At 35.8% G+C, this 109,503-nt stretch overlaps 4 protein-coding genes and 4 pseudogenes across 4 annotated transcripts; 2 read left to right on the forward strand and 6 right to left on the reverse strand.

Moving 5' to 3' along the window:
- The first annotated feature begins 6,137 nt into the window (after window positions 1-6,137).
- On the forward strand, window positions 6,138-7,114 carry LOC139040612 (olfactory receptor 5M5-like; annotated as a pseudogene).
- Window positions 7,115-13,344: 6,230 nt separating this feature from the next.
- Window positions 13,345-14,251, reverse strand: LOC106832567 (olfactory receptor 5M1-like; annotated as a pseudogene).
- A 6,688-nt stretch (window positions 14,252-20,939) lies between these two features.
- LOC139040613 (olfactory receptor 5M11-like) lies at window positions 20,940-31,044 on the reverse strand. The gene is made up of 2 exons (XM_070487361.1): window positions 31,010-31,044; window positions 20,940-21,840 (listed from the first exon to the last, which is right to left on the reverse strand). Exons 1-2 carry the CDS (start codon window positions 31,042-31,044, stop codon window positions 20,940-20,942), a joined length of 936 nt encoding a protein of 311 aa, XP_070343462.1.
- Window positions 31,045-33,364: 2,320 nt separating this feature from the next.
- On the reverse strand, window positions 33,365-34,303 carry LOC139040614 (olfactory receptor 5M5-like). Its single transcript, XM_070487362.1, has one exon. It carries the CDS (start codon window positions 34,301-34,303, stop codon window positions 33,365-33,367), a length of 939 nt encoding a protein of 312 aa, XP_070343463.1.
- An 8,189-nt stretch (window positions 34,304-42,492) lies between these two features.
- Window positions 42,493-43,440, reverse strand: LOC139040712 (olfactory receptor 5M10-like). Its single transcript, XM_070487472.1, has one exon. The coding sequence runs from the start codon at window positions 43,438-43,440 to the stop codon at window positions 42,493-42,495; it is 948 nt and encodes a 315-aa protein (XP_070343573.1).
- A 10,572-nt stretch (window positions 43,441-54,012) lies between these two features.
- Window positions 54,013-54,951, reverse strand: LOC139040615 (olfactory receptor 5AP2-like). Its single transcript, XM_070487363.1, has one exon. The coding sequence runs from the start codon at window positions 54,949-54,951 to the stop codon at window positions 54,013-54,015; it is 939 nt and encodes a 312-aa protein (XP_070343464.1).
- Window positions 54,952-60,527: 5,576 nt separating this feature from the next.
- On the reverse strand, window positions 60,528-77,667 carry LOC139040616 (olfactory receptor 5AP2-like; annotated as a pseudogene).
- A 284-nt stretch (window positions 77,668-77,951) lies between these two features.
- LOC139040617 (olfactory receptor 5AR1-like) lies at window positions 77,952-78,920 on the forward strand (annotated as a pseudogene).
- Window positions 78,921-109,503: the final 30,583 nt, after the last annotated feature.

Here is a 109,503-nt window from a genome sequence, read left to right on the forward strand (position 1 = left end):
GAAAAACCAGAAATAATTTCAATTACTATAGGCACGTATACAGAGTTTATAATGTTGAAGTTGATTGTAAAAATATTTTCAAGGTAATCAACAATGGGTCAATTATCATAGATTTGGTAAGAAAATTTCTATAATAAACATAATTTATCTTTAGGTGAGGAAACACAATTTTTTAACATATTTCTTCTAAGTAACATATTCAATGAAGGATTTGACAATAGCATGGCTTTAGGACAAAGTGTTATGAAATATGAGATAAATTTTCATAGTAGATCTTTTACCCATCTCAATAAACCAACTAAATGGACATTTTTTTCAGAACAACAAAATAAACATTGCCTTTAAGTTTTTGGTTTTTTTTTTTTTAACTAGCAAGATTTTTGTTGACCTGACAAATGCTTTCATTTATTCTTTGCATATTCATGGCAACTAGTAATAAATATTGTCATGTTTCTCTTCTATCTTTTCAGAAAAATAAATGTAGTGAAAAAAAATCTTTAATTATCATATTGCCTGGGTCCTTATGTCAAGACGTAATTATATATCACATGGATTTCTGAAGTGTGGCTTTCTTTTAAAGAGTAGCTTTGAACATAGAATAGTCAATAATTTAAAGTAAACTCTTTTGGTTGACCTTTCGCTTTAGGTACATATTCAGTCCTTCACATTTTAATCCCTTTTCTCCTTTTACAACTTAATGAGGTCTCCCGTTGCTGGGGAAGGGAGGCTTTAGTCTGCATCCATAATCTTTATGCCTCTCTCTAGTCTTTCTTCGCCTCTGATATGGATGGTTATTGTTTGCTCTGCTGCCATCCACCATGACAAGTGCATCTTGGAGTTATTACTCTCTCTTGGCTGGACACAGCCTGCTTAAGATTAAACATAATCTTCCCTGCTGACCCAGCTGCACTTTGGTTCTTGTGGGAACTACAGACTCTCTGATGTCTGCCCCTCCTGTTCATTCAGAAATGGCCTGGGAAATCTGCTGTGTAGTACTTAGCTTCACCGATGCACCACATCCCAGTCAACAAATTTTAGCTATTTTCATACTCCCTCATTAGGGATATGATGGAAACTTGGAAATTTGGGTATTATCAATGCCCCATAAAAACTAAAGAAACGGTGGGAGTATTAAATCATGTCCAAGTGGGAATGCTTTAGTAAGGCCATCTCAAAGTTTACTTTGCTTTTCCTACCCAATAAATTGAATCAGACCTAAGCCTACATCAAGGAGATTGGTGCAGCCTGTCTCATAGAGATCTCCAAAGGCCTTAAATATTTTGCTTTTTTCTATTCACTCATTAGTATGCCAAAGGGTGAGGCTTTGGGTTCTTTACTTTCTCTCTGTCATAATCTACATTTTTTTTACGTCAAACATTATTGGGTGGATGGAGTTCAGGAGAGGAAGATTGGCTTAATCCTATGGAAGGTATAACAGTACTATATAATTTTGATGTTATTTATAATAGTGTTATTATGAACCTGGCACAAACGTACTAGGACTCTACTCTGATTTCAAATCCTAATGTAGATAGGATCCAAATAGGAAGTATCATAATATATAATATACATCAAGAATCATAAACTAAACATATCTTTGTATAAATCGTCCATGCTAATAAGTTTACTTAAACCAATTTCATTTAAACTAACATTTCAATTAGATTTGAAAGTCTTAAAACTTATTCCCTGCAACTTGCAATTTAACTCATGAGAAGTGATCTTAGAGGACTGGTGAAAATGAGATAAATTACTGTTTACATGAAAGATCACTAATTCACAACCCTCTGCCTAGCGTCGCTGTTCAGTTATTCATTCAATAATATTGAATTCTGTATTCACTAAATATTGCCTGTGCACCCAAAATTTTGTACAGATCTCTGCAGGGCATATCAAATTAAATCAACACTAATTCTGTCCTCAGAGCACTTACCATCCTGTAAAAGAAATGGAAAATTTATAAAAGGAGTCAAGTACCACAAGTCAGGCAAAGAAAACTATCATGGGCATTCAGAAGAGGGAAAGACTATTCCAGCTCAGCATATGATGAGCAGAGTCATGGCAAAGATCTTTCTACTATGAAGAATGGAATACCTTTGTACCTGCCCTAGGATTAATCCCAATTAATCAAAACCAAAAACTAATTCCAATTAGTCAAAACCAGTACTATGTGTATTTTTCATTTACTAAGAAACAGTGTGTACACCTAATGATAAACCTAATGATTAACCTGTGAATTAGGGTTCCATCCATTAATGTGCGACTATTAAAATAACCCAGAGTGAGTTGTAATGATGTCCCACAGGTGATTTCTTGATGAATGCTTCAGGGATGAGTCTCCCATAGCTATCCATTCAGGTACAAATTCTTCTACTGTGGAGATTTTTGAGGAGGCTAAGAAATCACTATCCCTCCACAGGTAAGTCTGATAGTCCTGAAAATCAATAACTCTTAAGAAATATTCCTTGATATCCTATTACTTCCCCTTCTGAACATAAAATGGAATTGCTAGTGGACCTAAGAATTGTCATATTAAGACAAAATCGTAGGCTGACTCCAGACTCTTTCTGACACAGGTGGAAGGTGACTTGTGATATATTGGAAGGCCAGGTGGGCTTTGCATCATACTATCCCTGACCTGAGTTACAGACCCGTTTCACAACACATCTAAGATTTGGAGTAGGCTTACATGTTGAACTTTAGCCAACTGTTGGAATTCAGAAAGTCCATACATCATACTTCCATTGTAACTTATATTTCTCCTCCAAATCTAGAGCCTTAGAATTTGGAACAAAAATGTATACTCCCACTCCATATACTTTTAATAACTTCATACAGTTATTATTAAGTGAAAAGTTTAAAGGGGTTTTGCTAAATGAGTGTAAAGTTAAAGGTGAAAAGGAAAAAATAAATGTGAATATCATTCCTTCCTCATCTGAAGGGCTTTTCTTAAGCTTTCCCAGTTAAGTTTTGCACTGAAATATGATGGCATTGCTGTATCCAGGATGACCAAAACAAGTTTATATTGTTTTAGTCAAGAGGAATACACTTTTCTCTACTGTGTTTGTGTCTTTTCCCAACATTTCTATGGATTTTATTGACTTTTCAGCTTAGCCATCCCATCTGGCCTAAGTTTTCAGAAAACATTTCATAGGGCTTAAAGATTTTTGGTTTTCTTTCCCCTGCATTGAATATAGATCTTTAATTCTTACTTACACTAAGCATAATTGTGACTGTTTTAAAAAATTCTATTATTTGATTTGTAATGATTTTATACATTTAATTAAAATCTTCTTTTGGAATATCTTTATTTCTTCCATTTATTCACTCACTTTCTGCTTGAAATGAGAGAGAAGGGCTGAGTGAAGAAGACGGTCTCAACAATTTGGAAAGCATCCATCTAGTGGAAGTTCATGTCGTTGTAGGCTATGCCACATGAAATAAGACTTAAAAAGTCTCAGACATCATTAAACACAAATGATCTGTACTGCCGTTTTTAAAACTCTGAATGTTTTAGTGAGAATGATGACACACAAGTTGTTCTCCACGCCCTCACTTCAGCTTATAACTTGAAATATAACTATACTAAATCTACTTTCACAACTGGAGTTTCTTTTTTTGAATCCCAGAAATTAAACCCTGGACTCTGTGTAATAAATAACAGAATATGTGACCTTTAATAAGAAAGTTTACTTTCTTTTCCTTCTATTTCTTTAGTGCAAGAAGACTTGAGATATGATCTTGAAGATTCCCAGAAAGATTCTCTCTTTTCCAGCTTCCTAAAATCAACAGAGTACTATAAGAGCCAAAGTCAGAGGCTGGGGTATTTCCTTCTTCAAACTAATGGAGAAAAACTTTGTGTACATTAGTGACAGCAAGTTCTACACTTAGAGGGTCTTTGTGGCAATATCTCAGGATCCACTGTAAGGGGAATGTATAATCTATCAGAGGGTAGAACCAAGTGATAAAAACTCTTTTATTTGGTTTAAACATATTTCAATTATCTCATTCAGTGCTTCAATCCTGGCTGTGTATTAAAATTATGTAGAAAGATTGTTAAAATATACCAATATGTGTACCCCACCTGAATTGAGCTGGGACCCAAATATCAGTGATTTAAAAAATTCCTCACATGAACTTAATGTGAAGCTAGAATTGATAACCACCGATGAAAGTGTGAGATTTGTTAATATATGATTTAATAAAGCAATAGAGTTATTTTTGAAAGGTATTAGCTTTCTTTGTCTTCCAAGCCTTTCAAAATTTGCTGTATTGATTAAAGGTGATTCATTTCTTCAGTCCTCAGTTAATTTTCCTCCTGTTTCCATCAGTCTAACGTGCAAATTTTAAATGTCAATTTTCAAGGTTTTAGGTCAGGCACCATTTTCATTAGTTTGTGTTCTTAAAACAGACCCCTGATTGTGCTCCTCCTGTACATTGTTTACATGCCAGCTAGAGTTTATTGTATTAACTCAGTCTCTACTAGTAACATCAGGGAGGTAAGAAATCTACATTCGGTGAAAAGTCAACTGATGTGAGTTGGCAAATTTACTTCCTTGATTTATTTATTCAACTAATGGATACTGTGGATTGAGTATGATTCAAGCATTTGCCCAAGGTCTGGGAATATGGCTCAAATAAACTTGCTGCCCTGTGTGTCTAACATTCTAATAGAGGGGACAGAAAAAAATATGTAAATAAAAATTATTCATATAAATAATAATTTTAGAAGTGATAAATGATACTAGAAAAACTAGAAAACTAGAAAACTTGTCATGGTTAACAAGGTATTTGGAATGAAGCTAATTTATACAAATGGTCAGGCAATGCCTTTCAAAGGAAATGCTATTAGAAAAGAGATCTAAATAAAGTGACAAAATGGATCACTCAAAGGTCTGAGGGGAGAACATTCTAAGTAGAGGGACCAGTATGTGCAAAGGCCTCCAGGTAGGAATATGCTTAGCATGTTTAAGAAACAGTTATAAGGTTAATGTGGCAGGAGAAGAAGGACTGAAGACAAAGTGGTCAAAGGGTTTGTAGAGGTAGATAGGAAGGCATCACGTAAGTCCTTGAAGGCACTGTGATGTTTCTTAATAAATTTAGATTTTAGCCCAAGTGTGGTGGAAAATCTTGGACTATTTCACCAAGTCAGTAACATGATGTGATTTATGTTTATAAAGACCACTGCCTTGCATTGGGTGACAGAAGATTTCAAGTGTGGAAGAAGGAAGATCACTATAGTAGCTGAGGCAAGAGATAATTTTGTCTCAGATATGACTGGTAGCAGAGGAAATGCTGACAAGATGTTTTCTGAGGCAATGTGTAATATTTTAAAGGTAGAGAAAAGAAGACATCCTGGTAGTTTAGATTAAAGATGTTAAGTCAAGGGTATGAGATAAATTGAAATAAGAGTATGAAATATGTATGAAAGATAAAATAATTTGGGACATTGTGCAATACAAAGAGATTAATGAGATAAAAGGGCATATTAAGTGAAGAAACAACCCAGACTACCAGGTGGTTATTTGAAACAAAGGAGATGGGATGGACAGAACTCCAAGGGACCAGGAGAGGTTCATTGCTATTGGAAAGTAAGTAAGAAATGAGGTAGAAACTGAACCCAAATAAACATACAATGGGCTCTCAATAATTATGTGTTACTCCAATTACAGAATTTTTGGCTCACCTGACAGTGATAGAACAAGTCTACAGAGAGTCATTCATTCTCTTCATTCCCTGGTCAAACATTTATGCCATGATCCACTACAGTGGTAGCCATGTTTGAGGATGAGGAGTTTTGATTCCATAGCCTGTTTAGAGACATCAGTGAGCTAAGTCAAATTCCATTGTGCTAGCCAAGTTAAGGTGGGGGTTGCAAAGCAGCCAGCAAAGTGCAGTGCATAAGCTTCAAAATATGTTTTCCAATACAATGTCCACTTTAATCAGCATGACTAACCACCTGAAGGAATTCATTGAAACTCTTCCATCTCTGAGGGAAATGGCAACTGATTTAAACCACTCTTTTCAAAACCAGTTTCTTTAAGTGCAGATTTATTTTGTCTATTCATGCATTGCATGTAATTTATTTCTCTCTTTATATCTGAACATTTACTCTTCTCTTATTAGAGAAAATGAAGATGGAGAATGTTCCCCAACACAATGGCACTGAGGCAACAGAGTTCATTCTACTGGGATTGACCAGTCAATGAGAGCTGCAGCCCATCCTTTTCCGGGTCTTTCTCCTGATTTACCTCATCACTATGATCAGGAACTTTGGATTGATTTTATTAATCAGAATTAATCCCAGGCTGCAAACCCCCATGTACTTTTTCCTCACCCATTTAGCATGCGTGGATTTTTTTATTCTACAAACATCTCTCCTCAGATGCTTGTTAATTTCTTATCTGAGAAGAAAACTATTTCCTACACGGGGTGTTTGATCCAATGTTTTGTTTTTGTGACTCTGCTCCTTACTGAATATTACATGCTTGGTGCCATGGCCTATGACAGGTACATGGCAATCTGCAATCCCCTGCATTACAACAGCAGAATGTCCAGGCCACTTAGTATCTGCCTGGTCACTTTTCCCTGTTTCTGGGGTTCCATGGTCGGCACAATGCAGGTAATATTGACCTCGCGTTTGTCCTTTTGTGGACCCAACACTATCAATCATTTCTACTGTGCTGACCCACCCCTCTTAATGTTGACATGTTCTGACACTTACATAAAGCAAACTGCCCTGTTTGTATCTGCAGGGATTAACCTCACCGGTTCCCTACTCATCATCATCATCTCTTATGTTTTCATTTTCCTCACCATTATGAGGATTCGTTCCAGTGAAGGGCAGTGTAAAGCCTTCTCCACCTGTGGCTCTCACCTGACAGCTGTCACTATGTTCTATGGGTCCCTATTCTGCATGTATCTGAGACCAGCAAATGAGCAGTCTATTGAACAAGGGAAAATTGTGGCCGTGTTTTGCATTTTTGTCAGCCCCATGCTGAATCCATTTATCTATAGTCTGAGGAACAAGGATGTGAAAGAGGCTTTGAGAAGAGTGTTTATGAGAAACCTTAGGATAAAGGAGAAAAGTTCCATTTTGACAGTCTCCCAATGAAAAATAGAAAAAAGAATCTCAAAAACAATCAAGGGTATCTCTTGTTGGTGGTGCTTGAATGCCAATCTCTGGAATAACAATAATATGTTTTATGTATGCATAGCTTGGGATCAAGTGAGGATATAGTGGAAACAATGAATGGAAAACTTGTTTGGAAATGATGATTGATAGGAAACAAGAACAGATATCAGCTGTTTATGATTAAGCAGGGTTATGTTTTTAGTCTTATTCAAGAACTCATTTCTACTTGATTAGTTAGCAGATAAATTCTTCCTTTCACTTCCTAGGTCATCAGTATTGAGAATCACTGAGTCATCCTATCAGTAAAGAAAATGCTTTACATCATATTTCCTCAATAGGAAAATGATTTACTTTCATACAATATATTACATAGTTTCCTGTAATGAAAGCTGATTATCTTCCAAAAAGAATCTCATATCTCTAATTTCAGATGTTTGTTCTCAATACCCTTTTGGTGCATTTTTGTGTCTACTTCTCTTGAATATAAAAACATATCTGTTTCCACATGTGTGGTGATGGATTATAACTAGTCTTTGTGGGGGTGAACATGATGTGATCTACACAGAATTAGAAATATATTATGATGTACATCTGAAAGTTATATAATGTTATAATCCAATGTTATTATTATAAAACAAAAATTAAAAATAAGAAACTCAAAAGAAAATAAAAACATAAGCGTTTAATTTTTTCAACAAAAACCCTGATATTTTACATTTTAATAACCCAAAAGATGTGTTTCATTAGTTTCCTTTAATAAAAACAGACACTCTTATTAATTGGAGAAAACCATTCCTGATTCATTTCTTACATACGAAGTTCATATCATTGTGTCCCTACGATATTAAAATTAGTTGTCCTGTAATTTCATGTATTACCTTTGGTTTTGTGTCTACTCACAAACTATTTAAAAATAACCACTACTCTAATATGCATGAAAATTTGGTTTCAGTGTTTTACAACTAAATAGTAGCATAAGCATATTCTAGATTGTTTGATACTATTTGAAACTGGTCTTTATTTAAGAGCATGGCATAACATTGATATGAAACATTTTACTACATCATTACCCTAATATTCAGGGAGTTTTTATTTTTCCCTCTTTAGGAAAATCTTTATACATGTAAGTCATTTTTTCTGATCAGCTATTGTATTAAGACAGATCTCCACAGTTTTATTTTTACTTCTTTTTATATTTCTTTCTTTTTGGATGCAGTGATGTGTGAAATCACCACCAGCAAACAAGTATACTAGTTTCCCTGCATACTCAAAAGCCCTAGGAGAGTTCACTTTATTGTGTTTATGTGTGAATGTAGTAGATATAAATTCAATAAAGACAATATTCATGTGTCAGATACAATTTATTGGTATTCAACATTAATTGATTTTACTTTATCTAAATTTCATAGTATACTAGTTACTATGTTGGTGATGTTTAAGTTTAAGAAGAAGATGAAAAAACCCTTTTTATTTTTTTGAGGAAGATTAACTCTGAGCTAACTGCTTCCAATCCTCCTCATTTTGCTGAGGAAGACTGGCCCTGAGCTAACATCCATGCCCATCTTCCTCTACTTTATATGTGAGACGCCTACCACAGCATGGCTTGCCAAGCGGTGCCATGTCCGCACCCGAGATCCAACCCTGCTAACCCTGAGCTGCTGAAGTGGAATGTGTGCATTTAGTCGCTGTGCCACCAGGCTGGCCCCAGACAAAAACCCTTTATTTGAAGGAGATTTCCCTTGAGAAGGAAACTTCTTGAGTAAAAGAAGACTTTAGCATCTAGATCAAAACAGAGTAGATAGAGATGTTGATATTCACTTGCACTATCCCTCCTTACTAACAAACAGTGAAGAATAGCTTTGTTTACCAGTGAAGACAGCAACCTACTCAGAAGCACAATATTTTTAAGGAGAAAAATAACAGAAGCTTGATTTAGAAGAAAGCTGGATGACCATCCTGTTAACCACTGTTGTAGAACAGGTTTTGAATCCCTGCTTTTTCCCACTTTCAAATTCCAATTCCAACATTGGTAAATAAAGGTCTTTTAATTTCGTATCTTGGGATCTGGTTGATATTGAAAATATGCACTTTTTTGTTTGTTTCTTGCTTATGAAAGCAGTAAATATTTGTCATGGAAGATTGTTACATGGATATAAAGAATAAGCTTTACTTTTCCTTAATCCTGGTATTTTACCAAGTTATCATAATATATATATTGTTGTATCCTTTCTTTCTCATAAAAAGCTGTACAAAATGATTTGCCCTTTCTTTAACTGAGAACTCCTTCATTTTAACGTCTGTATAACATGCTAATGCAAAAAATCTGTCATGCGATAGTCACACTCTCCTTATGGTCACAGCCCATACACCCTTCAGGGAATCTAGTTACTTACAGCCAGCATATTGCCTGTGCCTAACCAGTTATTTAAATGCAGGAAGTCCGCACTTTGCACAGTGCTGTGGTAACTGGGAGCCATGCAAAGCAAGATCACATTTCCCCAGTCTGTACAGGTTCCAGATTACCAGTACCATGCAAAATGAGGGCTGCTTGTGTTAATATATCACTTGTTTCCCTTTTCTCAATTATAAAATAAATCTTACTACGAAAATTTTCTCCAAAATTTCGTATTATGCCTTCAGCACATTCTTAAATTTGGAATTGCTGAATAAAAGTGCATATTTTATACTCTTAAAAGCACAAAGTGAAAATAATTTCCAGAGAAACTGTGTATTTTTATTTTTCTAACATCAACGTATAAAAGTGTCAGTCTTTTTTGAACTCTCTTAAATATAGATACTACAAAAAGTATCAATTCATATTTTTGATTACTAAAATTTTTATTCATCAATTTTAGCATTTTTACATTTTTATTAATTTTCAGTTCATAACCTTTGAAATGTATTTATATGTTGGTGTTTAACGCTTGAAGTGATTTCTATAAACTTACCGTACCTTAATACTATCATTTTATTTGTGTGGCAATATCTTTGTCAGATTGTTAGGTGCTGCTTAATTTTAAATTATTTTATGGTCAAAATGAAGTAACTTTTCTATTTTGAATTTCTCCCTCTGCTATTAAGCTCAGAGACATTTTCTTCTGATTATTGAAATATTTAATATTCATTTTAATTCGATCAACAGAATTGTTTTCATGATTGAATGACTCACAGTTGAGGGATTATGTGTGGGCATATCACTTCTTTTGGGGGATAGCTGTTGGCAAAAAAAAAAAAATCCAGTTAGGGATAAGATACTGTATTTAGATATCTTGGTTGAAAAATATTGCATATAGACATACTGGTATTGTGTAAAAATAAATGTTTGTGTAAAACCGTTAATAAAGAAACAACACTAATGTGCCAAAGTTGTGTGCTTCTCTTCTCATTTATAAGCCACCAACACCTCTTTGTCTTTCTAGTAAAACAATTAACTCATCTATAAACTTTCATCCCTAAACAGTGCTCTCTATGGCCTCCACGTCACACAGCTCCTTGCTGGATCTGGGAACCAAGCTATAACAATATGATTATTGCTAAAATATCATTCCATATTTTTCAAATAATTTACTATGGCTATGTATTGTGTGTAGGTAAATTTGATATTTTTATACTTGTGTATATACTTCATAAATTGAACTATTGTGTGCATAATTTCTAGGTTGAAAATAGTGGATAGCTAGAAGCATCTGATTTGCATTCTCCTAAGATAAATTCAAAAGGGAAAAATAATGAAGATGGAATTTCTCTGGTAGAAATTGAAATATTTAAAATCTACATTAATTATAAGAATTTGGCTTAAAATACATATATAGCTGGGCCAAAGAAAACAACAGAAATTGATGCATTTAGTGTACAATGAAGATGATATCACAAAGTAATGAAAAGTAAAGGGCTACTTAATAAGTAATAGAAGGAAATGGGTTGAATTGTGAGGGAAAACGTAATATACAGCACTACAACATACAACAAAATTGTATCTAGAATAACTCAAGATATCCCTATAGTATATGGACATGAAAAATCAATAACATAATATACATGCTTGTTTATTTAATTTTAATATGGACAAAAGCCACAAAACAAAACAAAAAGAGAGAATAATTTTCCGAATAAAAATGTAAATCTTCTTCATGTGAAGAATTATCAGAAACAACATGAACAGCAATCATCAAGCTTGTGTGTATCCTTCGTTAGATACATATTTCAATTCTTTTTCTGTTCAAATTAAAATAGAAACCTTTCCTAAGAATTTCAGTTGAGACAACAAAGAAGCAAATAATCTTAAATGATATTTCTTAATGTTTACAAAAGTACAGTGTAATGGTTACTTTCAAATGCTCTTTATCATAAGTGTAAATGGTTCATGCTTTCTGGAGAAAAATTTACTGTTAGAAAAATTTAGCAAGGGCTTTAAAAAATATTCAAAGCACTTAAGTCAGCAATTCCATGTTTAGGAATCTATCCCAGAGAAATGACCAGAATGATACGTACATAGAGATTTGAGTCAATCATAACAACGATAGGATACATCGATATGATGGAATGATGGTCTGCAAGATAAAGTAAGCAGAAAAAAATAAACCAAATGCAAAGAGTAACTCTCTTTTAATAGGAGATTGCAAGTAAATTTTACTTTTATTTCAAAATTGAAACTGTATTTAATTCCAAAAGTTAAAAATCTTTCAGTGTTTTTCAACTTGTTTTTCTACAATTGATAACGTAATATGTTTGTAATTAAATTCAAGTATGATTTAATTTCATGTATTATACTACATTAAAAATAACGTTCACTAAAAATTTTTTGTCTATATGAAAATACAAAGATTATACTCCCAAGTGAAAAATCAATGTTCATACTTGAATATGGCAAATGATTCCAATTTTGCTTTAGGAATTATAAGAATATAAATGTTTACCAATTTATTCAGGAAAAATATAACAAAATTCAAACAGAAGTTTCTGTTGGCTTAGGACATATCACTGATAAATGTTACTTATCAGAACTGTCTATATTTTTAGTTGTTTATAGTGAACATGTTGTATAGAATCAGCCTTACTCAATCACCTGAGACTTAAGAATGGAGTCTAATTTTCTAAAACTGCAGGTCATCTAAGCGACTTTCTGGAACATGATATGAATGCGTTAGAGTAAATATAGCAGTTGCTTTCATATGAACATTTATTGTTGTGTTAAATGTTAAAATCAAAGTGCTCAATGTTAGTTCACCAAACATTTAAGACAGTTTAAAGAAAGTTGACTAATAATGCATCAAGTAGTGTGGATGAATTATGTATCTCTTTGTATAACATTCTTTACTGATGATTTTCTCAACAGAACTTTTGAGAACTACCAGAACAGACTTCTCTGGAGAATAACGAATTGAGTGTTCTCCTCCAGAAAGATATGTAAGCACCTACTTATTGGTATACTGTTTCAGGGCATACTTGGGCCCCCAGAAGCCTCTTGATAGACTCTATTAACTCAATAAATTAGACCTAAGTCAGTGCTACTACATAAAAAATATATCTAGAATCCTTTATACTACACTGTGATTGAATTGGATCTATATTCCTGGAAACTCATAAGCAGACATTGAGGGTTTATTTTCAAAATTGAGGAGCATGACCAGTATTTACAAATGGACAAAAAATTTTCAGGATGTGTATGATTTGAGTTGGGGAAACATTTACAGAAAATTTAACCTATGTGTGATTTATATATTTAAAATTTCCCTAAGGCGATTCTAGCAATTAGTCAGGCACCAGAGCCATTGTTCTATACCACACAGTAAAGAAGAAATAATTTCATAAGTTAAAAAAAGTGTAAAAATAACTATCCTATTTTGAACCTCTCTTTGGCACTGTAGACCATATAATTCAGAAAAGATGGATTTCCAGTGTTCCTGTTAGAATTAAATGCAATGTTTACCCTCAAGTAAGTAAAGATATTAAAGTATCATATGGAATTATTGGATACTGCCCAATTTATTTTTAGAGGTTCTCTGCTAAAGAAAATATTTCTTGATTACAACATTTCAGTGTGTATTAAAACAAGCTGTCTTGAAGATATTAATTTTGAGGAGAATTTAGCTAATGTCATTGACAGCTCATGAAGATAAATAAATCATGACTACAGAGTAGTAGGTTTGTCCTGTGAAGGGAGTCACTTTGACATCACAGACACTTAGTAATTACAAATGAACAGATGCTTAAAATGCAATTTTATGAAAGAGATTTCCCTTAATCATTTACTGCATGACCTGGATCACGTCCTTGTTCCTTAGGCTGTAGATCCATGGGTTTAGCATCGGGCTCAAAAAAGCATAAAACACTGTAACTATTTTGGACTCCTCTACAGACTTCTCAGATGGTGACTGTTGTCAGATGGGAACCACAAGTAGAAAAGTCTTTGTTTCTGCCTTCAGCTGAATGGATTCTCAGGATGGATGCAATGATGAAAACATAGGACAGACGAATGATGAAGAGGGAGCTTAAGAGAGTAAAGCCAGCAACTATAAACATTGCCATGTTTTTGACATAAGTGTCAGAGCAGGCCGACATTAAAAGAGAAGGGTCAGTACAGTAGAAACGATTGATTTCAAGGGAGCCACAGAAAGATAAGTGAAAAGTCAGCAGTGTCTGAGAGAGTCCATTGAGGAAACCAAAAGTGTAAGGGACTGTGACTAGACACACACAAATGTTCTTGGACATTCTGGTACTGCAATGTAAAGGGCTGCAAATGGTTACATAGCGATCCAATGCCATCGAAGCAAGGATATAAAACTCAGTGATAACCAAGGCAATGAAGAGAAGACACTGCGTGAAGCATCCAGCATAAGAGATGGTCTTCTGGTCTGAGAGGAAATTGTACAGCATGTTTGGAGTAATGTTGGAGGAATAACAAATGTCTACAAAGAAGAGGTGGCTAAGGAAGAAATACATGGGAGTTTGGAGGTGGGAATTAATCTTGATCAGCACAATCATGCACAGATTCCCTGCCAGCATGATTAGGTAGATCACCAGAAACACCACAAACAGGACTTTCTCTAGCATTGGATCATCTGTGAGTCCCAGGAGAATGAATTCCATCACTACAGTGTGGTTTTGAGAAGACATTTTCTTATCCCTTGAAAATTAAAAGTGACAAAGTAAGGAATTCTTTCCGTTCCAGATTCTGCTTTTATTATTTTATTCCAACGGTTTTATCACTTATACATTGATCTATTCATGTATGAGGAAATTGCTATTCTCCTATCAACAAACACATCAGGATGTCTATGTAAATATATTCACCCAATATCTCTGTTGTTTCTCTCTATATATATCTCTCAAATGTGCACACACACTCTCTCTCTCATATATTTATAACTATGTATTTATATATAATTTTATTTATATTAATTAATTTAAAGTATACAATAATATTGCATATTATATGTATACATATTCACACGTTTATACTGTCTTATTAGGAAGCTTCATATTTGATATTTTGTTCAAAAGTTTTGGGAAAAAAAGCCAAAACAGTGCAAGTCTCATATGAAAAGCAGCAAGTCGTCAGCATCATTCAAATGGACAAGTGAAGGAAGTTGGGTTTCTAGGGTCCCTTCAGCTGTGATATCCTATTGTTTCAGGTATAAAATAAAAGATAAATGTTCTGTACAGTATTTTCACTGGAAACCCATAGTAGCCTGACTTAATTTCATAAAGAGGTCATTGGATTAGTGAAATTTAGCTCTTAATATATGGCTCAGAAGGTACAGAATGAAAAATTGTTCTCTCTGGTTTGTAAATTTCCCCACTCATTTTTTCATGCAAACTTCAAAGTTCAATATTTTTCCATTCTAGGGCTACAGCAGTGAACAAATTCCCCATCCTCATGGAGCACGTATGGTAGGAGGAGGAACGGATACTAAACACATAGGTAAAGATGTATAATATAATGTCAGTTAGAAGCAAGTATTAGGAAGAAAGTAAAGCTAGGATGCTTTAGAGGCAATTTTCCCCAACATTTAGGGCATACTAATCTACACACAAAAGAACAAAACATATTTTTGTGAAGAAATGTAGAAAATGACCTACCTGTAAAAGCTGACTTACCATACTTTATAAAAACACAGTGGGGGGCTCGCCTGGTGGGGCAGTGGGTAAGTTCACACATTCTGTTTCTGCGGCTTGGGGTTTGCTGGTTTGGATCCCTGGTGTGGACCTACACACAGCTTGTCAAGCCATGCTGTGGCAGGCGTCCCACATATAAAGTAGAGGAAGATGGGCACGGATGTTAGCTCAGGGCCAGTCTTCCTCAGCAAAAAGAGGAGGATTGGAAGCAGATGTTAGCTCAGGGCTAATCTTCCTCAAAAAAATGAATAAATAAAAACACAGTGGGAAGATTTATAATGTGTTTAAGTATATTCTCTGGAGTATTTTTTAAATAATTCTAAAAAAAAACCAATTAAATACTCCTTGCTCCTCAGGGGCATAAACTTAATTTGATGCTTTGGGAACTAGATTCTCCTTTGAGGCCAATGTCCCTACCTAACTTCTCTATAAACAGCTTGGTACTGTTTATGAGATCTTCAGCACATATAAAGAATTTAACCATCAGTTTTAACACCATGGAAGGAGGAAAATATGTGTATATAAGTTTTATAATTTTAATATAGTAAAGAGCAATTGAAATTCCAATCAGAAAGCTTACATTTTTCTCTATAACCACTGAAATGAAGTCATCTAATGAAAGTGAGGAGTAAGAAGGTACAATAGATGAGAGATTTGAGGAGCAGAAAGACTAGGAAAGCCATAGACTAGGAAAAATGATGCTCACATTCCATAATTCTGACAAGGACTTGTATTCAGAATACATGAAGATTCTCAACAATAAACTGGTCAAAATATAACCATCCTAACTAAAAAAAAAAGTATAAGAGGTGAACAGAAAGTTCATAAAATAAGTGAATAGTCAATAACCACATGAAAAGAATGTCAACATCTATAATTGTCAAGAAAATGGAAATTATAACTACAACAAAGATAATGCTTTATATTCACATTAATGGTGATAATTGCAAAGATTAACAAGAAAAATATAGATAATGACAATGTGAAGTAATTGTAACTTTCATAATATATCACTTGATGGGGTATAAAATAATTCAACTACTTTGGAAAACTGGTTGTTCCTTATAAAATTTCTTATAAAGTTAAGAGCCTTATAAAACTATGGCACAGCAAGTATTACATATTTATCCAAGAGAAAAGAAGACCTACATCCATAAAGAAACTCAAATATCTATCAGCAGATGCATATATAAACAAATTGTGATAGACCCAGATAATGGAATACGAGTCAGTGATAAAATTGAACAAACTACTAACACAACTTAAATGAATCTCAAAAACATCATATACAGAGAGCGAGATTAACTTCCTGAAGGGCAGAGTGATGATCTCCCCAAACCAGTTCCTCCATAAAAGCAACAAGAACACTGGCAAAAGTTGTCACAATCAACTCTTGAGAACTCTGGATATTTACCAAAGGCTTGCAACAATTCTAGGAAAATTGATTCCATTTATTCAAGTAAAAAAGCCAGAATCTTGTTAAAGAGTGAGCTTTGTGGCATTTTTGTATGCCTTATTCCTACCTCTCCCTCCACCTACATAGTCCCCTTGAAAACTAGAATTATGATTGCATGGCTGTGCATATTAGTCAAAGTGTATTAGAATTTTTACATTTTATTGTAAGTAAATTTTCTTTATAAATTTGGATTAAAGGTAAGTTTTACTTTCCTCAGAGTCAACTTGATCAAATTATTCACTAGATGTTTGATAATAAGGTGCTAATAAAAAATGACAACAGAGGTACGATATCAGGCCTCTTCCCATACTTAAATTAAAGCAGGTCAAAAGCAAAGCATTGGAACCTAATTCTTCAAACCGTTTCTTCACCTAGAAAATTTTTAACAATTACATCAATGGTGGAATCCAGACAGAAACCTGATTAATCTCTTCTCCTTTTTTTGTTTCCACTATCAAGGAAGCTTGGACAAAAAAAAAAAAAAAAAAAAGATGAAGAAGAAAATGAATGCTCAAAGCAGCAGAAGGAGGAGAAGTAGTTGGATGAAGAGATTTAAGTAGTAAATAGGAGTGGACAAGGGAATACTTGCAAGTTTTCTCAGTGAGTCTTCATGAGTCTGTTCTTGGTGAATATTACATGCACGGTGCCATGGCCTATGAACGGTACGTGGAAATCTGCAATCCCTTGCATTGCAACAGCAAAATGTCCAGGCCACATTGCATCTGCCTGGTCTCTTTCCTCTACTTCTGAGGTTCTACAGTGGGCACAATGCAGGTAATATTGACCTCTCACTTGTCCTTTTATGGACCCAACACCAACAATCATTTCTACTGTTCTTGCCTATCTCTCTAAATGTTGACAATTTATGACACTTTCATGAAGCAAACTGCCCTCTTTGTGTCTACAAAGATTCAACTCAAAAGTTCCCTACTTATCATTCTCATCTGCTACATTTTCATTTACATCACACTTATGAAGACATATTGCAGTGAATGGCAATACAAAGACTTCACCTGTAGCCCCCCCGATGGCCTTCATTGTGTTTTGTGCTGCATGTAAATGAGACCAGCAAATGAGCAGACTGTTGAACAAGGAAAATTGTGCACATGTTTTGTATTTTTGTGAGTTCCACCCTGAATCCATTTATCTACAGCCTGGGGAACAACGATGTGAAACAGGCTTTGAGAAGAGTGTTTATGAGAAACCTTAGTTCAATGGAAAAAAGTTCTATTTTGACAGTCTCCCAATGATAAAAAACATAAAAGCCTCATAAACAATAAAAAGTATCCCTTGTTGGTGTTACATGAATGCAATTCTTTGGGATAACAATATTTTTTTACATATGTGCGTAACTAGGGATTAATTGAGAGTCTAATGAAAAAAATGAATGGAAAAGCTGTGTGGAAATGATGGTTGATAGGAAATACAACAGAAGATAGCTGTTTATCATTATGCAATGTCATGTTTTTAGTCCTACTCAAGAACTCATTTCCACTTGATTAATTAGAAGATGTTCTTCCTTTCACTTCCTAGGTCATCAATATTGAGCATTGCTTAGCTACTCTTACCAGCAAAGTGAAGTGCTTTAAAATATATTTCCTCAATATGAAAATGATTTACTTTAATTCAATATATTACACAGTTTCCTTTAATGAAAAAGAAACTCACATCTCTAATTTCAAAGATTTTCTCACTGCACATTGGTGTATATTTTATTCTACTTCTCTTGACTATAAAAGCATATGTGCTCTTTTTTCAAGAAAGAACTTAATACTTTACATGTTTTAATTACTCTATGACTTGTTTCATTAGCTTCCTTTAATCAAAACATTATCTCTTCTTAATAGAGAATACTCACTTCTGGTTTAGTATACTCTTGTTACAGAAGAGTTTTATATCATTTTCCCTACTACATAATTAATGATTGTTATATACTTTTACATATTACCTTTCAGTTCTTGTCTGCCCACAAACAATTTTACATAACAGCTCCTCAAGTATGCATGAATATTAGGTTTTAGTGTTTTAAAACTGAATAGTATTATAAGAATATTCCAAATTGGTTAACACTCTTTGAAATTGGCTTCTTTTTAATTGCACAATATAACTTAATGTTGATATTTTAGTATTTCGCTTCCTTTTAATAGTCAGTTTTTACTTTTATCTTTCTTTGGGAAGGAACAAAAAGACTAATACTGTGGGGCTGGCCCCGTGGCCGAGTGGTTAAGTTCGCGCGCTCCGCTGCAGGCAGCCCAGTGTTTCGTTGGTTCGAATCCTGGGCGCGGACATGGCACTGCTCATCAGACCACGCTGAGGCAGCGTCCCACATGCCACAACTAGAAGAACCCACAACGAAGAATATACAACTGTGTACCGGGGGTCTTTGGGGAGAAAAAGGAAATAATAAAATCTTTAAAAAAAAAAATGACTAATACTGTATGATATCACTTTTATGTGGACTCTAAAAAGCTGAACTTGATGAATCAGATTATAGAATGATGATAGGTAGGGGCTAGGAAAATGGGGAAATGTTCATCAAAGGGTATAAACTTCCAATTATAATATGAATAATTTCTGCAGGTCTAATTTACCACATGGTGATTATAGTTAAAATACTTTTGTGCTCTAACAAGTGATAAGCGAGTGGATCTTAAATAAGTTGGCGACTTCTAAGAGAATGAAAAACTGTTATTATGTGAGATGATAGATTTGTTAACTAACGTTATTGTGATAATCATTTCACAATATATAGATGTATGAAATCATCATGTTGTACACCTTAAAGCTACACAATCCTATATGTCAATTATATCTCAATGAACCTTGAAAAAAACTAGTCAATATAATTTCAAGGTTAAAATCATAAGTCTGTGTTCTCTTACAATAAAAATAAACTACAAATACGTAACAGTGAAATAAGTTTTTAAAGGTCAAATATAAGGTAATGAAGGACTCTCTGCTAAACAACCCAGAAGTTAAGAAGTCATTAGGAAAATAGAAAAACATTGCAGACTGAATGAGAAAAAATAGAAAAATTAGTGGCTTTCAGCTTAAGCAGTGTTTTGGTGAAATGTATAAACATATATGAGAAAATAAATAATACTGAAATCATTAATCCAAATATTCATTTGAAAATGAGAAGACAAGGGGCCGGCCCCATGGTGCAGTGGTTAAGATTGCTCATTCTACTTCGACAGCCCAGGGTTCACCAGTTTGGATCCTGGGTGCTGACATGGCACCGCTTGGTAAGCCATGCTGTGGTAGGCATCCCACATATAAGGTAGAGGAAGATGGGCACACATGTTAGCTCAGGGCCAGTCTTCCTCAGCAAAAAGAGGAGGATTGGCAGGAGATGTTAGCTCAGGGCTAATCTTCCTCAAATAAATAAATAAATAAATAAATAAATAAATAAATAAAATGAGAAGACAAGATAAAAGATAATTCCAAGTAAATTCTAAATTTTGGAGAACAGAAAGCATTCATTCTTTTCCTAGACCTGAGTTTGTGGATCGAGGCTTGCAAGTCATAGGTAAGAAGTAGATCCCCATAGCTCAGAGGCCACAAACTGGACCCACAAACTAAGTCTAGGAAAAGAAAGATCATTCTATTCCTCTCTCTTCCTGTTCTCATATTGACCAGTATACGTGGACATTCACAAGAAACAGGAAACCACTCTCATGACCCATAGTTTCTAGCTTTACTTAGTAAGTCAAAAGAGAAGTACAGAAGGGCATTTCTTAAAAAGTTCTATCCCCTAAAGATAGATAGTAAGAAGAATGGAATAAATTCAAGGAACTGAGGTGAGAGCATGTTTATTCTGTTTACCATTATAAACAAGAGCACACTGGGGTTCCAGGGCATATGCGTTGGGAATTTTCACTTAGAGCAGTGCTCCTCAAAATCTAATGTGTTCACAAATCACCTAGAATTTGGTTAAAACAGAGACTTGAATATAGTAGATGTGAAGTGCAGAACGTGGTTCTACATTTCTAACAACCTCCAAGGTAACACTTTTCCTGCCAGTCCATGGATCACACATTGAGTAACAAGGGCCTAGACTAATAAATTCAGTTCATTTCTTCCCAGACTCAAGATTTTCAGCTGAGATATTTGAGACATATCCAGAGAGAACACCGAAACTCATCATGAAAATGCAAAGACATCTGAGCTAAAGATTTACAATTAGGATTTTTTGGAAATTGGAGGCGGTGCCATCTTATCGACCATATTTCATCTGAGGACATTCTTCAAGGCCTGCTTTACATCTCTGTTCCACAGACTGTAGATGAACGGCTTAAGCACTGGGCTTACAAAAGTGTAGAAGACAGCTATTATTTTGGATTCCTCAATAGTCTTATATGTTGGTGATCTTACATACATGCAGAAGAGTGTTCCATAAAATAGTGTAACAGCCAATATGTGGGAACGACAGGTAGAGAATGCCTTGTGCCTTCCATCTGCTGATTTGATTCGGAGGACAGCAGCAAAAATGAAGGCATAAGATACCAGGATGATGGTGAGGGAGTTGGAGAGGTTGAAGCCAGCTGATATGAGCATGGCATGCTCTTTGAAATAAGTATCAGAGCAAGAAAGCTTGATGAGTGGCAGGTCAGCACAATAGAAGTGGTTGATGACATTGGATCTGCAGAAGGTCAAGCGGAAGGTCAGGATGGCCTGGAACAGCCCATCTGAGAAGCCATAGACATAAGGAAATGTGGCCCAGCAGATGCAGACACGCCGGGACATTTTCACACTATAGCACAGAGGGTTGCATATGGCCACGTAGCGGTCATAGACCATTGCTGACAGCATGTAAAACTCAGTGAGGAGAAGTGCGATGAAAATATAACACTGTATAAAGCAGCCAGCAAAGGTGATGGTCTTCTTCTCTGATAAGAAATTAGTCAACATCTGTGGTGTTGCATTTGAGATGTAGCACAAGTCTACAAAGGCTAAATTAGCGAGGAAGAAGTACATGGGCGTGTAAAGAGGAGAGTCCTGTCTGATTAACACCATCGTCCTCAGGTTGCCTAAGAGGGTGACAAGGTACACAACCAGAAACAGCACAAAGAAGGGAGCCTGGAGTTCCGGACTATCCGTGAGCCCCAGGAGAATGAATTCTGTTACTGTACTGTCATTTTTTTTTTTTTAAAGATTTTATTTTTTCCTTTTTCTCCCCAAAGCCCCCCGGTACACAGTTGTATATTCTTCGTTGTGGGTCCTTCTAGTTGTGGTATGTGGGATGCTGCCTCAGCGTGGCTTGACGAGCAGTGCCATGTCCGCGCCCAGGATTCGAACCAACGAAACACTGGGCCGCCTGCAGCGGAGCGCGCAAACTTAACCACTCGGCCACGGGGCCAGCCCCATGTACTGTCATTTTTGATGGACATTTTCTGAGAGCCTGTGCCTGCACTTGAAATAAATGAAAATAAAGCAGACATGAAGGTACAAATAACATTACTGACTATTGAAATGATTTTTCTCCCTCGTCATTCAGATGAAAACTATCATAACCCCAACTTTGTACCTTTACTAAGCCATTACATTGAATTGTGTTTATACATCTGTCTCTATGCCTACAGTTTTACCTCTAGCTGTACCTATACATAACCATACTTATACCTATTACCATATCCATATATACAACTATGGCACATATTCTCTTTTGCCTCTCAACTCTACTCAGTCTGTAATGCCTAGTTTAAAGGCCAGTTCTTTGTGAAACATCTCACTTCACTCCCATCATTCATGAGGTTGAATTAATCCCTTTCTGCTTTTTGCTTTAGTGCACTCTATAAACCTCTAATTTATTCACAAGCACATTACATCACCATAGTGAATCTACTTTCTACTCATATGTTAGTTCTTCAGCGTCAGGCACAAAGTCCAGTTCATCATTATCTTGTGACTTCTAAGCATATATTTATATATTGATTTTAAAAAAGAAAAGAAAAAGCGTAAGCATGAAAGATTAATTACTTGCAATGTTTTACTCATATCTGTGTCTCCACAGAGCTTTTCATGACATAATATCCTTAGGAGAATTAGTGCTTTGGAACTTCAGTGTACAAAGCAGTTGCTTGGGAAGCTTGTTAATCAAGAAAATTCACAGATCGTTTGTTTCAGAAAGTTTTATGTGGGATTCTGGGAACTTCATATTCAACAAGTACCCAGAAAATTTCAATGCAGATGTTCCCAGAATCACACTTTAAAAAGGCACAGTCACAGTAGTCCCATAAACATGTCAAATAAATGAACAAATGCATATTAAATCAAATAAAATCTTACACAGTTTTTGAGGACGATCTATGGCAATGATGTAATGTGTTGATAAAGAAAAGAAATAAATTTTGCATAGTCTGTATTTGTTATTAATCACAACTTGTGTCTATTAGAGCTATTCCAATCCCTATGGCTTTTCATCCCCTTCATTTCAGAGCTAGAGCTGAATCCCCTCTTCTTTGTCTTGAGATGCTTTTATTTTTTTCTCTCACACTTCACATTCTCTCACACTTCATTTTCTTTAAAACCTCCACAATTCTTGTCTCATTTCAATAATGTGTCACTAGAACTTACTTTAGTATAAATTTTAGAAAGACAGTGACAAACACTCTTGACACCTATATCTTCTTTGCCCAGAACTGTAAGTTCTTAATGAATAATGGTTGAATACACACTAATAATAGCTATTGATGACATACAATGATCTCTAACTGTGAATCACCACTTTTTCCCATTTGTAAGTAGGATTAACAATATTAGTACTGCCCCCCTCTCAAGTCAGGCTGACATAAAACTAGATATTCATAAACAAGTGTTTACTGATGCTCAGTGTATCATGTGATTAGGCACTACTGATGCAGAAAGGAACAAAACCTTCAAACCCCCTGCCTTTCTGGCATTCACATTGTAGTGGACAGATTCAGCTAGTAATGTAAGCAGGTAAATGGTATTTCAAATGGCACTATTATAGAGAAAAATAAAGAAGATGGAGTTTGGAGGAAAGGGTGTTCAAATTTTAAATAGTAACATCAAGGAAGAACTCACGAAGAGGTGAATTTTTAGCAACAAATTGAAGGAGGATGAGAACAAGCAATAAGCCTGTTTTAAGAAGGATGCTCTAGGAAGTATAAAGATCAGATGCAGAGATGTCATATGTGATCTTTCTGTGGAAGTGGTAATGATACACGTGTGTAAAGAGTTCATGCAGAGAAGTGCAGAAAATCCAACTGAGATATTCCCTAAAATATGAATGTTTCACTTGATTGAAAGTCTGTTTCATCTCTACCTAAGACTTTCCTTCCAAGAATATCAGTGTCCTTCCCTGGAGAAGAGGAGTCAGGGGTTAGGTGCAGTCCTTTCAAGAAGTGTGTAGCAGGAAGTACTCCGCAACCAGGATATTTATTTATATGACAGCAGCAAAGTGACTTAGGACATATTTTCATGTTCTTCTACACCTCGAAAACCCCACGGAGAGAATTGGTAATGCTTACCACAACTGAGAAAAATGGAATGAAAAATCTTAGGATTTGGCAATTTCAGATCTACAAAAACAGGGCAAGAAATTCGACTTCAGGGTTTCATTTGCAGAAGGACTCATTTGTTGCATGTCACTAACAACTACCTCTGCTTTCTGAAATGGTCGTGATGCAAAAGCTCAGTAACCTGTGTGAGATCCATCAAAACCCAACTGAAGTAGAACATTGGTACTGGTAACAGCAGAGTCAAAAAGGAATGAAAATTTTGTGTTTACAGAGAAAGAAAACCGTAGCCAATCTGACTGTCTGAGTCCGGCCAGAGAAAAAGGTGAACATCTTCTGAACAAGACGCTTGTGAGTTTATTAGTTCACAAGCAGAGAGAGCCTCTACCTCCTGGAGAAAGAACTCACAGTGGAGTAGCTCAAGGATGGTAAAAAGCCACAAATTGTGAAACCTGCAACTAGGAGAACTATGTAATACGCAGAGTCTAGGACAAATAAAAATGTAAGTGATCCTTGTTCAAAAATTGTTAAGAATTTCAAGACTCTGACACCAGAGCATTAAACCAACCTAGAGGGAGTTCTGAAAACAGAGCCCTGCCAACTGCATAAGTTGCATGTCCATGAAGCCAGCTTTTCCTGGAACACAGAGGGTATCAGAGCTGACAGTTGGGATATGAAAGGAGAAGCATAGTGTCTTAACCCCTGCTAAAGTAAAGAATAGAAGGAGAAGAAGGAAGCAGGGGAGGGTGATGTGGAGGGAGAGGAGCAGGGAAGAAGAAGTAGGAGGAGGAGGAGGAATATAGGAGAAGGGGAGAAAGAAGAAGAGGAAGAAGGAAAAGAGAAAGAAGCCTCAAAGCAAGGATTTAGCCCTGGTGAGATCCTCTAGATGGTAACCCAGCTCCACAGGCTAGTTTTTTTGTTGTTGTTGGCCATTCAATTACAAGTGAATGAGAAAAGACTTTGTTTAAGACAAAAAGCAAGTAGAGCTATGGAAAAACTTTAACCTTAATTCACTGTAAGAATGGTCCTTAAACATTGTTTTTTAATCTTTTACATGAATCCCTTGAAAACTCTAATGAAACTATGGATCTTCAACTAAGATAAAAGCACATACTCAAAATTTTATCCCCCCTTGAAAAAAAATATATTAAGGGTCTCATAGATAAGCTGGCTCTAACTATACGATCTCTTGTTTTGGGGTAAGCTCTGTCCTGTTGCTGAAAATGTCCTTACATTTGTGTGCAGTGACCAGAATGTTTTCCTTTTTAGTTCTTTTGCACGAGTGACAGGTCTATAACATATTGCACAGGAAGATCGACTGAAATTGCAATAAGCCTATTGTCAAGAAAATTAGTTGTGGTTCAAGCTTTGCTAGAGAAAACAGAAAGGATTGCCTCAAAGTATTTTGAAGAAACAGGGTGCACTAATGCTAAAATTATCCTAGAGGTCTACAGAGGAAAATATGATTTTGTCCATTTATGCATGTGAAGGTGAAGATAAGGGATATGTTTGAAATGAGCAGTATAAGCATAATAACTCGTCACTTTTTAAGAACCAACCCTCCAGGTGACTTAAAATCTTGGGAAATAGAAGTGCCTTATTTAATTGGAAATAAGGAGATGCAGAAAAAAAACCCGACTGAAATATGTTTTCATGTTGTCCTTAGGGACATAAAGAGCTCTATGCCATTGAGAACTACAGATAAAGACAAGCTGACTACTTCTTATCTGTTTTCAGGGTGACTTTCTCTTTGCAGTAGGGAGAGTAAATGGGACTACCTCTGTCTCCTCACTGCCCTCTCCTCCTTCTCCCTACAACGGTAACTTAGGAATTTTCCAACAGATAATTAAGAGGAGGAGAGCCTTGAAATTAAATTTATAAGGTGCTTAGAGGCAGGCATCAGAAAACAATATCAATTCATGAGAGCATCTGCAAGGAAGGAAAGTGTGCACAACTGGAGTTCCACAGTGAGAGATGAGTCTAAAGCCCAGCAGAGTGTCTTGTGTGAACTTGACATTTGCAGCCTGAAGTGAGATCAACCCTAGTTATAGGTATACACTAATGCCTAACTCATCAGCAGGTAAGTCCATATGATCAGATGCACATGCAGAGGGGAGCACTAAGCTATTCATTGAGCTTTTTCTCTGTGTTTAAGGAAAAATTCTATCAAGCAAAGGTTCTGGATGGGTCTGGAACCTATACTCAGCTCCATAGCCAACTTACTCACGAGTGAACTTGGATAACATCTAGCCTTGTTGCAGCTTTTTCAAAATAAATAAATCAAATTAGATTATGTAGGGTCTGCTCTAACATACTGAATATCAAGGAGTCAATACTTTAGTATCTAGAAAGTCAGAACTTTATGAATCTAATTCCACTTAGTAACCTGTTCTGATTCTGGCTCCACCGATTATGAATTCAATCATAGTGGCAAATTATTTAACCTGTCCTACCTTAATTTTACCAGCTGTAGAAGGGGAAATGCAATTGTCCTGAGGAATAAAATAGCTAATTCAAAGCTTAGAAAAATGTTTTGTGTAAAGTAGGGATGCTATGTGTGCTGCAAGAAATAGAGTTAAGACTTTTCAGAGCTGACCTCACTAAGTCTCTGCCAACAACCACTGAGAGAAGGGCATGTTCTCTTTCAGAGATAAAACTCTAGATTCCTGAGCACCATTGATTTGCAAAGTCAGAGACAATATGATTTTTAAGGATGGAAAATCCTTATAATTTGTAAATGTCACTTTGAGACTTTAATAAAATCTCTTCTTGACTAAAAATAAAGAAAGTAAAAACACAAAGACTTACTTATGATTCTGATAAGCACCTGTTTTCCTAACCTCTGATTAAGGAAGCTTCTTGATGTCTCTCTAAGCTGTAAAATGTACTCATATTTATACCAGGGTGTTGGCGGTAGGGACCTACTCTAACAGAAAGTCTCAGAAGGATTTGAGAGTAGCAGTGATGAGTGTTACATCACAAATCACCACTCTTGGGTTTAATTGGAACTCTCTAGGGTCAGAAAGCTAATCATATGCCTGTCATATTTTCCAAAATTTCAAATTTATTGTTTGTCCTAAAATCTCTGTGGAAGGCACACAAAGATGTTCTTCTTGAGATTTTCATGAGGGTCTGATTTTTATGTTTTCTTTTTCTTTTCTACTGAAACTGTCTCCTCTCCTTAAATGCAGAGTTCTTAGCAATGTCCTCTCTGATGAACATTGATGTCTCAAGCAGGGTCAGCCATGAACAAGAGTGGGAAACAGACAGGGCTGTTGGCAAATACCTTTGTAAGCACTTCCTACCTAAGGACAACTTTCACATAAGTAATTTAATTGATTCCTCAAAGTAACCCTCAGAGGTTGGCACTCCATCCTGACCTTTCAGCTAAAGAAATAGAGGCCCAATAAAAGAATAGGGATGGACTAACCCATCCAGTGTCAGGAAGCTGTTCTGTGGCTGGGTAGGATTTGAATTCCTGTCTTATACACTTTTTTCAATTGTAGGTAGCTGCCATTTCTCAATCTAAAGTCACAGTTTGTCCTTACTTCCCTCATCATTTTTTAAATATTTCCTTAGCTTCCCTCCAGTCAGTGCCTTACTTATTCTCAACAGATTCAAGTTGGTCCTGGCACTAGGAACAGTTCAAAATGAAGTCTTCTCACAAGATGCTTTCTCTACCTCCACAGAACTGGGTTCGACCTCCAACCTCCATGCTCTCTTGTCACTCTGCCCCATCATTGTCTAACCTAGTCTGTTTTAATTACCTACTAATATTTCTATTTCCACCATTAGACTACAAACCCTTATGGGTAAAGACTGTGATCAACTGTCACGGGCCCTGGGAGATATTAGTCAATCAACAAATACTTGCTGAATAATTTATGGAGTGTGCAATGTGTGCCTAATACTCTGAATATACAACAAATGTTGGTTATTCTCTCCCAGGTGATATTGCGCTTTATGGAGCACATTTCCTTATCTTTAAAAAATGAAACTCTGTAGGGAGATGAAATGGGATGAGTGGCTAATTTCTTTAAGAAACCACAGGAAAGAAAAGAGAATGTGGGGTAATCTTTATGGGTAACAAGAATCAAATACTTAAGATGTGCCAAGAATTAGCTTAGCACTTTATAAACATTATCTCAGCTAATCCCCAGAAAACGCATGGGTCATACTATTTTTATCTTCATTTTACAGATGGGAAAGAAGCAAAGGGAGGTTAGGTAACTTTCCCTGGTGTATACAACTAATAAGTTTTAAAGATGGGCTTCAAACAGGCCAATTGACAATCCTTGAAATTACATTGTTGATAGTTCAGCAAAGAAATACGAAAGCTCACACAATACTAAACATTCTCCAGGTATAGTGACATTCATTCACTCACTCACTCATTCATTCATTCATCTATTAAGTTAAAAAATGTTCAGAGAAAACCTTCTATTTGGCACTGTATTGTTAATGTAGAAATCATAACAGAAAGTCAAAAGATGGTTTGTGTCCCTGACAAGTTTATGCTTTACTGTGGGAGGGTGAAGGACACACACTTAAAGTTTCACAATCAGGTTTTAAATTATCTATAAGCTCATGAAGATCATGTTAGAAAGTGATAGAAGGTGGAGTTTGCACCCAAATAATCGTAATGCAAAGGGCATAGTGATAGTTTGTTAACTCAATAGATATTTACTGAGAACCGTCTCTATTCTAGGTTTTGGGATAAATCCTGGCTTTAAAATCGTGAGCAATAGCAGACACAGACCTTGTCCTCATGGACCAGACATTTGGGGAACGATGCAACCATGAATCAATCACACATATAATTTTAAATTATCATTATAAAATATCCTTTAAATTAAAGGTACGTGAGACTGTGAGAACATACACAAAGAGGGTATGACTTACAAAGATCAGCCAAGGAGGCCGTGAAAGTGGAAAAGGGTAAATACAACTTAATCCCCACAAAGAAAAAACTGAAACTGAAAATTTCAAAACTTAAAAAAAAGAAAATATTTTCCTTACAGAGAAATAAAAAATCTAGTAGTACCATCATCTGTACAACAAAACTAACAGGAGCCAGAGTATGAAATATTTTCCAAGCACTGAAAGGAAAACTGCCTATCTAGATTCATACCCAAATGAATTCTTCTTTGACAATTAAAATTAAAACAAGACATTTCCATACAAATAAAAGCAGAGAGCATTTATCTCCCATAAACTCTCAGGGAAAAAAGCTAATTAATGGTATATATCACACAAAGGAAAACTAAATCCAGAAGAGTAGGATGCAAACAGAACAGTGAGAAAGTCATTGAAAAAAGCAGCTAAATTTAAAGGAACGTTGATAATAAACAAAAAAGTAATATAATTATAATGTAATCATATATAAAATATAAACTATATTTCAACAGTCTATTATAAAACAAGAATTTATTATCAATGATTTATTTTATACTTCCACACAATAGCATGTAAGATAGAAGCCAAAGGTAACTGGAATTAAAATATTCTATGTTCCTTTTATTATTCAAAAAAAATACACTTACTGAGTAATAAAGACTTAGTTAAGTATATGTATCAAAATTTAATGGAATTTACTAAAAACAGAAAATAGAATGTATATTAATCAAACAAGAAGTAGAAAAAAAGAGGAACTTAGAAAACACAACTTAATCCATGGTAAGAAAATGGGGGAAAAGCACAGGGAAAATTTTTTAAAAGCACAAAATAAGCTGTTAGAAAATATTAATAAGTCTCAATATTCACAATAAAATAAGAAAGTCAGTAATTAGAAGGACTCAAGGCCTGAAAGTCAAAGGACAGAAATACACATAGTAGGCATCAACTAAACAAAAAGGTTGAAAAATAGTGCTAAACATATATGAATATCAGGGAGAAATAGACTTTCAGATTTTCATCATCAAAGATGGGATAGAAATTATAAAATGATAAAAGGAATAATACTAATTCATTACTTGACATGCTCTAATAATACAGCCTCAACATTTAAAGGAAAAATTTACAAAAAGAAATAGACAAATCCACAAACATCTCTCTGAGTTTTTATATGAAACAATCAAACATTTGTAGGAATACTGAAGATCTGAAAAAAAAAATCAACCAGATTGACCTAATAGGACCTGCTCTGCTCTGCTCTCAATTCTTGAGAATTTTCTGCCACCATTGTCTTCCATAATTTGCATGTTCCAAGAAGAAAAAACAACGGTAAGAAGTCGGGTGCCATGACATGGATGGGTGTGTAAATTACCCAACAAGAAATGTACTGCCTTTAATGGCTAAAGAGTAAAATAAAATGACTGCCTTGGCTCTTTTCCTTGTGAACTCTTAAATTAGGTCATGGCAGCTTCCACTGTGGGTATTGGCCCAGGTGAGTAGGAAAGATATAATGATTAAGGCATGCAGAACTGATGACACCTTGAAAATATGATAAGCCATAACTAAAGAATATTTGTGATGTTAAATACCAAAATAAGAGGGTAGATACAAGACTAAATATAGTCTATAAATTACCTTTTTTTCTTTCTCATTCTCTTAACCACCACTACTGGATCAATGAAGTTGGTTTCATGCCCCTTCTGAGGAAATGATGGACATGGACTCTGAAGAGGCTATAGGTATTTGTATACATTTTAATGCCAGCTCTGGTGGTCTAGTGGTTAAGATTTGATATTCCAACCTCCAGTCTCCTCTCTTTGTCAGGGAACAACACCACCCACATGTCTGTTGTCAGACTGTGGTAGCTGTACGTTGCTTTGATGCTGAAAGCTACGCCACTAGTATTTCAAATACCAGCAGGGTCACCCATGGTGGACAGGTTTCAGCAGAGCTTCCGCCATGTCCTTCTTCTTAGTCTGTCTTAGTCTAAGACAGACTAGGAAGAAGGACATGGCCACTGACTTCTGAAAAAATCAGCTTGAAAACCCTGTGAATAGCAGTGGAGCTGTTTGTGATATAGTGTTGGAAGGAGAGAGGATGGTGCAAAAAGACCAGGCTAAGTTCTACTCTGCCGTACCCAGGGAGACTAGGAGTCAGAATTGACTTGACAGCACTGACAACAATGAATACATTTTAATGGTATATTCTGTCAGAGGTCCTTTAAGAAAATAATGTTTCAATTTTTCAGATAAGGGGCAGTAAAGGCAATTTTTGTAAAAATAGTTTGTATTGATGAAGGATTGACAGATTGGTCCTAGAATAAAGAATCTAGAAACAGATTGATACATATGAAATCTTGATATAAGACAGAGTTTACACTAAAACTTTAGTTTTCAGAAATGTATGGAGTATTAGAAAAATGGAGATTTTTTTCATTAAAAAATAGGATTAGAGTCTGTTTTGCAACATTTAATACACCAGGCAAAATAAAGATTTACATGTGCAAAACCAAAACTGTAAAACATTGAAAGAGAAGATAAGTGAATATCCTAATAACAGGAAAGAATTATTTAGACAAGACATACAAAGCACAACCATAAAGAGATTAATAAATTTGAACTATGTTAAAGTGAAAAACTTCTGCTTCACCAAATATATCATGCACAGAAATGAAATACAAGCTACAAACAGGTTGAAGATATTTGCGTTTCATATATCATTAAAAAATTATTACTTCGTTCAGATACACAAGAAGCTATTACAAATGCAGGAAATAAAGAAAATAACTTGCTGAAAAGTAGGCAAAGAATATGGACATACAACTGAACAAAAGAGAAATCTTCAATTAGCATCAAAGCATTTAAAAACACTTCACTTGTAGTGATGATTCTAAAACTTAAACAAGGAGTGAGAAACCTTTTTGCACCCATCAGATTGGAAAACATTTTGAAGGTCTGACAACGTATTGTGTTGACAAAAATGTATAGTAAAAGGCACTCTCATACTGTGTTGACAAGTGTGTAAGTTGCTAGAGCAATTTGGCGACATCTACAAATTAAAGATGTTCATATTTTATGACCCAGACGTTACCATCTTAGGTCTATCCATGAGAGGAACTTCTGAACTGCTACACATCCCAAATTCCACAAGAAAATGTATTGCTGGATTTTCATATTATCAGGAACTGGAAAAATGTAATTGTTGATCTGTAGAAGAATGAATGTAAATATTGTGGTTTGTTTATACATTGCCATAGAATTATCAATCAAAAGTGCTGCTAAATGAACCAGAATGGATAAATCTAACAATATTTATTGAAAAGTGAATTGCAGAAGGATGCAAAAGTGATTTCATTTATATAGTTTTAAATCTTCATTTATAACTAAATCAATGTAATATTATATAAAAATAATATGCAATTCTGTTAATGCATAAAGACCCAGAAAAGTTAAAACTCTATGGAGTGATAAGAAACATTAATTCATATCAGAGTTTGCTGCAGGAAATTAGGAGAGAAAGAGAGACAAGGAGGATTCAATTTGAGAATATGTGAGTATCTGAAATATCTGGAACAGAAGTGGCATTGTGTGAAAACTTAACAATGGTTAGTTAAGCTTCCATAACTAGTCTTTATATTGTTTTCCATTTTTGGCTGTGTGTTGGAAATGGTTCATAATAAAAAATCAAGTGAAATCACAAAATCAGTTTTACAATGGGAATGAATATTAGTAAAAAAAAAAAAAAAAGAAAAAGAAGAAAACCCTTCTGAAGGAAATTTGGTATTTCCAGCTTAGAGCAATAATCTGAGATGCCCAAAGATCTTCATTGCTATATAATTTGTATAATTTGTATAGGAGAAAAGAAATAAAAACTCATCTGCTATAGTTGATGAGTTTCTGGAAAATAGTTTGGAATTTATTAAGCACTATAAAAATCTAACAAGTTATCATTGGCATAGAATCATTTGATAATTCTATCTTTTAGAACTTTGTACCTCTGTGAGTAATGTAGGTAATTTCCTCTGTTCTTTATTGATTTTATAGAGCAATAACAATGCCTTTTAGTCTTGTCTCTGAATTTCTATGTGGTATTTTCTTTTTGATTCTCTGAGATAACACTGTAAACTCTAGCAAATAATTTGACACATGCTTCTAAGTCCCACATGAGAATTACAAAAGATAAAAATTACTTAATGACAAAAAGTGATGGGTTAATTTAAAATGCTCATTAACTGGTCAGATAATATGGATATGTTATATATCTGTGACCAAAACGTCTATCTTATTTAGTAAAGAATTTCTTTCGGATCACTTTCCTCATTGCTCTTTTAACATCTTTGTTCCGAAGACTATAGATCAAAGGGTTTAGCAAAGGACTCACAAAGATATAAAAAATAGCTACAATTTTCCCTTGTCCTACAGAGGCCTTAGAAGGGGGCCTCAGATGCATGCAGAACAGTGTCCCATAAAAGATGGTGACAGCTGTCAGATGGGACCCACAGGTGGAGAAAGCCTTGTGCCTCCCCTCAGCAGAGTGGATACGAAGAATGGCCGTGAAAATGAAAATGTAAGAGATGAGGATGATGGTGAGAGAACAAGTCAGGTTGAAACCAGCTACCACAAACATTGCAGTTTCTTTGACATAAGTATCTGAACAGGCAAGAACTAAGAGAGGAGGGTCCGCACAGTAAAAGTGGTTGATTTCATTGGGTCCACAGAAGGAGAGACGAAGCATCAGGATGGTCTGTGCCAGACCATTTGCAAAGCCATAAATATAAGGAGTAGCAACGAGAGAGTGGCAAACAGATCTGGACATTTTGCTACCATACAACAAGGGTTTGCAGATGGCCATGTAGCGGTCATAAGCCATCACTGTGAGCATATAATATTCTGTGATCACCAGGGCAATAAAAAAGTGGAATTGCATACAGCAACCAATGAAAGAAATGGTTTTTCTCTTGGATAAGAAATTAACCAGCATCTGAGGAGTGACATTGCTCACGTAACAGAGATCTAGAAAGGAGAGGTGACCAAGGAAGAAGTACATTGGAGTGTGAAGTTTTGGGTCACTTCTGATTAACAAAATCATGCTCACGTTGCCAATTACTGTGATAAGGTAGATGACTAGAAAAATCACAAAAAGGACAGGCTGCAACTCTGCTCGATCAGTCAGTCCCAGGAGAATAAACTCAGTCACTGCTGAATAGTTTTTCTTTGACATTGTGTTTGCTGGCTTCAAATGAGGTCTAAAGTAAAGAAAATAAAAAATGTATTTGTCTTTTGTCGTTTCTGCATTACCCTCAACATGTCATCCGATTCCTCTTCCCCTTCGCTTAAACTTGTAAATACATGTTACATAAGTAAGCATGTGATTGATGTATTACATGTCTAAATCAATATAGAGGTCTTTTATATAAAAGCTGTCATATTTAAATGAATTTCTGCAAATCTTTTCTTGTTTGAAAAATCATTCTGTTACTGCAAGTATTTGTTGTTTTTGTTCAATTACAATTTCCTTAAACATTGTTTCTTTGAATTTGTAATCCTTTGTTTTTCAATATACCTGTTGATGTAGTATCCAAAGCATCAGTCATCGACACTTATCTGTTTTTCAGAGCTGAATGGACTTAGAGATGTGGAAATGATATATGGCATATATTCTTGTAAAACCAGGATCTAACTGTCCATTTAAACTCAATGTTATTTCCAAGCTGTTCCCTCTCCCTGAAAGTCTGTCCATTTTCCCCACTCCAGTCCACTTCAGGAGGCCATGATTTCCCCAAATTTTACTTAAATTTTAAGACTCAGCTCAAAGCTTCTCCTTTGTTTTGTATATTATTGCCAATCATTGAGATCAAAAATTGGTTCACGGAGCACAAAAGTAAGTGTTTTTGTTTAAAAACAGATGTATATAACGTACGTAAATAATATGTGTGTGTGTTGCTATACACATGCACATATATTGGTGGCATAAATATTCTTTGGGGAGTGGTAAAATAACGTATTAAAAGTCTCACTGGTCGGGGGCTAAATCATGAAGAAAAGATCGACAAAAATATCCTTACATCATAACAATTTTCTTGTAACTTTACCTTATTTTAACTCTTGCAAAAAGCAAGAGAAAAACTCTATTGCATGAATCAATTTAAGTATTTTAAAACAGTTACATGGTCATTTTGAAATAATAATCATGTTACCTATACATTGAGACGGCATGCAAGATATCATAAAGTGCATCTCCCAAAATTTGTGCAAGATAAAAGTGACCATGAAGACCATCATGGAAAAATCTACATTTTCTTTCAATAACATGCTTCCAGGTATGCCGATATTATTCTGACTCTTTTTGATAGCTGAAACAGCAAAGATGGACACAGGTTACTTTGTAAGGCACTTTGTGAATGTACCACTCCAGCATTCTTTCCCATTGCATTATTCCATTCTGCACATGAAGACTTTGGGCTTATTGACCAGGGTAATAAAATGTAAGGCAAGTCTCCTAAATCAATATATCATAAGAATTTTGTGGTTTTTCTTCTTTAAGTTCAAAGATCATAGTAATTTTCATACTAGAAAAACTCACTTTGGTGCTGTGATGGTACATTATTAAGTCTCTATATTTTAAACATTAATTAGGAGCCAAAATAATTATTAGCTCCATTCAAATCTTTACTGTGTGGAAATGAGCAATGCGAGCAATGAACATTCCAAATAGTTTAACTAAGTGCTTTATGGTAATAACCTTCCTTTAAAGAAACAGAACACAACATCCTACATGAGTTGAGCAAGGTGACTTCAGAGAGAAGTATTTGCAAGTGGACAGAAGTGGCTCAGGGGACACTTGAGGCTTTACACTCATGACATCCACCCTCACATGGAGGCTCTCTCATGTAGATGCTTGCTGCCACTACCCAGGTTTCCTCATGAAATGCATTTTGGATTAACTTTGAATAATTAATACAGGTTATAAATCTGAAAGTGGCCCATTCTCCATGAAGGGGCTCTAGACCATTATATGATACAATGCCTATAATTATAAAGAGTAACATTGTCAACTCGGAAGGAATCGGAGAGATTATTTAATACTATCCCCTTATTCTTCTTCATGAAACAAGAGAGAGCAAGCACGGTTAGCTCTTGAGAGTCAGCAAATTGTTACAGTTACTCGGGTCTGCAGTCAGAGTTTCTGCCTGGATAACCCATATCCTCTGATTCCTAGCTGTGGGGCTTGGGCAAGATTCATCTCCATTCTCCATTTACAAATGCTTATACTCTGAAAGACTAGTAAAATTTAATTCAAGACATTTACTACTCCATCAGAATATGTTTCAGCCCATAATTTTATTTTTTGATTAAAATACTTATTTGAGATATTTCGACAATACCTAATCTCACCTGTGAATGAAGGGTGATTTCCCAATGATAGCATGCATATGAAGAAGTGAAGAGTTTATAATGGAATTGTTATAAAGGGACCGAATCCCTAGGGTTTAATTATTTCCAGCAGAAAATCATTCAAAATATGAACAACCACTTTCTCTTTTACTCTTTTGTAAATCATAATCATATTGAGAACATGATTTTTACCCACTCCCCAATATCATCAGGGAATCAAATCTCCTGAGAATTATGAACCAGTGGGATTCATTATTTATTTTAATTTATGCCTTAATGTCTTAATACTTTTTGACATGGGGAAATATTAAGTTCTCTTATTTATGACATGTAAGATAGAATAATACATGGTTTAGGGAGAAAGTTTCTGTTTTTGGAATACCATTGGGAGATGAATTAAATTTTGTTAAACTTGGACTAGCTGTTTATTAATCTGAGCCTTGTGCTTTATTTTTCAGTAGGAATAACACGTAGCTAGGGAACATTGTGGATATGTAGATAATATAGATGTGCTGGTGATTCTCCCTTTGTCACCCTAGCCCACCCAAAGCTATTGCCTTTTCTTCTCCACTTGCTCTGTCTACCTGGAGTTTTACCCTTAGGGAGCACACCAATGGAGCTCCTTTGGTAACTAGTTTCCAGGTGAATTTGGCCAATGGAAGAAACCAACAGGATGTCAGAGTTGAGAGGAAGAAAATAGAGCTCAGTTTCTTTTTCAATCTCTTCCAGATTCACAATGAAGGTGCTAGAGTGGCTGTAGCCTTCCAAGGAAAACTTTGGTGGAGCTGTGTGTTGAGGAAGAAGATGACCAGGGACTTTCTTCCTCATTCTAGCTCTCAATGGGCTCTAATGACAAGAGCCACTGGCTGGCCATTTCAGGACTAGGGGTGTAACTTTAACATAAATAGAGTCATATAAACAAATAATCATTTCTGAAGTGATAAATGGTATGAGGAAAAATAGACCATGGTTCATGATTAAAGAGCTATTTGAAATGGGTTAACTTAGACAAGTGGCCAGGCAATCCCTTTCAGAGGAGGTGTTATTAGAATAGAGATCTAAATGAAGTGATGAAATGAGTCACCCAGAGGTCTGATGGGAGAACATTGTAAACAGAGGGAACAGTATGTACAAAGGCCCTGAGGTAAGAATATGCTTGGCATATTCAAGAAACAGTTAGAAATTCAATGTGGCAAGGGCAGGAGGACTGAGGAGAAAGGGGTCAAAAAATTTAGAGAGGTGTATAGGAAGGCATTACATAAGTACTTGTAGACTCTATGATGTTTCTTAAGAAGTTTATATTCTAGCTCAAGTGGTATGGAAAGGCTTGGACTATTATACCAAGTCCGTAACGTGATGTAGTTTATCTTTATAAAGATCGCTGGCTTTCATGGGAGGATAGAGGACGTCAAGTGTGGAAGGAGAAAGATCATTGTTATAGTTTGGGCAAAAGATAATTTCATCTTAGACCTGACTGGTAGCAGAGGAAATTCTGACAAGCTGTGTTAAGATTTAATATGTAATATTTAGAAAGTAGAACAGTCAAGATTTCCTGATGGTTAAATACAAAGTGTGATATCAAGTGTATGGGACATGTTGCAATTTATTGGAACTCAACTTTAATTTGTTTCAATTTTCTAATGTCATAGTATGCTGACTATCTGAAGGTGATGTTTAAGCTTGAGAAGAAGAAGAGGAAAAAATCCTTTAATTGGAGGAAATTTCTCTTGAGAAGGAAACTTCTGAATGAAAGAAAATTTTATTTTCTAGATTAAAATATTGTAGATATTGATATTGACTTGCCCTCATCACCCACTCTAAACAACATAAGCATGACTTTATTTAACACTGAAGAAAGTCAAAATATTTGGAAGCACAATACTTTTAAGGGGAAAAATAGTAGGAGATTGAATTAGAAAAACATGGATGACCAAGCTGTTCCACACTGGTGTAGAACAGGTTTTTAATCCCTGCTTTTTCCTACTTTCATATTCAAATTCAAACATTAATCAGTAAAGATTTTTTAATTTAATGTCTTGGGATCTGGATGATATTGAAAATGAAATTTTTTGTTTGTTTCTTGCTAATAAAGGCAGTAAGTGTTTATCATGGAAAATTGTGACATAGATATAAAGAAAGCTTTACTTTTCCTTAATCTTCGTGTTTTACAAAATTATCATAATATATATATTGGTGTGCCCTTCTTTTTTCACAAAAAAACTATATAAAATGATTTGCCCTTTCATTCGTTGGGAATTTCTTCATTTTAATGTCTTTATAACATTCTAATGCAAAAATCTGTCATGCTATAGTCCCAGTCTCCTGATGATGACAGTCAATACACCCCTCCAGAGATTCTAGATATTTACAGCCAGCTTCTATTTTGTCTGGCACATGTCTATGCCTAGCCGGTTATTAAATGCAGGCAGTCCTCACTTTGAACAGTGTTGTGGTAACTGGGATCCATGCAAAGCAAGCACATGTTTCCAGTCTGTACAGGTTTCAGTTAGCCCAGTACTGTGTAAAGTGTGGGTGACCTGTATGTAATACATAACTTGTTTCCCTTTTCTCCATCATAAAGCAAACGTTGCTATGAAAATCTCCTCCCATTTCTCATTATACCTTCAGCACATTCTCAAAATTGGACTAACTGTAAAAGTATGCAAACACTTTTGAGATTCCTTAAGACACAATGTTAAATTGATTTCCAGAAAAGCTTCATCTTATCATTCTTTTTGATGCCATCAATGTAGAAAGTGCCAGTCTTTTTGAACTTTCTTAAACGCAGAGACTACACAAAACTGTCTGTTAATTCGAATTTTTGCTTTCTAATATTTGTACTCATTAGTTTTAGCATGTTTGTGTTTTTATCAACTTTCCGTACATAACCTTTAACATTTATTTATATGATGGTGTTTTAGTAATTCGTAAGATTTCTACCAACTTATAGTATTTTAATAAGTTTACACTTTAGCTTATTTTGGGCAAAATCTTTGCCAAAATATCTGATGCCTCTTTTATTGTCAAATTTCAGTGACTTTTCAACTGTGAATTTGTCCACTGCAATTAAGCTAACAGATATTTCTTCCAATGATTTAAAAAGTTAATATTTATTTTAGTTTGGATCTCTATAATTTTTTTCAGTGTTCAAAATGACTCACAGTTGAGGAGTACATGTGAGCATGTCAGTCCTTTTGGGAGATAATCCCTGAAAAACAGTGTTGCATAATGGACACATAATGGTATAATGGAAAAATGAATGTTTGTGCAAAAGTGTTAACAAGTACACAGCATTAACTTGTAAAAGTTAAATGCTTCTTTCCTCATTTATGGGCCATCAGCACCTCTCTGCCTTTCTGGCAAAAACACCCTTAACTCACTTGTAACCTTTCTTCCCTAAGCAGTCCTCTCTGTGGACTCCATGCCATACGTCTCTTCATCAGATCTGGGGACCAAGCTATAATAATTCTATTAATACCAAAATAACTTCCATATTCCTAAAAGAATTTACAATGCATGTGTGTTGCATCTATAGTCATATTTGATCTTATTAATATGTGTGCATATACTTTCTACAGTGAACATTCACATGCATAAATTCTGAGGTAAAAACATTGAATAGCTAGAAGCATCTGATTTTCACTCAAATTACACTTGAAAGAGAAAAATAATGAAGATAGAATTCCTCTGCCAGAGCTTAAAACACATTTAAAACCTACATTAATTATAAGAATTTGACTTCAAATATAGATATAGATTTGTCAAAGGAACAGAAGAAATATACCAGAAATGTATTCACTTAGTGTATCATAAAGGGAACATTGCAAATCTGTGGGGCAAAAAAGGGTTGCCCAATAAATAATGTGAGGAAGTGGGTTAAAAACGTCAAGGAAAACTTACGTACAACATTACAACATACAACAAAATTATATCTAGAATAATTCAAGATATTCCTATAAAATATGATTATGAAAAATTAATAACATAACATAGATACTTGCCTATTTAAATTGAGAATTGAGAAAAGCTACAAAACAAAAAATAGATAAAATTTTTTCCAAATATGCAAATATTCTTCATGTGAGAAACCATCAGAAATAACATGAAGGGCAATCATCAAGCTGAGGTATTTTCTTTCTTTATTAAATATACATTTCAAACTTTTTTGTTAAAAAAAATTCCAGTCTTTTCCTAAGAATTTCAGTTGAAACATCAAAGAAGTAAATAATCTTAAATAATATTTTCTATGATTAATAGTAGTACAGCGAAATGGTTATCCTCAAATATTGCTTGTCATAAGTATAAAGTGTTACAAATTTTCTGAATAAAAATTTATCTATAGAAGATTAACAGGAGTGTTAAAATTGTTCGAAACAATTAACTTAGTAATTGTTTAGTAGCACTTAGTAACACTTGTAGAGATGTATCCTAAAGGACCAATCATAGAAATATGTACACAGAGATATAACTTAATCTTAAAAATACTAAGATACATCAATAAGACGGAATAATGGTTCGCAAGATAAGCCAAGTGGAAAAAACTACACGAAAATGTTGAGAGTGGCTCTGTTTAGATAGGCAATTACAAGTAAATTTTGCTTTCATTCCTTATATCTTTCAGTATTTTTAGTTTCTTTTTCTGTAATCTATACCTATTCTTTTTGTAATTAAGTTCAAAATCAGTTAATTGTTAAGTATTACACTACATTAAAAATTATGTTCTCCAAAAATATTTTGTCCATATGAAATGTAAACATTATACCATCAACTGAAAATCAATATTCATACTTGTATATGACAATTGATTCCAATTTTGTTTTATTAATTATATATGCATAAAATTATTGAGAAGGAATATTAACAAAAACACAAAGGGAAACCATCCAGTGGTTTAGGAAATGTCTTTGATAAATATTGCTTCTTCATTAGCTGTCTGTATTTTCTAGTTATTTAAAATGAACATGTGTGCTTTTATAATATGGAAAATATATCGGTAAAATGCCAACTAAATATGTCTACCACATCTCAATATTGTCTGCTTTACATAGAACAGTAGGATAATTCTTTGTATATTGCACACAAATTATCATGTTTACCTGAAATGTCAGAGGAAATTCACATTACCCATTATCAGCTATATCACTCTCCTCAGACTCACCATGGTTTCTGGAACAGGACTAACCTCAGTAGCTTATTATCCCCAGCAATCTGTCCAGCATTTGCAATGCTGAGGAGTTTAACCACTGCAATGTGAGTTGGAAAGAGGAAAGAATTTGGAATCAAGGGATTTACCTTTGTGCTACTGAGTGGTTGAGTGACTTTGAGTAAGTCATTTAATCTCTCTGTGCCTAAGAATCCAAATGTTATAAATGGAGATAATAATTTTCTCACTAGTTCATTTGCAAAGATTGAAATGAAAAGTGATATGAAAAGGAGTACCAAATTATAATCGTGTGACTTATGATTATATTTACGCATGTTGATTTATGTTCTATCCTGTCTGTGAAGAAATTCTGAGATGACTTTCACCCCACAACTTACACAGTGAAAAGATTAAATCACAAATAGAAGTAAATAAATAGAAAAAAGTTTTTTTAAAAAAATCCTATAAAGAAATAAAGTATCTGGATTAAGAGAGTTGCCAAAATTGAGTTTAAGTTTGGTTCCTGAAAGCCACAGTAGTTCCCATGACTAAAAAATAAAAGGAAGCATACAATTATTTAGACGGAGTATAGAGTACTTTTACAATGATTCTAAAATACACTTTTCAAATAGGATTATAAATCTGGATAGCAGCATATTCTGTTTCCTAGGAGTTGGAAACACAACTCTTAGTTTAACAAAGAGAGATGTTTGTTATGTGTTAAGGGAATGTCCCACAGACTAAAATTGCTGATCCTCAAAAACAAACTTGCACTAGGGACCCTAGTACGGTTGGGAACCCTCTCTTTCTCATTTCTAGGCTCTAAACACCATCTTACCACAGACATTTAGTCATTTCAAATGAAAAGATGCTTAAACGGTAATTTTATGAAAGAGATTTACCTTAATCATTTGCTGCACGGCCTGGATCACATCCTTGTTCTTTAGACTGTAGATCACTGGGTTCAGCATTGGGCTCAAAAAAGTATAAAAGACTGCAATTATTTTGGAATCCTCTACAGACTTCTTAGATGGAGTCCTTAAGTACATGAAGAAGAGGGTTCCATAAAATATAGTGACTATTGTCAGATGGGAACCACAAGTAGAAAAGGCTTTGTGCTTGCCTTCGGGAGAACGGATCCTCAAGATGGCTACAATAATGAAAAGGTAGGACATGAGAATGATGAAGAGGGAGCTTGAGAGAGTAAAACCAGCAACTATAAACATTGCCATCTTCTTGACATGAGTGTCAGAGCAGGTCAACATTATAAGAGGAGGATCGGCACAGTAGAAATGATTGATTTCAAGGGAGCCACAGAAGGACAAGTGAAAAGTCAGCAGTGTCTGAGAGAGTCCATTGAGGAAGCCATAAGTATAATGGACTGTGACTAGAGAGATACAAATGTTCTTGGACATTATGGTACTGTAACGTAAAGGGTTGCAAATGGCTACATAGCGATCCAATGCCATCGAAGCAAGGATATAGAACTCAGTGATCACCAGGGCAATGAAGAGAAGACACTGTGTGAAGCATCCAGCATAGGAGATGGTCTTCTGGTCTGAGAGGAAATTGTACAGCATGTTTGGAGTAATGTTGGAGGAATAAAAAATGTCTACAAAGGAGAGGTGGCTAAGGAAGAAGTACATGGGTGTTTGGAGGTGGGAATTCGTCCTGATCAGTATGATCATGCACAGATTCCCTGCCAGCGTGATTAGGTAGATCACCAGAAATATTCCAAACAGGATCTTCTCTAGTACTGGGTTGTTTGTGAGTCCCAAGAGTACGAATTCCATCACTATAGTGTGGTTTTGGGAAGACATTTTCTTATCCCTTGAAAACTGAAAGTGAAGAGTTCTGTCTGATCCAGATTCTTCATTTATTCCATTTATCCCAGTAGATGCACTTCATCATTTACTCTTTGATCTATTCGCCTATGGGGAAATTATTCTTTTTTCAACAAACACATCAGAACTTCTACATAAATATTTTTGCCTTCTGTCTCTGTAATATCTCTTTCTCTCTGTATCTCAAACTCTCCCTTTCTCACTTGTTTATATATATATATATATTTCTATATATAATCACACCTTTATTTCTATCATCTAGGAGAACTCCATATTTGTCAATTTTTTTCAAAGTTTGTGCAAAAAAAAAGCATAGAAATTAAAATCGGTTATGAAAAACAGCAGGTCATTGGAATCATTCAAGTGGAAAACTGAACGAATTTGGATTTCAAAGGTCCCTCCCCATCTGATATCTTATTTTTCAGATACAAGCTAGAAAATAAATATTCGGTACAGCATTTTCACTTGAAACTCATAAATATCTGCCTTAATTTCATTCAGAAGGCATTGAATTAGTGAATTCATCTCTTGAAATATGACTTAGAAGGTAGAGAACTAGTAATTACTCTCTCTGCTTTGCAAATTCACCCACTCATTTCTTCATGTACACTATGAGGATTGTTTTTTCTTTTTCTGTTCCAGGTTCTGGGGTTACAGCAATGAAGAAATTCCCCACGCTCATGGGGCATGTGTTGTAGGAGGAGGAACAGCTATTAAACACATAGATAAAAATGTATAAAGTAATGTCAGTTAGAAGCAAGAATTATGAAGAAAAACAAAGGTGAGATGCTTTTAGATGGCCATTCAAAGAAGGCCTTTTGGAGAAGATAGAATTTGAATAGTAGATAAAGAATGCACATACCTGGAGAAGAATGTGGCAGTTTTTGGTCATCATTTTTGTGCAAACTAATATACATATGAAAATATTTGTTTAGGGAAATACAGATCAAGTTTAAATGTGGCCTTAGTTCCCACCTAGAGCCACTGAATCTCAATTCTTTGTGAAAGTAAGATATGCCTGGAAAAATCATGCCTCAGAATTGCAACCTAAAGCTATTTTTATTTAGTTTTCATATATACATCAGAAGAGCGTGCATATAGTAATTAATTTTTAGAGATGTCATGAAATATTAACATATGAATAGAAAAAACAGACAGAACTGATGAAAATAATTTTTTTACATTGATAATATTAATCTCCACCCAAAAGAGCAAATGTATTTTTCATTAACAAATGTAAAAATGACCTACCTGTAAAAGTTAACTTACCATATTTTGTAAAAACAAGATGGGAAGATTTATAATGGATTTCTTGGGTACATTCCCTAGAGTATTTTAGAAGTCATTCTAAAAAATCCAATTAAAACAGTCTTTGTTCCTCAAGGGCATAACCTTATTTTGGTTCTCTGAGATCCTAGATTCTCCTTTGAGGCCAAAGTCCACACCTAACATCGTGTACCCTGCTTGGTACTGAGTACATGCAATCTTTAGCACAGATGGAGAAATTAGTCATCATCTTTAATAAAATGGAAGGAGGAAAATATGGGCAGACAGCTTTTGTTTTTTTGTGTATAGTAAAGATGACAGAATTCTCAACAGAAATCTTTATTATTTCTCTATAAGCACTGAGGTTAAGTCATCTAATGAGAGTGAGGTGAAAGATAATGAAGTTGATGAGAGACTTGGAGAACAGAAACAGTGTGGAGAGCAGAAGGGTGACATAACCAAATAAAGGATGTAGAAGTACTGGTCAGAGGTGAGGACCCTTTGGAAGGTGGACATTTTGGATTCGTACTGGAACCAATCTGCCCCAGAGAGTTAATTTCATCAACAGGCTAGGGATCAAAGATGAGATTGAGAGCCAGGATCATGAATAAAATTGATGATTCATGAAATCACTGATTTAGGAGGAGGATTGAAAGCAAAATAAAGAATACTTGGACATTGTTTGGTGCTACGAGTCTGTCCAGTGCACTGATAGTTCCACGTCAATACAATGAAAAGAATCAAAGTGTAGTATGACCAAGAGGAGAGGCATCTCTGATTTTGTTAACTCTCCAAATACCGGGTTACACTGTGAGAAGTCAGTCAGTGAGAAAAAGCTATATATCAATATAAAAATATAGATTGTTATCAACTCACTACTTTTGAGAATATTTGAGCATTACCATAAATTTTTTTTCAAATTGAAGTGGAAAGATTTCTCTGTTTCAATTTGTACCTCTATTTCTTCCTGATTTCTTGAACAAACAAAATAATAAAAGTTAAAGAGTAAAATCTACTGCTTAAATATTTCCATGAAAGAAAAATTTCTTGTAGGATTGAAGAGCTAATTTTGGGATTGCAGAGCCCTCATTTCCTGACCCTTTAATGTGGAGATTTCTTGTTTTGCACAAAAATACTGGAAGATTTGACCCTTCTTTAAGCAGATGGCAGCATTTAGTTTGAAGAAAATTTGTTCTAAAGTACTTAACGCATGTATGTATTTAAATGTTTTCTGATATACTTTAATATATAATAACATTGTAATAATCTTATGATTTACAAAAATTTTTTTCAACACGAAATAGGACTAACTCAGTAGTAACTGAATGGGCAGACAAAAAGAAATGAAGTAGCTCTTTCAGGTTTGGAAGGGCAAAGTATCCACACTTTTCAGTATGTGATCACTTGATCAGAAGTGCACACATAAGAATTTGATGTTCATTTATCAGAGTAATGAATAAGGTTAGAGGGGACAGATTTTACCTAAGTGTATAATACTAACTCAAAGAAGTCTTTCATGCATTCTTATTTTATTATCTTTGGACTCTATTTAAATTATACTTGAAGATATAAATTCTTTAGTTAATATCACTCTGCTTCAACTGCAATGACCAGTTGGCATATATCTACTAAAATGACATCTAAAGACTTTAGCTACACAAATGTCACACTAGTCAGATAGCTGGAAATATCCTTCTGACACTGTAAGTTTCTTACTTATATTTTTATGATTATTCAATTGGCTATCTTTTTAAAGTAGCTTCAACATTGTACTGGAAGTTCCAATCTATGAAATGAAGTTATATAGACTTGAAAAGAAATAAAACTATATTATTTACAGATTACATGATAGTTTACATAGAATCTCCTTTTAAAATATGAAAAAAAGGTTGACTAGACTTATTGTGGTGATGTTTTCACAATACATACTAATATCAAACCAGGAAGTTGTACACCTGAAACTAAACTAAAATATATATGCAAAAGAAAAGTTGAGTATATTTTGGAAAGTGACATGATTACAAGGTCAATATACATAAATAATTTACATTTGAATGTAAAAAACTACCACAATTGGCAATTAAAATATTTAAAATATCACTTACAATAACATCAAAAGCACAAACTGCTTAGAAATGAATACAATAAAAACTGTGCAAGAGATACATAGTGAAAAGCACAGAATGCCAGAGAGAAAAATTAAAGAAGACCTAAATAATGGAGAGACATACCTCACTTGTAGATTGGAATATTCTGTTGACACAAATAATTCATAATCAATCTATAAATCAAAATTTGGGTGAGTTTATTATGAGTCAGATCTAAGGAACATATAACCAGGAAGAGTACCTTCATGAAGGAAGGAAAAACTCCAAAGAAGTGGGTGTACGGGGTGGTTATATAGTGTATTAGAACAAAAAGTATCCATCATATATGACAGGAATATCTGCCTTATATTCTCCAATATATCCCATTACTTTTCATTTATTCATCAATTCAATATTAAGTTGTCAACTGTTCCTAAATTGAACAATAGTTTTAATGCCAGTCCAGTCAACATTTCAGCAAGCTTATATTTTCAATAATCAGTAAATGGATTCTAAAATATATATAGATATAAAAAAGACAAATTAGCCAAAGCACTTTTGAGAGAAAATAAAAATTATCGAATTATCTACACTGCCTAATTTCAAGAGTTAGTAAGAAGTTACAGCTCTCAAAGCAATGTGTGGATCTAAGGATAACAAATAGATTAACAGCACAGAATGGAGAATCCAGAAATATATCCACTTATGTATAGTCAGTGGATTTTTGAACAAGGGTACAAAGGGGTTTCAATGGGTAATGTTGCTGGAACAATTGAATATCTGTATAGCAAAATTTAATTTTAATTCCTATATCACATCATGCTTTAATACTCCAATATTAATTTGACATGGATCATAGGACTAAATGTAAATACTAAATGTAAAAGTTCTCCAGGATAAAAAATTATAGAAGAATGTCTTCATGATTTTGAAGTAACCAAGAATTTACTAGGAAGGACAGAAAATCACTAGATATAAAACAAAAAATATATATATTTTATGTCATCAAATTTCAAAACCAGCACTCATAAAAAATAATGTTAAGATAATGAAAAGGCCAGACACAGACTATGAAGAATATTCTCATTAAGTAATTCTGACAAGGACTTTATATATCAAAATACATAAAGATCTTCCAAAATTCATTGATCAAAATACAGCTAGACAATTAAATTTAAAAAAGCAAAAATGTATACAGACACTTCATAAAAAAAGATATACGGAGGGCCAGTCCAGTGGCACAGTGGACAAGTTTGGATGTTCTGCTTTGGCAACATGGGGTTCGCCCGTTCAGATCCCAAGTGCGGACCTATGCAAGGCTTGTCAAGTCATGCTGTGGCAGGCATCCCATATATAAAGTAGAGGAAGATAGGTACAGATGTTAGCTCTGTGCCAGTTTTCCTCAGCACAAAAGAGGAGAATTGGTGGCAGATGTTAGCTCAGGCCTAATATTCCTCAAAAAAAAAAAAAAAGATATATAAATATCCAATAACTGCATGAAAAGAATTTCAATATCTATAATAGTCAAGGAAACACAAATTATAGGTAAAATGAGATACTACTTCACATTCACATCAATATCAAGAATTAAAAGGATTGACAGAAACAATGTGACGCAACTAGAGCTCTCATAATACACTACTTGATGAAATGTAAACTAACTCAACTACTTCGGAAAACTGGTAGTTCCTTATGAAATTTTTATAAAGTTACAATTTCTTAAAGACATTATGACCCAGAAATTCTACCCTTAAGTATTTATCCAAGAGAAAAGAATACACATATCCACGAAGAATCTCAAATGCATATTAGTGGATGCATAAACAAATTGATATGTATACATATAATGTATATGTATACATAATGTATACATATACATAATGTATATGTATACATATAATGTTCTACTATGCAGAAGTAAAAATGAACAAACTACCCATACACTTTAAATGAGTCTCAAAAAACATTATATGGAGAGGGGGATCAATTTCCTGAATGGTAGGATAGTGACTTCTCAAAACCTGCGCCTCCATAAAAGTAAAGAGAACACTGGCAAAAGTAATCTGAGTGGACTTTTTCAAAGTGCTGGAAATTAACCAAGGGTTGACAGCAAATTCTACGAGAGTTTATTCCAGTAAAAAGACAGAATCATGCTAAGACGAGTGATCTTCATGGCAATTTTTACTTATGCTATTCCCACGTCCTCTCCCCAGATGCACAGTAACCTTGAAAACTGGAATTGTGACCAAGTGGCTATGCACATTTGTCAAACTGCATTAAATTGTACATTTAAAATTTCTACATTTTATTGAGAGTGAATTTACCTCCATAAAGATGATTTAAAGATAAATTTTGCTTCCCTTAGCGTCAAGAAGATCAAATTATGCACTTCTTTTTTTAATACTGAGGTACTGATTTAAAAAGAAAAATGCAAGGCACAATATTATAAGGGCTCTTTGTACTATAGATTAATGCACACCAAAAGCTTAGACACTGAAAGCTAAAGTTTTCCTCAAATACATTCTTCACTAGAGTGTTTTTTTACAAATTAATTCAAGAATGGAATGTAGAAAGCCAGATGGTTTATCTTTTTATTCTTTTATTTTTTTCCTTGAGGAAGACAGTCATTGAGCTAACATCTGTGGCAATCTTCCTCTATTTTATATGTGGGATGGTGCCACAGCATGGCTTCATGAGTAGTGTGTAGGTCTGCTTCCAGGAACCTGCAAACCCAGGCCACCAAAGTGGCGCACACAAACTTAACCGCTATGCCATGGTGTATCTTTCATCTCTTGCCCGTTTTTGTTCCCAACATCACTGAAGCGTGGGACAGGGTAGGGGTAAGGCAGGAAAAGAAGGAGGAGAGAAGAAGCAGGAGGAAAAGGAGGGGAAGGAGGAGGGTGAGATGGAAAAGAAGTAGTCAGAAAGAGAGTTTTAAGCAATCAACAGGGCTTGCCAAGCTAACTACTTATGGGCTTTCTCTGTGGAGATAGAGCCCCAACGAGTTTTTACCCAGGCTGATGGGGCCAATTAATTTTAAAAATCTATCCATCACACAAATTGCATTTTCTTTGAGAATCAGGCACACTAAATGATTAGTATAATAGTCAAAGATGATATTTATGTTATCAGGCAGTCTGATATAAGCATAAAGGCAAAAGCACATGAAATCTCAAATCTAGGAACCATAGAAAAACCAAAGGAGCAAGAGTTGCGTTTTCCAAGCTTTAGTCTAAATGTCATGTCTTCTGTAATGACTTACGGCCTGATATTTTCCTAACTTTCTATCCCATAAGGAGGGTCTGGCTGGTAGTTAGTTCAAACATTTATGTGTAACAATTACAAACAGACTAGGAAGCTTCTGGCTTGTGGGTTTTGATTTTAAATAGATTAGAATAAGCAGTCAGCAAGCAGGTGTTGGGGGGCAGGCCTTCCCAAGATGCATCACTCCGATATGGGGATTATTTTGAGCTGAAGACAATAAAGGCTCAGAAAACTCAGGAAGAACATTTGACCTTCCCCCAAACTGTCTAAAAGAATTTAACATAGAACGCTTGTTCCTGGAAGGAGTTAATACCACAAGATAGCTATCGTATAATGTAAAATAGCTGTGATAAAAATGCACCAACAAGCCCCATTTTTGGCCCAGCAAAACTTGTTTAACAAACATTTGCATTTCCATTTCTGTGTAAATTGTTTTCATCCCCTCTGAAATCCCAAAGCACTACCCCCAACATCCTTTTTTGCCTTTAGCTGAAAGTAATATTTAAGCTGGCAGCTAAGCCATTTTGTTGAATTGCTCAGTTTTCCTGAGTTTCTCTCATGTATACATGTTATGAAGCTTCTTTGATTTTCTCCTCTTATTCTGTCTCATGTCAATTTAATTCATAGCCTAGTCAGAAGGACCATGAGGGTAGAGGATTTGTCTTCCTCCCCCACATAGGCTTAATAAGCCAAATTGTAATGATTTTAATCTGCTAGTTGGATGGATCCTGACCATTTCATTATGTGAAAAGCGATCTCAAGCCAATCACTTTTAACATAATGTTGGTCAGCATTGCAACTCAGTGTGCTGAAATCACCAAACATACTTGTATTTTTCTATCAGCTGAATTCTAGGCACTATGATAGGCAGTATTGCAAATATGCTTGAAAAAAGGATTCCACAAATTGCTTCACATGGAAAAACATCTAACCCATCTACAAATAGAGTTAACATTAGTTGTAACATTCTTGTTGAGGTATAAACAGCATACAGCAAGGCTGCTTACACTGGGGGTTTGCAAATTAAATGAGCAATGGATAGATAAGGAAGTTAATTTTACTGAGCAAATGTACAGTGGAATGCAGTAGCTACTGTAGAGCAAGATTTCTTCTGACAATTCATGACCCCACCCCTACCACCAACATATACACACATGCAGATACATACATACCCCCGCACACCTACATACAATGAAATCATGAGCCATTTTGATAGCCGCTCAACACAAGGTTGACATAAGGGAAGCCATATTGTAGAAAAGAAACCATATTGTAACTTTGAATGACCTCTGACTAACTGATCCAGCTGGATAGGCACCCTCAGGAGATCTAACTGTTCTGTAGGTTTAATGATCCCTGCTTATGCATGTACCTCCCAGTCGCAATAAGACAAGAACTTTGTTCTTTTGACTTCCTTAGGAATGTGATGACCCCTGGATAAAGAGTCTATCCAGTGTGGCCACTCCCAGTCTGCAACACCAGAGGGTCAACCTTTCTAACCCACACCCCTGTAACCCAATGGACTATATAACTGCTTCAAGATTCTGTGCCCTCCTTAAGATGGTTCTTTTGGACATTAGCCAGACATTATCCCCCATGCAAGCAGGATGTAATAAACGTCCTTTCTCTGCCACCATCTTGCTTCTTGATGATTGGATTTTGTGTCATGGTGAGCAGATCATGTTCTTTGCATGTTAACAATTTCAGGCAACAGTTGTCCTTTCTAAAGAGAAAGAGACTTACCTGTGATGCAGTCAGTCTAAACTATACAAATGTGAGGCTATCATGTGAAAAGTCTGTGAAAGAGAATAAGTGAATCCATAATGAGAGAGGAAATGAGAGACAAAGAGATAAAGAGAGAGAAAGACGGAAAGATATGGTGGTACTGAGTATTCCAGGGCTGTGCTAGTTTGAATCCATTATTGTGTTCCTTCATTGAAAAGGTACTATTACTATATGTTGAAATCACATTTATTTTATGCAAAATGAAAGACACAGGACTCTGAAATATCATCTGTTTATTAAAATGTTTAGTTTCAAAGAAGATAGTACAGGTTGTTTTAAAAAGAATAGAACAATATCCAGCCAGGTATAAGGTAATTTTTATTTTCTAACATTGACTTTTTGAAATTTTGGTTATTGAATACTTTCAGTTCCAGATGCCAGAAGCAACACTTTGTCTTCCTTCTCCCTGTGTCTTCCACTGGAATGATTCTTTCTTAATTCTAAAACCTTTATTGATGGCCTGCTATGAAGGCATGGAAATATAAAGATAGATGCGAAGAGGTTTATTTTCTCAAGGAGCACTCAGTCTATGTTGGAAAGCATTACACTGCATTTTTATGATTTTTTCTGTGAGTAAAGCTTGATTAGTGTTGCAATATCCTTAGAATTACACAAATGGTGATGTGCAACTGTTTGCTTTAGGAAGGACAAGGGAGGGCCAGGAACAAACATAAAGGGGATAATACTTGTGCTGTGTCTAAAATATGAAGAACTCTTTATAATAACAACTGTAAGATGGACAAAAACCATTGGATAAGCAAGAAAATTATGCCTTTTTAATATACAATGACTGAAAAGCAGAAAAGGGAGTATTAAATGATAAGTTCTGGGTTTAATTTCTTATAAAAAATCATAGACTGTAGCTGAAAGCAAAATTATTCCTTAGTCTCTTTTAACTGGCTACTTTTCTATGAGGATGACAATCAATCTTAAGATGAGAAAGGGATATACTAGGATCATATTTAGTATATTTTACTGATTCCTAACCAGTTTAAAACACTTTATGTTCAGATGTCGGTGGTCACTGTCTTTAAAGAAAATCCAGTCCTACTGGGGAAATATCCCACTTATGAAAATATCAGTCAAACTGATGGAAAGCTTTAAACTTGTTCCAATCAACATGCAGCCAGCAGTAAAATAGGTATGTATGGTTATTTGCTAAGATGTTATGGAAAGGATATCCATCTTGCTCTAGCTCTTTAAGTATAAACTGCTTACCCATTCAAAGATCAAACAACATGACACTTGATCTTCAGGAATTATGAAGAATTCCTGTTTTCTAAACCACAGAAATTTCCACTCCTTGATCCTTGGTGTCTTTGCTCTTTGGTTCCCCCTCATATATACCCTGTGATTGGTTCCCATTATGCTCTCAGGGGTCTACCTGATTTGTCCAGGTAAGAAACACTTGACCTCAGCACCTCTACCAGGATTTAGTTCTGGTATTTCTCTCTAGTTCACTAGGAACAAGAGGGAGTCTCTAAGCCCTGTTTTAGTCCTTTGGCCATATTCTGGCTCAGCCTACTCCTTATTGCCTGTCCTCTGGCAGTTACATATGCTACCTCTAATAGTAGAGTGATGGAACAGGGAAGAAAATAGGGTCATTCCTCCTGCCACTTAGTCTTTTCCTGCCTCAGCTACCTTGTTTTTTTTGGTGAGGAAGATTTACCTTAAGCCAACATCCCTCACCAATCCTCCTCCTGTTTTTCTTGAAGAAAATTAGCCTTAAGCTAACAGCCATGCCAATATTCCTCTATTTTGTATGCAAGATTCCTCCACAGCATGGCTGATGAATGGAGTAGGTCCACACCTGGGATCTGAACCTGCAAACCTGGGCCAGAGAAGCAGAGTGCATGGAATTTAACCACACGACCATGGGGCTTGGCCTCAGCAATTTTGTGTTGGGTTTTATACCTCTGAATGAGGAAATGAAATGGGATATTTGTTTATTTTCAAGTATAGATGTTGTGTGGAATAAGTGGGATGTATACAAAGTGATCTTATTCCCCAGGATGCCTAGGACGGTTTGTCCAACTCCACTATCCAAAAATCATATGACATAATGAAATGAAGCCAGTGTCAATGGAGGTGGGTTTGGTCATTTCTAAGTTCCCTCAGAATTCTCAAATCCCATGCTTTGATGATTCTAAGTACAAAAGTAAAACGAGGTTGTTTTAAAAATTTTACCTAAGGAAGCTTTAACTTCCTTGTTTCTCAGACTATAGATGAAAGGATTTAACATGGGAATGACCACTGTATAAAACACAGATACCACTTTGTCTTGCTCCATTGAGTAGCTGGAACTGGGGCTCAGATACATGAACAGGATTGTGCCAAAGAATATGGTGACCACCATCAAGTGGGAAGCACATGTGGAGAAGGCTTTGTGCCTCCCCTCAACAGACTGGATCCTTAATATGGAAATGAGGATGTAGAGATAAGAAATGACAATAGTCAGGAGGCAGCTCAGTTCATTAAAACTGGCAAAAGCAAAATTGAAAACCTCATTGACATGTGTGTCAGAACAAGAGAGTCTCAGGAGGGGTGGAGTGTCGCAGAAAAAGTGGTTGATGATATTTGAGAGGCAGAAGGACAGTTGGAAGGTGAGCCTAGTGTGAATGGCAGCATTTATAAAGCCTGCAAGATATGTGGCCAACACCAGGAGGACATTAAGATCAGGGGACATAGTGACTGTGTAAAGGAGAGGCTTGCAAATGGCCACGTAACGGTCATAGGCCATCACGGCCAACAGGAGGCCCTCAATGCCAGCAAAGGAACCAAAAAAGAAGAATTGAGTGGCACATTCATTAAATGAAATGACTGGGTTCTCCACCCAGAAATTCACCAGCATATTTGGAGTTATGACAGAAGAATAACAGAAGTCAACAAGGGACAAGTTACTCAGGAAAAAGTACATTGGAGTGTGGAGACGTGAGTCGATCTTGATTAATAGGATCATGCCAAGATTTCCAAAAAGAGTGATCATATAGATGACTAGAAACACCATAAAGAGAAGGCACTGTAGCTCTGGATAATTTCTGAATCCCAGGAAAACAAATTCAGTCACTGCTGTGAGGTTGCTCATACCATTATCTCAGAATAGATGACCTTTGTGTTAGGGTAAGAAAGAAACCAAGAAAATAAATTATACAAAAAAAAAAAAAGAAGCTAGAAAAATCGAGCAGTTCTTCGTTTGCTATAAGTAAGTTTACTTCTAAGATGTCTTGATAATGTGTATTAAACTTCTTTATTTTCTTATCATAGTAAAAAAAAGATGAGATCTCTTAAGTAAATACAGTAATCTATTTTATTTAAAAATGAGTGTGTGTGTGTAAGGTCTCTAATGATCAACCCTTACTGATCCATATCCTACTGTAACTCCCAGCTCTTTTCTTCTCCCCCCTTGATCTTTCTGCCTTCACCACTTATCATCCAATCCCTTGCATTTGCTTTTGCAATTCAACACCTGATACAGTTAAATGTATTTGCTGTATCCAATTCTGTTTTTCCTGTTTTGTCTTAAGCCCACTCTAATCAGGCTTTCACCTCATCACTCCATGGAAACTGTTCTCATAAAAGTCATTCAGGTCTTTATTTTGCCAAACCTAGAGGTCAGTTCTCTGTGCTCATCTTTTTGATTTATCAATAACATTTGACAGAGTTTATTGCTTACTATTCCTTGAAAGACTTTCTTCTCTTAATCTTTCAAGACACCAGGCTCTGACTTTTCTTCATACCATATGGGTTACTCCTCATTCTTCTTTCTTATTCATCCTCTCTCTCTTTGACTCTTAAGTTTGGAGTAGCTCAGAGCTCAATTCTTGATCTTTTCCTCTTCTGTTTACACTCTACCTTGGTGGGCTTATTCAGTTTCATGGCTTCAAATACCATGTATACACCTACAACTCCTGAATTTATACTTCCAGCCCTGACCTCTTTTCCAGACTCCAGGCTTACAATTTAATTGCTTACTCACATCTCCTCATGAATGTCAAATAGCAACTCAACATAACCCAAAGCTGAATTCCTCATGCTCTCCCTTAATTTGCTCCAAACAAGTATTGCCTGTCTTAAGTCATGGTACCTCCATACTTCCATTTGCTCAGATGAAATTAAATAAACAGACAAAAAATTAAGAGAGAAATCATTCTTTTCTCTTCTGTACACCCTCCATAACCAATCGCTTAGATAATTATGTTGGCTTCTACCTTCAAAAAGTCTGTTTCAGTAATCCAACTACCTCCTAAACTGTCATCCCCACCACCATTCACCTAGATGACAGAAAAAGTCTTTCAACTGTTTTTCCTATCTCTAAAATCAGCTAAAACAGTGCCCTATAAAATAACCACTTTTAAAAATGTGTAGCCATTTTTTAGAGCTCTACTTTAGGCAAATATACACAAACACACTTGCATTATATATTTAACAAACATATAAATTGACATAAATGAAATTATATTCTATATGATATATATGATCTTATATATGTGTGTATGTGTATACATATGTGTATGTGTATACGTATGTCTATATATATGCATAGAACACACACAAGAGGAAGGCTGAAAATTGTAGACATTTTCTCAGTTTTTGCATAGAAGAGAACAAAATTATTTTATTTAATGCCCTTTAGAGGGTCTTAAATATGCTGTGTTTTGTACCCTTTCTAACATTAAAGTGCCCTGCTCTGCACACACACACATATAAGTATACATAGACATAGGTATACATCTATACGCACATTTCAATATGTATGTGTATGCATATGTTGACTATTCTATAAAATTCCTATCTGTTATTAGAGATCTTAAATCCCTCTCTTATTAAAAAAAATCCATGTTCATTTAGTTGGTAACACTAAATTCAGTGTCTAGGACATACATATTCCAATTGAAATATTTAGTCTTAATTACTTGAATATTTTTTGAGTCCACTCCGAAACTTTGTATACTTGAAGATTTTGAGATAAATTGAATCATCCTACCTTTTGTCCTTGAGAATTATTCACTGGGAGTGATGGTGTTTATTAGTTTTGTTTTATTTGTTGGTTTTTGGAGGAATGTAAGTTTTCTGTCATACAATGTGAAATTTATAGCTTCAATGAAAATATAAGTGGTATAAGCTATGAAAGAATCAATACATCATTAATTAATTCAACAAAGAGTAGAAAATGCTCCTTCTGAATCCAAGGCAGAAAGTCAGCCTTTTTAAAACTGAGATCATTCTCTTGAGATTTAGTCTCTGAAAAATGCTGAAAAGTCTAAAGCTTGAAATGTGCTAATCCAAAATTAAAATATGCATTTATTTTTCACTGATAATTGAACTACATTCTCTCCAGAGAACCACTTAATCCCTGGAGAGTAAATTAGACATTTAGAGAAGTGCAAAAACGATGTCAAGATTCTGAGACTCCATTGAGCATGACCTTGAATTAAATGTTACAGGATAGGTCAAATCCTGCCTCCAAACTTCAGAATTCCACTTAAAATAGGATTCCTATTCATTTTGACTAGAATACAGTTTACATGGCATTCATTAGTTAATTCATTCAACAAATATTTAGTGAATTTGTTTTACGGAGCAGGCAGTATCCTCTCTGATGCAACCACTCCCTATTTTGTTGACTCCTTTATTTTTCTTCAAAGCACCACGCATATCCATGTCAAACACATACACACCACTATGCCTACACATATGCACATTTGGTATAAACAATGAAGTCTTCCTCACTCGAATATAAGTTATACGAGATCATTTTCAGTTTTCTTACCTGTTATATCTCCAATATATGTTACGTGCTAGTTTTTCATTAATATTGTTTTAATAGCTTTACTGAAGTATGCATATGCCCAGATTATAGACATTAAAATGTGCAGTTTTCTGCATATCAATGAATACTTTTTGAAAACATTATGAGTAAATAAAGATATAAAAGGTGTCCATTTTCTTGTTCCCAGCACAAACTAAGGAAGTATAACAGAAAATATATTTTATTACTTAACACGGAAAAGGATATTTTAAGCCCAATGACATATGGGTATTATGTATGATGCTAGGATGCAGATACTCCTAAGAGTGTAACAGGTATGATTCTTTTATAGATGTATGAGTATGATAACTAAGTAAGGAAAGCTAATTTCTTAATCCTTTTATCAAAATCCTTTTGTCAAATATCCCTAGATGTCAGGTTATCAATTCAATATACTAATCTGGAACTCAAGTGAGGGGTCAGAGCTGGAGATATGGATTTCTGGAGCACTGCAGACCTCTTAGATCACCTAAGAAGTGGGCACAGATGGAGAACCATAGTACTAATGAACCAATGTAAAGATTTAAGTCTTTGGCTCCAAGATTTGGAAACCAGCACGAGAAGGAGGAAGAGCTATTAAAGTTATCTGACAAGAAATGACAGTGGAAGGAGAAGGAAAATGAGAAGATTAAGGTGATACAGAAACCTAAAAAGGTGTTTTATTTTGGGTAGCTGAAGGAATTAACCACGGTAATCCTCCTGAGATATGAAATAAAAGTAAGATAGAAGAGCAATCTTTGCATGAAGTAGTGTTAAGATCTCACGTGTCTTTGACAAGAAATACAACTGGAATATATTATGGGGTTGGAAGAAGTAGAAACAATTACTAGAGGTAGTTCATTTGAAAGATTAATTGTAAAGGGAGCAGAGAAATAAGTTTGTGACTAGATGGGACTTTAGGCCAAGGAAATTATTAAGAAGAGTGATACCTGATGATGTTTGTAAAAAAATGAGAATATTCCAGCAGAGTTTGAGAAATCGATTCTTGGGTAAAGTAGAGATATAATTTTTTAGGTAAAGTTCATGGAAAGCTCCAAAGTTGTGAAAAAACTGGTCTTAGGTAAAAGCAGGGATATATTATCCATTATGACAGGTGGGAGAAAAAGCATATGCATAAAGATTTAGAGGTGGTAAGATGGGGATGATATTACTTAATTGTTTCCATTTTGGAGGATGAAATATGAGGCAAGATCAGCAACAGAGTGAAGTTCTGAGGGATTTTCTCTAATTGCACTAAGCAGCTTAAGTGGAGGGCAGAAAGAAGAAACAATTAAGTTTAACTAAATTGGGATTTAAACAGATGACTAGGATGGAGAAAAAGTAGAACCATGAAATTGAGAGTGATTAAGAATGAGTCATTACATGATAGACCATGGAATCTCAGTTGGGCAATGAGTGAAATGTAGATGTAAGACTAGTGATGAAAAAGGATAAAATGTCATTTTTCTTAGATTGGTGAACAAGAAGCAGTTAAAGGATGGATATTATAGTTGGTAAGTCAAAATGAAAGGGAACATGAGGGAGGATGCCAGCCATCATACAGTTTTGAATGTCTTTGAGAGAAACCTTGGTTAACAGTTTAACATGGAAGTTTTAAGGAGATGGGAGGACTGTTCAGAGTGGACAGGATGAGTTGACTCTTCCTTTGTGGTCTCTAAGAAGTTTTTCAGGGGTGAGGAGTTCTCACTTGGAGCATGCAGGGCACTGGTGCTCTCCCTCATGGTCTTCAGTGGATAGTGGAATGGAAAGAAATAGGGAGTAAACATTTACCTGATTTCAAATCATTAGGCTGTTTTCAACATCCCTTCTCATCAAAGAAGGTTGTTTCCCCATTGCTCCAACATTGACATTCCTCCCACTCCACTACCATGAGCAACAAATAGGTAACTTAATTTTATCAATTTTTATTGAAAACTAGGTAAAACTTTGGGAGAGGTAGAGATTAAAAAGTTAAAATACAAAGATTACTACCTTCAAAATATTCCAATTAACTCAAAAAGTCAGTAGCCTATTGCTCTGTTAATTGCTGTGATACTCATATTATTATAACACCTCACAAGACTCTTTCTTGTATCTTATTTGGTACTCCTGACATCCATATGAGTGAAATAGTGTTACTATGTATAATGGTTGCTTGGTACACCACCCAAATCTGCCTTAAAGGGTTGAAGTATTTATGTCCTCAGCTTCCAAGTAAATTGGCAACTGACACTTCACAGCTGAGTTCTGATCTTAGAATGTCCCTGCTTAAAGGCATTGCCATGCCCAAGATTACACTGCTTCCCAGTGGGTGATCCGTATCCAAAACTGGTCATCAAGGATGTACTGGCCCTTTATCCACAATTTAGGATATCTTTGAAGGATCATCTCAGTTCCAGAGCTCCATGTGGTGTTGGTTGAGTACTTTTTTGCAGCTTCATCACAATTCAACTTTTGCTACACAATTTTGATTCCCTAACTTCCTTACAGGTATTGTTCCTGGTAGTACTCTCCAATAAACTTCCCTCATGAAAATATCAGTCTCAGAATCTGTTTGCATGGATACCAATCAAAGACACCAATGTATATACAAGAAAACTAAGAGCAAGAAAAGCTAAATATTGAAATTAGAACTTAAACCCAGATTAGCCAATTTCAAGTAATTTGATACTTTTCCAGATGGTACTCTTCCCGACTATGTTGATTCATCATATAGGCCCATGAATGTGCATTTAATACATCAGGAGATTAAGAATCAGACTTCATTTTAAACAACCTATTTTAACACAGAAAAAGTTCTAAAGCAATCACACAAGAAAATCAATATGAAAATAAATTTTCTTCTACATAACAGGATGATGTGAAACATGACTTTACAGTAGGTATTTCTGTAAGATCTTCTTTATGGCCCCTTTCACATCGTTATTTTTCAAACTGCATATGAGAGGATTTAGCATAGGGAAGACAATCTTGTCCTGTTTCATTGAGTAGCTAGACATAGGGTGCAAGTACAGGATGAGAATTGTTCCAAAGAATATAGAGACAGCCATGAGGTGGGAGGCACAAGTGGAGAAGGCTTTGTGCCTTCCCTCTAATGAAGGCATCCTCAAGATGACAATGAGGATACACAGATAAGAAATGAGGACAATCATAACACAACTGATGACAATAAAACTGGAGAAAGCCATGATCGTGATGCCATTGATGTGAATATCAGAGCAAGAGAGTTTGAGCAGAGGTGGGTGTCACAGTAAAAATGGTTGATCCTATTGGAGCCACAAATTGATAATCTGAAAGTCATCCCTGTGTGTATGGCTGCATTTCCAAAGGCTGTTAAGGATGAGATAGCTACTAGCAAGAAGCAAATTCTCCCAGTCATGAGAAATGGGTATAGCAGAGGGTTCCAAATGGCTGCATAGTGGTCATATGCCATCATGGCCAACAGGAAGCATTCAGTCCCCAGAAAGGAGCCAAAAAAGCAGGATTGAACAGCACATCCATGAAAATAAATGGCCTTATTCTCAGCCACAAGGTTTGTCAGCATCTTAAGAATGACAGAAGAAGAGGAAGATGCATCAACAAAGGAGAAGCTGCTGAGAACGAAGTACATGGGAGTATGGATACAGGGATCAATCTTAATTAACAATCATCCTCAAACTACCGAACAGAGTTGCCATATAGATTAACAGGAACAATCCAAAGAGGACAACTTGGAAATCTGAATTGTCCAAAAGTCCTAAGAGGATAAATTATGTCACTTCTGTTTGATTCTTGCCTTGGATTTCTTTCATATATCCGGTCATTTGAGCTGTAAAAAGGAGAGAAGACGGAACATGACATTTGGTCAGGTGAATACATGACAGAGCTATAAACATATTTTTACTGACATAGACACACACAGTTTCTAACAGAAGAGTACAAAGTAAAAAATATAGTAAAAAGTATATTGGACTTGATGCCAAATCAAAAGACATCAAAAGACTGTCTGAATTCGAGGTGTGCTGTATACTAAATAATGATCTTGAAACAAATGACTTACTGTCCGTTAATTAAGATCAAATCTGACATTAACTATTTATTGAATAATTATAGGAACTTATTCTTATGAAGTATTTCTCTTCCTTATTTATGATAAACAAATTAATTGATTTATTAACATACCTTCTAGAAACAACTTCTGGAGAAAGACGGTGAAATGAATTCAGACCACTGACTATTCCTACGCAGTACTAATGGAATGAATAAAAAAGTATTGAAAGTTAGCAAAATTAATCAAAAGTTTCAAACAGGAAGAAAAGAGTTGAATTTCCTGGAGGAGGAAGGAACTTAAAAAGTTGATGGCCAAGGAAAGAAACAGACAATAGTCCCATGCAGCTAGCATAGCACCAACCTTGCCCTAATTTCCAAGTATCAGCATCTACAGAAAAAAAAGAAAAGGTGTTAGTTAAATATTGAGAATTTTGAATAATTCCCCCAAATATTTAGAGAATTAGATTGTGAGAATGAGTAGATATCCTGGATGAAAGTAATAGAACAAGCCATGGCAGTGGAAATCCCTACTTCACACTCAGACTCACAGGATCACAACAGAACCAGAAAACACCAGCAGCACCACACGGAACACTTCAACCACCATACTGAATTGGGGGAATAATTTACCATCAGGTCATCTAAGTGGAAATAAGTTTATCCCTTGCAATGTGTAATGAAGCCAAATATCTGACCAAATAAAAAAAAAGAAAAAGAAAAGAAAAAGGAAAATTCAAAATAGATGCCCAGCCCATGTTTTCCAAGTAAAAGTTTAAGTAACGGCTCCAGTGGAATTCTCCATTTTCACCCCAATGCCCTCCCACTTCCATGACCTCAGATTATTGAGCAATAGGTAAAACTGTACTAAGCTAGCTGTCAAATCATAGGTCAGACAAAGATTAAATCCTTTATCAGTCACAGGAGAAATATATTTGATACTGTAAAATTAAAACATGGGACAAACGTAACACAATAGCTGTGCTAATATTGCAGATAATAGATCTACTGAGCACAGTTGGGGATAAGAGTGGGCACAAACTAGTTTTATTCTCACGGATACTACCATACACGGAAGTGCTTATCCGTGCTTTGCTCCACATAGTTTCCTATGTAATAGGTGCTCGATACCCCAACCAATAATAAAACCTGGCATTTTTATGCAGTATTATAATGCTTTCAAAGTATCCTTCCACCCATTATCTTATCTGAGCCTTATCACAAATCAGTGAAGGAGATAATCATGTTATTATCCCAAAAGCGTTAATAAGATCATATTTTTTAACATACTTTCTCATCCACTCAGTGCTCTTGGAACTTTGGGTATAAAGGTGACTGGAGAAATTAACAGGATTGTGAATTTTGTTCAGGTCAGTAAATTATATGGGCAAAACCCTTTATATCTGTTTCTTACCTTTCTCAACTGGTTGACTTCTATTTGATTGCTTTGTTCCTGTCCAATGCCTAAATTCAGCAGAAGAGAAAAAAAATAAAGCCTTCTTCTTAGAGAAAGCACTGACTCTAATTCTCCCAGATGAAGCAGTAGGCACAATTGGAATGGCCTCTAGACACCATCCATTACAGGTATAGGAAAATTGAAACTCTTTACACCTTCTCTGTCTTAAGAGTTACTCCACATTCCTTTGAGATTGAGTCATTCTTTCTTTAACTTTTCCTTAAAGATAAGTATCCAAATTAGTTAAATTAGGGTAAAATACATTTTAAGATAAAGAATATATCACTGCAATGCAGCTGTAATATTGTTTGCAGTTATTTCTAATTATAGAGTCTCTAGACCAGACTCTGGATTAAGCATCTTAACCTGTTTTAAGTAGGATATATTTCTTGTTCCTTAGTCGCTGGGGACTGCATCCCTCATATCATCTAATTTTAATCTGCTTGTTTTTCCCTTCTGAAACTAAGGAAATCATATATGTCCCTTTCATATTTCTCTTCTTTACCCTTGGGACAACTGGGCTCAGTGGAGAATGAATTTTCAGTTCCATATTCCTAACCCCCACTTAACATCATTTTTCTCTCTCCCCTGATAGTTGGTGGCCTGGTCCCCTCTGAACCAATGAAAGAATCCACAAAATAGCAGGTTAGCTGTTAGAGAGTTAACAACTCTACTCTGGTCCTGCCTTCTCTAAGGACTTTGTGTACATATAAGAAGTTAGGCTACCTGGATCATGGTGAAGAGCTTATAGGAGGAGGTGTAGGAAGAACAGGGTTGTCCTAGTTTTCAGTCCTCACTCTGTGTCTCACTGATAGTGGATTTTGGATATTGCACTAAATGTCTTTGCACCTTAGCTTTTTCATTTCTAAGCGAGAATAATAATGTTACCAGCACACTGGATCCTTGTTGTCCTGCAGCATGGAAATCAACAACAAACGGGAGTAGAAAAGTAAAAGTTTATTAACTTGTGCACAGGATAGACACAAGAGAGCACGGAGAAAGGAAAGGGGCAGGTGACCAGCTCATTAGGGAGTGGGATTGTGGGATGTTTTATTTGGCAATGGCTGAGGAAGAGTTCTTTGTCATATCATGTAGAGGCGGGCTTGTCTTTGTACCTGCATTGTTGCGTGGCATGCTACTACATGTGATACTATCATTAGCATGATAGCTCTCCACCCCTAGGTGTGATTTTTACTATGAGAATGGGTCTAGGCTCACCTTCAGATGACTACTGGGTGCTAGGGTGCATGTAAGCCAAGGAAAGTCCAGAGGCTGCAGAATGTGGATCTTGGTGGTCTCTATCTGATTCTCCTAGCTTGTTGATTGGTTAGGGGTCTTATCTTGTTAGACTATGGGCCTTACAGATGGCCCGCTCTCATTAGGCTGGCTCTTGTCTCACTAATGCCTACCTCATAGAGTGACTCTGTAGATAAAATAAATGAACGAATGTGAATTGCTGCATCAAATGCATATAGATAGATGATTAAAAAATAAGAGTTTCCCCACTTTGACACTATTCCTTACTGTCCAGAGTAAGAAATAGTTATCAGCCTATGCAGCATAAATTGATAGTTACCAGGTTCCCCATTTGCCAAAATATATCTTCCATATAGAGGACACAGAATCTGAAACAAACTGATCAGTATCTGAAGATCATTTACGTTATGCCACTTTGAGAAGACACTAATTAGTCTCTCAGTACCATTTAATCAACTCAATTTGCACTAAATGCTGGGGGCACAAAAACTTAAAAGATGTGTTGCTTTAACTCTAGTAATTCAGACAATATTTTGGTCATGTCTTAAACTCCTCACTTTTAATTGGTACCTTGGAGGGAAAATACAGTAAGTTGCTATCAACACAGATCTGAAACATAATTGGCAAACAATGAAGATTTATTTAATAAGTAAATAAATAACAGTTACTCAAGTGTTAATTAGTTGTTATATAGGAACAAACTGTGATAAGTTAAATGAGATTAAGTTTTATGCAACTGGAGTATGGATGGCGATTGAAAGATAGATCACATGGCACTAAGAGGCCAAGAGTATGGGACACAAGATGTAAGGACCCTAGGTGATAGCAGAGTGGTAGAATGAGACCACTGGGCAACAAAGGAGTAATTAATCATGGGCAGCATAGGTGGTAGGCCCTAGTCAGTCTCAGGCTATAAAGAAGCAAATCTCAAAAAGTTTCAGAATAAGAAAACTCATTTTTAATCCCAGCTTAAGTGTCATTCAAAGAGGCAGCAGATGATGCTATATCTCTCTTCCCCCAGGATGGGGGCTCCTCAGAACATGGGATGCAATTTGATCTCCGTGAATTCTGACAATTCACAGAGAATACAGGGCTGTGAGCTTGGTACCATAAGAGATAAATCATTGACAGTTAGGTTTCACAGAGAACCATGGGGCTCTAAAGTCCAAGAAGCAAGCAGCAAACATTTATGGATCAACTAATAGAGGTAACGCTAACCTATATAGAATAAACATGTGACCTCCCCTCTAGAGAAGCTTATATATTAATATGAATTATGAATAATGATGAGAAACTATTCAGCCAGTCCTCTTCCAGGTCATAATTAGAAGAGACTAGGATCAAGTAATAATAGCAACTGATATTAACTGAGCATGTACCTCCTAAACACATGCATTTTCTTATTTTTATTAAGCATCTCCTCACAGATAAGTACACTGGGGCCTTGAGGAGTAACTTATCTAAATAGTTAATATAGATCAGAACTGGGATTCTAACACAGTTTTTTCTTACCCCAGAATTTGCTTTGCTAACCATTTTGTATTACCACAGTCCAAAAGTAGCAAATAGTTTCTGAAAAATATCCTTCTATGTTAAATATGGATTAAACATAAACAAAGTAATGACTATAGTAATGACTTGTTTGATGGCTTCTGGACAAGGTTGACTAACTGGGGAGTAATGCACATGGTAGTTGTGATGGTTAATTTTATGTATCAACAAGACTGGACTAAGTGATGCCCAGGTAGCTAAAAAACATAACAAACAAAATTCCCCACACATAATATTTCTGGTTGTACCTGTGAGGGTGCCTCTGGAAGAGATTAGCATTTAAATTATAAATTGAGTAAAGAATATCAGCCCTCACCAATGTGAGTCAGCATCATCCAATCTCTTGAGGGTCTGAATAGAACAAAAAGTGTAGAGGGTGAATTCTCCCTCTGTATTTGAGCTGAGAGTTCCATCTTCTCCTGCCTTCACACGTCAGTGCTCCTGCATCTCAATCTTTCGGACTCACACCAGGATTTACAGCATTGTCCCAACTCCCACTCCATTATCAGGCCTTTGGACTTGGATTGAATTAGACCACTGGCTCTCCTACTTCTTCAGACTGCAGAAAGCAGATCATGGAACTGTTTGGCCTTCATAACCATGTGAGCTAATTTCTATAATAAATCTCCTCTTCTCTCTCTCTCTCTCTCTCTCTCTCTCTCTCTATCTATCTATCTACCAGCTATTGGTTCTTTTTCTATGGAGAACTTTAACTAATAAAAAAGTCTTGGTGGTGTTCACTGCTGGAGAAAAAGTGAATCAGAGGTATTGGGGTGGAAAGGTGGAGTAGCTAAATGTCTAACTTACTAGGCTACGGCACTTCTTAGTTGAGAAGGATTATTTAATATCAGATGCCTAGAATTTCAAGCAGAATGTCTCACTGGAGGTGGTATTTTCCCTCTACAGAAATTATGGTTCTTTATAGTTGTCATAGTGATAAGCATACACTACAGACTCTACTGGGTAAGAGAGAAGGATGCTAAGGTGCACTACAGTCCTTAATGACAAAGAACTGTCCCTTCTCCATGTGATTTTCAAGTATTCTGCCAGTTGATGCACTTGATCAAGTTATCTAAGCCTTGAATCTGCCTCCATTTTACGTGTAACCACATTTTATATATAAATATTGGGAATTATTGAATGGATTTTGTATATAACAAATTTGTTGCAAGTGGACCCATTAAGTAACTCAAGGGTGAAAAATGGCTTCAGGCTTTATGAAGAGCTGTCTATCATTTCAGAAACTTATGTCATGAGCTAGAATGTTGTAAGATTGTTTGAGATGCCTATCCAACAAACCCATATCAGCCTGCATTTTTAAGTGTCACGTTTATGGAGATTTTAAATATATATGCAAGCATCTGCCTTTTTCATTATGTAGTTATGTCTGACTCATTCATTATGAAAATGTGCATTATTTTATTGTAAATTATTTTCTTTGTGTTTCTCCTCTTTAAATTTTGTGTGTCGATAAATTTTCTATAAATGCCATTTAGGAGCATAGAGGGGGAAATATAAACTGCTTGCTATAAAAAGATATCTTTTGAGTCTGAAAGGGTATAAATCCACTGTTCCAAGGGACACCTATATACTAGTCACTAGTATCATCCAAATAGATTTTATTTCATTTGGCAAAACCAGGAAGATAAATTCTTTTCTTAGGAGTTGGAGGCTCATTTTATTTTAAATAAGGCTTCCTTTGGCCAGTGCAAGGTGTGGATACATTCTAATATGCCACACATAAAAATTATCACTACTGTTACTATCAATAAAAAAAAGAGAGAAAAAAATTTAGTAAATTAGTAAAATGTAAAAGTAACTTAATAACCTCATATAAACAAAGAAATCTCCAGTTATAAAATTTAAATAGAAGAGAAGATCCTCATTTATGATTGGAAAACATAAAAGAGCTAAGCATAAGCAAATAAGAAATGCACAAAACGTCTGTGAAGAAAAAGAATAAAACTTCAGAAATTTAGAAAAGTAGATTTGATTAAGTATGAAGATATACATACTCTTTGATAACAAGACTTGATGACACAAATATGACAATTCTTCCTAACAATTTATAAATTTAATGTTTTCCTGAGAATGATATGCTCAGATTTTCTTCTAAGTAAGTTTACTATAAAGTTTATGTTAAAGATAAAAATAAATTGTATTATAGCCATGATTATACTTATGTATATTTATATATAATTAATTATTGAATTGTATAGAACTGGTGAAACAACAAGGGAATAGAATAAAATATAAAAATACAGACTCAATGAAATGAAATGAAAATTCATTTCATATGATAATAGCATCTCAAAAGAGTGGAGAAAAGACACATTTTTAAATAAATATTTTTAGAACAACTGAATGGTCTTATGGAAAAAAGAAAAGTGGATCTTTTCTTCTTACTAGACACTGTCAACATTTCAATGAAGCATTATTGTAAATATTAAAACAAATAAGCCATATTAGTACTAGAATAAAACATGGTGATGTCTTTTGTAGATGGAAGCATTATTTAAAATACACAAAACAATTATTATTTATTTTGCCTTATCCAATATACAATTTTAAGTTTAATTGCATTTGAATTTTGAATATAAATAGAACTTAAAACTCAGAAAAACTAAAATTGAAAATTGATAAATTTTGAAATGTAAAGGAAGAAAAGGAAAGAAGAAAGAAAGAAAAAAGAAAGGAAGAAAAGAAAAAGAAATCTGTTGCATTGTAATAAATTTTGTAGGAAAAGCACAAGGCAGATGATAAATTGGAGAAAATTTACACCTTATATGCTAGAACAAGAGATGACAGCTCCAATATGTAAAGAATGCAAAAACTAAGAAAAAAATATTTGTGAACAAATCCAAAATATGGAAGAAGAGTGCCCTAGAAAATTGAACACAAAATATGAGTACACATTTCACAAAAATAGAACTGCAAATTGCCCTTAAATATATGAAAATATATTCAACCTTTGTGTCAGTCAGGATCCCGTCAGGAGACAGAACACCAAACAGTAATTCTATCGAATAAAATTTAATATAAAGACTTACTACCTGGCAACAGGAGATTAACTATCCAGCAATCAAGAAAAGTCCAAAGTATACAGGAGGAACAGACATGGGGAGCACTACTACCTCTGGGGCTGAGGCAGAACACCAAGGTAGAGACACACTTAGAAGAGGACCCCACTTACAAGGCTCCTTCAGACATGGTTGTACTGGCTGTGGCTGTAGCTTCCTATATGGCAGGGATATTCCCTGGCCAGGTCTGCCAAACAAGAACCACTCAATAGAGTTCCACTGAAATTCATTGGATAGCTAACCCCTAAGGTTCTAGCAAGACTTACTAGAAAGCCACCTCTGGGATGCTGATGAAACTTGATGGGAAACTACTTGTGGGAGTGCTGGTCAACCTTTATGAAGGGTGAGCACCACTAGGTATCCCACATGCTACTGGCTACCACACATCATCGAGCCAAAAGGAAACAACACACTAGTATCTGAAAGAAAGCCTTTTCCTCCTGCAGTGTCCCATCAGTGTTCTCCAGTGACTAGAATAATATTGTTTAGCTGGAAAAGGGGATATGTTTACAGTGTCCAGATCCAGTATCACTAAAGCAAGACAAAGATGTATGGATTTGAAGGTGAGAGACAAAAAATTTACAAGGGATATATTATTCCCAATAAGAAAAAGATCTAAGAGCTAGCTCCATGGTGCAGCAGTTAAGTTCACATGTTCTGCTTTGGTGGCCCAAGATTTACTGGTTCGGATCCCAGGAGTGGACCTATGTACTGCTTGTCAAGCCATGCTGTGGTAGGCATCCCACATATAAAGTAGAGGAAGATGGGCACAGATGTTAGCTCAGGGCCAGTCTTCTTCAGTCAAAAAAAAGAGGAGGATTGGTGGCAGATGTTAGCTCAGGACTAACCTTCCTCAAAAACACCAAAAAACAAATTATGACTACCTTCAGAGAACATTTTCCAACTTTTAGATTGGCCAATATACATAGAGTTATAGAGAATAGATATAAAAATTTAGATGAGAAATATAAATATTTGATAATAAACTTTAACGACAAGACTGTGGGGAAATAAGCACACTTGGACATTGCTGAGAGGAAATTGGAATATGTAGCAAATTGAATATTAAATTTCCCTTTTACCCAACAATCCCACTTCTGGGAACCCACTTAAGTGATGTACTGACCAAAGTAGGAAAAAGTATATGCATTAGGCTATTTATTATTGCATTTTTTCTTCCAATAGCAAAATATCAGAACTAACTTTGATGTCTAATATTGGGATACTTTATAAATAAACAACAATATCTCCACACAATGGATTATTATGCAGAGAAATGAGAGAAAATCATTTATTTAAAATCAAAGTTTTGCTTGAAAACAAATACTAGAGGTAACAGAACATGTCAATGTTATTAAGAATTAACTTTTCATCATAAAATGAGATTTAAGCAAAAATTAAAGAAACTGGATTAAAAAAGAGCTCACTTTAGGTGTAAGGACACAGACACACTGAAAGTGAAGGAACAGAGAAAAGTATTACAAAGTTTCTTTTTATTAACTTCTTTCATTATATTATTGAATTTTTTTTTTGAGGAGGAGGAAAATTTCTCTCAGATCATATAGTATTTCCAAATTAAGTGACTATAAAAAAAAGTGTAGGTTGTGAGATTTTACAACTACTCATTTTCCTATTTCTTTATAAAATGGGAAGCTGAAACAAAGTTTCATGATATCTGTTTAAATTAAAAAGTAATTTAAAGCATGAATTATTTTTTTATTAACCTAATCCTATTTTGATTTGTTTTTAAATTTTATCTCTTTATTTCTTTATTTTGAGGAAGATTAGCCCTGAGCTAACATCTGCCACCAATCCTCCTCTTTTTGCTGAGGAAGACTGGCCCTGAGCTAACACCCATACCCATCTTTCTCTACTTTATATGTGGGACGCCTGCCACAACATGACTTTATAAGTGATGCGTAGGTGCACACCCAGAATCCAAACCTGCGAACCCCAGGCCAAGGAAGAAGAGCGCAAAACTTAACCACTATGCCCCTGGACGAGCCCCTTAATCCCATTTTTAATGTTTGACTCTTATCTTTCCTTCATTCTATTTTTCTTACAAATATATACCATGGTATAAAAAAAAAAATTGGTACGCTTCCCCAGATGTCTTCCTGGAACAGGAGTCTGCCTTGTGAATGTTCAGTCTTCTCATGATTCTTATCAAAGGAGCATAAGCATGAATATCATACTCAGACAGATGAATGTTTTCGTTCTGAATCTACCACTTCTAAGTTTTGTGGTCCAGAGAAAAGTTAAACAACTCTCACTTACTCACTTTATCTATAAATCAGTGATTCATTCACTTCATCTGAAACCATAGGCAATAATGTTATCCTCCAAAGATTCAACTGATCACACACATGAAAGTGCCCTACAGAGGCTCTAGCAAGTAAACATTCTCAAAAAATGTTAGTTTCCTTTCCCTGTCCACCAAACTATGGTCTCAAAAAAGATCAAATCTCATTGATTTGTTTTGTGACATTAAGTGAGACACATCTCTACTTGCCAGATTAAGATAGTTTAAATTTGTCCATTCCATATAACATGGAAAGAATCAGCCTCTTTGAAGGGACTTCCAGGCATCAACAAACACACCTTTCTAAATTACTGTTGAAATTACACCATATAGGTAGCTTTGAGCCAGCCCTGATGGCCTAGTTCTTAAGATTCAGTGCTCTCACCACCAAAGCCTGAATTCTTTTCCACGTCTGGGAACCACACCACCCATCTGTTGGTTGTCATGATGTGGTGGCTGCGTGTTGCCATGATGATGAAAGCTATGCAACTGGTATTTCAAACACCAGCAGGGTCACCCATGGTTAGGTTTTAGTGGAGCCTCCAGATTACACAGACCTAAGAAGAAAAACCTGGCCAATCACTTCCAAAAATATTGACCTGCAAACCCTATAACAGCCAGATCGTAAGTGGACACGAGGAAAGCCATATTAGTGAAGAGAAGCAATATTTTAACTATGACCTTGACTCACTGATCTCTGTGAATACGTTCTAGTCTGCACATATCCTAGATGATTAAGAACCTCTCTCTTTTACAAAATACATGATCTGCTAGTTCTATGACTCTTGCTTACATAAATCTCCCAGCTGTGATAAGACAACTTTATTCTACGAGTTCCCCAGGAACATCACGACCTCCAGAAAGAAAAATTCTGCGTTGCTAACCATCACAAATGACAGAAGAGATAATGTGGCACCTTGAAGTTTGTCATACCAGAAGGTCAACATTCTTAAGCCCCACCTTCCCTACCCCTTTCCCTATATCACTGCCTCAAGATTCTGTATGATTTTAAGATGATTCTTAAAACCATCTCTTGGACACTAGTAAGCCATCTTCTGATCATGCTAGCTAATCTTATGAATTTTCATTTCTCAACCAGTAGCTTGTTTGCAATTGATTGGCATCCGATTGTGGTGAGCAAAATGAGACCCTACGGATAGCAGTAGAGCATTGTCTGTTATAGTGTTGCAGAAAGACCAAGCCGTGTTCCACACTCTGCTGTACACAGGGAAGCTAGGAGTCAGAATCCTCTCCAGGCACTAACAACAACAACAAGGCAGCTTTGGGCTGGTAAAAAAGTCCCTGTAGCACTTATGGTTCATTCAATCATCACAACTAGACTGATTGAAAATTCCCTTGTGCTTACTTCTTTTATTATTAAGGCTTAAGAAAGAAAAAGTGAAATTCTCTAGGGGATGACAGTTCATTGAACATTTGAGTCTCCTGTGAGTGCAGAAAGCATTTCATCATATTTCTTCTGAGGATTATTTGTGACTCTGAGATTTAAACACCTCCTGTAGAATGAAGCAAAGGTGGGATGAGCAAGTAGCTCAGACAACTATCAGAGTGATTCACCATCTTTGGATTCTTCTCAGAATATCTGTTCGGTATAATTCATCAAGGCCAGAGGAGACATTCAACTTCTCACCAATAGGTAGAAAACAGGTTAGGTTACAGTTCAATATTTGGAACCCAGAGGGAAAGAGATGTGACCTATTGGGAGTGGAGCATTACACTGCCCAGTGCTCCTGTGAGCATGAGTTTGCGTGGGACCAGGTCCATGCCATTTTCAAATTTCAAAATGAGACATAGATTCTGAGTTTGGCATTTAGTTATCTCATAATAACTCCAAATTCAGAAAATACTAGAATTGGAAATCTCCATCAAGTTTGCATTCTCCACCTCACTCATTTCATAGATAAGGAAACTGCAACTGATACAACAATTGATCAGGTAATTAGTGCAAAAAACAAAACTACAGCCAAGATTCCAGACTTGTACTCCAGTATTCTTTTCATATAAAAGTGCAAAAGATGGTAATACATAAAAATCTAAGAAATTTTTGGCCTGTGTTTGCTTCTATAAGACACTGCTTTTGATGGTCTTTTAAAAATATTTGAGTTTAGTAACTATGGAATATGCTTATTTACTCACTATTCTACCATTTCTTCAAGAGTCAGATCTGCTGAATTTTAGCCACATGAGACTAAAAAGAAAAACTATGAGTTTTCTTTACTTTAGTCTTAATCTGCCCTGATTTTGAATTTTCTATCTTCATCTCTACTTGTTTTATCCTTTAATTTAAGTGTTCTCTAATTAAAACCACATCTTTCTTAAAGGTTGAGGCAGTCCATGATACATCACTTCCGTGGAATAAGCATTGAACATCTTTTTTCCTTCTGGGAGTTATGAGTGCACACTCATCTACTGAGTTAAATTATATACACTCACATACAACTGTCAAATGCATGAGCATGTAGCACATGACAGTCACTGAATTCAGCACTGTGTGTGTGTCTATATATATAGAATATATATATATATAGAATATATATATATATATATATATTCTAACCAATTTTTTGTGAAAAGTTATTAAGGTAAGTGTTAATCTCATTTAACAAATGAAAAGCTGAAGATAACTAGTGTGCTAGAAATCAAGAGCAGTAAGTAGCAAAGACTGGATTTCTCTGTACACTCTAAGAGAGAACAGGCAGGGAAATTTATGATTGCTGAAACACCTTTTCATATCCTTCCTCAATTAACTGGAACCCTGAATCTACAAGGGAGTAGAGAATGATTTTCTAATCACATATTCTCAGTGCAATGAATTGTTCAGCACATGCCCAGCTGTGGATCAGTCCTTCTGTGCTGTGTTCTTATCAATCATCTCTACTCTTCTAAGTACTGCAGTCTGGTACCACCCCTGCATTTTCAAGCTTGATGTCTGGGTCTGTTTCCTCATTTATAAAACTAGGAGATTGGACTAAATGACTCCTTCCAGTGTCAACAATAGGATTATTTTACCTCTTGCTAAAGTGGGAGAACAGATGAAAAATGGAAGGTCTATGGTAGATCTTTTATTTTTGCTTTTTTCATGGTGAATTTTTTTTCAAATTCCTTTATGAAGAAGTGGGGGGGAAATCAACACAGCTGTATATATGAAATTGGCAGTCTCAGGTTCATTTGCTGATTCTCCAAGTAAGTAACACAAAATAACTAATTAACTGTGTGACTTTGCAAGTCTCCCCAGCCAAAGTTTTTGTTTCCTCATTCACATAACCTATGAAGTGACATATTTATTCACATGTAGTGAGAAGGAGCTAAACTGGCATAGGGGCAAATTGTTATTTTTTCACAGCCTTTATTGAGGTATAACTGACATGCAATACATTTGAAGTATACATTTGATATGTTTTAATATATGTATAGACCCACAAAACCATCATCCCACTCAACCCAACACCCCCAAAAGTTTCCTCTTACCCCTTTGCAATCCTTCCCTCCTGTTCCTCCTCACTCACACCTCTACTCACATCTTCGTTGATCTACTGTCTGTCACTATTGATTAACTTACATTTTCTAGATTTTTATAAATGGAATCATATCAGGTATACCCGTTTTTATCTGGCCGTTTTCTCTCAGCCTAATTATTTTGAGATTCATTCATCATGTTGCATGTGTCAATACTTTATTCCTTTAATTGGAGAATAATATTCAATTTTATGGACATACTATAATTCATTTACCCTGTCACCTATTGATGGGCCTTTGTACTGTTCCCAGGTTTTTCTAGAATCATTCCACCACAGGGTAGATATGTTCAGGATTAATTCTATACTACCTAAGTGTTTTCCAAAGTAGTTGTATTATTTTACATTCACACCTAACAGTGATGAAAGTTCCAGTTCATCTACTTCCTTGACAACACTTAGTATGGTCCATCTTTTTAAATTGTAACCATTCTAACAGATGCATAGTGATACCTCATTGTGATTTTAATTTGTATGCCCTTAATACAAATGATTTGAGTATTTTTCATGCATTTATTTCCTATTCCTATATTTTTTTTGCTGAACTGTCTATTCAAACCTTTGGCCCATTCATTTTATATTATTTTATTATTATTGAGTTTTAGAGTTGTTTTTTTTTAAAGATTGGCACCTGAGCTAACAACTGTTGTCAATCGTTTTTTTCTGCTTTTTTTCCCCCAAATCCCCCCTGTATATAGTTGTAGATATTTTTTTTTTAAGTTGTGGGTCCTTCTCTTTGTAGCATGTGGGATGCTGCCTCAGCGTGGCCTGAGAAGGGGTGCCATGTCTGTGCCCAGGAGCCTACCCAGCGAAAAGCCAGGCCGCCAAAGCAAAGGGCATGAAATTAACCACTCGGCCACTGGGCCGGCCCCAAGTTTTAGAGTTGTTTATATATTAAGTGTACAAGCTCTTTTTGAGAAATATATTTTTTAAATAATTTCCCCAAGGTTTGTCTTTTCATTCTCTGTTTTCTAATTAACCTAATATATGAAATGATCAAGAAATTCACAACATCTTAAGAGTGAGTTGAATAGGAGGAGATATAAGTACTTTATAAACTGTAAACTCTTGGGCAGACATGTAGTGTTGATTATTCATTATTAGAGCCCCTTCTTTGTTGCAGTTGATTATATTCTATGAGGAAATTGAGAGATGAGGACAGTAGTTTCAACTCACCTAGGACTTAAGATAACCTGTTGTGAATGTCCACACCCCAATGAAAGACACATTATACTACTGTGCTTTCTTGTCTTTCTTAAGCAATAAACCAGTTAAAGTAGGTAGAGCCTGAGTTCTCACTTCAGGTTTAGGGAGAGGATGCTACTAATTTCTAAATGACTTTGTGTTTTGTTTTGGTTTAGTGTTGCCTACTTCCTTCTTAGAATTCTTCAATGGACCAGATATTCATCCAACTAAAGAGAAAAAAGTTTAACAAATCCATGCTCCCGTGTGACTACAGAGTTGGATAATGCTCTCTCTATTCCCCTTGAGTAAGGGATGCTTGGATCTTAACTTTGAACTAAGCTGTACAACAACCTCTTGGTTAGACAATAGAAGTATCCAAAGACACAGCTGTGTCTTCACCCTGATCATGTCCCATGTTAAATCACTGGGTGCTTCTAAAGATCAATGAAACTAAAAGACTAATTCTGTGTCCATGTGCAATAGGCAAGACAGGAAAAAGAAAGGCAAGCACAAAATTAAGGAGATTTAACTTCCGTCAAATCCCATATGCACCGAAGACGATAAAGTGAAGTTGACTCTAGAGTCAGATAGACCCATCACTGCTACTTACTGGCTATTGATTTTGTTGAAGTTACCTAATACCTAGTCTTGTTCTTTTTAGATATGAGTTGGAGATAGTGGTGGTACCTACTTCATAGAGTGGTTGTGAGGTTGAAATTATGTAATGTGTGCAAAGCACTCAACTTTCTCACATATAATTAATGCTCACTAACTCCTGGCTTTTTAAAAATTGTTATTATCCATTGCCTTTTCTAATATTGCCCACACTCTTCTCCAAGTATTTCACTTTCTGTATATGTGTGTATAACATATGTTATACTTAGAGATCCCTGAGTCTCATTTTCCTTTTTGTGCCTACTTGTACTGAGAGTTGGAGTCTATTCATTGTCTGTTCATGTTTGATTTGTTTTAGAAAGAAGGAAGGAACACTCAAAACTGTTCTTCTTTACTAATTAATAGGACAGATAATTCCAGAGATCAGGTCAAACTTTTGGTACTGATGAGGATTTTTAGGCTGGTTACTTTTAAAACTGCAGATGAGAAGCAGGCTCCGAGGACTGTAGTTTGCTTGCCATTTGTCAGGAAACATTCACATTTGTAAGGGAAACCTCCATCTGTAAAGATGCCTCCTCTCTGTGCCAGGAAGAAGGGGGATGGCCTTATTGCTAGAAACTCTTAATGGGGCAGGCAAGCACTTAAGTTGGTTACTGTCTGGCAACCTCATGTAACTGATTTAGGGTGGTGGCTTCTGGCCTTTACTTAATCCAATTTGATTCTTATCTAAAAGTTGTGGGACCACCCAATGGCCAGACCCCAGCTGCACTGATACCATTTTAACTTTTTTACATGTTCTTTCCTTTGTCTTGTAAAGAGATGGCTCACATACCTATGCCTCAAATTTAGCCCTACTCTCCACCCATGTTGGCAGCAGTAGTGGGGGCAGCAGCAGCAGCAGCTCCTCCTGCCCGTGGGCCCTGTACCCACGCAGCAGCCTGACTGCCCATGGGTCTTGTCCCCATGTCGGTAGCGGCAGCTCTGAATGCCCATGGGTCCTGTCCCCATGCTATTCCACACTATTCTCTAAATAAAAAGAGCACTATCGCCAGATCTTGAGAGTCCAAGAAATCTTTCTTTCGACTCCTCGGCTCACCGACCCCACATCATTTCCATGTGATAAATGACCTCAGAGCACCAAGATCTTTGCAGAAGTGGAAGTTGCCATCCCCAACACGCTAACACTTTCTCCTATTTTTACTGAGCACCTGGAGATGACACACGACCATCACAAAAGTCATTTGAGTTATCCCAGGGGTCATAGAGTATAATTACTGGCAATATTTTTAAGAATGAGTCCAAATAATAAAGCAGATCCAGGCACACATAAAATTGAAGAGATAGATAAAGCAAACTACTCAATGGTGACTGAGTTTATCTTTATCTCAGGACCCTCCGCTGTAGATCATCTTCTTCGGAGTCTTCTTTTGGTCTACCTGGTCAATGTAGTGGGGAACGTTGGTATGATTTTCCTGATCATAGCTGACACTCAGCTGCATACACCAATGTATTTTTTCCTCTGCAACCTCTCTTTTCTTGGCCTGGGCTACGCTTTGGCAATTACTCCCAGGATGCTGGCTGGTTTCCTAACAAAACACAAAGTTATCCCATTCCCTGGCTGTGCCACTCAGTTTTCTTTCTTTGTGGGTTTTGTAGATGCTAAGTGCTATGTCCTGGCTGCCGTGGCCTATGACAGTTTTGTGGCCATCTGTCAACCCCTCTACTATAGCACTCTCATGTCTAACCAAGTCTGCTTGGCTCTCATGCTGGCCTCTTACCTGGCTGTTCTGGTGAGTTTAGTTTCCCACACTTCTCTCACCTTCAGTTTGAGTTACTGTGGTTCCAGTATCATCAATCACTTCTGTGAAATCTCACCACTCTCGGCCCTCTCTTGCTGACACACTTACATAAGCGAGACCTTATTCTTTAGTCTGTGTGGCTTCATTGAATTCAGCACCATCTTCATCATCTTCATCTTGTATGCCTTCATCCTCATTGTAATCATCAGAATGCACTCAGATGAAGGCCGCCTTAAGGTTTTCTCCACTTGTGGGTCTTACCTCACAGGCGTCACACTTTTCTATGGCACAGTTGTAATTATGTACCTGAGACCAACATCCAGCTACTCCCTGGAGCAAGACAAGTGGGCCTCTGTGTTCCACACTATTATCATCCCCATGTTGAATCTCTTGACCTACAGTTTACAGAACAAGGATGTGAAAGCTGCTTTCAAAAAACCAATTAGAAGAAAACCTCAATAGTAACAAAAAATGGAAATATGTTATCACCACAGGTAAATGATAGTGGTAGAAAGATGATGGCAGCAGATAGAAAATGCAAATAAATGTCCAATAAACACTACCCAGATTATCATCTGTTCACTGAGTGAATCTTACTTCCTGAAGAATTTTCTGATTTTCTGTAAACCTTAACCCTATGATCTGAAGGAAATAAAAATTAATGTTTTTGAAAGACATGTATATGTTACAGCAAGTATATGTTATAATTGAAAAAGCAGTTGCTTTAGAATCAGGAAGATCTTGGAATCTCATTTTTTTACATCTCTAATCAGTGACCTTGTTGCTAGAGGACTACCTTTTCTTTTTCTTAATTGATTGTTGTATCCTGTCAATAAACAAAGCACTTTAAATTTCATTAAGTTCTTACAACAATTGTTAGAGGTAGGCATTATCTTTACTTTAAAAATGATAAAAGTAAAACCCAGACAGGTAAACAAACTTCTCAAAGGTAAGAGATAGAATCAAGATTTGATCCAATGGCCACTTTCCATTTTGACTAATGACAAACATTCAGGCTTTGGAATATTGGGAAAGAAGCCCTCATCTAGCCTCTGCTATTTTCTAGCTATATGATCTTGGGCAAGTTACTTGATCTCTGTAGGCCTCAGTTTCCTCATCTAGTAAATGGTAATAATAACACTTATCTTTTAGTATTTTTCAAAGGATATACTATAATCTCTGTAAAGAATCTGTCAAACAAAAATACTTAATAAACATTATTTGTTTTATTTTCCTTCATTTATATGTTAACTATCCATTATATGCTATCAATGCAACGCAATAAAGTGAGGAATTTTTTTTTCCATTTAGTTGGTGATAGAGCATGCATATCAACTTATAATGGCAAGAGATAAATGGATAGAAGTTGGGTCACCTTGGTCTTAGTGCCACTCCCACCAATGATTATCTCGGATAAATTCCATAATACCTCTGTACTTCAGTTTCTTTTTTTTTTTTTTTGAGGAAGATTAGCCCTGAGCTAACTGCTGCCCATCCTCCTCTTTTTTCTGAGGAAGATTGGCCCTGAGCTAACATCCGTACCCATCTTCCTCTACTTTATATGTGGCATGCCTACTACAGCATGGCTTGCCAAGCAGTGCCATGTCCACACCTGGGATCCGAACCTGCAAACCCCGGGCTGCCGAAGTGGAACGTGCGCGCTTAACCGCTGAGCTCCGGGGCCGGCCCCTTTACTTCAGTTTCTTCATCAACAAAACAAGGATTATTATTTAGACCTTATCTATCCTATTAGTTTAAATGATAAATGAATGTCTTATGTTTGAAAGATCTGATTTCTCTTTCATATATTAAAAACTTTGTCCAGTAATAAAATCATAACAAAGGTAAATATGTCAATCATGTTCTCTACAATACACTGCAAAAATCACGAGTTGGTGTTTTCTTTCCTTAACAAAGTGTTGGTAATCACTGTAGCAGAGGCTGTGAAAGGCAAAATTTGAGGGAGAAGTGGTTAAGAAGGGACATATAGCTGAGATTCAATTATGCTTCCTCCCTGATCAAGCTGTATAACCTTAGGGGAGATTTTCTTAAACAATCTGTGCTCAAGACTTAGTGGACAATATGATTTTAAAGATAAATAGATAGATAGAGATATGAATGCATGTATTTCCTGACCTCATGCAATTTATATTGACAAGGAGATAAGATAAAAATGCAAATACCTTGATTCACAGGAAAAAAAATTAACGAATAAATGCCAGCAGAGAATTGAAGACAAAGTGCTGTGGCAGCTCAAACTAGAAAGATCGCACTTCCTCTCAGGAGATCAGGATGCCTTTCTGAAGAAGGGAGCAACTTAGTTGTTTTTGAGGCATGGCCCCAAAATAAAGAGGGAGGCAAATGAGATAGGGAATGCCAGAAGGGGAAAACACAGTGAACAAAATCAAAGAGGTTGTAAATATGGGATGTGTCCATGGGCCATTTTGGCTGGGTGTCCAATGGCCAGGTTTGGTGGTGAAGCTGGAATGAAACTCAAGTTCTGACACCAATTAAAGGACACGGAAATTTTTGCTTGGTGAGTAGGAAGTATGCCACTTGTGGATTCTAGAGAAGATCCCTATTTGTGCCCTGAAATTCTGTCACATATCCATTAGCAGAGCAATCTTTGGGAAAACCAGTGTCGCACCATAGCCCTTGGACAGGTAACTCTGAGTAGCCTGTACAAGTTCAAGCAGGTTCTAGATTATGTGCTTTTCTAAATGGGGCTTTGATAAAACTCTTACATTTAGCCTCACATCTGGTCTTCTCCCAGGGGAAGAAATTAAACTTAAGTCCCTGACTTTAATCTCTGCCTTAGAGAGGACAGCTGGAACAATTAGAGTCTAAGATTCCTTATCTATTTCATAGCTACCCGTCTTTCCCAACCCAGTAGCTATAAAATTTCCTAAGTCCTTTGCTCAGCATTTCCAGGCCCTCCTTTTTCTTAAACCACCTCTCTGCTATTATTGCTCCTTGCTATCATTGTGCAGCAGTTTCTTCTGTAAAAATATTTCTTGAATTACCTTCACATTTTTCTATCTCTGTCATTCCCAAGTTTGTCCTCTCTTCATTCTCTGCTTCTTTGATAGTTCCAATCCCATGTCTCAGAATGTCGAAACTCATCCCTTCCTTCCAGGACCAGCTTAAATACCACTCCTTAAAAAGCCCACTCTGAGCTACTGGACTGGTAAAAAAAAAAAAAAAAAAAAAACTCTTATGAACAGCAACATCCTTTAACCTTTAATTTATAACTTTCTTATGGTTGTATGTGTGCATATTAGAGTAATGCACATACGTATGTAAATCCCTTAAAGGGAGACACTATGTAAGATGTATCTGGGTTTCTCCCATTGCATAGAGAGCTCATAATGGACACCTAAAGAATGCGTATGAAAAGGAAAGAGTGAGCTGGCATGTTTGTTGCCTAGACTGTTTCAAACAGCTACATGCTCTACAAAAATGGGTAGCCTCGTGAGAGGCTCTGGAGGCAGCTGTGTTGGTGTGTGTGGCTTAACTCTGTCAGATTAAGTATTAATGAGACTAACAATCTCCTTCACCAGACCTGGTTGTAGGAGACTGTAATAGGAGCCCATAATGAAATCCACACTATGAATGACATTCACAGATAACATCTGAAATTCTACAGTTTCAGCTTTATCCCAGCCATTTCCTTCTATATCCTCCTTCCCAGAAGTTCAAGTCACATCGAACTGAAGTACACCATGAAATTTCTCCTTCTGTATACCATTGCTTATACTAGTCTTATGTTTCAAACACCACTAACCCGCCTACGAAACACATACGTCCGTTTTATGCCACAAATCGACCATCACCTCATCTATAAGTCATTCCTGGACTCATCTTCCAGAGTTTTCTCATCTGTCAAATGGTACTAATAATACTTACAACATAAGCTTGCAGTGAGAACTAAGCAAGATATTATTACCATGGCCAGTTGTCATTCTAGCTCAAGGAAGTTTTGTTTTTTGCCTATTATCCTGGAGCAAGTGTCAATCGTGCTACCTTTCACTCTCAAATGTGCCCAAGTTCAGATATTAAAGTATATGGAAAACCTAAGTGGTATATTTAAGCACTTTGGGGTTTAATTAGATGGCATCTTTCCTCTGTCTGAGAGAAGTACTGTATACATAATTTTGCCATAACATTAAAATATATATGTTTGTGCATCGCTTAAGGACTTGGATACATTAAGTTGAGCTGACTGAAACTTCATTATGCAGCTCATGACTGCCCTCCTTAATACGAAGTCCTCCTTGGTACACTGTGGTACTTTAAGGTAGTCTAATTACTTATCCTCAAGTTCTGGGTTAAGAGAGCAACACATGTTCATTGAACAAATGAATGACTATTATCTGCTAGACTAGAGAACTACTGAAACCTAGTCCCAATTCTGGATCTCACTGAAATCTATTGAAAATATTGAATGTATGTATAAGATTCCAAAATTCATATGGAAACATTATTGGCTTCATATTTTACAATGATGAAACAGGATTTATAGAAATTTAAATAACATTCTAATGTGCTTTTAGTTTATAAGCAGCACAGCTGGGACTAGAATAATTTCTACTGATTCCTATTCCAGGGTTCTACATAATGGGGAAATGTAAAGCATGGTCATTCATTGTAGAGAGTGACAGGCATAATTAGAATTGAGGAAGAGATTTGGAGAACCTCTATAAAGGTCTAGTTCACAGCTATATTCAGTCTGATGATTTGATCATTTTGATTAGTCAGGATTTAGACAAGATTGCATTGTGAAGCACTTGTTGAAAGATTCACATTCACTTCTGACTATGGTGAGCCGAATCTTTGCAAGATCAAATGGGCTAGAGAAGTCCCTATAACAAGAATAAGTCAGAGAAAGACATAAAATAGGAGATGATATCAAAGAAGCAGTTCAGCTTTCAGATTATGCTGAAAGAGTGGTATTGATGAGCAATAATTAGGTTCACCATGACTTTCTTCCCTTTTAGTATTTTACAATTCTCATACTTACTACTTGTAATAGTAATTTTTTTTTTTTTTTTACTTTAAGAGGAAACATATCCATTAGGAAAATGGAAGCATGAGGTATGATGGTAGTGTTTATTTTATCCTCTATGCCTACAGTGATAACATCAAACCTATCAACATTGCATTATTCTCCTTGAAATTAATCAACCAAATCCAAAAAGTGAAAATATAAAGCTATTTCAGAATAAATTTTGACAGATTTATATTATAGAAATTTTATAATAAATTTATAATAAATCTAACCTACAGAGGATAGAGATAGCTAGATATAGATAGATTGATTGAGAGATACTTAAAGATTATCTAACCCACCAACTGTTTCATTTTGTAAATAAAAGGAATGAGATCCACAGAGAAGTATTCTCATAATGCACAATAATCCTGCTTAATCAAGCACTGAAAAAATGTAGTTCATGACATTAGTCCATTCTCCAATTATTTTGTTTCCTCTAAGCTTTACTTTTATTTAAAAATGACCAAAGCACTAGTTAGTCTATTTCCTAGCTCTGTTGTCTTCATATTGTCATAATCCCAAACAAATGTAGGCAGGAAATAACTCAATAGAATATTTGAGGTTGTGAAGGATGAATAATTGTTGAGTTCACCAATTTTGTGTTAGTCTTAAAATTAACTGATGTTTGCTCTAGCAATGATTCTGACATACAGTACATAGAATTATCAGTTAAAAGTCTTAAATGTTACATTTTCCTCTTATGTCAAAAGAAGCAAATATAGAAAAGGAAGGAAATTTTGGTTGAAAAGGCTAGACAAGAACTAGGATAGGACATGGGCTGTATGGTTGGCATTATTCTTCTTAGGTCACCTACCTCCAAGTTATTGATCAAAGCAAACTAGTCAAAATAAACTGATTAGGTCAAGTAATTGGTCTAAATAATGGCTTTTTAGAAAAGCAAGACAAAAGTATTTACTTCCACTTGTGTACATGTTTTGGCTATGTGTGGCCCCTATGAGAATGGTTTTGCAATTTTTCTGTGCATTTTTAAGTAATTCATCCATGTATGGAGTTTGAGAGGAAGAGGGATTGATAATTTTCGTAAAAGAAAAACATATTTCATTTTATGTACTTTTAGACATTTCATGTTTCTTTTAAATGCTAATTTAATGCTATGTTTCCTATTTAGAAATAGGCAACTAAGTGTGTATTTGTTATTTGTTAGTATTTGGGAGCATTTTAAATGTCGCTTTTTACTTTAAATAAATTCTTCGAAGAAATTTGGTTAGAAGTATATGTTTCTAATCCTCATTCGTGTATTAAGCACATGTACAATATATAAAGCCATTTGTAGACCAAGGAAAATATACAAATAAAACCCTACTGTTTAATGAATATGGATGTTTGGTTAGTGATTTTGCCTTTTACTTTTTAAGTCTATTTTAAACCAGCGATGTCTACTTTTCTTATTCCATCAGAAATGCTTCATTTGCCAATTGTATATGACCTTTATATTTAGGTACAAGACATGGTAGCTTTTTAGTTGTTATGTATCTGTGACAGGGAAATTATATTCTTTTTATTTTATTCTAAATTGTAAATAAAGTAAGAAAATTTTAGAAACATTTCATCTCTAATAACATTTTAGTTTAGGGCCATATGTAAACTTATTGAGTGTATTAATGCTAAATTATATTTTGCTATTCTCTTAATTCAAATAAAAATTATTTTTAAAGACACCACTGGTTGAAAAGCTTCAAAAGAAAGAAAATATTTGTTTCCACAAATTTGTGATTATATCTGTCTATCTGTGTTTCACACAGCATCCTGTGAGTCTTTTCAAAAACATAAGTTGTTTCATATCACCCTTCTTCATAATACTTACATTTTACTAAGAATACATCCTTACTTCTTACCTCAGTCAACTCAGCTCTGCATGGTCTGGCTGCTGCCTACCTCCCTAGCCAAACCTCCTGCTGCCCTGATTCTCACTAGTTTCCTTTATTCCTTCAAATAGAGCAAACTCTCTCACACCTCCACAGTCTTTGTTCACAACCACTAGAAAGTTTGTCTGCTCAGTCTCACTCCTATCTGTCCTTCTGATCTTTGCATGCAGCCTCCATAGAGAAAGTCACCCTACCTACTATTGTCTGTCACTCTCCCTTGATGATTATTTCCTTTATTGCATTTATCAAAATTTGTCAGTATGTGTGTATACTATATGTATATTATAAATATTTATGTATATATGAGGAAAGGAAGTGTTTCTATTTTATTGAAAATTATATTATACCATCAGTCAGTATTATGTAGTGAATGAATGAATTAATCCATTAATGAACATTTGACCAAATCATCTGCTGGTGGTGATCATTATCTTCTTGTCTACATAATCAACCTAAAACTACCAGAAGCAAACAGATAAAACCAGATCTATTGATTAATTGAAAACAGGAATACCAAATACCAGGATTTGGAGGTAAGGGTAGAGTTAAGATGAAATTTAAATGAAGCAATATTTTGACAGATTCATTGCAAAGCAGGGCTGTATGTAAAGGGGTCAAAATCAGTTCTAAAACACAAAGTAGGTGTAGGGTCTTGTTTTCTTGGAAACTGCAAAGTTAAGAGAGATGTGAAAATACATTATCTGAAATCCTGTTCCTCAGTGCAAAATTAAGAATGCTTCCCTATATCAATGTGCTTTAGATCCTCCAGGAAGGACTAAGAATCCTCATGTTACTGATATAATCTCAAGCAGTTAATTCCAGATGGTCTATAATATTAGAGAACTAACATTTCTCAAATAGTAGGGAAATAGTAGTCACTAAATGAATGGAGTTATTTTGACACATTAAAGCTGTGGTTTGTTCTTGGGGGAGACATGTTTCCTGCTGAATTTTCAGCTGGATTTATGTGTCTTTTGTGAATGGCAAGGCAGATGTTGACAGTCCAAGCTCTTTTTTACTCTCTCACTTCATATTCAAAAGTCAATTATATTAGATTAACAGTTAAATTTAGTGTCACATTAAGAGCTCTCATGTCCTCTGTCTTGCAATAGCTCTCCTTAAAACCTCTTTCACATCCTGGTTCCTTAGACTATAGATCAAGGGGTTGAGCATAGGTGTGATCACAGTGTAGAACACTGCAATGATCTTGCCCCCAACACTGGAGGACTTCGACTAGGGTCTCACGTACATGAAGATGGCAGTTCCATAGAATAAGGTCACCAATGTCAGATAAGAGAGTGGAGAGTGCCTTGTGCCTCCCAGAGGCTGACTGCATCCTGTGAACTGATAGAAGGTCTGGGGCATAGAAAACAACAATGAAGAGAAAAGGAATGAAGACAATGATAACAGTGAAGATGAAAACAACCAGCTCAGTAAATGAGGTGTCCAGTGCAAGCTAACCTCAGAACAGAAGGTACTTCACAAAAAAAATGATTCAGGACGTTGGGCCCACAATAGGGCAAACTCAAGGTGAGGACATGGATAAACAAGGGACTCAGGAAGCTACTGGACCAAGAAATAGCTGCCAATGGGACACAGGTGCTTAGGTTCATAAAGACAGTGTAATGAAGAGGATGGCAAATGGCTACATATCTGTCATAAGCCATGACACCAAGGAGAACACATTCAACCATTCCAAAGTAGAGGGAGAAATACATTTGAGTAGCACAGCTGGAGAATGATATGGTCTTCTTTTTTTCCCACGATGTTGGATAGCATTTGTGGAACATTGGTGGGTGTGTAGCAGATATCTAGAAAGGATAAATTAGCAAGGAAAAAGTATATCAGAGTTTGGAGATGAGGTTCCATCTGGATAATAATGATAATAATAATATTACCAGCCACAATTAATAAATAGAATAAAAATAACATAATAAAAAGAATGAGCTTCATCTTTGGCTGAGGGGAGAGCCCTAGGAGCACATATGCAGTCACCATGAAGTTTGTTTTTGTCATATCCATTTTTCAGGCCACTCCCCTCTTATAGAACTATCCAGTCACCTGAAGACAGAAAGCAAATGCCCTTTATGTCACAATGTTGGGAATTCAAGACATAGTAAGAAAGCAAAGAGAAGTATTGGTCTGAGATTATATCTTGAATATCTGAATTGTACCACAAATGGAAATCTTTTCTTTGGCTTGTGGAAGGAATATTCTCTTGATGAGATTAAGAATTTCAAACTCAAGTGATCATTAAGTTAAGCAGATACTTTTGCCTTTTCTCTAAGAGTATGCTCTTTTGCCCGTTCGTAATATTCCTAAACCCTACATATTTTTCAAAGCTTTTCTCATGTCTCATCTCTTCAAAAATATCATATTATATCTTTGTTTTACACCTAACAACAGAGCAGCATGGTGCAGCACTCAAGCAAAAAGCAGTGAGGGACATTGTTTCATGTGGCATCCATTAACCTAAAAGTAAAAGCAGAAACAGCAGCCTATGGTTGTTCTATATCATCCTGACCTGACCCTCTAGTGCTTAGACATTGTGATACCCTAAAGAACAAAGACTGTGCACACCAACAACAAAACCAGCCATAGGTGTCACTAGTTGCCAATTTTCCCAGCTCCATCAATTCCATATTGTGGGGTCTTGGATGGTTTCTTTATGTATAAATTGACAATAATGATAGAACCATTTCTTAGGAGTAAATCAATGTGTATAAAACTTTAAGACACTATCTACCTATAGGAAACAATACACAAATAACATCTATTATTAATAGCCCTAATAACATATAGTAATGCTACATTTATCTATAATTCACTTCTCTAATACAAAAAACATTTCATAGAAATAATATTATTAAAAAAGATCCAAACAAGTTAACGGTTCTGGCTCCATTCACTGAGAGTTTCTTAGTCCCCACCTTGTGCCTACTTACACTTGGTTTATGCACAGATTTAGTATGTTTAGTACATTTGGTCAACTGACTTGCAGCCTGTCAACAGATTGAAAGTAGTGACTTACAAAGATATGAGGTAATGAAGAGTTCTAGAGTTGGGCACAGTTACAACAGCAAGAGGAAGCTGCCAATCATTCATCTACTCATTTGTTCATTTGTCTTTTTACTTTTCTTCTTCTTTCCAAAAATATCTCTTTGATAATCTAGTATGTACCAGGTACTGGGCACATGCTGAGTACATACAATAGACATTTTCAATCACTTGTAGAATTTATGGTCCAGTGGAAAGTTGCCATGAAGGAAAAAAACTGATTTCTGAGGGAGTGGAGAGTCTTATAGAGAAGACATTTAAGAACCAAGCAAATAGTTGCAGGTCATGAAAAAGACCACTTTATGCAAACTCTCCCTTGTCAAGTAATATTGGTTCTCATGTAATATGTTTTAGAGGGTTTTCTTACATTTTGATTTAAGTCAGGGTATTTCAAATCAAACAATTCAATGAACTGGTTAACTAAACTATCTAATATATGAAATCCAGTGATAAAGGAGGGATGGGCCTGGAAATAGGAAAGAGAGAAGGTAAGTCAAAGTCCTGTTTTCATCAAGAGTAGCAAGAAAGGGAGCAAGAAGGAGAGGTTCCCATACCCCCCTCCAGGTCCTCCACACAGCACTAAAAGGTTCTGCTGCAAAATGAGAAATGTTCTGATGATTTGTAGGAGTGATTATAATGACAACAAGTGGCATCCACAGTTAGTTTCTCAGTTGACAGCAAGATGGCACACAATTGGGAGACTGCATGACTAGTAGTGAAGTGGGATCTGCCATCGGAGAGCTGAGGGTATACGCCTGGCTCCACCACATGTCAGCTGAGAGCTCTTGCACAATTCATGCCACCAATCTATGCTTAACCTTCCTAATCTGTAGGATGGGGGCAAGAATAACATCAACATGGAGTTGATGGATGAGGTAAATGAGATAATGCACGTAAAGCTCCTAGAACAGAGTTAGGCGTATATAGTAATGGCTCAATACATATTAACTATTATTATTAGGATCCAAGTGATCCTCATTAGAGGATTTTTGTTAAGTCCACAGAACAAGAATTATTGGCAATCTTCACCCTCCTTCCAATGATAGAGAGACTAAGTCTCTAAGACAGTAAACAACTTGTCCAAAATCACTTGAAAGGAATTACTAGATATACATGCAAGCACCTACAACACATTGTATATAGTATATCTATACCTATAGTAAAAATAAACACCAAAAATAATACTCTTGGTTCCAGAGCATGTGTGTATAAGTAGAATTGTATTCACATAAAGGAACATAAATAAATTGGGTCAACATTTAAACACTGTCTATATTTTGAAGACTCAAGAAACTAATATAGTACCTTAGTTCCTCTAAATGAAAGATATCTCAAAGAGCATTTTTAGTCACTTCGTGGCTGCAACTACTGAAAGTCAGCTAGAACCCATTCAATTCTCAGTTTTTTAAGATACATTGTTTCTGTTATCAGAACACACAAAGTTGCATCTCCAACGTAAGAATAAGAGGAATAGGAATAAAAGCACTTCTGTAAATAAATATAGCACCCACAATATGAAGCAAAATCATCAAATTAAGCATGAGGCTGCAAAAGCCCTGCATGTTTTGTAATTACCTGTGGATTCTATGTAGGTATCTCAATCAAGCAAGCAATCACCTAGTTAGCCGTAAACCCTTCATTTTACCTCACAAGGCAAAACCTACTATTGCCAAATGCCTTCTTCCAACTTGTCTGCCTGGAAAACTCTTATTCAGTCTTTTAAATACTAAGCATGCATGGCATCTTCTTTGAAACACTCCTCAATTTAATTCACCCAGACAAAGTTAATCAGAGCCCCCTCTGCTGAACCACCTCCATTCTTTGAACAGACTCTATTGTTGTGTGTGTGTGTGTGTGTGTGTGTGTATGAATAAAAATTTATGTCTGTCTCTGCTATTGACTTTGGATTCAAAGGGATCCTGTTTTTTTTTTTAACGTTTTTCCATTCCTTAGCACATAAGAAGCACTGTTAAAAGTTGATAAAACTTAAATAAACCATTCCTATTTGTTAAATCCTGCTCTTCTTAAGCCTTGAGCTCAGATTAAGAATAAATTCCTGGTAATCATGATGTTAGTCAAAGAATAAAGTCTAGCAAGGTCATTTACTCCCAAATAGTTTCTTTTTCTGAACAACACTGTCTCATGCTTAAAAAAGCTATCTAATTCAGTCTGAAATAAAAGAAAAACAATTGATGTGACGATATCAAGAAGGTACAATGACTGCTAACTAATATTTTACTCAAATTTCAGATTATTTTTGCATCGTAGAGACACAGCATATTAGTCATTTTATGTATCCCATAGATAATTGACTCACCTTTCCATTCTGCAAGTCACAAGAAGAAATAAAAAATATACTTGACACCAAACTAGAAAAAATTAAGGTTCCTTCATAAATTCAGGATTTTCAAAAGCTAATTATTTAACATCTGTAATTTAAATCACTAGTATATTGTTTTCTCCAGTCTGCAATTAAATGGCTTATTAAGTTTGGTAGAAAGAGTTCATATATAGCAATGATATTGCTGGTCTTTGGTAATAGATCATTTTCCAGGACTAATTTTGCAAGGCCTTATAGTGTAGGGGTGAGAATCAGCTCTGGAGAAGGACAACCTGAATATGAATTCTGATCCTGCCATTTTTCTACTGGGTCACCTGGGTAAGTTTTTTAACTTCTATAAACCTCGCTCTTCTCCTGTTAAGTGGGAACTAGATTAGTATTTAATTCATAGGATTATCTTGATTACATTAGAAAATACATCCAGCAGTTTTAGCATAGTATTTGACACATAGTAAGAACTTAATATATTGTAGCTAACAATTATATAAACTTCAGGAATTTTCAATTTGCTAGAAATATACTTGTGTTGTAAGAGTGAAAGGCCTGTTAGATACAATCATATGGGAAGTAGTTGCTATATCACTGTAGAGACATAGAAAGCCTACACAAGCTCATATAATCCCTATGTGTGTTTAGTATTGCCAAACTTTGTGATGCCCTTTCATTGTTTATCAGTTCATTAGTAAATGAAATGTATTATTAGAACATCAATTTAGAGGCCAGCCCAGTGGTGTAGCGGGTAAGTCTGCACACTCTGCTTCAGCGGCCTGGGGTTGGCTGGTTTGGATTCCAGGCACAGACCTAGCACTGCTTATCAAATCATGCTCTGGCAGGCAGCCCACATTACAATAGAGGAAGATGGGCATAGATGTTAGCTCAGGGTCATTCTTCCTCATCAAAAAGAGGAGGATTGGCAGCGGATATTAGCTCAGGGCTAATCTTCCTCAACAACAACAACAACAAAAAGAAACATCAGTTTAAGAACTAAGGTTAAGGACTAAGAAGAAGATTAAAAATAGCATAATTTTTCTGCCCCTTACCTAATTAAGCAAGAACATTAGGAAGGAAAACCAGGAAACCCATAAATATTTTTTCCAATGAATCCATCACTGAGTTATGAAAATTTTGCTAGAAAAGGAATGATCGTTTCTTGAATAAAAACACCACTTACAGTGTTTACAAACTGCACTAGAGGTGGTAATTTACCTCTTAGAATAAATTAGTTTCACAAGTCCTCTTGAACAAATAATTGGGATCTGCTTGCGTTATAGCATGGAGGAGAAAGAAGAAAATATGAAAACAGGGGATCCTGAAAGGTCATCTCCAAGAAAGGACCAACCCCTAACATCAATTAGAATGCTACGTTGGAAAACATCACAAAAATGTTAACAAATTTTGATGCTTAGTAGGGGCAAATAAATCACCCGCCCAACTCCAGAGAAAAGTTTTCCTGGTGAAAAAATAAAAATCATCAAAAAGAGATATTAATTATTACCCATTAGAATTCTCTATTAAATGAAAATAATTTTTCAGTATTTTGCTGATAGTAAATCACATCTTCACAACTCCCAAATCTGTTTATATACATTTTAAAGATGAGAACATTGAACATCAGCTATACAACTTTATCAAAGACAGTGTATTTAGCAGAGCCATGATTTGTGCTCGTCTGCCTAATTCCAAAATTTCCTTTAGTGAGGTAACTTCTAGTTTCATTTTACTGTTACTATTATCATGTTTTTATATCTCAATAGGGAATTGTAAACATAGACACAGGAAACAAAATGTACCTAAGACCATACTTGAGTGTAGAAATAATCTGCTTCAAAACTGTCCTCACCACATACCCATGCAAATAAAAATATAAAAGATAAAACAGACATGATACCCATTTGCAAAAATTACAATTCCATGAAGATAAAATAAATCTTCTTTTATGATAGCCACAAATGAAATACTGCTATAATCCAACTCAGCCCTTTAATAGATTAAAAGTAAAGGTAATGAACGCATACACAGTGAAATCCCTGAGTCATCTAAATTTTTCTCTTTTTAGGACCTTGGGCTGAATTTTGGATTCTAGAGGGATCATGTCCCAGGCCAGTAATTAAGATTTAATTATTTGTTCTGAGGGACTCCTGATTGATGCATTTGTTGGCTGTTCCTCTCTTCTGTCTCATCTGCATATGAAACTTTACCATGGTTAAACCTGACATGCCTTCCAAGAGGCAAGGTGTCCTCATATTCCTGTATTGCTTAATACTGATAATCTTGAAAATGGGTGCATTTATCAGAAAAACAGCACAACTTAAAATTCAGCCTTCAGAGACCATCCAAGTGGACTTTGGAGATGGTTGTGATCCTAGTATATTCCTAATTATCTACATAGCAAATATGAACCTTAGGTTCTCTTCTCCCTGATCATAGAAAACCCTAGAAGCACCTACTATTGCACAGCATCTAAACACAAACTGTTCTTTTTAAATTTATTTATATTTGTTTACTTTTCTGAAGTGATTTTATTGAGATTATAATGGTTTATAAAATTGTACAGTTTCCACTGTGCAATCTTGTTTATCAATTTCTGAATACACGCCATTGTGCTCAACCCAAGTAGTCTAAATTTTATCCATCATGGTGCATATGTGCCCCTTTATCCCTCTCACCCACTTCCCAACTCTCTTCTCCTCTGTTAACCACTAATCTGCTCTCTTTATCCATGTATTTGTTATCTTCCACATTTGAGTGAAAGCACGCAGTATTTGTCTTTCTCTATCTGGCTTATTTCACTTAACATCATACTCTCAAGTTTCATCCACGTTGTTGCAGATGGGATGATTTTGTCTTTTTTGTGGCTGAGTAGTATTCCATTGTATGTACATATATCTCATCTTGTTCATTCATTCATCTGCAGAAGGGCACGTGGGGTTCTTCCACATCTTGGCTATTGTGAATAAGACTGCAATGAACACAGGGGAGCATAAATCTCTTTGGATCATTGATTTCAAGTTCTTTGGATAAATATCTAGTAGTGAGGTAGCTGGATTGTATGGTATTTCTATTTTTAATTTTATGAGAAATCTCTATACTATTTTCCACAGTGCCAGCACCAGTTTGCCCTCCAACCAGCAGTGTGTGAGCTTTCCCTTTTCTCCACATCCTCCCCAACATTTATTGTTTTTTATATTGGTAATTATAGCCATTCTGACCAGTGGAAGGTGATATCTCATCATAGATTTGATTTACATTTCCCTAATAATTAGTGATGTTGAGCATTTTTTCATGTGTCTGTTGGTCATCTGTATATCTTCCTTGGAAAAATGTTTGTTCATATCCTCTGCTCATTTTTTGATCATTTTTTTGTTTTGTTTTGTTGTTGTTGAATTGTATGCATTCTTTATATATTTTGGATATCAACCTGTTGTCTGATACATGATTTGCAAATATTTTCTTTCTCCCAGTTGGTTGTCTTTCCATTTTGTTCCTGGTTCCTTTGCATTGCAGAAGTTTTTTAGTCTGGTATAGTCTCATTTGTTCATTTTTTTTCTTTTGCTTCCCTTGCAGAAGTAGATATGGTATTTGAAAATATATTGTTAAGACCGTTGTCAACAAGTGGACTGCCGATATTTTCTTCTAAGGGTTTTATGGTCTTAATTCAAATCTTTAATCCATTTTGTGTTTATTTTGGTGTATGGTGCAAGACAAAGGTGTACTTTCATTCTTCTGCATGTGGCTGTCCAGTTTTCCCAACAGCATTTATTGAAGGAGACTTTCCTTTCTCCATTGTATGTTCTTGGCTCCTTTGTAAAAGATTAACTGTCCATAGATGTGTGGTTTGCTTTCTGGGCTTTAAATTCTGATCTATTGATCTGTTTGTCTGTTTTTGTGCCAGTATCATGTGTTTTGTTTACTACAGCTTTGTGGTATGCTTTGAAGTCAGAGATTATGATGCCTGCAGCTTTTTTTTTTTTTTTCCTCAGAAGTGCTTTGGCTATTTGGGGCTTTGTGTCATTCCATATAAATTTTTGGATTCTTTGTTCCATTTCTGTGAAGAATGTCAGTGGGATTCTTATTGGGATTGCATTGAATCTGTAGATTGCTTTGGGTAGAATGGACATTTTAACTACATTTATTCTTCCAACCCATGAACATGGAATATCTTTCCACTTATTTATGTCTTCTTCAATTTCTTTTGACAATGTCTTATAGTTTTCAGTGTACAGCTTATTCACCTCTTTGGTTAAGTTTATTCTTAAATATTTTACTGTTTTTATTGTGATTGTAAATGGGATTGTATTCTTGATTTCTCTTTCTGCTAGTTCACTGTTAGTGTATAGGAATGCAACTAGACTTTTTTAATTGATTTTTTACCCTACAACTTTTCTGTAGTTGTTGATTATTTCTAATAGTTTTTTGGTAGATTCTTTAGGGTTTTCTATATATAGAATAATGTCATCTTCAAATTGCAAAAGTTTCACTTCTTCCTTTCCAATTTGGATTCCTTTTATTTATTTTTCTTGCCTAATTCCTCTGGCCAATACCTCCAGTACTATGTTGAATAGGAGTGGCAAGAGTGAGCACTCTTGTCTTGTTCCTGGTCTCAGAAAGATGGATTTCATTTTTTCACCATTAAGTATGATGTTGACTATGGATTTGTCACATACGGCCTTTATTATATTGAGGTACTTTCCTTCTATACCCATTTTATTAAGAACTTTTTTTAATCATTAATGGATGTTGAATCTCGTCAAACCCTTTCTCTACATCTATTGAGATTATCATGTGACTCTTATTCCTATTTTGTTGACGTGATGTATCACATTGATTGATTTGTGGATGTTGAACCGTCCCTGTGTCCGTGGTATAAATCCCATTTGATCATGGTTTATGATCCTTTTAATTTATTGCTGCATTCGGTTTGCCAATATTCTGTTGAGGATTTTTGCATTGAAATTCATCAGCAATATTGGCCTGTAGTCTTCCTTCTTTGTGTTGTCCTTGTCTAGTTTTGATATCAGGGTAATTTTGGCCTTATAGAATGTGTTAGAAAACATTCTATCTTCAATTTTTCACAATAGTTTGAGAAGGGTAGTATTAAATCTTGTTTGAATGTTTGTAGAGTCCTCCAGAGAAGCCATCTGGTCCCGGACTTTGCTTTTTGGGAGATTTTCAATTACTGCTTCAATCTCTGTATTTATGATTGGTCTATTCAGATTCTCTATTTCTTCTTGATTCAGTTTTGGGAGGTTGTATGAGTCTAGGAATTCATCCATTTCTTCTATGTTATCGAATGTGTGAGCATATAGTTTTTCCTAGTATTCTCTTATAATCCTTTGTATTTCTGCACTATCTGTTGTAATTTCTTCTCTTTCATTTCTAATTGAACTTATTTGCAACATCTCTCTTTTTTCTTTGGTGAGTCTGGCTAAGTTTGTCATTTTTGTTTTTCTTCTCAAAGAACTGGCTTGTAGTTTGATTAATATTTTCTACTGTTATTTTTACTCAGTATTTCATTCATTTATGCTTTTGAATTTTATTATTTCCCTCCTTCTGCTGACTTGGGGCTTTGATCGTTCTTCTTTTTCTAGCTCTGTTAGGTGCATTTTAAGATTACTTATTTGAGATCTTTATTACTTGTTGAGCTAGGCCTGTATTGCTATGAATTTCCCACTTACGAACACTTTTGTTGCATTTCATAATGGTTTACATGTTGTCTTTTCATTTTTGTTTGTCTCCAGGTATTTTTAAATTTACCTTTGATTTCTTCAATGATCCAATGGTTATTTAATAGCATGTTGTTTAGTCTCCACATATTTCTGACTTTCTCAGTTTGTTTCTTCTGGTTTATTTCCAGCTTCACAGGACTGTGGTCAGAAAAGATCATTGAGATGATTCCAATGTTCCTAAATCCACTGAGGATTGCCTTGTTTCACAAAATATGGTCTATCTTTGAGACTGATCTGTGTGCAGTTGAGAAGAAGGTATATTCTGCTGTTTTTGGATGGAATGCTCTCTATATAACTGTTAAGTCCATCTGATCAAGTGTTTCATTTAAATATACTATTTCCCTGTTGAATTTTTGTCTGGATAATCTCCCTATTGATGTAAGTGGGATGTTGATGTCCCCTACTATCATTGTGTTGCTGTTAGTTTCTCCTTTTAGGTCTGCTAATAATTGCTTTATGTACTTTGGTGCCCCTGTATTAGGTGCATATATATTAATAAATATTGTGTCCTCTTTGTTCAATGTCCATTTTCTCATTAGATGCTTTCCCACTTTGCCTCTCATCATTTTTTTTAACTTGAAGTCTGCTTTGTCTGACTTAAGACACCTGCTCTCTTTTGTTTGTGATTAGCTTGGAGTATCATCTTCCATCCCTTCACTCTAAGCCTATGTTTGTCTTTAGAATTGAGATGCATTTCCTGGAGGCAACATTTTATTGGGTTTGTTTTATAATCCATCCAGCTATTCTGTGACTTTTGATTGGAGAATTCAATCCATTTACATTTGAAGTGATTATTGACATATGAGGGCTTAACACTGCCATTTTATCTCTGTTTTTCTGGTTGTTCTGTTTCCATTGTTTTTCTTCCTTTGAATTTCTGACTGCCTTTTCATCTTTTTAACTGGGGGGGGGGATGGATTTCTCAGTTTTCTCTCTTTTCTTGAATTGTGCATGTGCTCTGATTCTTTTATTTAGTGGTTAGTGTGAGGATTGTATAAAAGATATTGGAGATGAGATAGTCCATTTTCTCAAAGCCTCTTTTCTTCATTAACCTAAGCAAATTCCTTCCTTTTCCTCTACCATTCTGAGTTATTGTTATTACAAATTATTTATTTTTAATACTGTGAGTTTGTGACTAAGTTGAAATATTTATCATTACTTTGATGCTTTCTTTCCTTTTCTCCTTTAAGTTGTAATTGAGTCTTTGCCTCCCCATTCGGGTAGGGAGCTTCAGCTTTCTGATCATGTGTGTCTATTTATCTCCTTGCTCAGAGATTTGTAGAACTTTGCCCTTTTTTTTTTTTTTTTTTTTTTTTTTGCCAGTGTGAGGGCATCTTTAATTATTTCTTGTACGGGAGGTCTAGTGGTGATGAACTCCCTCAGCTTTTGTTTATCTGGGAAAGCTTTTATTTCTCCATTGTATCTGAAGGACAGTTTTGCTAAATAGAGTATTCTTGGCTGAAAGTTTTGTTCTTTCAATGTTTTGAATATATCATTCCATTCTCTCCTAGCCTGTAGGGTTTCTGCCAAGAAATCCCCTGAAGGTCTGATAGGGTTTCATTTGTAGGTTATTTTCTTCTGCCTTGCTGCTCCTAATAGTTTTTCTTTATCCTTCACTTTTGCAATTTTTACTGGTATATGCCTTGGAGAAAGTCTTTTAGCATTGATGAAATTAGGCATTCTATTAGCTCCATTTATTTCTAGATAGGGAATCATTCTCAGGTTTGGGAAGTTCTCAGCAATTATGTCTTTGAACAAGGTCTCTGCTCCTTTCTCCCTCCCTTATCCCTCTGGAATACCTATCATCCTTACCTTGTTTTTCCTAGTTGAGTCTGATATTTCTCAAAAAATTTCTTCATTATTTAAAAATTTTAGTTCTATCTCCTCCTCCATATGTAGAATTTATACATTTTTCTCCTCTAGAACACTAATTCTCTCCGCCATAACATCAGTTCTATTTCTTAAGGATTCTAGATTACTTTTTATTTCATTAATTGTGTTTTTCATATCCAGAATTTCTGCCTGATTTTTTTATACTTTCAATCTCTTTGGTAAAGAGATTCATTTTACTGCTGAGCTCCTTGAATTCTTTCTGTGTTTTCTTGTAAGTGGTTGAGTTTCCTTATGACAGCTATTTTAGTTTGTAAATTCTCTGTCATTTAGGTTGTAAATTGTCATTTTCCTTCTGTTCTGAATTGTTGCTGATGTTTCTCATGGTGTTTGATGAACAAATCCTTTGTTTGGGCATTTGTGGTTGTTTTAGGTCACAGATTCCACTATGGGGAAGCACGATCAGAGTTTCTCACCCCACCCCATCTGCTGGAAGCTTTGGTGGTATTATGGGTGCTTGCCCCAGCCTGGGGTACATTCAGGAGCTTGGGTGGACTGTGCTTGGTGAGTGGGGTTCCTTCCTGGGCCAAGAAAAGACCACTCTTTGATGCCACAGGGGCACTATGAGCTCCCTCTCCCCTCCAGGAACGTGATCACCAGTGGGCTCAAAGTTGCTGCCACCTCTTCCCACGGCTACCTGGGTCACATTCCCTCTATGGGAGCTCAGCAGTACTGTGAGTGCTCATGGGCCTGGAGTCTATTTTCCCCAGTGTGTAGATCTGCTTCAGTCTCTGCTTGAGGTCCGCAGGACCACTATACTTGGATTTTGGGGCTTGTTTGCTGAGACCAAAGCTAGGGCAACTCTTTGGTGCCACAGGGGCACTATGGGCTCAACCTCCCCACCTTGAAAGTGAACCTGAGTGGGCTTAATGCTGCCCAGGACACATTCCCTCTTTTTCAGCTCAGCATCACTATGAGTGCCTGGTCTGGCCTACAGTGTGTTTAGCCCAGTGCATAGATCCGCTGTGGTCTCTGATTACAGTTCTTGGGACCACTGTGATTGGTGGGCAGGGCTTCCTTGCTGGATGAATCTAGGCCACTCCTTGGTGGCACAGAGGCATGGTGGGCTCCTCCTCCCTGATGGGATAGTGATTGGGAGCATGGACTAAGGATTACCACTGCTTCCTCTTAAGTTCACTCTACTTCCTGTTCCCACCTTTGGGGTCCTTGCACCAGGCTAGAAATCATTTGTGTGGGTGCACAGTGCTTCTGGAGGAGAGCAGGGCATGCACACTTCTCTCTGCCACTTCCCGTGGGTCCAGTCCATCCAGCCTCCATTGTAGAGCTTCACGTGTCTCTCAGGCGTCCTTTTGTGTTTTGTGAGCTTCCGCCATTGGTCAGTGAATGTACATTTGGTTGTAGTTCAAAAGGGGGAGAAACAAAGCAATCACCTCACTCTGCCATGTGGCTGATGTCCACCTATGAATTAATTTTTAATATGTTTCTATGACTATTGACTAGTTGAAACCATCACTCTCTATTCCCTTAACAAGTATTTTTATATGTACTTTTATCCCCCAGAAGCATTAGCACAAAGACTCAGAGGCAGCCATGAATAATTCCATGCAAGTAGACTCAGCAAGCATAATCTCTTCAATATCCATGTCTTTTACATATGTTTCTCAATTAAGGAAAATAGATCAAGTCCTCATAGACATGATTTTTGTGAATCACTGTATAACAGGAGTGAACATACAAGGACTTCTTCATCCAAATTTTCACAATCAAAACACAATTATTACAATAAAAAATAATAACTATAATGAGGTGAGACAACTTGAGAAATGAAAGCCTATGAGTACACATTTTTCAAACAATAAAAAAATTGTGTAGGGAATATGTACAGGTAGTGATAAAACAAAAAGACAAATATAATGAGTAGTTTTTAATTTTTATTTTTAAAAGTGAAGAAATATTGGTGGAATTTATGTGACTAAATCAAGAATATGTCTGTTTCTATCAGGATAAGTAGTAACTAAATTTTAAAAAATGCAATAAAGTGAAATTTAAGTAAATAGATCCCCCAAAATGTAGGGGCTCCATGCAGAGCAGGAAAGATTCATCAACACTGGTAGCAATAAACATTGATCTGAAAAGTAAATCCAAGGTATATAATCCCTACTGGTTGTAACACATACTCACTCAATAAAGACAGGGCCCAACAGTATAAGTCCAAGGTGTTTGATTTAGACAATGTTCTAAAATAAAAAGCTATTTATGCCAACTCAGATTATCATTTTCTAAAAGATACACCCATATTTCCCACTAATAATAAAAATCCTATAACATATATTCTTTTTAACCAATGTTAACATGTGTAATTAGGGTATTAGAGTGGCAGAAAATCAGTTATTTAATGTTGTTTATGTGAAACTAGAAAGTACATCATTCCAGAGGGAAATATTGGTTACAAAAGAATAAAATCGGTGTAATAAACCTATCCTTAAAACATCCTAGTATCATAAATCCTGATACTTCACTACAAAAAAGAAGCTCAAACTACTGGTCCAGAACTCTTGTTTTAATCCTTTCAGGAGAAACAACCAAATCCTGTTCTCCAAATAATTATTAATATATACTCAGATAGTGTAACTTTCACTGGCCTAAGTGTTTAGTCATATTATTTTGTGTATGGAAAAGTAGTCTTAACTCCAGAATCAAGCCTAAATAACATTAACAAGACCCTAGTAAGAAGATAAAGCACAGCTAACAATAATCTTAGGAAGACATAAACATAAATAAGAAGATAATAAAAATGCAGTTAACCAAGTGGCAATGATTTTTTAGAATATGTTTAAGTCTGACAGTAAGATTTTAGCTGACTGTTGGGAATGCTTCATCTGCAGTTTATAGTTGTGAAAGATTCAAAAGAATCTTCCATGTTGATTTGAAATTACAATAGAAATTCCAAGGGAAGTTTATTACTCAAATCAGAAATGAAGTTTGAAGTCTTAAAAAATGTGGTTTCTAAATTGAGTCTTTTAGATATAGGAGTTTTAATAAATTTTTTTTAAAGTACAAATAATTCAACGATGTTCTCCTCCATAAAAAAAGAAAAAACCTCTTGGACTTACATATTTTAATAAAAAACAAAAATTAACTCTTGATGGACTTCCATAGCATAGATAATGAGCAGTGAGCATTTTTAGACAGCAGGACTTGTGGTATCCCCAAAATCATACAATAAGGGTCTTTATATTCACTTGCAGCAAAAAAAGAGACGGAAGTGAAGTAATAAGGATCTATATAGGTGAAATTTACAAAACTATTACTATAACTTCCTATTGCTATAACTACAAATACAAACCACTTTTTGCCTCCCTTCTTGCATGACTCTGGTTCATTTACGCTGTCTCAGCGCCTCAGTTTAGTGAGAGTTAACTGGTAAGGTCTCCACATTTTCTTATTATTAGATCTGTGTCTTTGATCATCTTGTTTGTATTTGGTTGCAGTGCTTTTCCTCTAAAAGAGGGAACTAAGGGAATGCTAAGAGATTTACTACTAAATCCCCTCGGTTCCAAACATAATTCCACTTAACCCAAATTTGCTGCAATGACTAATTTCTCTCTGGTGATTGGGATCAATCACGTTGCCCAGTAGACTGATCTTTGACAGATCAATGCAGGAAGAGCCCAACATGGTCAGAGTGCAGGCCCAGATTCCAATTGATCAGAACACTGAGTGTGTTTCTTTAGGGAAGCATTCCAGCCTTGTCCACACAGATTTCCAAATACATATATTAAGTATACTGACTGAGTACAAGGTTCTGGGTAGGGAAATTAAATTCTCATGGCATATTCCCTACAAGAGTAAAAGAGGCTGTATTAGCCAGGGTCTTCCAAGAAGCAGACACCAACGTGGAATTAAATGGGGAAAGATTTTATTAGGAAATAACAGCTGTCCCTGTGCAAGAGAAAACAGAGAGAGAGATAGAAAAAGTGAGAGTGCCACTAAAGCATGATGCAAGTCTGATTGCAAGTGAAGAAGAGAGGGAAGGAAGGATGGGTGAGAGCATCTGACACCATTGTTCAGTCTATGGCAAGATCAACAAGATCACTGGGAGGTGCTTGAGGCAACATTAACCATCAAAGGAATCCGATGTCTAGCAGGGATGGTCCTGCCTTAGAATTTCTGCTGTACTCAGTCTTAGCTGAGAGCAACCTCTGGGAAGTAGGACTTTGGTACAAATGGAAAAATGTATTTGAGAGATCAGCATCTAGAATCTTTGAAAACCCATACTCTTGGTACTTAGAGTTTTGAAAGGCTCATTTTCCTGACCACCACAAGGGCTTTGACCACCCCGTCCCTTTGGTTCATAAGGATGAAGATTTTTGATATGGCAAAGGTGGAAACATATATTGGCTGCTGTTTTAAGGCATGTAACGTGCTTAGAGGACACCTCTCAACCATGTCTGAGCTTGCATATAGCCATTCCAAGAGTTTTTTAGGTCAATTACTTCTGAATAATGGGGAAAATAGTAAAACCAATTATTTCTGTGGATTGGAGGAGATGGCTAGAATTCTTTTGCTGTCTATTGTATTTCTTGTTAGAGGTAATGTTGGTGGGATACTGTGTTCATAAAAAAAGGCATTATGTACATCTACACATACAGGTGCTGGCAGGACAAAGCTGGTAGGAAAATGGGTATGTAACACAACTAAATCTGTCAAAATTTAATTATTCATTGGAGGGAAGTCATTACCTCTGCAATTTTGGATTAGTAAGAAGTAGTGTATTCTAATCGTCCTGCTACCCAAGTGGTTCACCGATTCTCCCGGAAAATGATGATATATCAGAGGCACAGTTGTAGCCTCTGTTGTTGGTATTTTGGACACCTAACAGTGGAAGTAGTCAAATTAGCACTGATGAGAAGAAGTCCATGTTGTTAAGCCCATTTCAAATGTTAGGGTCACTTTATAAAAGGGCCCATTGAACATGAACTAGGGTTTGTGGCGAAAGAGGCTGAGTAAAATTCACAGAGCATGTCACCTCATCCACCTGATTAGTGACAGCCTCCCAATATATGCAAAAGGATATAATTGTGTACATATATGTGAACATTAAGGGTTTAGGACATCTTCTAAACAAAGTCTATGACTTTGAAGATTCAATAAAATGTGTCAGTCTCTCAGCCTCCTCTGCAAACCCGGTGACCTCAAAATGCAATGTTTATCTCTCTAAGTCTACAACTGCTTAACACTAGTGTGAGCCTATTCAATTGTACAATTTTTGAAGCTATAAATTTGCTTTTACTCCAAGCTAACACTCTCTATTTCATTTCCCAAGATGAAAGTTACTATTCCTACATCCTTTCTTTAAATTCTCTACCTGTAAAACTTGCTCACTCATGAACTCCACTATGAAGATCCTCAATTCATTTCTACTTAGACAGAGAGATGAGTTAAAGGTGATGAATTGGGATCGCCACCCTTGCATCTTTCAAGTCTTTGATGAAAACACTACTCTCTGTGCTTCCCCCAGGGATGCAACATACCATTTTGTTTACTATCTTAGCAGAGGGGATGTCTCAGGTCAGTTATTTTAGGCACCCCTACTTGAGCCATCCAACAATAATAATTCTAATTCCTAAGGTCAAGGACAGGGAGCTAAAAATTAAGATTCTGTGTTATTCTATATGTCTATACTCAATATGAATTCTCAATCTGAGTAATAATGATGAGCTATATACCTGGTCCCCTTGGCCCAACTGAGGGATACACTCAGGCCAAAATTATCTTTCACATTGTTTCTGTTAGCCTCACTTATGAGTGCTAACAAAAACTCTGATGTTTTTCCATCTCTGGAGATTAGTGTCAGTTCAGAGCCAGGATCTAGTAACCCTCAGAAGGTCTGGGTATTTCTCTTTTCCCAATGTAGGCCTACCCTCATAAATGGTTGCAAGCCATCCACAAGAGTGCTTGGAGGAAGGTGTACAGTGTACACCTTGGCTTAGTTTCATGATTCTTCCTCAAAGGGATTGTGCCTCCCCATCAATCTGTGGTTTTACTGGCTATAAACTAGCTTAGGTCAGAGAATAAAGTAAGAGGTTGTACTTTCCTACTAGAACATCCTGAACTAGTTGTGTCCAAGTAAAAATGTTTTTCTTTGTAAGAAAAAGAGCACCTTGATTAGTTTCTCATCTACTTCAATGTTGGCAAACACCTAATGCATGAGGTATTGCCACAAATGTCTGAACAACAAAATACTTGATTAGTATCTAGAGTTTGAGGTATATGTGGATAATTGCTTGTATCTCATCTCTTACATATGCACTGCAATGTGGCTTTCTGGCTGCCTGTTTGTTTTTTGAGTTGTATGGTCACAGGTTCAAATTTCAGCAGAAGCCAACTCACCACATGATATTTATAAGCTCTATTTGCATGTCTCTGTGCCACAGACAACTGATCTCTCAATGTTTTCCTTTCACTAGTCCTGTATTCCATGATGCCACTGATAATCAGTTAAGTAAGTTGGATGCCACTAAATACCATAATTTCCAGTGTCCCATTTCATAGCACTTTGAGTTTATATGTCTAATCTTCAAATATGTGAACAATCCAATTCCATCGGAATGTTTATCTCCTTCCTATACTACTTCTAGGATCAGTATCAGTTATGAACCTGGCAGGCAGCAGATGGCCACTTAATTGATGGAGGGATTAATAAAGGGATTATTACAAAGGAATGTGTGTGGAGTAGGGAATTCCCAAGGAATAGTGTAATAATCCTAGGACTCCAAAATTCTGAGAGTTGTTCCTCCTATATCCCTGAAGGTACAGGAAGAGAGAGAAGTTACGAGCACTGGAGGGAGAGTTTTGAAAGATGCTCACTTGGGAGGAACTACAGACAAGATCTAGGGATATAGACAGTTGTGGCATCTCTGCAAGCAAAGAGCCTGGGGAAAATCACTCTGGCCTCAGCTTCCCTGCCATTGACAATCATTGGCTAAACCCATTAAGTAGATAGAGAGTGAAGGAGCACATTGATTCAATTGGGAACAGAAAGAGGTTAAAAGAGGGGAGAAGGAATTGGGAAGGAAGATGAAAAAATGCTTACCATAAAAATATCACTATTATTGAACAGATGTGCTTTAATCTGTAGATGTGAGTATTATGAATGTATATAGTATACGATGAAAATGAAAATTCTGATTACATTTTTGCCATAAAATTATAGTCTCATCCCCATTTTTTCTCCATCATTAAATAATGCTCAATTTTTCAACATACAGTTTTGTTTAATTGTCCTGTTAGTTATTTCCCAAGCTATGAAATCCTGAAGGGTTGCAGGAATCAACCATACTGGGAAACCAGAAACTGATAGGAAAAATTCTAGGACAGGCTGTTTTGAATTCTGTTGAGGTGATAGTGTGACTGAGAATTTTAGGTAATTTGCCTAATTCAAATGTTAGAGGAAGATGGAAAATTTCACTTGTTTCTCACAACAAGTCCAAAGGTCATTTAAATACTAAGATTTGATAAGAGCTAAAGAAAGGGCCTTTTTTGAAATCTCTTCACCATCTTCCTATTGCAGTTTCTGAAACTGCTTATAGTTTGTAAGGAGAAGTAACACTTCTCACTCTTACAGATCAAAATGAGCAGTTAATATTACAGAAAAGGACAATGGAGAAAAAACTAAATGCACAAATAAGCAACTATCAGAAACCACTTACAGAAGACACATGATTGTCAATATGTCAATATCTCAAGAGCAACTAAGACAACGGAATGAAGTAGCAAAGATTACTAGAGATTACTGGGGGGAAGGCCAAAAGATATCAAGAAAAGTTTAGGGGCCAGCCCAGTGGCATAGTGTTTAGGTTTACAGGCTCTGCTTCAGGGGCCAAGGGTTTGTCGGTTCAAATCTTGGGCACAGACCTGCACACAACTCATCAACCCATGCTGTGGCAGCATCTCACATATGAAGTAGATGAAGATTGTCATAGATGTTAGCTCAGCATTAATCTTCCTCAAGCAAAAAGTGGAAGGTTGGTAACAGATGTTAGTTCAAGGCCAATCTTCTTCATGAAAAAGAAAAATTTGAATTTATTTCAGTTTGATATTCTTCAAGAAATCACAAAGGCATATGATATTTTTGTAAAGAATCCATAAAAAAGAAGCTTATCTCTAAATATAAAGTTATGGGGCCCAGCCCCTTGGCAGAGTGGTTAAAGTTCTGCATGCTCTGCTTCAGTGACCTAGGGTTCGTAGATTCAGAGAACAGGTGTGGACCTACCCAACTCATCACCCATGCTATTGAGGCATCCCACATACAAAATAGAGGAAGACTGACCTGGGGCTAACATCTAATGGCATCCCAGATGTTAGCTCAGGATTAATATTCCTCAATCTCAACAGATGTTAGCTCAGGGTGAATCATCCTCACAAAAAAAATAAATATGATAAATAAATACATATAAAGTTATATTTTAATGATTTTAATAAAAAAATATTTTTTAGCTTATAATACAACTTTTTTCTATTCTTTTAAACTTTTATTGAGGTCTTATTGGCTTATAACATTGTGTAAATTTCAAATGTACATCATCATATATCTGTTTCTGTACAGACTGCATCGCGTTTGTCACCAGTAGTCTACTTTTATCCCTCACTGTAGATACGTGCCCTTTTTCCCTTTCTGCCCTCCCCCCACTCTCTTCCCCTCCAGTAACCACTTATCTGTTCTCTTTATCCATGTGTTTGTTTGTCTTTACAGGGAGGATAACATGTTAACTGGTTAGCAAACACAGCCAGATTACCATGATCTTCTGGTTCTCATTAAAACTACAGAATGCAATTCTTCAAGCCAGTTTCTATGCGAAACAAATGTGTTCTGTATCTTGTTATTGTGTTGGCATTAGGATCCCAGTTAGAACTCTTTACAGCTCATAATTTTAAATGTATAATATAATGCGGCACACCTTTAAATCTGTTGACTCCTTGAGTTTTCACAACATTGTAATGCAGGCAGGACTACTATAATAAAAAATAAGAATAATAATGCAACAGATAGTTATTTCAACATTTCTCAGATGTGATCTGCAGGCAACCTGCATTACAAGACTTGGGCTTCTTTAATGAAGGCAAGTTCTTGGGCCCCAACAGCAGCCTGCTAAATTCTTGTGTGTGCTGAATTTGAGAACCACTGGTTACTTGAGTGTGTATGATGGCCCAGGCACTGTGCTTAGTCCTTATTTAAGTTTTCTTCTTTACAACAACCCTAAGGAGAAAGAAGTCATCCTTGTCTTACACAAGTAATTGAAGCTTACAATGTTGACTAGTGACAGAGAATCAGAATCCTTGTTAATTGCCTGAAAGTCAAATGCTTTTCCTATGATGCCCTGACTATCTCTGGTTTGAGCAATCAGCTCTGATTTCTAAGAAATTCTTGCTATCCAGCATGACATATAACGACAAAAAATCTGTTGATGACATAAAGAACACCTTCACAGACCCCCTCCATTTGGGCAAACAAATGGGCTAAGGATGTTTTGTAGGCAGATTTCTTTGTTTCTTCCTTTTCCTGTCTGCAAAGAACACAAATGGGCAGAGATTGCTGGGTGCTGTAAAATGCATGCAGGATCTCCAACAATTCTGTTGATAGTTTAAGGGTAAATGACACAGCAGTTAAGTTCATGTGCTCTGCTTCAGTAGCACAGGGTTCACTGGCTTGGATCCTGGATGCCGACCTACATGCTGCTGTTTATCAAGCCATTCCGTGGTAGGCATCCCACATGTAACGTAGAGGAAGATGGGCACAGATGTTAACTCAGGGCCAATATTCATCAGGAAAAGGAGGGGGATTTATGACAGCTGTTAGCTCAGGGCTAAGCTTCCTCAAAAAAAAAAAAAAAAACAACAACCAAAAACAACCTGAAAATAGATAATTGGCCTAAGTGTAAGAGCTAAAACTATACGAGGAAGAAAACAAAGCAAGTATTTATAACCTTGGGTTAGTCAACTTATTAAATAAGACACAAAAGCAAGCTAGAAAATAAAATGTAGATAAATTGAACTTTTTCAAATTTAAAAATTTTTCTACATCAATGGAGACCATGAAGAAAATAGAAAAGATAACCTAAATGATGGGAGAAAATATTTGCCAGTAATGTATCTGATGAGGGACTTGTATTCAGAATATATAAGAATCCTTACAATTCAAAAATGAGGAGAAAAATTAAAAGATGATCCAAAGATTTAAATAGATATTTCTCCAAAGAAGATAAATAAGTAGTCACTAAGTACATGAAAAGATGCTCAACATCATTAGTCATTAGGAAAATGTAAGTCAAAGCCACGATATAGTAGCACTTCACATTCACTAAGATTGTTAAAATCAAAAAGAAAGAAAATAACTTGTGTAGGTAAGAAGGAAAAATTGGAACTCTCATACCTTGCTGGTGTGATTGAAAAGTGGTACAGCTAATTTGGAAGACAGTCTGGCAGTTCCTTAAGATGTTAAATATAGATTCAACATGTGACTCAGCAATTCTGTTTTATATATCTACTCAAGATAAATCAAAACATATGTCCATACAAAATTCATACAAGAATGTTCATAGCAGCTGTCAAGAAGCAGAAGGAACAAAATATCCATCAATGGATGAATGAGTAAACAATATATGGTGTATCCATATGAAGAATATTATTCAAAAAGGGATCCAAATATGAAGGGAAGAAGTGAAACACTCACTATTTGTGGATGAAATTATTCTATATATAGAAAACTCTAAAGAATCCACTAAAAATGAGAAATAATAAATACAGTAAATTTACAAAATATAATATCAAGATACAAACCTCATTGCATTTCTATTCACTAATAATGAGGTATGAAAAAGTGAAGTCAAGAATACAGTCTGGGGGCCAGCCATGTGACTGAGTGTTTAAGTTCGTGCACTCTGCTGCAGTGGCCTAGGGTCTTGCTGGTTTGGGTCCTGGCCACAGACATGGCACCACTGGTCAGGCCACGCTGAGGTGGCATCCCATGTACCACAACTAGAAGGACTCATAACTAAAATATACAACCATGTGCTGGGGGCATTTAGGGAGAAAAATCAGAAAGAAAGAAAAAGAAAGAAGATTGGCAACAGTT

Source organism: Equus asinus, chromosome 17, assembly GCF_041296235.1.
Source record: "Equus asinus isolate D_3611 breed Donkey chromosome 17, EquAss-T2T_v2, whole genome shotgun sequence".
Taxonomy (NCBI): Eukaryota; Metazoa; Chordata; class Mammalia; order Perissodactyla; family Equidae; genus Equus; species Equus asinus.

Bases quoted from the DNA above. Each gene is read 5' to 3' on its own strand.
- LOC139040614 (XM_070487362.1), bottom strand. From the start codon at position 34,303: ATGTCAAAGAAAAACTATTCAGCAGTGACTGAGTTTATTCTCCTGGGA.
- LOC139040712 (XM_070487472.1), bottom strand. From the start codon at position 43,440: ATGTCTTCCCAAAACCACACTATAGTGATGGAATTCGTACTCTTGGGA.
- LOC139040613 (XM_070487361.1), bottom strand. From the start codon at position 31,044: ATGGCGGAAGCTCTGCTGAAACCTGTCCACCATGG. The intron at 21,841-31,009 runs GTGACCCTGCTG...AAAAAATGACAG, and splicing joins CTGAAACCTGTCCACCATGG to TACAGTAACAGAATTCATTC.
- LOC139040615 (XM_070487363.1), bottom strand. From the start codon at position 54,951: ATGAGCAACCTCACAGCAGTGACTGAATTTGTTTTCCTGGGATTCAGA.